This window comes from Crocodylus siamensis, chromosome 1 (genome assembly GCF_052110815.1).
Source record: "Crocodylus siamensis isolate JL-2025a chromosome 1, ASM5211081v1, whole genome shotgun sequence".
Classification (NCBI taxonomy): Eukaryota; Metazoa; Chordata; order Crocodylia; family Crocodylidae; genus Crocodylus; species Crocodylus siamensis.
Genome location: NC_143395.1, coordinates 132,436,282 through 132,543,432, shown reverse-complemented (window position 1 = coordinate 132,543,432; position 107,151 = coordinate 132,436,282). Strand labels below are relative to the sequence as shown.

Here is a 107,151-nt window from a genome sequence, read left to right as displayed (position 1 = left end):
CACAATATGCTTTACTGCGCAATAAACTAATCTGTTGTGCAGGAAAGTAACACCCTGTACACATGTGCAACATCTACCTGTGCAGTACATTAGTCTACTATGGGGTTGCCTACTATCTGTAAATACAGGTAGATTAACCCTGCAGTAACTACTGCACAGTAGCACACATGTAGTGTGCCGACCAGGAACAAATTGCTCCCAGTCAGCCAAGACAGCAGGGGGCAGGAAAACTGTCCCTTCCCCTGGGCTGCTGCTTCCCAGCCTGTGCTCTGATCTACCAATCAAGGGGGCTGGGAAACAGTAGCTGTGGGAGGGCACATTTGCTCAGCCCCCTGCCCTGATCTACCAATCAAGACACAGGGCTTGGAAGCAGCAGCTCAAGGAAGGCAGCTGGCCTGGAGGCAGGATGGCTTCCCCTATCACTTGGAGACCAGGGCCTGACTCCTGTGTTCCCTGCCAGCCCAGAGCTGGCACTCCTAGGAGCCTGGAAATCCCCCTGAATGGTGTAGAGGGCACAAAGCAGGGCTGCAGTAGCCCTACACTGAACCTCCCCTTGGGAGCAAATTAGCTCCTGACAGGAACACATGTAAATACCCTACTGGGGAAAGCTTACTTCACAGTATCTTAGTGCGTGGTAAGCTTTCTGTGCATTAATTCCACGGGTAGACATGTCCACTGTGTCCTCCAGAGAGGATTACTGCCACATACTCTGCACCTCCATAAACCCATCTCTCAGGGAAGTGGTGGCAGAAAAAGAATCCTACTACATAACTGGTAGGTGGGTTAACTCACTGATTCTTTGCTGTTTGCTCTTTCCTTATGTTTATTTCAGGGTCAGAGTCAAGGTGTTCCTTTTGATCTATAAAATTCTTTACTACATCATTCAGGCTCTTGTTACTTGCAAAGGCCCCTCTCTTCTCATGTAACACAGTGTAAATTAAATTTATTTCACAGACAGCATGCATAACCACCCTCAGCACATTTACAATAAGGACAAGCACAGCAAAATATAATGCATCTGGCAACTGGCATTAGTCAATACAAGCAACCCAACAAACCTTCTGAGAAAGCCTGTCTAAGCAGGCTATAAAATAATGCCCTGCAAATCAAATGATTCTCCCTCTGTTCAAGAAAGGGGTCAGGAATTCCAGGGTAAAGATTTTTGTTTGTTTGTTTCAAGTGCCAAATCAGTTCCGAAGTCTCTTGGACAAAGCCCAATAGTCAAGTTCCAAGTTTTGACTGCGCAGAGCTTAATCGTTCAAGTCTGGGTGGCTCTCCTACTGGGCAAGTATCAGTCTGGGGCTTCAGATACTCCCCAAATCTGTGGCACACATCCTATGTGCAACCCTAGGGCTCAGGAACCGTGGGGTTCAGATGCTTCCTTATCTCACTTGCTTTTAGCCAAAAGGCCAGGGAGCAAGCCAGAGGGAAAGCAAGACTGTCATCCTTTATTACCACAAAATTGTGCTGTTGAGTTTCCTGCATTTGGGGAAGACTTGTAAAAGTCAGTGAGCCCAGAGTGCAAGGGACAGGCTTCACCCTGGGAAAACCACAAGAGGCCTGGTGATCATGGTATTTCCCCTCTTAGGTAAGTACTCTCCACTGGGAATGCCTTGCCTTCACTGCTCTTACATACAAATCTAGGGATTTGTTAGCAGCTAATTTCCCAGTCAGGGTATCACAAGAAGAGGATGATAGTTGCTCAAGAGAAGGAGCTTTAAAGATGACAGCCAATGCCTGAAACTGCACTGGGAACTGAATATGAGAAAGCAGGCAATGCATTGGTAAGTGAACAGCACTGCTGCTAACAAAGCAAAATGCTGTATTTTGGGCTGGCTGAGCTTTCTAAGTGCTCCTCAAATGTGCAATGGAAGCACACCACCTTGTAGCAGAGTTCAGTTTGGGTGTGTAAAGCAACATTGGCAAAAGGAGGAGAGGTTTGCACCTTCCAGACTAACTAAATCTAAGCTCTACATAAGCATAAAACTTTTGTGAGCTCAAGCTCACTTCACCCTCTGCTCAAAGCAACATTCCCTTGACATAAATGCCAGTGGGCCAGGAGCAGGGCAGTTTTAGTGGAAACTGTCAGCTCTGGAATTTGCTTCCTCTACCAGGGTGACATAGCGTGACTCCAACTAACTTCTTAGGAATCTACCTAAGACAGGAAGGAGGATAGTTTGAATTTTTTCTTATGTGTTTTGCAGGAATGAGAGAAATGTTCTCTCCAATTGTTAATAAATTGCATTAACTGTATGTTACCAGGTGTTATAGGTAGGGCTAGGATGGTCAGTATGGAGGTATTTTGTTGATAAAACTATATCAGCAATATCACAGTTTTACGAAGAAAAGGTAGAGGCTCCATAGATAGAAAAGCTGCTGTTTATTAGAGGGGTTCCAAAAGACAATGCCCATCCATCTTGGTAAAATGTGCCTACATAAACCATTAATCTCTGTGCTCACACAAAGCTTGGTCTAGCCACACAGAAGCTAAGGGAAGTTTTGCCCACAAATTTCAATGGAAGCAGGAACAGGATCAGACTCATAGTTAAACACAGCCACAAGCCTACCTTGTGCAGGAGTAAGCAGGGTCCAAATCTTTCTGAAAATTATGAGTGCAACTTATTAAAGCCCCCCAGGAGGTGTGTGCACCCAACACTGCTCAGGAACTGGCACTTGTAAACAAGACAATTCCATTGTCAACTGTATATTGTAATTAGTGGATCAAAAAAGTGAATTACTGGATAGTAAACAATGCTTTGAGGTAAAACCAATGAGTAAACCTACTTCATGATTCCAAAACATCCGTAAAACAAGTTGAAAACCTGCTTGTTCACTGAAGAGCAGTAAACTTTTCATAAAAGGGATTTCCTCAAGATTGATGCTTCTCTTTGACAGAACTAACCACTGTGGCTGTGTCCACATGAGCATGGACATTTGGCTCTCCTGGGACAACTAGCAGCAGGACACCTTGTGCCACCACTGGTTGTGCCCAGGGAATACCTATGCCATGGATTCTCTGGCATGTGGCAGGTTACCCTGTATGGAGTAGGGGAGGCTTGGGCTAGCACTGTGCTGGTCCCAGCAGCCTTACTGGTGGTCCTGGGGGCCTCATGGGGCTGCAGCGGTGGCGATCCTGCCATTCAGAGCCTGGCCGGCAGCTGGAATGTGGCTCCGGCTGGCCAGGCTCCAGTTTTGAACAGCACATGTTGACCCTGCGTGGACCACTCAGCCTTTTTTTTGTGCAGGTTTTTTTGACCCCTGTATATCCAGGGGTCAAAAAAACCCTTGTGCTGCTCCCTTGCAACTTGGAAAACACGTGACTGTGTGGTATGTAGCACTACAGACGTGTCTGTGGCGCCGCATATCGCACGGCTGCGCTCATCCAGACACAGCCCCGTCTATTTTTCAAGTGAACTGAATGAGGCTTTAGTGGTGGAATATTGCTGTAGGAGTTACATGAGACAAATCATTTTGCCATGTTTCAGATTTTCTTTAGCAACATGGGAATATCATTCTTTGAAAAAGTACTTGAAATAGAATGGTCTCGTAAGAGAGATCTTTTTGTGCGGTTTTTTTAATAAGAGATTACCTCTGTAGAGGTATTACATAGATATAGATTACAGCTGTAAAAAGCACACATTTTGTTTTGTACATAGGAATAAAAGGAATAAAATACATCTATATGATCAAGCCCACATTACTTTAAAATGTATTTATCAATGAATGTTTAGAAAGAAGAGTAACTGAATTTATACACACACTGAAGCCTGTGGTCAATATTAATAGGAAGCAACTTGTTGCATGCATTTTGTTCCATTCAAATTGCTGCATGCTCTGGAGGGTGACTGCAATTTTTTTTAAGCTGAGCTGCCAGAAACAAAACAGAAGAATAAGCAATTTCATAGTTTTGCACTTATTTTAAACTTGCATGTAAAGAAAAAATAGAGGAAGCCTGTAGAAGTTTGAAGGGCATAAGGAGTTCATTGCCAGAGTACGGGATGACCTGGGCCTCAGAGAATAAATGCTTCATTACTGTAGAAAAATCCAAGATGAGTGACAGACAGGGTCCATGGGGAAAGCAGTTGCAGGTAGCATCTGATAAACGAGTAATCCCTATGTTCCACTTAAATTCCCCTAGGTATATGGGGCTGTCTCCAGAGCCTTGCAGTTGGATGAAATTTGATGAGGACAAGTGCAAAATCCTCCACTTCGGACCCAACAAATCATACACACAAATACAGAATGGGGAACTAATGGCTATTCTGTGGTATTGCAAAGAAAGAGCCTGGGGGTTACAGTGAACCATAAGTGGAATATGAATCAACAATGCATTCTTGTTTCAAAAAAAAACATCAACAGCATACTGGTTTGTATTAACAGAAGTGTCATTTGTAAATCAAGGGAAGTGATTCTTTTGCTTCATTAAGCTCTAGTGATGCCTCACCAAGCGTACTGTGTCCAGTATTAGGCCCCACACTTATATGGACAAATTAGAAAGAGTCCAGGGAAGAGCAATGAAAATTATTAGAGGTCTGAGAAACTTGACGTACAAGGAAATGCTGAAAGAACTGGGATTATTGAGACTGGAGAATAGAAGATTGGGCACGTCTACACATGCACTTTGCTGCCTATTTTACTGCCTATTTAAAGGAGCACATAAAAAAGTGCTACTATACTAATGCACATTAAAATAGGCTACTGCGTATTAAGCATCACCTAAAAGCATGTTGTTGCATTACTGTGCATTAGCACAGCCTAATGTGCATTAATTTAGTGCCTCATATCAGAGATATTAAATTTAATGCACATTAGGATAAGCACATTAATGTACATCTAGATGTATCCACTGAGGAGGGATTTGATACCAGTCTTCAAATACCCGAAGTATTGTTACATGTAGGATGGAGATAAATTATTTTATGTGGCTGCAAGGGCTTCAAACTGCATCAAGGAAAATTTAGGTTAGGTACTAGGAAGAACTTTCTCACTATGAGAGTGGTTAAACATTAGAACAGACTACCTAGAAAGGCTGTGGATTCTCCATTCCTGGACATTTTCAGGACCAGGTTAGACAAACACTTGACTGGGATGGTTTAGGCACAAACAATCCTATGGATCTATGACTCTATGAAATTTTGAAATGTCCTCTCTGGAAGGATGTCACACCTAGCCATAAAGCTATGAGCTGTTTGGGCAGTACACTTTCTATGTTTCTTGCTGAAGCTGTTCCACTGTGCAGAAAATAATTCAAGATTCATTGAGAGAGAGAGAGAGAGAGAGAGAGAGAGAGAACATGAGCCTGTTACCTAATGATTTAGAGAACTCATTCTAATTCCTGCTCCCAGGATGATTTTTGTATTTTACACTAAACAGCCATTGGATACAAAACAGACAGCGCTTGAGTGCCCTGACCAGAAGAACTCATGCTACATGATGAAACAGCTTCAACACAAGGGGTCAGAGGTGTAGCCCTACAGCACTGAGTAAACTGCCTCCCTGCCACAAGAGGCAGCATTTAACACATTCCTCTGTCTTCAGCATTTCCCTACTCTTTAAGCATTAGACAGCTTCCCACAGAATATGCTGATTTTAAGTGTGTGTGCCGGTGGTGTGAATCCCAACCTGAGACTAAGTTTCCCTAATGACTGTATAGGAAAGCTACAAGGGTGTAGGTTGTAGCCGTGTTGGTCTAAGGACATAAGCAGACAAGGTTCTTTGGGTGACTCTGATATCTTTTATTAGACCAACTTAAATAGTTGGAGAACAATTTTTAAGAGTTTTTGAACCTGAAAGAATCCTAAAGTGTCTTGCCCCTGTGGGGTGCACATATAAAAGCACTGAGATGCAGCCACTCCAGCAATGGACAGGGTAAGCAACCAGCACACAGATAGAGAGAAGGGACATTTTGGCCATGATCACCAGGCAAATGCTCCTATGAAAAGGAGCACTGGTGTGTTAATATCTGTGTGGGGTGGACATGACTGCAGTTCATTCATGAGATGCTCACCCATTAGGTTAAGCACCTAACATTCAGTGGGCGCAACTACACATTCATTAATGCCCCTTATATACTGTGCATTTAGTTTAGTACTTCCTTAATGAAGTAGTAACTGAATGCACAGTAACTAGAGTTACGGGTAGTAGCGCCAGCACATAGTTATTTAGTGACATTTACTGTGCATGAGCCTAATAACACTGTGCAATAGGGTATTAGCACAGTTTTTGTTGTGACATACAACTGCACATTGTTATTACACTAATGTGCAGTAAGTGTCTTGTGTAGACACACCCACTGAGCATAAATAAAATTCAACCCAACACGTTCATTTGGAAAAGCAGGAACTTAAATATTCCAAGGCCAGGTTCTAGTTATTTCAGGGAATAGAAAAACAGGTAAGGAGATAAAGAAAGAATCATGTAACAGTTGTGCGCTTCCGAAGGATAAAGATATCAAACTAGCCTGGACAGACCACCTACATATAACCTGGCACATCAGGGAGATGAATCACTTCTTATCAAGGATGATATTGCCTTTTTCATCTTTGATTCGAACCCGTCCAAAGGGATATTTTGTTTCCTGTCGTCCATTGGAGTACACAGTCTTTATTGTGCCATCAAGGTACTCCCTCCTCTTGAACTGTGCAGTATGAATCTCCTTCTGTCCATTACTGAATATCACCATTTTATCTCCATTTCTGAAAACAACAAGAGGACCAGATACATCTCACAGTCTACAGTATAACCTAACATAGTTCTTGGCAGCAGAAAATACCCTGGGGAGAAACTGCAAGAACAGAAAGCTGCAGCAGTATCACCTTTGCTGATGGCCGGGACCTCCTCCAGAGGGATCAGCATTGGCCAGTATAGCATGGGGTCACGGAGAAATGTGGTAAAAGGTATAAAGGAGAAGTCAGAGTTGTGTGTCTGATTTCACTCCCAGTGAATCCCTCATATAGCGTACGAGTTTCAGCTGGTACAAGGAGTTGTAACTGATATCTCCCTGTGCCATCAGGGATAAACTCTAACCCATGTACTTGCCTTCTCCACTGCAGGAGATTTGGGGAAAAGCTCAGCTGAGACTGTCTTTGTGTGAATAGAACTGATTTACAGCAGTGAGAGTGGAAAAGCTTCCCTGTGACAATTTCATTTAATTTCAGACCATCAACCATCTAACTATGATGGCATTTACAGGTGGATAATGGCCCTCAGCAGTTCTCACAATCAGATCTTCATCGCACAGATTCTTAAGTTCATAAGTGTAACTGAAATAACAATGAATAATGTAATCAGCATTTGCACTGCTTTCTTCATCCAAGGACCTCAAGGCACTTTACAAACAGCAATTGTCACAGTGCTCTTATGAGCTATGCATAGGACAGTACTATTTCTGTTATTGCACATTTCTCACGGAGGCATAGGTGTAACTTGTAAGAAGTGGCAGGGACAGAGCCAGGGCTCTTGATCTTCAGTCCCTCTGTGCTCTAACCATGGCATGCCTGACAGCACCTTGCATGTGATGTCAGTCATTAACAGCTACACAAGGTGAGAGCACACAAAGTGCAAGTAAGGTGCTACGAGACCAAACTAGGACCCACTCAGTCCAGCTAGAAGTGACTACACAAGGTGCAAGGCAGTAGACAATAAATCCCAACACCTCATTTTGGTGGCCACATTCCTCTAATTATATTCCAAATCCTTCTTCCTTCCATCCTGTCAAAGGTTTCCAATAAGTCTGCATACACTTAGAACACAATTAACATTCCCTTGGTAAGATGTCATTTTCTAAGACTCCATTTAAAGTCTTATGAATTCGCTCACTACTCAAATCTAACCATTACACATACGATCCATGTCCAGTTCATGACATCTTGCATGAAACTTACTTTTCTACTTTTACTAAAGTACCATCTGCAAAAATTGTTTCCTCCAGTCCATCATTACAGAGACGTTTCACTGTTTGATCAGGGAACACAATTTCTTTGGTGCCATCAGGATGGTTTTTTTCTGTAGGAAAAAAAGGCTGCTTAGAAACTCCCCCATTATTGGTTTCTTTGAAACTACATTATATTCTTTTACTGAACATAACAGAGGGAAAGGTAGCACAGATGATATACCACTAAACAAAAGAACAAATAACAATAATGATAAGCATGTAAATGGTACTTTTACCTCAGTAGATATCAAAGCAAGTATCACTGGCTTGAAGTTTATTGATGGAGAATGAGAGGTACAAAGAGACTTAATGACTTGCCCATTATCACATAACAACTCAATGAAAGTATACAGTCAAACCCAGAGACACATTCCAGTCTGCCAGGGTCAGAATAATAAAACAATCCTGCAAAAGTAGTCAAGTTTACAAGCTGTTACATACCTATTTGATTATTAGGGAACTGCAGCACCTCCAAGCCAGTTGGATAAGTGGTGTGGGTTGTCTGCGCATCTGCATAGAAATAAATCTGCAAGCAGAGAGAAGGGCTTGTAGTCTGCTCTAATATTGTCATAATAATATGATTATAATAAACGTACCTAAAAAAACTCTCCTGGAAAAGTAATTTTGAGTGTTGAACAAGGTTCTTTGGGTGAATCTGATATTTTTTATTAGACCAACTTAAATTTAAGTTTAAATTTAGATTTAAGTTGGTCTAGTAAAAGATATCATATTCACCCAAAGAACCTTGTCTGCCTATGTCCTTAGACCAATGTGGCTACAACCTGCCCCACTTTGAGTGTTGAATTCATTTAACCTATTGTGCACTCAAAATGGTGGCTTTCCAGCCATATGCATCTTAGTCACAAAATTCTAGCCAAACAAACCTCCCTATGGTTGGGAGTTATTAAATAGGTAGAAGAGGACTCTATCCATATTTAAACTGAGTTATTATGATAGTCACCAGAAAGGTTCTAGACCCTCTCATCTAAAGGAGATGTAACTCCCTCTCTCTGAATTCCCAGCACGGTGCTCTAACGACCACACTACAGGTTAGGCATTATTCACCCCCTCCTTTGGAAGCTGGAAGAGAGGAGGGGCAGGGGGAAAATCAGTTGGGGTAGGTTCTGCATACATACTCGTCCACTTAGGATTCACTCTGCCAATATGATATACATAGGCTAGACTGGCCTGTGTTCTGACCCAGTATGGTACTACTTAATGTGCCCCCCTGCACTGCCAGGAGAGGGCAATATGTGTTTATAAGAGCCACCTGGAGGGTCTGTGGCCCAGTGGAACAGATGCTGCCCTGAAGGGAGCAGGTTCTAGACTAGAGTCTTACTTCCAACACAGCAGAAACTTCCTCTAACCAGTGCTCTCTAACCAGTGACTATTAAATGCAAGATGTAGTGGCTCAGCTTCAAGAGGAGACAAGCGTAATACCTAACCTGTGGTGTGATGGTTCAAGCACCGTGCTCATACTTAGCAGCATAAAGAACAAGTATAGCATAAAACAGACACATACAGCTGTTAAAATGATCTTCCTTGACCACTGGATCATTCCTATGGCTCATTAACACACTTTATTTGGACTAAAATATTCATCTTTATCTCAAAGTATTCCTCAAATCTATATCCCAGCTGACATTTCATTATTATGAGGTCATCACTGCATTACTATTATCATAATCATTATTACTGCAGCACCCAAAAGACAGAGCCCTATTGCTCTGGACCCTGTACAAATATGTAAGGAAGAAACAATCTGTTCCAAAGAGCTACATATCCCCCTACCTTGTCTCACATCTCCCCCTCCACTTGTCCACCCAAGATGCTGGCAATAATGCTCTATTTATTCCTTGCTTAGTTGCTAGCCTACATCCTCTTCCATGCTTCCCTTTCTTTGTGGAACAGCCTGCCTGGCCCAGTTCACTACCACCCTTCTCATTTAGATCCCTACTGAAAATGTTCTCCTTTCCTACTGCCCAAAAATGTCATATAAATCACTTTCACAATTTATATAAAAGCTTTTCTTCCTTGAAAAAAAGGAAAGCCAAAATGTTTACATACCACTCTCTGGTCTGGCATGATCTTCTTCACATCTCCATTGAAAAAGCTAACCACAGTCATCCTTTTATCAGCGCTGATCTCTTTCTTGGTACCATTGCGAAAAGTAATGACTCTACGGCCATCAGTAAGTACCTCTTCAACCTTTAAGCACACAGATTAAAACAAGCCATGCCAGAATTGCCTCCTACAATACCAGTGCATCCTCTGTGCAGTCAGTGAAATGGCACTTGTGTAACCCAAAGGAAAATAACCCCCAATACTTAATTAATAGAGGGACTCACAGCTACATCACAGTACTTCTAGCCTACTTCTGCTACGCCATTAAGTAATTTCTGCATAGCCTGTGTGCCAGCAAACAGCTAAACATTAGACATCTATTTTATATAAATCCTACTTTTGTCTTGCAAGAGGCTGGCCAGGTAGTTTTTTGTATCAGACAACTCAAGTTTAATAATGTAAGGGAGCACTGTGATTCTGTGAAAGACAGAGATTCCTTAGCCACACCACTGTGATGAGCTAAGGCCTTGACAACCACACACTAGTTCCAGTTTGTATTCTGTATCTATACTGCATGCAAGTCAGAAGAAATGGAATCATCTAGGAGACCTGAATAAAGGGGGACCAAAACGATGGGGCTCAATGAGTTATTTTAGGGTGAGAACAAAAAATAGGTATTGTCATATTTCCAGATAATGTAACTCCATCAGAAGTGCATCAGCTCTATATAAATTAACTTTGCTGCATGCAGAGAACTCCCAGAAAATCCTGCCAAGGCTCTTGATGAGAAGAAACATGTCACCAGTGCATGTTTCTACAGCTGATGTTTCAGACAAGATCTGTTGTCTAGCACAGCCTCTAGTTAGCCCAAGTCGTCTTTGCTGGAGCTGCTTGGGTGTCTGCTTTTGTTCAGCTTACATTGATTTACATAATAGACCACATTAGTAAAATCTCAGTGGAGAAGTCAGAATAACTTGTTCCTTACTATTACCCTATGGCTCCGGTATCATCAGAGATTCCCTGATGGGGAAGGAAGGGGTTTTCCCACAACAAAGAGGAACAATAAATACATTTAGGGGAAGGGGAACCTAGGGTTTTCTGCAAACAGGCAGAAAAATTATTTCTTAAGGTAACATTTCTCTTTAAATACATTTTTACTTAAACATTAGAGGTTGATAACTAAAATTGTTCTTAAGAGCACTTTAAAAAAAGAAACATTGTTACTAGCAAGCCCATGTGCTTCAGGGCAGGAACTGTTGTTTTTCTCCTGCTCTAATACCAAAAAATTCTCACTCCAGCCCCGCAAAAAAGCCAGCCCATCTCATGATTTTATTAATTTAATACAGCAGTGAAAAAGCGTGGGCCAATTCTTTTCAGTTACTTTCTTTCAAGCTGCTGAACTACTGCATTTGACATTTTTGTAAGGATGAGCTATGATAGGCAGAACTTTCCAGAAGTCCACTTAACATTAACTATAAAAAGTGGGTGGTTTCAGACCAGCCTTCACTGATGGATGCCTATATCACAAAAACTACAACAACTGGCATGAATTGACAGCATCACTGGTAATATTAGCAGAAAAGCCAAAGAAGGAACAGAAATAAAAAATGAACTGTTGTCACATTTTAAACTCCATTAACTTGAGAAAATTGTCCCAGAGCTGACAGCAGTTGCAAAGAATGTCTTTCTCTAAATTAGTACTGAAGAAAGAGTTGAACAAAACAGGACTGCCTGAATAAATAACAGAAGTGGTAGGTGAAATGAGTTCAGACATCAGATATGCTTCCTGTAAAGGTACTAGAACTAGTGCTGCCCCACAGACCTAAGTGATACAACTGTTTTTGATACTCTTTTATTGGGACAGCCAGTCTCAGAATGAATGAGCTAGTTTCCAAGTACAGACTGAGATGGCCTCTGAAGATCACTATTTAGTTACAGTGAGAGAGTGCCACCACTGTCACTACTTCATCTGTACCTAATCTGTGTGCAGGGGCGTGTGCTCCCTGGCAGACCCAGAACTGGACCAGAAGTCATTCCGGTCCGCTTCCGGGTTTACTGTTGAGCACATGGAGGACCCCCTGCACTGCAGTGGGATGCTTCATCCGCCCCAGCACCGCAGCGATCATGAGCCACACCTGCTACCTCAAGGTATATAGAAAAAACTTTTAAATTTGTGTCCAAATCACTGATTCACCGAATCAGCATTGAATCATCAGGTTTGGATTCGGTCAAATCAAATCAGGGACAGTGATCTGAATCAACAGATCAAATCACTGTCCCTGATTTGGGCTGAATCCAAATCCGAATTGAATAGGGCTTGTTTTGCACACCCCTGCTGCATAGTCCTGCTGCTGTGATTTTGAACTGCAAATCCCAGGGACCCCAAGGGCAGCAGGAAGGGGAAGCAAACATACAATCCATGCTGACTACATGCCAGAGAGCCATGCTCTAGCACCCTCTGGCTTCTGGCCTGAGCCACTGCAGGCATATGGCTGCATTTCCTGAATCAAACATAAATGTCTGTTTACTTCTGTTTCAATTTAATCCCTGCAGTTTAGATTATCCTACAAAAACTGAAGCAATTCAGCCTCAGGCTTTTTCACTGCCTGGACTTAGCCCAAGAAAAGACATGTCAAGATGTTCACATTTGTGGAGAAAAGAAACTTAATTTGCAAAATGTTCCCTTTGAGGTACATAATAGTAATTCAAACCCTATAGCAGAGGTTGCCTTTTCCATCCTAGTCACCTTTTCCATATATCCACATGTCTAGGATCTCTCACCTTTCCATCTGGATACTCTATTTTTTCTCGCACCTCCTCATCATTCTTCTTTCTTTCTTCATACAGTGATGGCCTTCTTGATAACGCTGACTTTGGCAGCAAACTCTACAAAAACACTGTATGCCATTATTGAAACACAGACTTTTGCTAATATTTTCAATAGCCTTAATCAGAAAATATAACTCTCTGTGTAACTATGATAAACACCAATCCATGTCGAAGGCCAATATATGGGTCATACAGTAAAAGACTGTTCTTTCAGAAAAAGAATCTGTGGCAAGAACCAATTCATTTTCTCTGTGGCAGCGCTTATGCTTCTTTGGTTTCCTTCTCATTAAGTTCCCTTCTCATTTTTAAATCAGAATGTTCACTCACATCATTCCCTCAAAGCAAACAAAATGACACAAAGGCAGCCTTCAAAACTAGCATGGCCATGTGGTATGTGGTGCCAAAGACACATCTGCAGTGCCACATACCACATGTTCAGTTGTTCTCTGTGCTGTAAGGGAGTAGTACAAGGGAGAGGATTCACTCCTGGATATCTAGAGGTTAAAAAAACTGACACAAAAAAAAATGAGTGTGCACGTGGGGACAGTGTGTGCTGCTCAAAACCAGAGCTGGCGGAGCCATGCTACAGCTTCCAGCCAGGCTCCAAGTGGAAGGATCACCACTGCTGCAGCCCCAGGAGACCCCCAAGACCCCAGGTAAGGCTGCTGGGGCCAGCTCAGTGCTGGCCCCAGCCTCCCCTACCCAACCTGGGGTAACTTGCTATGAGCCACAGTGCACGTTGATGGGTGTTCCCTGGGTACAACTACCAACTGCACAAGGTGCACCACCACTAGTTGTCCCTAAGGAACCAAACATCCACACTCATCTAGATTTGGCCCGAGGGGACAATTTTAAGGGGAAGGAGAGAGCCAAACAATACACCTTGAAAGTAAATTTTTAAAAAGGGAGCACATCCAAATGAGCATGCACATGTGGTTTGCAGCACCTCAAAGCTGTTTCACTTCACTGCAAATTTGTAGCATAGCACCAAAATTTGATAACTCCTGGAATTTGAAAAAAAAACTGCTGCAAAAAAAAAGCAGCATGGTGCATCTGCCGGAGCAACTGGAGCCTGGGTCCTCCAAGAAGATGCTCTGGCTGCCAGCCAGGACATTTCCACTGGTTTAGGTATCCCTTGGATCCTCCAGTAGGCCAGGAGCTAGGAGCAGGAAAACGGTAGTTTCTCCGAAGTGGAGCATTTTGCCCTGCAGCAAACTCCACATGCAGGGGTGTGCACAGTGGCAAAAAGCAGGAGCATAAATTTGTGCTCCTACTATTTGTGCCATGGCAAATGCATGCACTCACCTGTGGAGAGGGTAAATGTGCAAGAAGCAAGGGTTTTCCTCAGTGATATCTTTTATTGTTCCAACCATGCAATTGGTCCAAAGTTAGGCAAGCTTTCAATACAATGCATTCTTAATTAAAAAGCCATTGCCATGGGAGCCAAGTACACAAGTGTGCCTCATGTGCCTGTGGTACCCAAGGGTGAGGTCCAGTTCTCATTTACACTACTCTGGCAGCAGTACAAACATCAAGGGTGTAAAGGGTTCTCAATGTAAATGAGACTTAAGTTCACAATGCCACAAATCTGTTTCTGCTGATATCACCTACAGTCAGGGAGCATGCCATTTATTTCAGAGGTAGGAGTACAATGGAACAAGCCTTTCCAGTTAGGGATGCATTCAGGTGCCCAACAGGAGGGCCAAGGCCCAACTCCACAGAGTTTATGGGGAAAGGTACACCAACTCTTGAGACTGCTAGCCACATCCCAAAGCTGTCTATCCTCTGCACTGTTCTTTAGCAAGGCCTAATCCTTTACCACTAATATAATGCCCTCCCTCAGCTTCAGCATTACTTTCTTGACACGTTTCCCAGTGGCTTTCCTTCTCAAATGCAACTGCCTCCTATTCTTATTTCTCTCCCCTGTCAGATCTATCTACAACCCAAATCAGTTTGGCTTTTTTTTAGTCTGCTGCCTGCCTATCTATTTCAAGACATCTCAAAAGCCTCTGAGTGTTGCCTTTCCAGCAAAGCCTTGGGAAGTATATTAGCAATGTCAGGCAACAGATGGAAACACACACTGCACAGCTGTGAAGTGGCAGCTAAATTGTAGGGTGGAGAATAAAATATTTACTTTTGCTTCTTTAAGCTTTGCATGGGAGCTGTGAGCAGATAAGTCTTGTAGATAGAAAAAACTTTCTTTCCTATCTCACAATATTGTACACATTTTCATCAGGCAATAAGAAAGCCTGAACTTTTAGAAGAGTCTCAGCTAATATTAACTTGTGAAAGAAATGTTCTATTTTAGAGTGGCTAGGAAAGAAGGTTGAAATGGGGAATTTCTTTTTTGCTCATGCGAAAATGGTGTCCAAGTGCAGGGTGACTGAACCCAATGATCTTGTGAGGTCCCTTCCAGCCCCTAAAACCTATGAATCAATGAATGAATCTATGAATTTCATTTTGAGTGGATTGATGAAACATATTAGTGCAGCATGACTGGAGCTGGTACTATCAGAAATCAGCACAAAAGACAGTATCTCAAGTAAATTCAAACCTTTGCTTCAGCATCCAGAAAGTTTTGAGAACCTCCTGTAGGTGTTGTGCTGGTACTTGAAGTTATGCCATTTTTTCTGGAGGCAGTCAAGGAGGTAGTTTTAATCAAAGGTTTCAGGGATTTTTGAGCCTTTTTAAAACTAAGATTCTCTTTCTCCTGTGTCCAAAAAATATAGATTAGTTAGCCTGTAAACCTGCTCATGCCAAACTATTACATAGGACTACTCTGATAAAGAAATCTATAACAACATTTGTAAAATAAGACAATGTTTTAAAAAATAGAGCCTACTCCCAAACAATGGGTGAGAAAAGAAAGTAGATAGGTTATTGGTACCACTGAAATGAGTGCTATTTTGCCATTCACCAAAATGGAACTAGGACTTAGCATGCTGTCTGTGAAGCTAAAGTCTTAAAACTTAGTGGATCATTACGCTGTTGCACACACAAACATACCTGTGCTTCCTCGTTGTTACTGCAGGAAGCTGAGCTACATACGTTGTCATACTGGCTGTGCAAGACGGGCATGTCCTCCGAACTACCCGAGTTAGATGAATACCTGTCTACCAGGTGAAAAAAACAACAGAGGGCATATGAAAATGCTGAAGTTTAAGGTTGTTCCACACCTTTTTCAATGTTTATTAAAGAAAATGCTGACTCCCACATTCAACCCATTATTACTGCAGAGGCAAGGTCATTCTTATTTACAGCAACATGGAGTGTTGCCTCTTCCTAGAGCAAAAGAAAGATGCAATGGACTCACTTGTAGATTACAGCTGGTAGCAATAACGCTTTCCAAAAAAAGTTACCTTTTACATAAGACGATGAGTTAATGTCCTTAAACACATTTGGGTGGGAGACTGGCACAAGTGACTTCCAACCATAAGCTCTTGGTTCAGTATAAGAGGGTCGATGTGTGACCTGAATCAAAATGGAGAGGCATCACCATATGGAATCATTCATACCATTGCTGTAACTTGGGAATTCTCAGTGTACAATTGGTCAGAGATGATGTCCTCTGAAGCTGCAACTGTAATTTCTCTTGGATTTAAGTCACAGTTGACAGCATCTTTTTAGGGATCCTTTCAGGCTTAACTTGAAGAACCACCTCTATGCCTAAAGGTTCTTGACTTGGCACAAAACTACACTGAACCTCCTTGCTGTGTGTACGGAAGGCACAATCCATGAAAAACTATTCCAAAACAATTTGCTAATAGAAATATATAATGTATACACTAAGAGGACAGCCTTCATGATCCAGGAGATTCCTTATAGGCCTATATTCTTTTTAGTTATTCCTGAGCAATGCTATGTGTGGATACTTTTATTCTAAAGTAAAAATGCCTTGTTCCTAGTAAGCCCACCCAAGAGCGGGTTAAGGTAACCAGGAACAAGGCATATGGGTTCTAGAATCAGTGTGCACAAGGACTTACAATGCAAACAAACAAGGCATACTTATCGCATTGTATGAGTATCTATGCATGCAGTTAATCAAGAATATTACTTCCTGAATAAATCCATGAGTAGGGAAAGCTTAAGATATGTGTTGATGAAAGGACTGAAGAAAAGGATGGACAATGAAGGAAGAGTGAGCAGTAGACACATAATTTCCCTTCTGGTTCTGCAGAAATTAACCAGAAAATGCATAACAGGAGCAATTTCTTCCATCACTCCAACATAGCAAGGTAAAAATGTTGATTGTGAGGCAACATAAAGAGTAACCTGTACATAATGGCTGTGGATCTGAGTTTTCTGTTTGCCATGGTAAAATGCAGAAAAGGCAGATTGTCTCATTTTAAGAGGAAAAACTTCCTTCCTTTTCCTTCCTGGAACATGGCTACCAGGCATCCTGGTGAGCAGCTTCCCACAAGTAAGTCTGGTGGGGGAGGGGTGGAATTGAGGCCCCCACAGTAAGGGAGGGGGTTGGGCAGGGTAGGGGCTGGGGATGGGCCTGGGGCTGCTGCCCAGCCTGGGCAGTGTGTGGGGCTTGGGGCTCATTGCTGGAATATGCGGCCATAGGGCCCAGGCAGTAAGCAGAACAGAGCCATAGGTGGCTCATTCGGGGGGCAGGGGAAGGGGGGGTGCTGGCTCCCCACTGCTGCGCACACTCCCAGGAGGGATATGGGGGGCACATGCCTCCCAGATCTGTATGTGGGACAGGGGTAGGGTGGGCTTCCTGCTGTGGGCTCAGGGCTCCCTGCCCTCCTACCTTCCTCCTGGGGCCTCCATGGCCCAGCAGACAGGACCTGGCATTGCAGGGCAAAACAGGGAGAGGCAGGGAAGGTCAATGCTACCACTGCTGGGAGCCCTGCATTGCCATGGTGAAGCATCATCTGCCTGCCCAGCAACAGCAGGGATGGCAGCATGGATGGAACCTCACCATGGTGACACAGGGCTCACGGTGGTGGTGCTGGACCCTGCTCTGCCCTACCACACCAGGTCCCACCTACTGGGATGCAGAGGCCCTGAGAGAAGGGCAGCAGGGCAGAGAGCCCAAGCCTGCAGTGGGCAGCCCGCATCTGCCCCTGCCCCACTCACAAGTCTGGGAGGTATGTGGCCCCAAACTGCACCCCAGGAGTGTGCACAGTGATGGGGAGCTGGTCCACCCCCACCTAAGCCCACAACAGGAAGCCTACACCCCAACACTACAGACTCCACTTTGGCCATGCTGCCCACAGGGGAGGGGGAGTCAGGCTCCATGCTCTACTCTACCACAGCAGCTGCCACATCCCGTGAGCAGCCACTGGGACTCAAGCATTGATGTGGGGGGTGGGGCAGGGAGCTGTGAACCCAAGTGCCTGGCCCTGTAGCTTTGATAGCTAGCAGGAGGAGTGGGACTGTGGGTAGGGAGGAGCACCAGGAGGGACGGGGGAGCTGTGAGTGGGGAGTGAGGGGCATTGACAAGACTTGGGTGGGGGGGCTGTGGTTGGGGAGTGAGGGGCACCAGCAAGGCTGCAGGGGCTGTGGGTCAGGAGTGAGGGATAATGGAAAGGACAGGGGACCAACATATCAGGGTGGCTTAGCACCACAAAGCAGGGGAGAAGGGGCAGCTGGACCTGCATCCTGGTGAGCAAAAACCCAAATTAAATGCCAAAATTTAAAATTTATTTTATTACAGTGATTGAGGGACTGGTAGGCTTCCAAACTGCTTTAAAATTGTAAATATATTGATAAAACATTGTGTTCAACTGATACATATATATATATATATATATATAGTGGCATTTCATTTTAATCACAAATTTTAGGGTTTTTAATCATAGAACTTGCAATTTTTATTAGAGAATTTTGGATTTTTAAACAGAGAAAACCAGGGTCTCTGATAATGGCTAAGCTGAGAGGCAGCTGGGGAAAGTCAACATTTGGTAGCTCATTACAAAACCAGAGCTAACTGCTTTCTAGTGCTCTGTTTCTCCCATTTCTTATGTAGGCTGCTTGTCTTTCTAGTTTGTAAGCTCCACAGCCCTAGCTCTCTTCTACAGCATATGTCATAAAGGGACTATGATCCCAACCAAGGTTGCTGAACATTGCACGGCAACTATAAATAATGAAAATCAGTACTGATTTGTTACCTTATCAGGCTCAAATGGTGTTGATCTTCCTGCATGGGGTGTTCTCCTACCAGCGGGTGTTGCACTTCTGCTATGGAGGCGATCAGATGGTATCTTCTCTCTCTGTTCCCTTGTTACTGATTTTAAAGACTCAGTCTTTTCCAGTGCACTTTTTGCTGCCTAGAAGGTATTGAATATTGTTGCATTAAATGGACAATGTAATGTTTAAAAAATGTCACTGCAATCCTTATGTAATGTGAGTATAAATAATGTACTTGTTTCAGAAATTCAAAAGACAACACTTTACTATTTCAGTATTTATGCTGCTTGTTTGCTTTTCACTCTTCTCTCTCTCTGACTGGATAACAGAATGAGACAATATTAACTTCAGGGTTACCATTCCATTAATTGGACAGTTTCCCCCTAGCCATAATGGTCAGACCAATTAAAAGTAATGCATGGGCTCAAAAATCCCTTCACTAGATACTGCCTCAATATTGCAACCACTGGGATGCATGTCATTAGTGCTTGTTTCTATTTTCCGGGGTAGGGCGGTGACCTTAACCCCTTCCACATTCTGTCTCTCTATGGATCTATCTGCTGAGATTGATTCAGGCCTTGCAGCCCTCAACAGAAATGTACTGGGGGCTATGGGATATGGGACCTCCACCCAAACAGATCAGATAACTAGCTGCTCAGTACTACAATCCTGGAAACCCTCAAGGTGAGAAAGAGGCCAACTTGCTTGAAGGCTGTAAGCAATTTTCTGACATCAGAGAAACACTGAAAAAAAAAATATATTCCTACACCACCATCATAAGGCCTTTACCATTAACAGAGCAATCAAGCAAGAGAGACACTAATATGCCTAGAGCTCAAAATCTCCAAGTTGTCTCAGAACCAGTGGGATATGACTGCTACCTTTCGCCCAAATGGAGCCTGGAGCGCACTGTTTATGAACACGCTGAGCTACCAAGTGATCTGAAGAAGAGCGGTGAGGGTCAAGAATGCAAGACATTACAAAAATGTAGATGGGTATTGGAAGTCAAAGCAGATTGAACAGGGATAGAGCAAACTAAGACTGAATAAATCTTTAAAATAATGACTTATCCAGGTTTCTATTATCATATTTACTCAAATACAAGATGAGCCCCCTCCACATCCCCCTCCAGTTGGCATAGGGATAATTTTGGGGGTCATTTTATCATCAGGGCCATCTTCTATTTGAGTAAGTATGATATACTTGAAAACTGGATGCTGCTTTTCTGTAGGCCTTTGGAAATCTGCATGTAGGTAGTCCTGTGAGGATGAATCTAGGTTCCATCAGATGTTTTTGTCCAGGACAAAGATGTGTCATATGAAAGGACAGAGAAGCCTGCAAATTCCTACTCCTGTCACAGCATGGGTCTTTATGTCCATTTTTCAAAGACATCTGTTGTGTTCCAACATTTGGTTAATAAAATATGTTTTAATGATTTTTTTTTTTGCTGTGTTAGTGGTGTAGGTGAAACTATCATACTCACAGTAATAAATTTAATCACACACAGGAGGAACTGTTAGTAAAAATGTATTACATCCTGTAGAACCTGCAGAGATAGTGCTGGTTAGTATCCTCACAGGCAGATACATTACTAACCAGGGGATAAGCTAGCTAAAGTGGTTATGGCTGTTTCCATGAGTAAAAAAGTCCTCAGTGGAAACTCAAACTTAAAAACTTATCAGGTTTAAACAGTATGATATTAGTTTTGTTTCTTGTATGAATCTGGTGAAGTGACCAATGAACTTGGACTTTGAAACTGGGAAGAGCAGGAAAGAGGAATTTGGTATAGATGGCTGATAAAGAATGTGCCCTGCTAACAGGGAGTTCACATAGGGTTGTAACTTGTTTGCCCTTTGTCCCATCTCCAGATCAAGAATGAACTGCTTTTTTTTATAAAATCTAATAACAACAATATGTTTTGCAAATGTCACTGTCAATATGACCGAGTAAAAGTTTTTTTGATTATGTTATAGAGACAATAGAGAAGAAACATCCTGTTTGGCCACATGTGAACATGGACCCTGTACAGCTAGTATTTTATCAATGGTTCTTTATGCAAAGGAAACTTTCTTACATGTGGTACCATGTTAGGGCCTCTGAGAGAGCTGATGCCACTGCTCTCCAAGCTGTTTTTGGAATGGGAGGCGGGAAAGGGAGCAGAGGGAGATCATTCTGCTCTGGGAGGGGGGAGGAATGGGTGATCTGGAGTCCCACCCATCTCAGGGGGGGTCCAGTACACCCACCACACCCTCCAGCCAGGGCTGAAAAAACCCCAACCCAAACTCCCTCCACTCTCTTTCCCCACTCCCATTCTGAAAACACCTCGGAGGCTGGCAGGCAGTGCAGACACAAGTTATAGAAGACATTATGGTTTGAAACATCTTCATCTGAACCCTCACCCAATGAGGCTTCAGATTTTCACCAGATTGGCCATTTTTGAAGTGGTCTACAGCTGGGCACTTGTGTTGGGTCACAGTTATAGATTGCTTTTTGTGGCCAGATAGGGCAAAAATTGTCATTTCTGTCTGTGCCCTACATTAATGAACTCCCCAAACTGTTTCACAAGCTTTCTTTCTTTTGTTCTGTCTTTTTGAGCCTAGGCAAATGCTCAGTATTACACACACTTTTTATGCATTTGGGTGTCTTTTTCAAGGGAGATGCTTGTTTTTGTGTTAGCACTGTTTCTCTTTTATGACATTTAGAAGTATTTCAGAAATTACTACTTTTAACTCAGGATGAACATAATATAATCTTCCTTCTGTTGGGAGGCCTTAATGAGTAGATTTCAAAGGTTCTTGTCACACAACTAGATACGTTTTCATTCAGCAGACCCACATTTGAAAAAGAAACTGACAGTAAATCAATTCTCACATCCTGCTGTCTCCTTCAGGCATTTTTACTGGGTTTCCACAGGAGTCTGTTGTGGTAGAAAAAAAAGATGATACAGTTTGGAGGGGGCAGGCTATCAGACTTCTGATATGTAAAGAGTTATAAAGAGGACAGTGAATCAATTGTTTTCTGTGTCCTTTAAGACAGCAGTGTCAAAAGTATAGCCCATAAGCTGGATTGATCTCTATTATCCAGCCCACAGTGCTGTCTGTGGGTCTCAGATCAGCCTTGTGTACTGCATGAGGTCTGTGGACCCTGTCTGGTGCAGGGAACACACAGCACAAGGGCTGAAGCCATCTGGTCCCATGAGCCAAATGAGGGGCTCAGGACTAGTCTGTAGGCTGGACTAGACCCACAGACTGGCCCACATACTGGATCCAGTGCACAGGGTTAAGGTTAGGATAGAACAAGGAAGTGAGGGAGATTTAGGCAAGAAAAAAGGAAAATAACATCAAACTTAAAAAGATAGGAACAGGTTACCTGGAGAGTAAGGAAGTAAGGAGCAGTTTCAAGAACATCATTGCATTTCTTGTTAGGAATACAGACATCTGCATGTAGGTAGTCTGAGGCAATACTTTCAAGCTGGGCCAAATTAGCACAGTTGGTTCTGAAGATGAAACACTTCTTGCCAGCGCTGTGCTCCTGACTTGGCAGCTACCACCACAGGATTACTGCTTCTAAACCAGCTTTATGGACAACATACCTTCACTTAGCTGGATCCAGTCTGGAGACCAATGGTTGACAACCTCAAGGTCCCTTCTATGTCTATGATTGTGGGGGTTGCACAGGGTCTAGGCAATACTCTTAGACTGACCTTTCATGCTTTCAAACCTGATCTTCCCAACATGTCTCACAAACTTAGTAAATGTACTGGTGGGGTGATATCTTGCTTGTCATGTCCCTTAAATAATTCTGCAAAGGAGGATCCCTCACCACCTTCAAATACCTTAGTCTGTATTGTGGAGCAGGCAATATTGCTAGGCCTTGTCCAATAGAATATGCATCTCTAAATGAGCATAAGCAGTAGTGAATACAGTCATGAGCATGCTGGTGATTTCAGAATGCTTCTTTATGAATACACAAACGGTTTCATAATCAATTCACTTGCAGAAAGAAACCTCATAAGAGGCACTTAAGAAGTTTGTCAGGATTTCTCACAAGCCTGATGTTAGGCTTGAATTCCATCCAAAATTTTCTTAAAAGGAATTTAGAAACAAGTTAGAAAATTGTTTTTTACCTAGGCTTGCCTCAATTTGATCTCTGTGTAAATTAATGTCTTCTTTCTTATGGTGATCACTAATGCACTGCTTTTGCTTTTCCATGTCAGCATGCCAGGCATCAAATGTGGATGCATCATGCTTCTGCCAGAGGTTAAATTTGGCATGCTGAGACAACACATTATCTGAGTTTTAAAGAAAATTCCAGATTTTGTAGGTTCTGACCAACCTGTGCCCCCTCTTCATAACTACTTGTGATTCCACCCTATAGCAGATGCCTGCAATGGCCCTCACCTCATCAAGCCTGGATGTGCAAGGCTGCTGCTGTTTAGATGTTGCACAGCAGACACAAAGGGACCAGTGATTCTGGTATCTACCTTAACAGCGAACAGGGGCCAAAATAGCCCTTGTAGAAGGTATAGTTTAACTTCAGCAGTTACAAGGTACTTCAATATAGAGACAAAGTTGTCACCAATTATTTCAGTGGATCCTAATGAGTATTCATCACTCTTGTTTGCCTATAGGTACCAACTGGTAAAATTAGTAGTGCTTATTGGCTATAGGCTTCTAATAGAGACAGATAGCATTAGTCCAAGCCCCTAAAAACAAAATCCCTGGGGTCCAAGGATGGAGGAAGCTGTTCTTTAACTAAGAAAGGTCCCTGTCTGTTCCTCCTAGTCTTCCACATGTGCTCTGGCAATATTCTAACTACAATCCCCTGCCCCTTGAGCAAGTCATAACTTCAATTTAACACTCTCCCCTCCAACTTCAGCAATGAATGCTGAAAATAGTCTCCAAGCCCTTCAAAATGCAATACCCAAGGCATCTTTGCCAGGTTCATGGGTAAGAAATTTAAAACATTGATAAAATTAAAGTTCAAGGCATTCACCTTCACACTCATTCGCTTGCCTCTGTGAGCTGTGAATTCTACTTCCAGCTTTCCCACCAAATGCATGCCCACAAGCTGCTTAGCTATGAAGGTCCTGACAAACTTCACAGGATATTCTATACTTTTAAGTTCCCACAAGGTCTCCCTGCTATCTAGACTGATATCTTGTACACATTTGCATGGTATACACTCAACATACACACACACACATACATATACATACATACGCACACATATATATATTTGGAATGTATAATGTATCAAGCATCCTGAGATTCACTAGCTCCCAAGTTAAAAATGATCATAACCATCATTGCTTAAACCTACTAAAACCTTCTTGTTACAATCTGCAAATCAACTGCACAGAAAGGGAACTTATAACTATGAACTATTACTCTGACAGGGAGGTGCTGTGCCTAATGGCCCATTATCTCTGTATTACTCTGTAGCAAGTTACTGACTTGATTTAGGAAATCTGTATTCAGTACACTCCTTTATTTTCTTACTATGAACAAAGGTTTAGTCAATCTGCCTCCATCCAAACACAGCTGTTTAAACCCATGCAGATCTGGCATCCATACGATCATACATTTGTTGTGCATGGAGCACACTGCCCCCAACACCTGCCCAAGTTAACAAAGCAAAATACCTCATAATTCAAAATAGTCCTAAACTCTCTCTGCCTCTTCTTTGCTAGCTCCATAGTAACCTTGAGGGATTTTATGCATTCATTTTTTCAGGATTGTTGGATTCTCCTTCTACAAGTCTGTCAACACACTCACTTTGTGATTGCTAATATATATTGTTGCCTACTGCCACCCAGCTGGTGCTAGGGTCATCACTGGCAAGAGTGTGCATAAACCCTACAGCCTGATACACTGGTACTTGTAACAGTTACATCCACTAGGAGGGGTTCTCAGTCACTCAGCCTCACCTGCTAAGCCTTGGCACATTTTAGATACTGCTTATTTTGAGCATCACCCTTTGATCCTCTCCTTTCTCTGTACAAATTTGATCTATATGCTTAGCCACTTTTATTTAGAACTACAGATGAGCTAATGAAAAGTGTTCACATTTTGTTAAAGTATTATATATATTTTTACATGCTGGAGACGTCCTTCTGCCACTCAGAGTAGTAGCCTCTAAAACAACAGCACCTAACCGCTCTCTTTTTAAAGTGTCTTACTGATTTAGGTTTAAAAATAAAAGTTCAGGCAAACAAATCAGAGCAGTTCAATTGGACTATTGGTTAAGACTATAATAACATATTTATACAGTGCAGGAAGAGGTCTGTTGAGGTACATTACCACCACTCCATATGTGATAACTCCCAAACCAGAAGTAATTCAGCTGAGCATATATTTTCACTCAATCCCTTTTATAGCTAAAGTTGTTTCCAGATTAAAATCCTATATTATTAGTTAATTTATATGTTTACATTGATAGAAAAGTATATTAAAAATAAAATAACAGAAAGCATACAAATTATTCTTACTGATAGCTAACTGGCAAACTTAAAAGAAAAAATATAGAAGTGAAAGATACACAGAGTTCACTTGGTTCAATATACAGGAAAAGGACCTTTCCTTAACAGCGTTTAAAATATGAAGATTAGGCCAATGACATGACCAAATTCCCATTAAACTTTGCCAGTTAACTACTTAACTTGGCACTATAAAAACTTTACCCTACAGGCATATGAGATGAAATACATATATACATAGTAATACATGCCAATGTTCTTTATATCTTCGAGAAGCTTTAACAAATGAGTAGCCACCTCTTGAGAGAGACAATATTTTGCCAATATTTTCATATAGTTCATGAGAAGACCTTACTAAACTATGGGAATTTGCAGTCCATGGATTTTTTTATTCACAGTTCCTAAAGCATTTGCTTTGAAACTGTGATTTTCTTTATTCCTTCTCTCAACTTTATCATGGGTTTTTACATAGCCTTTTTGGCCAGGGTTTTTTTTTTTTTTTTTTTACTCTGTCATCACAGAAAGTGTTAAGTGTTCCTGATTCTCAGGACATTATTACACTGTGATTTTGGGCAGCTCCTGGAGCTCTTAACCCCTGGATTGTCTGCACATTAACACCTTAAAGTGGCTTAAAGCACTTATTATGTGGCTCAAAATTACACCACACAAGGGCAGGATTATCTCTGATCCATGAAACCCAGCTCCTGTTCCATTAAGGTGTGGTCACTCCTCACAGATGTGCCACTCAGGTTGAAGGTGTGACTTCTCCACACTTCAAGCTAGCAGCAAGTTGATCGACATTTGTTTGGCTCACAGTGTAAGGTGTATCAGGCCCCTCAGGCCAAATGTACATGCTTGGTATTAAAGCTTTTAGGATGAGCCTCCTGGCCTTCAGAAGCTCCAGCACTGCTGAATCTGGAGTTTATCTATGATATAAGCAGACTTACTTAGATCAAACATTTATTATAAAAAATACCTCATAAGAAAACTAACTCCACACCCCTCTCAACTTCTCTCTCCTTCTCTCTCTCACACACACCTCATTTTTACAAAAATGAGTCTGCTATTAAATACAATATACAAAAAATCAAGCAACCATATCTTTTCCACTGTTCAACCATCTGCTTGTGTTGATGAATTTTCTTTTTCTAACAATTCTTTCCTTCTTTTCTTTCCTTTCCCATGTATTGACACTTAAGCTGACAGTCTTCTCTTGCATCAGCAGAACTGTGAATGACACAGATAAAACATTCATGTAAGTCATATCCTTGGAAATTATTATGGTTCTTGTTGGGTGCTTTTAAAGCATGCAGACAACAACTGAACATTTTTTCCCACAAAGACAAAATGTTTTTTTATGTTTAAAATAAAATGTATACTAGAACTTCATATATTAGAGAAAAACAAGGAAACTAATAGCAATACAACACATCAACCCCTTGGAAAAGCTAAACACATAGTCACATTCTTTTGACAGGGAAGGGAATACATGCAAATAATTTTGTCACAGAAAAGTCCACATACTTGTTCCCCATAACCACTTTTAGCGCAGTGTAGGCTTTAAACCCTTCTTTGTAAACCATTAGAAAAAAACATATTCTATATTCATAATTTATTTTTAATAGAAATTTGCCCTTTACCCTAAGTTAAAACCCTTCCTATGCTTTCCCACAATCCTTTAGTCCTCTTGGTTAATGAGCAAGCAAGATTTTAGTTAATACTACTCTTTAACTGCTTAGTTCACTATGATTAAAATGTTTCATAGTTGGTAGGGTCAGAAGGGACCTGAGCAGATCATCAAGTCCAACCCCCTGCCATGGGCAGGAAAGCGTACTGGGGTCAAACAACCCCTGCAAGGTGATTATCTAGCCTCCTTTTGAAGACCCCCAGGGTAAGAGTGAGCACCACTTCCCTTGGAAGTTGGTTTCAGATCCTAGCTGCCCTGACAGTGAAGTAATGCTTCCTGATGTCCAGCCTGAACCTACTCTCAGTCAACTTATGGCGGCTGTTCCTTGTTACCCCCGGTAGTGCTCAGGGGAACAGGGACTCTTCCATTGCCTCCTGGTTCCCCTTGGCCAGTTTATAGACAGCCACCAGATCCCCTCTCAGCTTTCTCTTGTGGAGGCTGAACAGGTTCAGGTCCCGTAGCCTCTCCTCAGAGGGCCTGCCCTGCTGCCCCCGAACATGAGAGGGGCCCTCCTCTGGACCCTCATGATGCTGGTCACATCCCTCCTGAAGAGCAGCGCCCAGAATTGAACACAGTACTCCAGCTGTGGCCTGACCAATGCTGCATAGAGGGGGAGGATCATGTCCTTGGACCCGCTCATGATGCATCTGTGGATGCATGACAAGGTGCTGTTAGCCTTCCTGACTGCGTCCTCACATTGGCGGCCCATGTTCATCTTGGAATCAATAATGACACCAAGATCCTTTTCTGCCTCTGCGCTGTCAAGAAGGGAGTTCCCCAGCCTGTAGGTTAGCTGCTGGTTCTTCCTCCCCACATGCAACACCTTGCACTTGTCAGTATTGAAACCCATCCTGTTCTTATCTGTCCACCCCTGTAACCTGTCCAGATCTAGTTGTAGCCTGTCCGTCTCCTCCAGCATGCCCACTTCTCCCCACATCTTAGTGTCATCCACAAATTTGAACAAGGTGCTTTTCACCCCCTTGTCCATGCATATATGCCTATATATGCCATCTGTTTAAAAATAAGGTTTCAACAAACCATAAAGTGTACATACACTTAAGTTAAAAATGATGTTTACCTTGCTTTGATGAAACATAGCTTGAAGTCTCTGCTCCCCCACCAAATGGATTACACTACAGTAAACACATGGACCACTGTTAATAAAAGCAGTGCAATCAAATAGAAAAAAATAGATTTTCTTTTTTCCAGAAATGTAAAACAACCTACCTCCCCTGCTCCAGGAGCACTGGGTACTCTCTCAGGGATGTCTTCTTCTATAAAGTGACAGCCTCCAAACACTCCAGGTTTTTTATTTTCTACTGCCAGTCTGTCAGCCTTGTTTACCAGTACTTCCTTCCATATATCCCTAGATACTAGTAACTCTTGACATAAGCAGGCCATCAAGTGGTGTCTGTGCACCTTGCTATACCTGTGCAGATATTCCAACCACACCTGGTTCTATTTAAAATATTTGATAAAGCAGCATATGTGTCTGTGTGACCAAAGATGATGCAGAAGCAGTTCAGGACATTCCTTCAGTAGGGTTGTTTACCAATGCAGTTTGCCAATGCACCACCCAGAAGGCTTAACAACCATAATGCTGTGAGTGGGCATCCACCTGCTTGATAAGTTGTGCAAGCTTTTTAGCCCCCAGAGCCTTAATTAGCACATTGCATGACACTAAACTGTCTTATTTTTAAAAATTTTCTACTATAGAGATCTTCTCTATTAAAGACACTAAAACTGATCCCCAAATGATTTTATGCAATTAAAATTATTAAGCTTCCCACAAAACTGTTACCTCTTTTTTTTTAACAAAACCACAGCAAAGTCAATTTCAATTGTTGTTATTTTTAGCTATCATTGGGTACATCTGCATGAGATGCTACTGCGTCATAGCTCATTGCTATGGTGCTGTAATGTCACCAGGCACGAACTACGACAGTGACGCTACTGCACAGTAGTAATAAGCTACTGCGCAATAGCTTGTTGCTACTATGCAATAGCATCTAAAAATAACTGCGGTGATGGGATAGTGCGGTAATGCCAGTTACTGTGCTGTCATTTAGCACTTGGTTAAGCAGTCAGCCACTTGTGTAGACTTACATCCTCTAGTTTTCTGCACATGAGATAATCTAACTTAACCCTTCTGGATTTCTTACAGGCAACTCTTTTCTTTGTAATGTATGACTTTGTGACTTCTACTATGAAGTACTGATTCATTGGGTTGGTTATCTCATTCAACACACTCTTAAGTTTATTAACTTTTTACAAAGCCCTTTCAGTAACATGCCTCACTCTAAATATCCTTGGATTTAATACAAACATTGCATTGTTCCCCTAATGCAATAATCATATTTAATTCATTTTTCATACATGGGTTAATACAAAGCTGCAGGATTTTGCAGTTTATGCTAGCCTGGCTGCCCTATCCTAGTGCTTTGTTAACATACACTTCACAGTCTTCAAACAACTGGTCTTTAAGGTCATGTATAGATGAAATGAGGGGCATATGTGCACGACACTTTAAAGAAAGTTAAATGCTTTTGCACCACTTTAATGGTGTTGGTGTCTGCACACGTCGGCAGCATATTGCACAGGAATTCCAGCCGCTGTAGCAAATTCAGCAGCATAATGCACCTTAAATGACTCGGGGCACAGGAAACTAAAACTCCTCTGAGGAGTTTTAGTTTACTGCCCTATAGCTGCAGAGCAAAGTACCAGACTCCATGAAGCTCAGGGGCTCTGCAGGAAGCCCATGCAGGCAGCCTGGCAACAGCCCAGGAAAGCAGGCTCTGCCCAAGAAAAGCGGAGAGCTTGAATTATTTTTTTCCCTGGAGCTTGCCTGTCTGCCTGAGCTGCACGGGGGCCCGGTGCTTCCCTCTGCAGCTGCAGTGCCCCCTGGTACTGCCTGAGCCAAGTGCCTGCAGGCGGGTGCTGCCTGGTGGGGGCTGCTGCTGCTGTGGAGGGAAGCATCAGCCCCTCCTGCAGCCCAGGGACCTCTCCACCCACTGGACAGGCAAATAAGTTCAGGTGTGTGCATGACACAGGGGTTTAAAGGGCCCTAAATTGAAGCAGTGTTTTTAAAAACCCACCTCTTCAATTTAGGGCCCCTGTTTCATCTGCACATGCCCTAAGATGCTACTTAAAATATACCAGCTAGCTTCTAAAAAGTCACATATCCCTCCTCAGTAGAATTAGCATCTGCCTTCAGTCGATGTCTTCTAGAGTGTCTCAGGTCCAAACAAAAACATCAAGCACCCAATTCATCTATGTTCACAGAATTATCTCTGCCCAGGTTTTCAGGATCCTCTAGAAAAAGCAGACTGGGGTAACAGAGATTTCCAATACAAAAGAAACACAGCTAAGTCCTTACTTTAGATTTAACCAGCCATGGGCAGTTCCTATGCCAAACGTACTCTCTTCATCCTCCAATATTTTCTATGTTGTTTTAAATGTCCTACTTACCTGAGCCTTGACATCTTGATTCAGATCATCTGCCAGCAGATTCATGTGCTCATAAGTACTTTCTTCCAATGTCAAATCAAAGTATGGGCAGCATTTACCAGTTCTTTGAGACCTGTTTCAGGAGACTAGAAACCATGCTAACCAGTCTGTTTCATACTTGCCTGAGTCCTTTTGTCTGTTTCAGGTAACAGCTGGTCCAGAGGCCAACTTCCTACTTCTCAGGAACTATGGCTAAGACAGCCTTTCCTTTGCAGGTAGGTTGAGCACCCAGAAGGTAAACTACACTCCATAGGTCTCACAGGTTTGGTGAAGGAACAATACCATGTTTTCTTCTATTTTTTTTCCCTGACTTCAGAAAAAGAAGATTGTGGTCTTTAAACAGAGTGACCTCCATCATGAACTGTGGGCTTTCAGGATAGTACTTACTAAACACTCAGTAGATAAGCATTACAGGATGGCTTTTCAGCCTAGACATCTGCTCCTGTTGGTGGAAGGTCCCATACCCCAATATACCTGTGATTCAGAGACATCCCTATGATACATAGACATACTAGATCAACCCTGATTGACAGAGGGCACAGAGTTAAGCAACAGAAGGGGTCAGGGCAATCTGTATTAATGTGGGTGCATCTACCCATGTGCTTTACTGAGGAGCTGATTATTTAGATCTGCAGTAAAGCATCACCATCTACATGTGCACCTGTATTATGGCTCAGTAAATTAACTAAATCTACTGTAGGGTAGTAGTAGATAGTGAAAGGGCCTGGCTGGGGTATAAGGGTGCTACAGTGCAGGGGCTGCCTGCCAGCTAGCCCCCACACTATAGCATCTTTGTGCCCCAGCCAGCCCTTCTGCAGCATGTTGAGCCAAGGCAGAAAGCCCAGCCTGGCAGGATGAATCCCGGACCCCCTGGCAGATGCTTCACACCAGCTCAATGTGCTGTGGTCCCAGGTGCACTTATAAACACTGTGCCTGGGAGAAATAAACTCTGGTGCAAACTGTGCTGGAGTTTATTGTTATGTGCTAATTGCATATGTAGATGCACCCTGTGATTCATAGACACCTCTGGTCTGGCCTACAACTCCTAGATCAACACTGCAGAGGGCATAAAGCCAGGCAATAGAAGGAGTCAGAAAAGTATTACTTGAGAAAGTAAAAACAAGCAAATATGACACACACACTTGTGGAGCCCAGTCTCACTATGGATTGGGCTGTGAGGGAACAGCCTCATTCAGGGGCTGCAAGTTGAAGGGAGCTGTCAGAATGACAGAATGGGATCAGTTGGCCCAGTGATTAGCCACTTTCACTTCTGCTAATTCATCTCATATTCTGGTTTTCATAAAATTATCAAAAGGCTATAAACAGAATGCAAATACTGCAGAAGGATATCTATTTGTTTGACATCATTTCATTCATAGAGTGAAAATCTGACCACATTGAAGTTAACTGCAAAACTCCCATTCACTTCAACAGAATTAGAATTGGTCAGAAAGAACGATCATGATCCTCTGGGTTTCAAGAGCACTTAAGTGACTTAAGACCTTGTTTTCAAAAGTGACTTAGGCACCTTTAGTTTTGCTTGAAAGTCAATGCTCAGAGTATCTAAAGGTAGAGGTTTTCAAAGGCATTTATAAGCCTCAAGATGCACGTTAGTGCCCACTAGGATTTTGTAAAGCATCTAGAGAGGCAAACTGATATCTAAATCTCACTGAAATCAATGCTTTCATTATCAACATTTATGGCATCAATGACAGCTTGGTACTTAATCTCCATATGTGATCTTGAAATCTTGCTAGGCACTTATCTGAATGTTTAGCTGCCCAAACTTTTTTGAAAATCATGCAAGTAATTTTAAAGCCTAATTCCTATTATGCTTTAACGAGACTTAGGCCCTTAAGTGGCTAAGTCATTTCTGAAGATGAAATTTAAGTTTCTCAGTCACATTTGTATTTTTGAAAATGTTGTTCCTAGTTTGACATACAGTGTCACCAGCCTTACAATTTCACTCAGTAATTCCTGACTCAAGCCCATAACTTCTGTTTGAACAATGGCATATATAATTTAGAAAGACAAGCACTCTTGAGACAAAATCCAATCTTGACAGCCCCAGTCAAATAACATTTCATACTCTCAGTCCCCAGGTTTTATTCATACTTTGATATTTGCATCTCTGGGATGCTGTTTCTCCAGTGGTGTTCTCCTGCCCATGGGAGTGGAGCTTCGACTTTTATGGCTGCCTCTCAATGGGCTTTCTTCCAGTTTAGCCAGGGATGACAATCTTGTCAGAATAGCTTCTGATACCTAATGGAGAATTTACGACAAACACATCAACAATTTATTCTTCATGCCAAGCGGAACTAACCATTTGTTCCTTTTTTCCTTGTGGCAAAAAACCCCTTTAGGTTTTTTTATTATAACAATCCAATCTCACATATACAAAGATAGTCATTACTCCACTAGACACGGGGTGACCTCATATATTGAAGAAACCAATGCAGAATAACAGTTACACACTAAGCAGACCTTGGAACTGGAAAGCTTATTGGCTCCATTGACAAATGAAATAGAAAAACCCTAACATGTAAACATAAAGAATTAAATTCCCCATCTGACTGCATTATGCTCCCTTGGATCCTGCACATAGGCAAGAATTATATGAAACCTACCCTGAGTTACAGCAATTTCAGGTTTATGTCCCATACCTGATTTATACTCCCTCCTGCCATCTGAGGCTTCCCTCACACAGAGGGTCTCTTCAGTGCCTAGAGCTACATGTTTAACTGGCTGTCTTGAACCACCAAAGTGGACTACAGCAGGTGGAGTGGGAGCTAGAATCTGGCTCAAACCATATTTTACCTTCCTTAACCTTTGTTTTTATTAGGATGTTGATGGTTGTGCATGTGTATCCTTTACATTGATTAAGGTACTGCTGGAATTTTGTGATCCAGACTCTGTATTGAAATCACGGATCACTATAACTAGCAGACAGATTACGGATAATTTAAAAAACAAAAAATAAATATTTATTTGGGATGACATCTTCAAAAAAGCCTACAGAAGCTTAGGTATGCATCCCTGATTACATTTCATTACAACTGAATTAAATATATATGTAAAAATACAGCAAGATTAATTATACATTGCTATACAGGACATTTCCACTCCTCAGAAAATACCCATGAGCATCAGGTTCTTTCATACCGGGGTTTCTGATGTTCTGCTTCTGAAATCCACAACTCTGGATTTTTTTTCTGCTTCCAGCCTCTGATGCTTTGAAACTTGGAGCTCACCTCGAAGCTCCAGGTTCTGTTTGGCCAGCATCTCAATCTGACTCTTTAGCTGGCCATGGGCAGCATGCCAGTGGCACTCATTTCTTCTGAATTCCTCCTGGAGCCCTGCAATCTGTTCCTTTAATATCTGCCATCAGACAAAGGCACGTGACATTACTGCACCATTCCAAGAGAATTCTGAGCAAAGCTCAACTTCTACCATCTTGTTTGATACTTTACCATGATTTTTCTTTATGACAAGAACAAGGCAAAAAGAGATATTAAGATACACAACAATAAATAAAGGAAACATCCAGATTAGAGGAGACCCAGAGAAAGAAAAAGGAGCACAAGGAAAAGGAGTTATCCTGTGCAAGACAGAAGATGTGCTGACAGGCACCTGGGGAAGACACCATCGGCTACCAAATGGTGAATACCCACCTTTCCAAATGATGTGAATGAGTGTTGCACATGCTCAATACCTTTCAGAATCAGGCCCCTGTTTCAGGAATTCCCAGGTGCATAAGATTGGGCACTGCAACACCCAAAGCCCCTGCCAGGGCAGCTCAAGAGCATGGGAAGCTCTGGGTTTCCTGCAATCTCCCACCACAAAGCAAATCTATGTCTGCTGCAATACTGCAACAAGATTGTAGCCGTGTTAGTGTGTGTAGTAATAGAACATAACAGTTACATTCCAGCATAACTGGTAGGACTGTGCAAAATTTCACCAGCAGTTTTGTTTTGACACTGTTTTGACTTGTTTCGAGCTCAAAACAGCAGAATTGAAACGAAACAGAGAGCTTTGAAACAGCCTCGAAATGAAATGAGGCAAGTCAAAACATTTTGAAATTTTCAAAACATTTTGAGTTTTGAAGCTCAAGCTGGGCTTGCCCTCAGGGAAACAGAAACTAAAGTAAGGAGAGGGAGGGGGAAGAGCGGGGAAGGGGTGGGAAGGAGGGAGGAAGGAGTGCTCTCATTGTTGACTGTGTAGCTGGCCAGTGACTGTCATCCTTCCCTGAGGTCCCTTGCAATCCCAGTGCTCTGGGGGAGGGATGGAAAAACTGCATAAAAGGCAGCAGTGTTTGAACTGCCCTGCTTTCTGCCTTGGTGTCAGTTGAGTGAGGGCGCACCTTAACACACACACAGTGTCACCCATCCATGTCATGAGTTTTGCCTGTCAGCAGCTAGAGGTGCAGGGCCCCAGAACCCAGACTCCCCCTACACCTATCTCCTTGGCAGCTGGCAGGCTTCATGGCCACAGCAGGGCCTACCAGGCCTGCAGTTTTCACCCCCCTGAGCCCCAAGACAGACACAGTCCCACAAGCACCCATGTCACGAGTTCTGCCTGTCAGCAGCCAAAGATGGAGGGCCCCAAAAACCCCTATACCTATCTCCTTGAAAGCTGGCAGGCTTTGTGTCCTCAGAAGGGGCTACCACTGCAGCAAGTTTCATCCAAATCAGGCCAGAAATGACAAAGTTACAGGCTGTTCGAGCTTCCCCATTGTAGTCTATGAGTGAAATGTTGAAACAGCGTCAAAACAGTGAAACTGTTTTGACGAAATGAAATAAAATGGAACAGTGGTTTCAAATCAAAATGAAATTCGAAATGAAACACTGTTCCATCAAAACGTCGAAATGCAAGTCAAACCAGAATGGTGCTGTTTTGCACAGCCCTAATAACTGGACATAACAGTTACATCCTAACAGCCTACACCAGTGCCATTTGACACCCAGATATTGCTGAAAGACACAGCAGCACTTACTTGTATTTCTTCTGAGTTCCCGTTCTCTCCAGTGATTCTAGTTGTTGCCAAGTACTTATCAGATTCAACATTTTCTTTCTGCAGCACGGGAATTTGACCTCTCCTGTATTCTGCATGGTTCAGCTCCTGAGCCTTGATGGTCTCAAACTGATCCATTTGTGTTCTGTTCAAAGACCAAATTGGGGATTATGGAAGTGATGTAAAGGATGCAGATAAAATCCTGCCTTTGGATATCCCTGGGCTGGAACATCTGTTAGGAATAATAAGTATGGCCCATGCTGTCACCATCCCAGGATCCTGGCCCCAGCACCAGCCACCCATCCTGCTCCTGGAGGCTGCTCCCCACCTATCCATGGCCACATCCCATCCATCCAGCTGAACGTGCCCTGCCTGTGCGGGTCCCAGGCTGGTCTCCGTGGAGACCCTGCATGCCCACTCCATCCGGAACCCCTGGCAGCAGGTGGAGGGTGGATGGGCTGGGCTGCCCAGGCAGCAGAACCTGTGCCAGAGGTGACACTAGTGGTGGTAGCTGGAAGGAGCTGCTGCCTCTGCAGCTTCTGAGAAACTAAGTCCAGCTGCCATAACATCTCAACACTGTTATGTGCTAAAGGGCAGCAGGACCAGCTTGGATTGCCTCCCACGGCTGTGCTAGGTGGGGCCAAAGGACCAATCATGGGTCAGATAAAATCCCTTGGCAGGCTGGTTCCAGCCCACAGGCCGTATTTTGCCCACCCCTGTACTAAGGCAATCAGAAGAGCTGTGGATTCAACAAGAAGGGCAGGAGGTGCACCACAAATGGTAAACTCCTGGTCCTGGAAACCTAAACAACCTCCAGTGAGTCTCATCACAGCTGCCCACAACCAACAAGAATTACCTCAATTTTCCCTGAGTGGAGCTGAAGCCTTTCAGATCTTATCCATACTTCAGTCCCTGCTAAGCAGTGGATTTGATGCACAATTCTAAACCTCGTGTCTGCATAGTTCTAAAAGAATGTGCTTGGAAACCAAATAAGGGGTGGATGACTGGACAGGTCCAGGCATGTCATCTGACTCTCAAAAGCACTTTTATTGCTTCTACCAAAGAAAAACATCACAGGGTGTAAGTGAAGTGCAATCACTGTGGTTACCGGCAAGAGCTCCTGCCACACTCTACTTTGAAAATACAGAGCCAGATCCTCAGCTGGTATAAATCAGCATAAAGCCACTGCAGTTAATTGAGCTACACCTACCTGGGTTTTGGTCTACAAATTAGAAAAAGAAAATAAAGATGTACCTGGCAAGCCACGTGTAGATTTGAAGGTAAGCGTCCAGCACCAAAACTCCACTAAAAGCACTCTTTTTAAACGCCAAAATACCAAGCTTTATAAAACAGCCCCACCAGACAGCACTGTTTATTCACAGGCACAGAATACAATGCTGAATGAATGTTGTAGTTAATTCTGCGTCAGATGTATTATTTTGCACCTGAAAGTACTATCAGTACATTACACTAGAAACAATAGCCTAATTTCCTGATAGCTTCTTTTTTCAGATGACAAATTTAAAAAAAAAACAGACCCAACAGCTCATATATGGAATTCCTATCACAGTCACTGGAACATCAGAATGTTTGCAAGATCACATCCAAAACAGCCTTTGATAAAGCATTTTTAATAGATGCAAAATAGTTTAGGTCAAGGATAACTATGGGGATAAAACTGTATAAGCTGCTTAACAACATGCTGTAAGGACCTGATCCAAAACTCAGAGAAATACACAGGCATAAACAAAAGGAGGTGAACACTTAATTAATTTGTTTTTCAACTTAAACACTTGTTCAAATTAAAGAAGGAATGCAAATAGAATGGCAAACCAAGAAATACTATTTATTGTGTATAAGAAAAGTGTCAGACCTAGTGAGAATGAGAAAAAGAACACAGTAATGCAAAAAAAAGTTTGTATAAAATTTAGATGTTGGTGAGTACAGGTTCTAACAGATTTCAGTCAAACTTAAAAAATTGCATACCAGTTGTTGCCTGGTTTGAAGAAATGTACTCTTAAAATAATACTGTTGGTGGTGCTTGACCTGGATATGAAGTAACAATCATAAGTTGTGAATAACCTCAGAAATAAACATCTTTACAAAAATATCTAAGTGGGTAAATCTTTCCTGATTTAGGAAGATAATCCTCTCTTTCATTAAGGACCTGATCATGTGGGGTGAAGTGCCCCAACTTTTAGTGAGTTCTTGATGACTTTCTGAGAGTTGAGGATGCTCAGCAACTTGTACAAAGCATTCCCTATTTCTCAGCTCAGATCAGTTTCTAAACACGGGTGCCTTGTCAGATACTTATTTCTGTATTTAGGTACCAAAATAAATGGCTTGATTTTACAAACACAAATGCAAAAAAGGCCACTTATTCAGGTTCCCAAATGTGAGTTTGATAGCCTAGTTTTAGGTATCAAGGTCTAGAGATAGGTTTGTTTTTCAGGAGAAGGGATGGTTACCTACCTGAGAAAATGCATTGCTTTCTCCTGCTCTTCTTTCATCCCAGCTAGTGGAGGGGTTTCTCCAAGAAACACACCAACCTCCCTCTCCGATTCCAAAAATTTGCCAGTCAGTCTTTTCTGAGAGTCTTCTACAAAGACATTCACATTAATATATACAACTTGGTGGTTATTTATGAACATCTTTCACATAGGAGAATATCTTCCACACAGGAGTGGAATGAGGGTCCCTCAAGTCCATTTTTTCTGCTTACTAGCATGAATCAAGCACTGCTGTTGGTAGTAAGTGGGACAGGATGGAGGTGATGTCTACATCAGTGTATGAATTCCATTATGATATTGTGGTTGCTTTGGCCTTTATTTTGATTGGAACCGTTGCTGTGGCTCTAAGTATTAATTCTGTTGCAGGAACTTGACAATTAATGGAGAAATCCAATTCCCCTTCCTTCATGTAAGTGGCATTTTAGACCACTTATGCAGAGTTTTGATTCTATAACCCCTCTCTCCCTACCACCCCCTCAACCGAAGGGGTTTTGAACCTGTTTCTCTCACTTTGTACCATAAAAAACATTGCTATAAGTGTCACTGAGGGTATGTACACACGTCCTAACTTTCTGACAGTTAAGCCAACTTAACTTTAAAGTTGACTTACCTGTCAGAACGTATACACATATGTGGAGCAGAGTCAACTCAAATGTGGTGCAAGATAATATACCTCTGAGGTGTATTATCTTGAGTTGCATTAGTTAAATCGACTTAGCTCACAAGATGGCTGCCAGCATGTCAAGGAGGTGTACGTGTGTACACACTGACATGGTTTAACTTAAGTTGAATTACTTAAGTTGACTTATTTTAAACTGATGAATGCCATACTTTTTAGCAGTCTCAGAAAAGAGCCCGAGACTGGAAAGCACACACAGACTGAGTTATACTTCTAGCTTTTTTTACTACTGATGGCCTTTTTCCCCCAGATCCAGGTTGAGGAATACTGGCAGGATATAATAATGGTACAAGAATAGAATTATTATAAGTCAAGAGAAATTCAGTTGCTACTGACATAGGGTAAGATGTCAGTAACCCTTACCTAGCATCCCCATAAACAATAGTCTTAATAGTTCTCACCTATTGTCCCCATAAACAGTTTTCTATGTCCCTTTTCTTCAGCAAGGGTGTCTTTACTCTTGAAAGTAGGGAAGAGAGTAGTTACAAGATTTCCCATTGAGGGTAGTGAGTGCAGATCTACAGTTTTAATGTCCCCAGCACAACTCTGACCCTTTGCTTCAGACTGTTGTTGGCCCCTCATGGATCCTGGGGGATGAAAAGGACACTTTTGAAGAGAGGAGCAAGGCTTACTCCCTTTCAGCCTGGCAACTCCATTACTAGATTCACTGCTGCTTGTGCTGAGTGAAGAATCCTGCTGATTTGAAAGCTCTGCAAGCCCCCATTTCTTAGGCTGAGACTTCCTGCACTGTTTCAGGGCCATCTTTTCTGCTCCACTGGGCTCATCACTAGCATAATCAGCATCAGAGAGATCCAAATGTCTGTCAGTCCGACCTATTTCCTGAGGTGCAGCCTGTGTGGGATACTGACTGCAGTGTGATTTGGGATCATCCTCACTGTCAGTTGATGTGTGACTTGACTCACTGGCCACAGCTAAGGCATTCCACTGGCAGGGAGCATTTCCACTGCTTTGACACACATGCTGATGACAAATAGATATGTCACCTTTTTCCCTGTCCATGTGCTGGGCTGATGTATGGAAAACTTTCACTATTCTGTCATTGACCAACTTAAATCCATTGCTGGTTCCTCTATTGCTCTCTGATTTTGGGTTCACAATACAGAACTTATTTTGGCAGCCGGGAGCCTCTTTCATGCAGGATGTGAATTGCAGACCTATGCTCCAATCCACATGCTTTGCTTGGTTTGCTTCTTCTAAGTTCTGAAACACAGAATCTTCTTGAAGGGCTTCCAAAGATTTTTCTGCTGCCTCTGCCATGTTGCCCTTCCCAGACTGATCCACAAGATCTAACTGCTTTGGGACTTTAGGCTCCATGTATCTTTTATCCATTCCATCAAGGTGTGATAGAGAATCAGTACACTGAGTTTCATTCCTCTCACCTACTTGGAGGTTCATTCCACTTATTTGCTCATGACACTGCTGTATGAGCTCAGGCCAGTTCATCTGTGGTGATATAGCAGGCGCCCCCTTTATACTCTCTTCTCCCTCACCTCCTTCTCTTTCTTCTGGCCTTTCCTCAGGATCACCTGCCTTACAGTCACCAAGATCCTTTATTTTACTCGCAGACATAGCACTACTTGTATTTTTCTCAGTTGCGCCCAACATCTTGGGGTAAATGGCCTGCCGATTTAAACAAGAGCCTTTCCCTATATGTAATTTCCAAGTTTGACGGCCAGGCCAAGAGAAGTGATTCTGGCAGTCAAAATTAACTCTTCTGGAATGCTTGGTTTGTTCTTTTCCAAAGCTTGCTCTTCTTTTTTCATGCCTTGCAATGCCTTCTCCACGTTTCAGGAAAGATTTTCGAGGGGATATTTTACTCTTGCAGAAATTCTGCAAATACCAAAAATTGTGTTAAAATTATGAATCATTCTTTAAAAATGGAAAGAAACAACAGATCCCACTCAGAGAAGACTATGTTAATAAAATCAGCTTCTTTATTGTAACCTGTAATTTTGTGTTCCCTAATACATCAAATAAAAAAATATATATCCATATATATATATAAATTTCCTCCTAAGATAATTTGTTTTCTATTACACGGTTTGAAAAGTATAATTTTAAAACAATGTTAAAATGCTCAATCATTTTTATAAAACTTAAAGCCTGGAAAAGGGGTTAGTTAAAATTCACTTCTGAAACACCCAGTTACTCTTTATAACAGTCCTACTTTAGAGTACTTGTGAACAGTTCTCATAGTACATTCATTTCAGTGCTATCATAATATTTTTCTATTTCTATTTTGCACCAGTGAAATACAGGTTTGATACCTCTGGTTAAAGATAAGGACTAAATAATTTAAAAGTTATTTTAAATAGTGGAGGAAAGGCAGCAAGAAGGCACAGCAGCCCTCCTGGCTCTCTAGGGACCTAGCGGACCTCCTGCGGCTAAAAAGGAAAGCCTACAAAGGATGGAGGACGGGATTCACCTCCAAGGAGGATTATTCTGCACTGGTCTGGTCCTGCAGGGAGCAAACCAGGAAAGCCAAGGCTGCAACTGAACTCCAACTAGCTTCAAGCATCAAGGACAACAAAAAGTCCTTTTTCAGATATGTGGGGAGCCGGAGGAAAAGCAAGGGCAACGTTGGACCCCTGCTAAACCAGATGGGGCAACTGACAACTGACGCCCAGGAAAAAGCCAACCTATTAAATAGGTACTTTGCGTCAGTCTTTCATCAGTCCCATGGGACACCCATGCCTGCTATGGGACAGGGAGATCCGGGTGATGGGGATCCCCTACCCTCCATAAATGCTGACCTCGTGAAGGAACACCTTGAGAAGCTGGATACCTTCAAGTCAGCCGGCCCTGACAATCTGCACCCCAGGGTACTCAAGGAGCTGGCGAGCGTCATAGCCCAGCCCCTGGCACGGATCTTTGAAAACTCCTGGCGCTCTGGTGTAGTGCCTGAAGACTGGAAGAAGGCCAATGTGGTGCCGATCTTCAAGAAAGGGAGGAGAGTGGATCCAACTAACTACAGGCCCATTAACCTGACTTCTATCCTGGGGAAGATCTTAGAAAAGTTTATTAAGGAGGCCATCCTTCATGGACTGGCTCAGGCTAACATTCTAAGGGACAGCCAGCACGGGTTTGTTGTGGGTAGGTCTTGTTTGACCAATCTCATTTCCTTCTATGACCAGGTGACCTATCACCTGGACAAGGGAGAAGAGATTGATGTCATATATCTTGACTTCAAAAAAGCCTTTGATCTGGTATCCCACGATCACCTCTTGGCCAAACTGGCCAGTTGTGGCCTTGGCTCCACCACGATCCGCTGGCTGGGAAACTGGCTCCGTGGTCGGACCCAGAGGGTTGTAATCGATGGCAGTCACTCATCGTGGTGCCCTGTGACCAGTGGGGTCCCTCAAGGCTCTGTCCTGGGACCCATCCTGTTCAACATCTTCATTAATGATGTGGACATTGGAGTCAGGAGTGGACTGGCCAAGTTCGCTGATGACACCAAACTTTGGGGCAAAGCATCCATGCCAGAAGATAGGCGGGTGATCCAGGCTGACCTGGACAAGCTCAGCAAATGGGCGGACGAGAACCTCATGGTGTTTAACACCGAAAAATGCAAGGTTCTCCACCTTGGGAGGAAAAACCTGCAGCATCCTTATAGGCTCGGCAGTGCTACGTTAGACAGCACTACAGAAGAAAGAGACTTGGGGGTCATCAATGACCACAAGATGAACATGAGCCTGCAATGCGATGCTGCGGCTAGTAAAGTGACCAAAATGCTGGCTTGCATCCATAGATGCTTCTCGAGCAAATCCCGGGACGTCATTCTCCCCTTGTACTTGGCCTTGGTGAGGCTGCAGCTGGAGTACTGCGTCCAGTTTTGGGCTCCACAATTCAAAAAGGATGTGGAGAAGCTTGAGAGAGTCCAGAGGAGAGCCATGCGCATGATCAGAGGTCAGGAAAACAGATCTTACGATGATAGGCTGAGAGCCATGGGACTCTTTAGCCTGGAAAAGCATAGGCTCAGGGGTGATCTGATGGCCACCTATAAGTTTATCAGGGGTGACCACCAGGATCTGAGGGAACGTTTGTTCACCAGAGCGCCCCAAGGGATGACTAGGTCAAATGGTCACAAACTCCTGCAAGATCGTTTCAGGCTGGACATAAGGAAGAATTTCTTTACTGTCTGAGCCCCCAAGGTCTGGAACAGTCTGCCAGCGGAGGTGGTTCAAGCACCTACACTGAACACCTTCAAGAGTAAACTGGATGCTTATCTTGCTGGGATCCTATGACCCCAGCTGACTTCCTGCCCTTTGGGGCAGGGGGCTGGACTCGATGATCTCCCGAGGTCCCTTCCAGCCCTAATGTCTATGAAATCTATGATTGATCACTTTATATGATGTCCCTATATTTAGTGAGACTTTAGGGCCCTGTGTTCTCAGCAACAGGCTGGTGATATCAAAACTAGTGCAAAGGCCACCTTCTAATGTCAGATATACAAAAAAAACATACACTGGTGAAAATGGAAACAGAATTTGACCCATAGTCACTTCAGGAAATTGTTTGGCAGTGATATCAAACATTGTGGATAACTTCACATAAGCCATGGTTGCCTACTATTATGCTGATGTGATCCAGGAAAAGCCTCTCAAAATTCTGAGAGGGAGTAGTCAAAAGAGTTTTTGAACTCCAGAAGCTCTTCTTTTAAGATACAGACAAGGGACAGAACCCAGGGCTCCCTCTGCCCAACTTTTTGGATCAATCTGGCAGACCCTTGCATGGTCTTCTAGGCCCTGCCTCTTGCATTCCTTCCCCCCTGGCCCAGCTTCAACAGAAGGGATGGAGGATGATGCCCTCAGCCCTACCTAACCTTTGGTCTGGTAGTTAAGGCACTGTCTGGAATGTGGGAGATGTGGCCTTGGAATCTATCAGTCTGAGGAGGCCTATAATCCAGGTCTTCCACTTCCTGGGCAAGTGCATTAAACAATAGGTTAGTGGGCAAAAGTTGGCACCATCATCACCTACCTTTTTCCCTCTGTTAACTCTGAAGTCTGTCAATCAGTTAAGCTCATTGGTAGAAGCCTCCTCTCACTGAGCTGAATCTCAAGAGGGGTGTCCCTTCTTAGTGAGTCTGATCAAGCTGAATTCAGACAAGTCTGAAGTGTGCCAGGCTGCTCATAAGTCTGTCCTTTGAGATAATGGGAGCAGTATGTGCCATATCGTTTCCATATGAGAAGAGACTGAAAGGGTTAAGATTTTGCTGCTTGGAAAAGAGGTGACTGAGAGGAGATATGAGAAGGGAAATGGTTTGGGACAAGTGGACAGAGAACTGTTATTCACTGTGTCTCATAATACAAGAACTTGGAGGCACACAATAAGATTGTCAGACAGCAAATTTAAAATAAACAGAAGGAAGTACATTTTTATGGAATGCATAATTAGCTCATGGAACTTCCTGCCACAGGACAATGCAGGTGCCAACAGTACAACTGCACTGTTTATCAAAAAAGGGTTTTAGATAAATTTATAGAGGACAGGTCCATCAGGGCTATTAAAATGCAGTAGTCAGGGATGTAATCCCAGGCTTCCCTAAATTTATGACTGCTGGAAATTGGAAGGATGTGATATGGGAGAGATCATTCTGAATATGTCCTGTTTCTTACATTCTTTCTCCAGAGCATTTGCTATTTGCCATGGTTGGTGACAGAATACTGGGCTGGATGAACTAAATGCATTGTATAGTAATTCTTATGGAACAAGATCAGTCTCTGAGGACACATTAGGCTGTCATGGAAAGAATGGGAAATGATAGAAGTAGAACAGAGGATTCCTAAGAAGACAAGAAAGTTTGAGGTAATCAGCAGCTAAATCAACTCAGGGGTGTCAAAGGTATGGCCCACAGGCCAGAGACACATCATCCAGCCCTTGCTGCTGGCCCTGGGTCTTGAGTTAACTCACATGCCACATATGGTGCATGCTGGACCAGTCCCACATGGAGGTCCTGGGGACATAGTGCACATGGCACCCCGCTCTGTTTCCCATGCCGCATTCAGGGAGGGGAGGGACCACGGATCCCCTGCATGTCTTATCCAGAGCTAGCTCTGGCCAGTCTGACATTTGTGCTGCATGTGACTCCTGCCCCAGCACTGATGCTGCATGCAACACTCACCCCAGACTAGCTGGAGTGGGCACCATATGCATATCACATCCTGATCCAGCTAGAGCAGATGGGCCCTGGACCTTGGCGTGAGCACTGGGAGTCTGGATCCTGCATGTGGTGGGGGATGGGAAGGAGGAGGGGGGAGGCATCTGTGGGCCCAGGCCACCCCATGGGGATGGCGGCACACCATTTATATAGCCCATAGACTGGTTCCATGCCACTCATCTGGCCCTGTGGGGCCAGAAGAGTTTGATACCCCTGTCTGTATCACATTAGAGGCAAAATGGAAGTTTGACGTTGATATTTTTATGTTTAAGTTCCTTACCATCTTCAAGCAATTCTTATTATTTCCCTTATTATTATTATTATATGGGAATTGCCATATAAGTTCTTGATAGTACATGGTCCTGAGTGTTCTGTTAATCATAAATTATACGAAGACTCAAGCAGTGGACAACATTGCACAAGCAAAGGATTTTACAGGAAACTCAACTGGGCCTCCAGAAGTCTAGCATACAGTATCTTCTTTGAGTAACTAAGTAAACGGGTGAAGCTTTTTTCAAGCAGTGAGCCTACTAAAAGGATATGAGATCTTCTACTACCAGAAACTGTACGACTTCAGCTCAAGTACTAGGTGGCATTTTTTAATAGGAAAGTAAGATGATGTTCTAGTCTAGTTCCTCATGTCTGAGCATGTTATGTGATAATTTTCTCAGGTGTCTGTACTCACAAACCAACATTTACAAATGTGAGTGACTAAAGTAAAGCATCTATATTAATAGTCTGATTTTCAAAATGGATTGACTGCTTGATTTCTGATATCCCGGCATCTCTCAAAATGGAATACTTAATTCAGGTGACTATAAATACATTTAATTGCTTAATTTAAGCATTCAAGTTTGAAAATTTTGGTCTTAATATCTATCACTACATAGCATTTGCTTCCATTGCATTAACATATCAGTTTTCCTCACAGAGACATAGATACTAAATGTCACTCTCTTATGCATACATCACCTTTTTGCCTTTTATGTTTCTGGTTTACTAAGAGAATAGGAAAGAATGGAGAAAAAAGAATAGCTATTGTGGGTAAGAAGTTTTGCTTTTGGGTTTGCCTACAGCTAAAGGAATTATGTGTGCTGTGCGTAACAAATAAACAAGAATCACTTGGAATCTGAGTGTGTTACTTTGTTAGTGAACAAAGAGAATTGGAGTTTAATGCTCTGGGTTTCAAAATATGTTTGATACAAAACTATATTTTGCAGGTCAGTAAATGGTGCAAGACAGCAAAACTAGTGCTTAAAGATAAAATGCAATTATAAGTGGTCAAAAACCATAGTAATATTTGATACTAAGGCCCCTGCCAGGTATTCAGGCAAAGACATGATAGGATCTGATGTGCAATCCACACAATCATGCTTCCTGCCATGTCACACATGCATAGCAGGAGGCATGACTGTGGGATTGAATATCAGATCCCATCATGCTTTTTGCTGGTGCAGAGGGAGCCTGGGATCATGATCCCAGACTGACCCTGCAGCAGCAGGAAGCAAGCTCCTGCAAATTGGGAGGCCCCTCAGCTGATGGGGCTCCCAGCCACAGAGATGCACCTGACTACACATTCAATTAATAGCATGATAGGAACCATCCAAAAAGTTATTGAACATTTTTGTGTAATAACTTTGTGACTTATTCCTTGCTTTATCACACCATTCTTTGCTTTAACATACGGCTGGGATACAATTTAAGATGTAATTAACGAGTCAATCACGTCTCAAGTGTAACACATGGCAGGGGCCCAGGGTCCACCTTTTAAAAAGTGCTTATAAGCCAACAGTGCTTGGAGATACTAATAAATCTTGCTTGAGGTCCATCTCAGCAGGAAGGATTTAATGGGCCATGGAAAATGACTTGCCTACTCCTCCCTACAGGTATGTCATGCAGGTCAGCTGCAGAGAATGACAACTAAGAAGTCTGCACTGTTAATGTCCAAGCTACACCTGTCCTCTGAAATAACTGAAGAGGTCAGCCTTCAGGGCTTATAATTCTGCACATTTCACAAAGATCAGTGGACTGAAGCTGCCCAAAGTGCTGAGCATTCCAGTCTATTCAAAGCATTTGGGTACATCATTATCTTTAAGCATGTGAGACATCTCATTCACATCAAAGGGAATACTTGTGTGTTTACAGCTAAGCATAAGCCTGCAGTCTTAGAAACATCAGAATCAGAGTGCTCACCACCTGGCAAGAACATGCCCCCTCAAAAAATGACAGACCAAAAGTCAAAGGGATATGATTATCAGACCCATACAGATTTTTGATAGGGAGGGCTGATAAATAGACTAGCAGGGTCATCCTGAAATACAGATCTCCTTTAAATAAAGTTTGAAATGGTTAGAATTCAGCAGGAATAGTAGCAGTGGTGGGTGGGGCCAGGGAGGGAATGAGTGGGAAGAGGAGAGGAGGGGAGGTGCTGCTGAGTATGGAGGGGAAGGGACAGGGAGCCAAGAGGAGAGAAACTCTTACCTGCTCCAGGGACTTAAAAAAGAGGGTGGAGTGATCCAAAACAGGGCATTTATCTATGCCACTTCACTACCTCTGGATCAGCTCCTAGGTGGGCTGCTAGCCACACCATTCTGTTGGGTGCTATTGCCTATAGAAATCAAAATGCCTTAATCCAGTAAGCTGCTGAATTTGGGTAGATGATTGACCCTTTTTGACCTTTTTTTCATTTGTCGTTAAAAAGGCAATAGGAGACATTCTTGTGCAGAGATCTAGAACAAGGCCTATGCATCACCGGCAAGCAGAAGGCCACATCAGAAACTAGAAGCGGAACACCACCAATACGGCAAACAGCACAATACCTGCTGCTCCTGCTGATGTTTTTCTACTATTTGAGAGTCTACTTTCAATTGTTCTTCAACAAATTCCTCAAAAGTCTTCTGTCTTCTACCAATTCCTGGTCTGATTGGCCTAGGCAAAGAATGAAAGGGTAGTGAATATAATGATTCCCAACTATTTTCTTTGTAATTATGAAGCAGCTGACATCTAGTTCACATTTCAATGCTGATCTGCATTTAACAGAAAGAAGAAGTGAGCAATAAGTGTAGTGCAAAACTGTCATCTAAAAACTGTTTTCACTTTCAGATCAATATCAATTTCTCCTTAAAAATAGGGAAAAAAGAAAAAGGGAAATGGAACATACCTAAAGGAAAAAGTAAATCTCAAAAGCTGGACTCTTTTTTTCAACCCTGCAAACCATGTTTATTCTAAACATTTTTCTAGACTATGAATAGCTCTAGTAAAGAATGATTTAGTCAAAGGAAAATTTCTGAAATATTTGATGAAAAGAACACCAATCTCCAGAGTACCTTTGCTTTGTCAGAAAAGGGAACACATCAGAGAGACAACTGAAAGTCTGAATAACAGGCCAGGGTAGTGTAGCAAATAGTTGCACGTGTGTGGAGCTAATATACTCTAACACTTGAGCAAAGATTGCTTTTGCAAGTGTACAGTCTATCTATCTTGGTGCAGACACTATTGTTCAAAACATGTGTATGAAGTTGTTTGTACATTCATGAACAGTGGGTGCTTTCTGAGGATGGGAGGAGGGAAACTAGATCTAGATTCCTTGCCAAAAGAGTGGTCCCAGAGTGGTCAGATTTTTTTTCCTGGGTCTTATGTCATCCTCCTCCTTTTGAGTCTACTCATATTTGCTCATGTTTCAAAGATGTTGCCACACAATAGCAGCTGACCCAGTGGCAATGGAAGGAATAATGAGTGAGTACATACAGGGAGCTGTGAGATCTTGTGTGCATCCTCACATGCTCATCCTCTGTACTGCCAACATTTGCAACTTTATCATGAGTCTCACGGTCCATGGTGATTTCTCCAAAACCTGCTTTCCTGGACTCCTCTGATTTCTGTGAGAATCTCAGGCCACTGACAGACATTCACTTAAAGGTGTGATGGTATCTGATTTGCAGTCCCAACTACTGCATCTCCTGCCAAATCACACATGCATGGCAGTGCACATGATTTTGAGATCAGGCATTAGATTCCAATCGTACTTTACTTGCCAGCGCAAGGGGACACCAGGACCATGATCCCAGGCTTGTATCAACAAGTTGAAAGCTAGGTGCCCACAATCAGACAAAACCCTAGATGGGAGGCACTTGTGATTTTTACTCATCCCTTGGCACAGAAACCCCAGGATTGGGCTGTGGTTGCTGATCCTGGGGTCCCCATAATGGGAAATGAGCAAAAACTGTGCGCGCCCCTCAGCTGCACAGCACACATAGTTTCTGCAGATCCTGGTACACAGGGACCCCAGGATCAGGGAGCCTTTCCACAGTCCTGGGGTCCCATCATGCTGGAACCTTTAAAAACCATGTGTGAAGCTGAACTGTACATGTGGTTTGCTGACATCATAGGTGCTGGGGATTTTGGGATCAGATACAGGCTCCTAATCCCAGGGTCCCAGGGACCAGAATGTCAAAAAACTGTGCATGAAGCTCACCTACACACATGATTTTTAAAGGTCTGGGGTGCAGTGAGCCTGAAACTGGGGGGAGACACTCCTCGATGTCAGGCTCATTGCATCCCCCTTCTGCCTCTGGGGGTCAAGTGGGACCCTTGGGTTTAGGAACTGGTTCTGCCTCCAGCCTGACTGGGTAGGAGACAGCTGTGTTCCAGATCTTGCGGTTGCCTCATGCTGGACCCTGACACTGAGCTGAGTGTTGGGATTTGTCATGGGCCAGCCCTAGCTGGCCACACATTGAATTTAAGGCATGAAAAACAAGCCACAAAGTTACTACACATTATATGTGGAATAGCACTGTGGTTCATTTACTGTATGATCATACAGTAAGGTACCTTTGGAAGGTACCTGCAGGTATATAGGGAGGTCGGACTCAATGATCTACTGAGGTCCCTTCTGACCCAAACATCTATGAATCTATGAATGCCTTAAATTGACTTGAATGTGTGGCTGGGTTACTATTTAAGGCACAATTAACCTGTTAACATTTTAAATGTAATATGCATCAGGGGACCTCTGCTTTCAAAACCTCATGATTTAAGGGGATCCAAGTGACAGAGCTGGCAATACTGGGCATGTGTACACTGCTTCCATGGCATGCTGGACAGCACCATCCAGAGGCATGGGTCTACCCACCCACTGCTGCTCCACATGTACCAAATGCAGAAATAAGGCAATAGAGTTGTACCAAGGGTACTGCCTGCCACTTGTTCTCAAGCACACCAGATGTGGGGATCTCAAGATTAATGGGGGAAGGAGACTTCAGACCAACTTCATCGCCTTGTTTCTAGGTGTGACATACACAGAACAAAAGTGAGGTGTGCTTACCAAGCAGTGTTCTCAGAAGCGCTGTGAAAGTGATACAGACAGTGGAAGTGAGTATCCACACTCTGATGGGGAATTCTAAGGCTGCGATTCAGTGTAAAGGTTCTCCAAGAAATTATATGGTTCCTGCTTTACACATGGCTAATCTGGGCAGGGAAAGGGGAAGCAACAATGAAGGGGGTTACCATAGGAAAGGCAGTCTCCTGATGCAGTAATAAGGAGCTCTCTCCAAACTCAACAAGGAATAAAATGTTAAAAAAGCACCTGCTGGAAGAGTGAAATGTGAAATATATTTCAGGATTTCACATCAGGTTTTCTTAGATCACAATCCCATTTTAACAACCACTATTAAAATCTATTTCTTTTCTATTTAAGACACAGAAAAAGAAGACAAACAGGTAAAGCACTTGAAAAGTAAAAGTCAGCAATGTTCTTTCTAGCAAGTCCCCCTCTTCTGTTTATCATTAGGTATTTAAAGATTTATAAAGGAAAAACCCATGTGATAGTCGTTTAGGGCACGTCCAGACAATCCCACACATGCCTCTTGCCATGTCTCAAAGCAGTGTGAGATGCAGCAAGAGGCATGCTGGAGACAAAAAAATGTTTGCAGCACAGGCTCAAAATTTGCTACCTGGATATCCAGGTATTAACCCCCACCCCTTCACCCCCCCTCAAAAAGAAAAAGCAGGGCAGGGCATGGTCCAGGACCATGCCGTGTGGCAACTGAAGGCTCAGGTACTCCAAAGAGATGCTCTGGTAGCCAGTTAGAGCATCTCTATGCCTGCCCTTTGCCCTGATACTTGAGCACACTGCCTGCCCATGCAGGGCAAACAGCAATGCAGGCTGCAGCAACCTGGACCCAGGCTCCATTCCAGGTAAGTAGGGTGTGGGAGGGCTGGAGGGGCGGGGGGGTTTTGAGGGTGCAAGGGACCATGGTGGGGGGGTAGCTCAGGAGGGGTGGGCCACCCCCCCCCCCCGCAGGACCCACATGCCTCCCTGCCACAGCCCACAGCTCACCTACAGCAGCAGTGGCCATTGGGGCATTCAGGCCCCCCTGTCATAGCCCCCCCATGCCTGTGCCATATCACATACGCCTGGCCTGACTCAGCATGGCTGTGCCAGGAGGCCTTGAGCACTCCAATGGTTGCTGCTGCTGCTGCAGGTAAGCTGTAGGCCAAGCCAGGGAGCTGGGACCGTGTGGGGTGCTGGGGCCCTGTGGGGGGGGGGCATGTGGGCTGTACAGGGGGGGAATGTGAGCCCTGCAGGGGGCTAGGGTCCTGCGGGGGGGCATGTGGGCCCTGCAGAGGGGCATGTGGGCCCTGCAGTGGGGGTAGGAGACCCACCTCTCCTGAGCAGCCCCCCACCCCACAGTCCCCCCACACCTACCCACACATCCCACATCCCCCCACATACCTCTACCCCACCCATACACCTCCCACATCCCCCACACCCCTTCCCTCCCCCCTCCTGCAAACCCCACATCTCCCCATCACACCCATTGTGCCCAGCTGCCAGACAGGATGAGACCTTCTGGCAGGAGCTGTGGCTGTGGGGGCAGCTGTCCCCACAACCTAGTTAGTGAAGGGGTTGAGGACTGCTAACTGTTCTATGATAAGAAAACCAAAAGCAAATATCAAAACATATAAATATTTACAATTTATTTTATTGTGATGATAGAGACACGAGTAGGCTTCCAAATTGCTTTAACATTGTAAATATATCTATAAAACATTGCCTAACTGATCTCTCTCTCTCTCTCCCTAGTGGTCTTTTGTATTAATTGTGGAAGAACATGGATTTTGGGGTATTTAAAGAGTGAATTTGGGATTTTTTATCAGAGATTTTCCAGTTTTTAAATAGGGAACACCAGGATTCCTGCTAGTGAGGCAAGTGGCAGGACCCAGGCAGAGAAGCCTGTTCAGAGCTGACACCTGGGACTCAGCTGGAGGTGGCTGACCTCCTGGGCACTTGGGGCCATAATGACATGCTTTGACAGTTCAAAGCAGGCCACCACACTGAGAACATCTTTGAGGCAATAGCCGCCCAGATGGCAGGGCAGCGACACACATGACAGTAGTGCCACACACAAGTCAACTATACAGCCACAGCCTGCTGGCAGTTAGCCCAGAAGTGCAGATGTTTTGTCTGCAGCCGTGTAGTCCCTATCTGGGTCTGGCAGGCACACAGCCTTGGGGCCACATGCTGTTGCAGGTCACAGCAAGTCATATCCAGGCAGCTGCCCCCACTGCCAGACTGCTGTAGTGGGTAAAGAGTGCAGGGAACTCTCGATTAGGGCTGCTTCAGCAGTCTAGCTGGCACAAGGGGCTAGTGTCCCCAGATACCAATTGGCCGGGCCCCAGAAGCTCCTGGAAGCAAGTAGCCCCAAGCTGCTTGCCAGGGCAGCTTTTTATGCTGGCTCTAACTCCCCCTGGCTGCAGATCCAGGAGAAGCCCCAAGTGGCACAACTTGCCCCACACCAAAGCGCATGTCTAGGTATGTGCGCTGAGGCAAAAATCCCCAGCTCAAATTTGTGCTGCTCCTATTTGAGCATGTTTGGACATGCCCTTACATGATATATGAGATGGTTAAAGTATCTGAAATATCATCTGCATGTGCAAAATTTCACGTGAGCAAACAAAGGGTAGATTAAGGCCCACTGAAAAACGCAACCCTGAGTTTCCTCAAATAGAATATCTATTTTAGTGATCAAGCTAAAGTATATTAAAAAATCTCGTTACTTAAGACTACTCTTGTTCTTCATCATTAGCTGCTATGTGCATTATAACCTTAAGTCATCTATACATTGAGCCTCAGAGGATATGTCTACACATGCATTAATGCTGCATAGTTACTGCACATTAAATTTAGTACCCATAATAACAGGTACTGACTAAATGCACAGTAACTGGAGCTACTATGCAGTAGCACTGGTGCATGTCTTTTTAGTGACACTAATGCACAGTAGACTAATTTTACCATGCATTAGCACAATAGCACAACTTCTGCTGTGACACGCTAACATGCAGTAGAATTAGTCTACTGTGCATTTAGTGTCTTATGCAGATGCACCCAGAGAGCACTAAATCAGTGACCTAATTACAGAGGTGCTTTTCTAAAGGAAATTAAGATCCTGTGAAGCTGTTCTATGCATGTATGACATCCTCAAGTTTTTGCATTGCATTATTGTCATTATTATTTCCCTTTATGATACTGCAGGGACATTTTGAAATAAGCTTTTATGTAGTGGCACTAAAATGTTTGTACTTGCTGCACTGCCCTGGCCTGTTATTCAGATTTTCAGTTGTCCCTCTGATGTGGTTCTCTTTTTGCAAAAGCAAAAAGTCCATTTAGGGAGAAAAGGGAAAAGTTTAGCTTAGATGGCCTTGAATTCTTATTGCAGTTGAAGTCTGGCCCATTTTTATTTAAAGCAAAACAAAATAAACCCACAAAAGGGTAGAGAAAAGAACAGCAGGATACATAATACAGTTTTTGGTTCTGATGTTAACTCTCGTAAACCTTGCAGCTGAAGAACCACTAACCTAGAACCTGCTCAGCCAGTCCAAGACCTGCCAAAGTTTAACCAGCATCAGTCTTTTTAAGGTGTTTTTAAACTGTCTTGCTAGTCATAGGTTCACAGCAGCATAGCAAAAGGTGGAGCAGTCTGGGCTGGCTGAGCCAGAGTTTTACTATATAGGACACAAAAAGAAAGAAAGAAGAAAAATAAGGGAGGGTGGCAAAAAGTGACAAGTCCTAAGGGAAAAATATATGAAGAGACCTCTTTTTAAGTCTTTACTTATTTGTTTGGCTGGTAAGTCTGAAAACTGAAGGTAGGTTTCCGCTGTGCTCATAGTTACCACATACCCCCCAGACACATAGGCCTTTCCTACTTGTCTTTATTCTAAGAGCCAGCTAAATATTATCAGTGATGTTTCTATTCTGGACCTGGCAGTCCCACCACAGAGCCACAGATTTGTCTCACCTCTGCCTCTGCATACAAGCCATTGTCATTCTAGGGAGAGAATCTTTGTACATAAAACCCACTGATACGCTAACATCTGAAACTGTAACTATACATGTATCACAGCAAGCAAAGCTAGAAAACTATTTTACAGATAACTTCAATTTTGTCTCTCTAGTGACAAACTAAACCCATTCCTCACCTGTCTTCCAGATTTCTATTCCTTGTCTTGATTCTTATGCCAAAGGGTGAAAGGGGAATCTGTTCATCACTTTGCTCTCCTCCTTTTTCTTCAGTGGCAGGCAAGGCTTCAAGGCAAGACTCTTCCTCTAGTAGATCTTTATCTATATGTCAGGAGAGGTGTCAATATAAAGAAAGAATTAATTTTTGTCTTCATTGTTTTCTACATAGTCTAAGATTTTTTATATATATAATTTGAAAGTGCTTCAGGGAAAAAAGTTAAGATTACCTAAATGGAAAATAAGATATACTTAAATATATCTGCTAAGTCTAATGACCAAAAAGAGGAAAACATTAAAATGATTTAATGGAGGTTCCTTGGGCCCCTGCTAGACATGCAGGTACAGGTGTGATGGAATCTGAGGCATGATTGTCACAATCATGCTTCCTGCCATGCCATATGTGCACGAAAGAAGGTGTAATTGGGGATCATATGATAGATCCCATCACATTTTATTGCTGATGCAGGGAGAGCCTGGGATCATGATTACAGGCTCCCCCTGCACCAGCAAGTAGCAAATTCCTGCAGTTAGGAGCCCTGTCAGGTGATCCAGGAACCCAGCCATGGGGGTGCACCATTGAGGTCCTGTGGCTGGGAGGCAATAAGCTGAACCGGGCTCTCATGCCTTGTGCGCCCCCACAAATGGAAGCATCATCAGTTGTTCACCCCCAATCCCAGGGAAGCATGGTATGACCCCAGGGCTGGGAGCCACATCAGCTCCCTAGGCCTGCCTGTGTAGCTTAGGATTGTGCTGACTCCAGAGCCAAAGAGTTTGGAGCCCAAGCTTGAGTGCATGCTCAGACTCCCAGCTGGACCCCTACATCCAGGACTGTTTTCACACCAGATGATAAAACTGACCTCTTTAACAAATTCTTTGCCTCCATTTTTCTGAACAGGGACGTCCCCCCCACCGGGATTCCAGACAGACCCAGGAGAGGCGCAGCCAGGCCCAGGGTCAGAGAGGACCTAGTTAGGGAACTTCTGTTGGGACTGGATGTGTTCAAATCAGCAGGTCCAGATGATCTCCACCCCAGGGTGCTGAGGGAATTGGCAGAGGTCATTGCGGGACCCCTGGCACAGCTCTACGAGCACTCTTGGTACTCTGGTGAGATGCTAGAGGACTGGCCAATGTGGTCCTCATTTATAAAAAAGGGACGAAGGAGGACCTAGGAAACTATCAGCCTGTTAGTCGTACCTTGGTCCTGGGGAAGCTCTTTGAGAAAATTATCCAGGAGCATATCTGTGAGGGACCAGCAGAGGAGATTATGCTTAGGGGCAACCAACATGGGTTCATTAGAGGCAGGTCCTGTCAGACCAACCTGGTGGTCTTCTATGACCAGATCACAAAATCCTTGGACGCAGGTGTTGCAGTGGACGTAGTCTTTCTGGACTTCAGGAAGGCCTTCGACACTGTCTCTCACCCCATTCTCGTTAAAAAATTAGACGACTGTGGCGTCGATGCCTACACAGTCAGATGGGTCACAAATTGGCTGGAGGGCCGCTCACAGAGTGGTCGATGGGTCATTTTTGACCTGGAGGGATGTGGGCAGTGGAGTACCCCAGGGCTTGGTTCTCCGGCCCGCACTGTTCAATATCTTCATCAGTGACTTGGACAAGGGGGTGAAAAGCATCCTGTTCAAATTCACAGATGACACTAAGATGTGGAGAGAAGTGGGCGTGCTAGAAGGGAAGGACAGGCTAGAACTAGATCTGGACAGGTTACAAAGGTGGGCGGATGAGAATAGGATGGGATTCAATACTGACAAGTGCAGGGTGCTGCACCTTTGGATATAGAACCAGCAGCATACCTATAGGCTGGGGAACTCCCTTCTTGTCAGCACAGAGGCAGAAAAGGATCTTGGAGTCACTATTGATTCCAAGATGAATATGGGCCACCAACGTGAGGATGCAGTCAGTAAGGCTAATCACACCTTGTCATGCAAGTAGTTTCTATGAAACTATGAAACTATGAAACTATGCATCCATAGGTACACCACACGCAGGTCCAAGGAGGTGATCCGCCCCCTCTGTGTGACATTGGTCAGGCTGTAGTTGGAGTACTGCATCCAGTTCTCGACACTGCACTTCAGGAGGGATGTGGACAGTACTGAGAGGGTCCAGAGGAGGGCCACTCGCATGGTCAGGGGGCAGCAAGGCAGGCCCTACGAGGAGAGGCTACAAGACCTGAACCTGTTCAGCCCCCACAAGAGAAGTCTGAGAGGGAATCTGGTGGCCGTCTATAAACTTACCGGGGGGACCAGCAGGGAACGGGAGAGTCCCTGTTCTCCCGAGCACTACCAGGACTAACTAGGAATAACGGCCATAAGTTGACTGAGAGTAGGTTCAGGCTAGATATCAGGAGACACTACTTCACCGTCAGGGCAGTTAGGATCTGGAACCAACTTCCAAGGGAAGTAGTGCTTGCTTCTACCCTGGGGGGGTCTTCAAAAGGAGGCTAGATAATCACCTTGCTGGGGCCAAGGGGGTCTTCAAAAGGAGGCTAGATAATCACCTTGCTGGGGCCAAGGGGGTCTTCAAAAGGAGGCTAGATAATCACTTTGCTGGATAACAGAGCTGCCTGTTTCGTTTTTTTTAACTTGTAAAAGAAAAGCCTACAAGCCTGTAGCAGGGCACTAAGGTGCCTGCTACTGATAAACAGTAATATGGGCTCAGCTGCCAGTCACCAGGGCAGCACAGGTGTGGGTTGCCGACACAACCAGTCTAGTCAGCTGTCCGGAAGGGGGCCAGGCCTGGCCTATATAAACAGCGAGGCTGAGGCCAGAGTCAGTTCCCCTCTGGCAGCCAAGGAAGGTGGAGCTCTCTTGGAGCAAGCAGGGCAAGCATAGCAGAGAAGCCTGATGGCCGGAGCAACGTCTGCTTGATGATACTGGGTGGAAGAAACCCTGACAGGGATGTGCATGAAAGATAGCCAGGTTGGCCTGGAATTTACGTTATAGCCCAGGGGCTTTGTGTTTTCTGTTTTGTTGTTGTGTTACACCAGAGGACCGGGTGAGGCTGTAGGGGTGGAGGAGGCCTCATAGGAGCTCCCCAGTAGTGTGGGGGTTCCTGGTGCCGGAGAGGGTGCTGCGTTTTGGAGTGTCCTGACCCTGGCCCCAGTGTGGGCAGTATCGGGGGAAAGCCTGTGTGGGCGCAGGCAAGAAGCCCCAGTGGGGCGCAAGACCCGGAAAGGGGGTCTGGAGGCCAGGCACAGCTATGGCTACCTGAGCCTCGATTGCAGGGAATCGCGAGGCAAGGCCCTGGTGCGGGCTGCGAGAGCCGCGGGAGAAGCCAGGAGGCACCCGCGAGGGCACAGGTGGGCAATGGAGAAGAGTCCGGGGACCTGTGAGGGCACGGGTGACTGTAGGACTCACGTGTAGCCCAGAGGTTGGAGTGCACTGGGCGACTAGACCAAGCCAAGATACATCAAGGCACCGTGCCAAAGAGGGTAGAAAGGCAGCCTCCCTTTTACTATATCAACATCAAAGACATGGAGGGTGAGGTAAAGAGGGTGCATTGAGACCGATTTGGCACGGTAGCAGGGCGCTAGGGGAGTTCACGGCACCCCTAGGTCGCGTCCTGCCACAAAGCCCCGCACCCTTCTAACTGAAGTAGCTGACTATATTCACTGAAATGGGTTAGCTGCCATTTCAAAAGCCAGAACTTCAGCATTAGCCTCTAGTAGAATGACTCCTGTAACTCAAGTAATAGAAACCTGTAATCTTACAGAAGGCCTGGACCTGATCTTTCCTGTTAAACACATTGCATGTAGAGCTGGTAGCTACAGCATCCACTATTTTTGGGTGGAAATGCAGCAAGTGCTACTGATGGGGGTGGGTTGGGGAGTTCTTGATTTTTTCTTTTTTTTCTCTTCCCCACCCAGTACATTCCAACCCCATCATGCCTTGCTACTTCACTTGGCACAACAGACAGGATTTTGCTCCTGGAGAAAAGGAATCCATCCATGTTTAAAGAATCCATCCATGTGCAACTCAGCTTCTTTAAACCTCTGGCAGATGTTACATCTTATCATGCCATTAACGTATTAATTGCATGATAAAGTGTAACATGTTACATATTCAGCCAATTTGTCATGTGATAAAATGTCAAACCAGCCCAAAATATGGCTGGATCATATCATGCTTTAGTTTGAATATGCATGTCAAAGAGTGCCCACTTAAGTTTCCCAGTATGCAAAGAGCCCAGTATTCAGGTGTAGGTCTCTAATGCTAGGTTCTGACAAACTTAAAGCTGCACTGGGCAACCTATCTTCAGCAACCAGTCCCCAAGAGTGGGCTGTCTGGCTCAGCTTTAAAGGTCCAGGCACACAATGGGATCTTGGGAATTTTCCCCCAGGTCCCAAAAATATCATGTGTCTTGCCATGCCAGATTTTAAATATCTGGCATGACAGAATGTGTGATTTTTGGGATCCAGGATAGAATTCCTCAAACTCCATTATGCATCTAAATTAACATCTGCCAGGGGCCAGAGCATCAGATTCACCCACAAAGGTGCAAAGAGAAGTAACTTGAGCCTCCTTGTGCCAGCCTGACTAGGGGAGAATCACCTCTTTTCTGAGGAAGAGCAAGCTGTAGTGCCACCATTCTTCAAATATACCAGCTTTAGTTCAGTTTAGGGCATGGGCTGCAGGAGAAGATAACAGAGCAGTGCTCACTGGCACCAGCTGAAAACTAGCCAGAGAGGGCAAGTAAGTTAAACAGCCTGGAAATGGTGGAACTGGAAACAAAACCCAGGTCCCTTGACCTCAACCCATATGCCCCATGAACCAAGCCAGGCAATCTGCCTTACCTTAGAGGGTCTACTGCAAAGAGAGTCAAAGGGAACACACTAATCCCAGAACTGCTCTAGCACTGGGATTTTCAAACTGAGACACAAGAATGGTTGACCAGGGAGCCATTCTTCATGACCCCTCCTCAGATTCACAGCCCTGTTCAGCTTTTTCATCAAGTTTAGTTGTTCACAATAGCATAAAAGAATATATTGCTCAAATCCTTTCTGGTATTCACCTTTGTCTGCTGTTATTTCCTCTTCTAGAGCATCTTGTCTGGAAAGTCTTTTTGTGGGGCTCCCAGGACACAGAGATAATGGCTCTGGGTGTGCTCCTATGTTCAGAGAAACAGCTTAAAATAAAATATTTTCAATTAAAGTGCTGTAACTGCTTTTGAAAAAAAACACCCATCACCATTGCCTTGTTCACCAGAGCACTTAAGCATGTAGCAAACCTTAAGCATGCACAGTCCCACCTAAGCCAAGTGCGCTACTCATATGCTCAGAAATGGACTCACATGCTCAAAAATGAGCTTAACTACCCTGCTGAGCTAGGGACTTTGGATCTTTTGGTGTACTATAGCACTATACTGTGATAGTTATAGGAACAGTCCTCAAAATGTTTCCAGTTGCAGCCCCACTTCCACCAGATAATGTCATGTAACCCCATATACTGTGTTACCACTACTCACAGTTACCAAAGGATTTACTGAGCCTTAGCTCTGTAGTAACTGTCCATGTGCCCAATTTCAGTAGCATTATGAAGTGTGTGTGAGTGGAGCAACAACCCCAGGAACTACTCCACCTGGGGAAGGGGAACCTGCCCATCCCCTGGCAGACCCCCATTCCCCTCCAGCCTGCTGGACCCCAACTCCTCTGCCAGCCCCCCAGCCCCCCTCCCACCACATCCTGATTTACCTGATATCAGGCGGCCATTTTGATCCAATGCAACCTCCCCCTATTGCCCCCGAATGTCTGTGCTTAGCCTGGAGGTCCTTTCCAGCCATGACTTTTCTATGATTCTATGATCATTGCAAGCCATGCTGGTTCCCTTTAAACTTTCTCTCTTAGAAGCTACCACATTCCTTACAGCTGTAATTACTTTTCCTTTTTAATCTAAACTTTTTCTATTCCCCCTGTACCCATTCCATAGAAACAAGGTCTCTGCTTTCTATGTCAGTACTAGAAACAACATTGCCACTATTTCCAAACATGGAGAGGCAAAACAAAAATGAATGAAAAGACCCTTACTCTAAAAGTTTTTAAAGCAACATTATAAAAATAATGAAAGTCAAAATGGGTAGTAAAGGCAAAAATCTTGATGCTTTGCACATTGTTCCTGAGTGCAGATTTCCACAGCTGCAGTTTATTACCAACCTGGACCTGGAATTTGTGGATTCTCTCCTGAGGTTTCTGCACAGCTATTGTTTGGTGAAGAAACTGGGGAACCTCTTTGCAGGGGTGGACGCATTATTAAGGGATCAGTTTGCAAGTGACCAGGGCTCTGGACTTGTGGAGAATTTTCTGAAGGGAGCTGGACAGGAAATAAAGTGGCAGCAAATCTTGGAAATGGTGGCATCGTGGGAAGTAGGTGGGAAGAGACCCCAGAAGAGGGTGAAAAGCCTAAAAGAACAAAAGAGAGAAATCAGTATGGTACCGGACGGTGATTCTGTACTGAACCACAAATTTCCTGCAAATCTGGGGCTGTACTAAACCATGGATTGCTTTACATTACTCACTGGGCTTTGCATATTCAAGCAAGATGTTACATTTTGTTATTTTATTTTTTTGGTTTACAAAATACGCTTAGTACAACCACCAAATCCACATCCACAATAATCAAGCACCATAGGGATGAAAGCCTAACTAAACTAGCTATAAGTTTAAAGGATCCATCTGCCTTGCGAGAATATAAATTTGCATAGAATGAGATATTAGCTCATTAGCACAATCTCACTTAAAGGGAACTAATAAATGATTCCCAAGAAAAAGAAATGCAGTTGCTCTCCATCCCTTCTCAACTATCTCATCAAGCAAAAGCCTAGCTTAATAAGTCTTGCCACAGGCTCCAAAGGGTAAATAAGGTACTCTCAGTCCACTGGGGAAGCAAGTTTCAGAGCAGATATTCTAATATTATAAAAACCTACATCTGTCTGTCTGTCCGTAACACTTTATTCATGCTCTGATTGGCTGTCCTGGCAGGCTTCTGCCTCTGCCTGTCCCCGCCCCCCTCTCCCTGGTCATTCTTGATGGGCAATTGGCTTGTCCTTTCATAAAAGGCTCCCTGTAATAACATGTACAAAACTAGAGATTGTCTTCAGGAAAGCCCCTATTGCCAGCACAAAACACCAGTAAAGAACATCATAAAAGTGGTTAGACCATCATCCACGTCCTATGCATTGTTTCCATGGTACTTTAATAGGAATTACATGACTAAACACAGGCAGACAAGGTTTTTTGGGTGAATCAGATATCTTTTATTAGACCAACTTAAATAGTTGGGAAAAAAAATTTAAGCAAGCTTTCGGGTTTAAAAACCCTTTGTCAGGCTGACGAAGTCTCTGCAGTTGGTGTGTGCTCTTCCTGGAAGGCATGAAAAGTAAAGAAGCCAGAGGCTGGGCTGGTGTGCATACAAGAAAGACAGTCAGTGAAGATGTAAACTGAGGTGTCAGTGGGTGAGAGACAGGCTGGGTGCAGGGGGGAGAAGGGGGATGAATTTAGCAGTTAAATAGTGGATAGGTACCTGGGGAGTCAGATGTTGGGCAGGTTATAAGGTGTCATAAATCCAATGTCTATATTTAGTCCATGAGTTTTAGTATCCAGGAGGTTGATAAAATGAAGTTCATAGTCTCAGCTCTGAGAGGTGTCTTGTAAGTTTCCTTTGAGGATTAGAACTGAGAGACTGGAGTGCTGTTTGGTTTTTTTATGAACTGGACTGAGAAAAAACTCACTACTTATACTGTGAAGATCACTGAAGATAAAAACCTTGGTTAAACTGGCTTGCATCCATAGATGCTTCTCGAGCAAATCCCGGGATGTCATTCTCCCCCTGTACTCGGCCTTGGTGAGGCTGCAGCTGGAGTACTGCGTCCAGTTTTGGGCTCCACAATTCAAAAAGGATGGTTCTGGCCTGGGCCACAGCAGGCATGTGGCTGCATTTCCAGAATCAAAACTGAATGTCTGTTCACTTGTTTATAGTTCAATCTACACCGCTTAGACTAACCTGCAAAGATTAAATCAATTCAGTCTTGGGCTTTTTGACTGTCTATACTTCCCCTCTGTACCTAGTTACTCAGCAACAACATTCCAGTTGTGCCTATAACTCTCCATTCATTATTTCTATACCATTAATTGAAACTCTCTAAATTTAAGCTAAGATTTAAGGAGCAACAAGACCAGCCCTCACTGAAATCCCACAAGAGCAGCTCCCACTGAAATATCTCTCTAGGCTCCTTTAACAATTCTAGGCCAATTCTTGTTTTGTTTATGTTGTACAACCACAAGTTATGAGACTGCTTTTCAATTACCATAAAAGGGAAGTGCAAAATGTAAGAAGAAACCAATTTTGTTTGGCTAAAAAAAGTTACGTGTAACTCAGCAATACAAACATATTTAAAACAGAGAGAACGATTTGGGACATAATTGCACAGGCAAATCAGCAAGCGTTTAAACTTTTAATGCAAATAACTTCCATAAATCAGGTGCTTTTATGTCCATATGCTGTTAGATCCCAACTGTGCACTTTTAAGTATCATATGCATATATCAAACAAACATGTAAAATTCATGCACAATTCAGGAGGCTAACCTCCCTGCTTGAAAAACAGAGAGAGAGATAAAGGGAAAAAAGCTGCTTTATATCTAACTGAAGCCAACCACATCTGAGGATAAGAGGGATGACCTCAGTGAGTGTAACCCATGGTAACACTAACATACCTTTCTTTTTTTCATTGTATTTTCATCTTGGGAAAGCTGACATATTAGTCATAAGATCATAGCAAAGTAGGGCTAAAAGGGACTTCACAAGGTCATCTAGTCTAGTCCATCTCAAGTCAGGTGCACCCCTGACTAAACCATTCCAGCCAAGTGTTTGTCTAACTTGCTCTTGAAAACTTCCAGGGGTGGAGATTCCACAGTTTATCTATGTAACCTGCTCCAATGCTTGACTACCCTCATGGTCAAAATGTTCCTTCTAATCTCCAACCTAACTATCTCCTGGTATAGCTTTAGGCCATTGCTCCTAATCCTGTTCCCTAAAGCCACAAAGAAAAGCCTATCTCCATCCTCTCTATAATTGTCCTCCAAGTATTTGAAGTCTGTTATCAAATCCCCCCTCAGTCTTCTCTTCTCCAGACTAAATAACCCTAACTCTTTCAGCCTTTCCTCATAAGTCTTGCCAGCCAGGCCCCTAATCATTTTTGTTGCTCTGAACTGGACTCTTTCCAAATTGTTCATATCCTGCTTGAGGTGTGGGCCCCAAATCTGGGAACAGTACTCCAGGTGGGGCCTCACCAGTTCTAAATAAAGCAGAATCACTTCCCCTGATTTGCAAGTGACACTCCTGGAAAATAACCCAGGACGCTGTTGGGGTTTTTTGCAACAAGAGCATGCTGTTGGCTTACATTCAGCTCATGGCCCACCATAACCCCCAGGTCCTTCTCTGCAGTACTGCAGACTAGCCAGTCATTCACCAGTCTGTATTTGTCCATGCAGTTATTCTGCAATCTCATCAGATTGATTATAGACCATTTCTCCAATCTATTCAGGTCATTTTGGATCTTACTCCTACTCTCCAGAGTATCTGCAACTCCACCCAACTTAGTCTTGTCCTCAAATTTGCCAAACGTGCACTCAATTCCATCATCCACATTATTAATTATGATATTAAACAATACCAGAACAGGCCCCTGGTGAACCCCACTTGATACCTCCTCCCAACTACAAACTGAGCCATAGATGACTGTTGGTCATAAGACTGAAAAAAAATCTTTATGCTTATCCATATATATGGTTTGTGTGTGTATGTGTAAGAAATGTATATACACACACACAAGCACCCTGATCCATATACATAGGGTCTAGTCATTATCAAAATAAGTGCCTGGTAGTGTGCAAGCACAACAGCAAGCAACGAAAGCTACTGACTGACTCCTCAGTGCAGCTTTGAGTAATTACATTATCGCATGATCAATTTCATTCTCTGGCCACTGAAGTGCAATTACTTTTGCTTACTGCAGCATCAGCAAGAATGCCAGTAGCACTCTCCAGATTTCTAAGCATGTGAACTTGGATATTACTCCTTTTGTAGCCAATGATCGACATTAAGATGTAACCATCCTCTATCTCCTTTGGCTATTTTTCCAAAAATCCATGTACTTTCTTTTTCCTAAAGCAATATACCAATGACTGCTTGGATTATGATAAATAATAATATTTAGCATTTCCATGGTGTTTTGCATCTTTAAGGTATTATCATATCATATTATTCAAGGACCTGAGCATCCTTAATTATCACTATCTCCAAAGAGAGCTAGGAGTGCTATAGGCCTACAGGAAATGCTGGTTCAGGCCAAAATTTCATTTTTAGGAAATCATTCTGTGTGTTGTTTTATACATTAGGTATACACATACTTTATGCATATATAGATAAACATGACTCTGAATATATTTCCTGATGCTTCTATAATTGGTCTGCTTTTAAATTCATGGTGACAAGTGTGTATTTCCTTTTTTGAGAAATGCAGAAGTGATTATAGTGCTGGGGGAAAACCTTCTTTTTCTTGCAGTATAAAAAGTGCAACAGGATCTAGAGGGGTTTCATTACTTACACATTCTAGTCCTTTTAAAGGACCAGCAGAAAATGGCAAACTGCTCTGTTCCTGACAAAGCTATGGAAACAGCGGTGAGCATCTTGCTAAGTTTGGAATTCGGGATGGGAATAACAAATAATGCTATTGCTTTGTGGATCTTCTTCTTTCGCCTGAAAATTTGGAAGCCACATGTCATGTATTTGCTAAATTTGATGATCGCAGACATCTTGCTGAACATTTGCCTGCCACTTCGACTGATCTTTTTTGTGACGCAAATGGCATGGGATTTTAAAGACACACTGTGTAGGGTAGTGCTTTTTGTGCTATCTCTTTCCCAGGCTGTCTCCATTGCATTCCTCACAGCCGTGGCTGTAGAACGCTATATCAGGGTGGTGCACCCTCACAATAATCTCAGCTTTCTCACAACCAAGACTGTCAAAGTCATTGCTTCCTTGGTTTGGCTTCTTGCAATGGGATTGACTGTTGAGATCCTATTTTCACCTCAACACCAAAACGCCAAGTGTCGCAGTTTCAGCCTACATGGAGAGACCAACTTCCATACTATTGGGCATGATGTGATTTTTTTTTTGAAGTTGCTGATTCCTTTTAGCCTCATTTTGTTTTGTACAACTGGCATCATCAAGAAGCTCAGGAAGAGCCGCCACGGCATGAAAAAGCAACCTGGGCTACAGAAAGCCAAGCTGTTACTGATCACTGTAGTGGTAGTGTTTGGAGTATGTTTCTTGCCCAGTATGCTGGGCAGAATGCTGACTTACATCCTCCAGAGCTCTGAGAACTGTGCAGCTTTTCATGTTGCTGTTCATGTAACTGATGTTACTGTCTGCTGGAGCTACCTCAATAGTGCAATAGACCCAATTGTGTACTGTTTCTCAAGCCCAACCTTTCAACATTCCTACAGAAAGTTCATTCATTCGATTAGGCTGAAAAGAAATGAAGCAGAGCCCCAGAGTCTTGATATTTCCAAAGATTCTGAAACCTGAAGCCAGAGGAAACATTCTAATAAATTTCAATATATGCAACAGGTTTGAAAGATTTTTTTTTGTTTGCACATCCTACACTGTGAATAGATTGCCATTGACAACTTGTCAGCATTTCCATTAACTCTAATTTGCTGTTTTATTCTACTATTCTAAATTCTTTCATTTCATGAAGTAATAATTGTAATTAGCTAGGTAAGTAAGCTCAATGCAAATGGCCAGAGCTTTAGGTGGTGAATATTGGTATAGCTCTATTGACTTAAATGACTAGTGGAAAAATGCCAGTGAAAAATATGTTTCTTTTTACAACAAATATAGGATCATCTTTTGCTTCTCCAGAAGTTAAAACTAAAACTCCCATTGGTTGTGGTAGGACTAGGATTCAATTCTAGATCAATTTAAAGATTTAATACAGACAAAAGGCAAATTCTCAATAGTTAAAATGGTTTTCTTATGTTTAACTCTACCTAAAATAGCACTTATCCTTTAGAAGTAGATGCTCCTTCCTGGTTGATTAAAACTCAAATTCTGACTGAATAATTCTGTTCAAACTAGCAAAGTTCTCTGCCATACATTTGTGGCACTATTTATGTTTACTGGGATGACAAAGAGGACTTGATTGTTTTGCCAAGAAGGCTTTCCATACATAGGATAGTAGGAATGAGAGTGGCTTTGCACTTTTGATTATGAAATGCTACTTTTGTGACTCCATATATTTAACTCTTGTGTATGTGTATGTGTATGTGATGGAGTATTCTAGGGCTGATGCCTCCAGCAGTCATAGGTGGCAGAAGGCTGCGGCTAACGGGGGCCCTCCAAAGTTTTTGTGGTGGCTGGCAACAGCATCAGCATCACAGCACTGCTATCCCACAGTGCCCAGAGCTGCTTGGCACACAGCCACTCCTCCACCACGGCATACAGCACCAACAGCCCTACAGTAGCGAAAGGTAGGACTCAGCCACCCCAAATAATATTTCTCCACCGCTTATGCCAGCAGTGGAAAGGGTCTCCTCAAGGGATCTCAGCAGAACAAAGTTTCTAACCTACAAACCAGGCTGTGAAGCCCAGAAAGTAGTCAGGAAAGGCCAGGGTGCCAGAGAAACATGCCAATGTGATAAATATCCCAGGTAACATCTGCCCAAAAGCAATCCTATCCATAAAGTACAGCTGTTCTCTCCTAGTGGGACACCTTAAGAAGTGCGGCAGTCAGAAGATCCTTCTACCTTCTTATGGTTCCTTCTCTAGTTGCCCCGTTTTTTGCCATGTATTGAGCTCTTGCAAAACCATATAGCATTCTTGGGGGGAAGGGAGGATTCCAGCTGTTTCCCCTACCAACAAATCCATATCCCATTATACTATGGAACTGAGGCAGTTCCAGAGTCACAGAGGAAATCTTATAGTCAATGTCAAAGCACATGGGCAGAAGCCTCCTTTTTGTTTATTTGCTTGACTGATGGCATTTTTTGGGTACACTCTCATCAAAGATGAAAGCGTGCAGGAAGTTGTGCTGCATTGTGGAAAGATACCGAGCCACAATATCAGAAAGTCCTTTTCTAAAAATATTGCTTGTTTATTTTCTTCCCTTTTCCCATCTTTTAGTTGTGATACAGGCATGCAACGGTGATATTTTATATTTTTATGATGCCATTAAACTTAAAACTTCCAAATGTAGTATAATCTAGATGTCAGCTGGTATACATGCATGGGTTTCTATTATTAAACACAAATGGACTTTTATACATGGAATTGCTATAAAAAAAAAAAGTTTCTAAATGATCTTTTAGTGGTGGAAATAAAATATTTTAATACAACACATAAACAGCCTTCTGCTTCTTACTCTTTCCAAACCACTAAAAAATCATCATCCTTGCTGGCACCTGTTCTGAAAACCAGAGGATTTCACTGAGAGCCTAGGAACAGCTGTCATGTGCAATTTTAAGCAACTCTCTGTAGTACCTGGGTTGTAGTATGTAATGATTTTCTGCTGTTCAGCCACCAGCCTTTGCAGCTGCTCCATCTGTTGCTTCTTCACCTGTTCCTGCTTCTCTGGGCTCTGTGAACAGCACCAAGAGACAGTATCAAAATATGCTCACCTGTGATTTTTAACAGGAAAGAATCCTAACTCTCAGTGTTTCCATTTTGGTTTGTTTTGTTTTTAAAAAAGGAGGTCCAGAGAAAATAGCTGGGTTTAAAACACTCTTTCATTAGTGTCAAAGCTCAAATAAAACATCTGTTTGTTAAGAGGATGAGAATCAGAAAGAGAAACTGCCTGCCTATTTCCATTGTTAAATAAAATTTTAAATGTAAATTAATAACATACATGCTGAAAAATGGTTATTAACGTTATGTCACCAGCAAAAACCTACCACAAGGAAAAACTTTTGATCCTGAAAGTATTCTCACTTATTTTTTTCCTTAAACATTGATGTCCACCTGCAGTTTTTACAATCTGACAATATAAACTTAACATTTTCAAGACAGAACTGTAATTCAGAGCAACAGATGCTCATACAATGCAGATGCATTTTTGCACAAAGAAGCCCTGAACTCATGGTGCCTGCTTCTTCCCTCAGACCTGATGAAGAATGCCTTGCATTTAAAAATTTGTCTAACTTTATCCCAACCATGCAGTTGGTCCAATAAAGAATATCACCCACAAAAATTGTTGCCTCTCTAATTCCTGGGTCATTACAGCTACATCACTCAAACATTACCTGCTCCTTTTCACTCTGGTCTTTCCTGGGGGGGGCTGTCAAAAAAGAGAGAAAAGGGATGGGGAGGAGACATTTAGAATGCTCCTAAAATCTCAAGGCTTTCAATTGTGAGTGTCCCAGCTCCAGCATCAAAGCACTCAAAAACAGAATAGACACTACCCTTCTATCCCCGAAACAAGAGGTTTTGCTTCCTTCCTGCACAGAACTGAGGGAGAGGAGGAGGAGAAAGAGAGAGGAGAAAGGCATAGGAAGATTTAGGACAAAAAAAAGAAAAATAGTTTACCATCAGGAGACTCTTAACCTTTGGCTTTTCAGGCAACAGTCTGACAGGTGGTGTTGTGATACCAAAGCATGGAATTTTTTTCCCCCCCAAAGAGACTCAAATAGGAATAACATCAAACGTAGAAGAACAAGAGGCTAAACTAATAGATTTGTTCTGGGAAAATGGAACTGGTTATTTTACCTCATCATAATGAAGTAACATTTTACTGCATGGTCAGTTTAAAACAGCAAAATCTGACATGAGATTCTGTTCCATTTCTTGGTACATGCTATGAAAGCCTTTCAGATACAGACCAATTAAAAAGCTTCTAGACCACTTCCACCTGAAAATAATGTGTAGATGTTAACAGATGTATATTTAATCAAAAATGCCATTGCAGGCAAACTGACCTGTTCTATGTTTCTGTAGCATACAGTTTCCTGACATGTCTGAGGTGCAGCAGCAGTTGGTGGAGGAGGTGGACTGAGCAGTTCCAGGGTGTCATTAGTTTTGCTAGTCTGAGATGAACTGGATGCCAACAAGTGAGGAAAAAGAACAGAGTTGGCCAAATAATTTAACTGTCTTGTATCCTGAAAATCTTGGTTATTGTGCACATTATTTGATGAACTGCTTCTGCTGCCTCTCATACTGCTGTCTGGTGAATAGTATAAGGGTGCAAACTGCTCTCTGAATGACTCACTCGTGTTGTTCATCCAGCCCGGCAACAAAGAAGGCATGGTCTTCTCAATTATCTTGTTAGGAGATGGCACTGGCTTTGCTGGATCAGTCCACTGAGACATATAGACATTGTCCTTCAGAGCATCTGCTTCCATGTCTGGCTCTCTGAAGTCCATGTTATGGACGCAAAATAAATGCAGCAGAAAACAAGCATGTTGTGCTGATGAAGCAATGACCACTGTATGTCCTAGACATTGCCTCCATACACACACACACACAAACACACACACACACACATATATTTAAATCATAGATTTTTTTTTCAAACTGGAAGCTAAGGATCTTCTGTCCACAAGAACTGTAAACAAAACAAAACAAACAAAAAGTCACTGTACTATCTAATTTTCTACTAAACCTTAAGGACTTTCCAGCTCTCCTTTCTCTAAATAAAGCAGCACTATTTGGGGAATAATATTATAGGCAAGGCTCGTAACACTGCCTCTTACTGTGGTTGCTCAGTATTTCCCATTAAGTTTTCAGTTGCTTTATATTGATGCCAAAACTGGAAAACATGGGCTGAAAAGTTTCTATGCCAGGTGTCTGCCTCAGATTGAAATTAAAAAAAAAAAAAATTCAGCCACAAAATGTATAGAATGTATAGCTGTTTTTCTGAGCAAGATGAGAGGGGAAATACCTTATCTTTACCACGTTAAAAATCTGCAATCATTTTCATAGTTCTGGGAATCCCAGTATTTGAAGTAGAGATTTTAAATTTGGCAATGGGGTGGCCTTAGTATCAGGGATGTACATTTTGCTATTCCTGTGAAACTCCATGCCACTTTTGTCAGTTTATAAGCCTCTGAAACATCTGTTTGTCTCTGCTTGTTAAAGATTTCTTAAATTTAAGCAGTTAAATTTCTCTTACATACTGAAGATGCTTGAGCCTCTCTCAGTTTCTAGAACTGACATGTATGTATATACACTATTCGCAAAGAGTAACTGAGCATATTCCCTCCAGCCAAAAGATGAAGTTTGAACTTTCCCTGTAATAGCCGCTCTGGGCTAGGGTAAAGCATGGAATCTGCCTCCCATGTTTTCTCCATGGCTCACTGCTGCTGGCTAGGCAGTGTAGAAGAGAAAGCTGTCTGACGCAAACACAAATGGGACGAGAATGAATTTAAGAGTCTGAGAAAAGAGGGGGAGATGACAACCTGGGACAGGGAGCATGACAGAAGGCTGGGACAGGATGCCAGCAAAAGAAAAGAGAGAATTTGCAAGAAGAAGTTAAAGGCATGAAGAACAGACAAAAAGCTCAGGAAATGATACTGGGACTGGTAACCCATTGGGATGGAAAGAATAGGAAAGGGAATGTAAATGGAGATCAAAAAGTGGAAAGCGACAGATGAGGGGATAAGGTGGAAACTGGAACTGATAAAAAAAAAACCAGAGGAAAACAAGGAGCCAGAAGCAGGAAGGGGAGGATTGGGAAAGCCTGAACAATAAGACAGCAAGGGAGGCACTAAGCAGAACGTATGAGGATTTAGATGCATGGCATTATCTATCAGGGTTTAGCAACCACTGGCCACCCTTAAGCTAAACAGAAGGCATGGGCTTAAATTTTAAGTTCAGTTGGGAACCTGCCCCTAGAAACTCTATTATTATGTACTTTTTTGTATTCACTTGATTGTTGTTGCTGATTATATGAATGGTTGCATAGGTAAGAAAATTTATTTCGGTGGCCTCAGTCCTATACAGTGCCTCCACTCACTCCCATCAAGAAAGCAGTTGTAATGTCACAAATGACTGATTCAGTTAGAAAGGGAGAGGCAGGTTAGAGAAATTAAACCTGTTTGTACAGAACACCTTTGCTGGCAACAACAGACACGGAAGTACAAAACATTTAGAAAAGTCTCATGCTGCTGTGTTTGGGGTTTTGCATATATTGAGCTGTTTTAACTTAAAGGAATGTTAATAACTGATATTGCAAGAGACAAGGATTTCTTAGGGTGATATCTTTTATTGGACCAACTGCATAGTTGAGCTAGAGTTAGGTAAGCTTTACAATGTAAGACATTCTTCATCAGGTCTGAGCAATGACAGCTGTAAGCAATTGTAAGGAGCACAGGAGAAAAATTACTGTGTTGTGTTTAATCTCACCGCTCAGACCTGATGAAGACTGTTTTGCATTCAGAGGCTTTTCTAACTCTATCTCAACTATGCAGATTGTCCAGTAAAAGATATCAACCTAAGAAATCCTTGCTTCTTACATAATTCCTGAACCACAATGGCTACAACACCACAACAAAAGGTTGATATGGTTGTGAATTTTGTAATTAAATAAAAAGATCCGATCAAATAAACTCATCCGTCTCCCATCCCATCCTCATTAAAAAACTAGGTGACTGTGGCATTGATGCCTACACAATCAGATGGATTGCAGATTGGCTCAAGGGTCGTACTCAGAAGGTGGGGGTGGACGGGTCATATTCGACCTGGGGGGAAGTGGGCAGTGGAGTCCCCCAGGGCTCGGTCCTTGGGCCTGAGCTGTTCAATTTCTTCATCAGTGATCTGGACGATGGGGTGAAATGCAACCTGTTTAAATTCGCTGATGATACCAAAATTTGGGGTGAGGTGAGCATGCTAGTAGGGAGGGAAAGACTGCAGCAAGACCTGCATAGGTTGCAGGGGTGGGCTAACAAAAACAGGATGTGTTTCAATACTGAAAGTGCAGGGTACTGCACTTAGGCAGTAGAAAACAGCAGCACACTTATAGAGTGGGACACTCCCTTCTTGAGAGCACAGAGGCAGAAAGGGATCTTGGAGTCATTATTGACTCCAAGATGAACATGGGCCGACAATGCGAGGTCACGGTTGGCAGGGATAACCCGGACCTTGTCGTGCTTCCACAGGTGCATGTCAAGTAGAGCCAGGGAGGTGATACTCCCCCTCTATGCAATGCTGGTCAGGCCGCAGCTGGAGTACTGTGTCCAGTTCTGTGCGCCCCATTTCAGGAGGGATGTGGACAACATTGAAAGGGTCCAGAGGAGGGCCACACGCATGATCCGGGGACAACAGGGCAGACCCTACACTGAAAGACTGCAGGACCTAAACCTGTTCAGCCTTCACAAGAGAAGGCTGAGGGGGGACCTGGTGACTGTCTATAAACTCACTAGCGGGGACCAGAAGGGTTTGGGGGAGACACTGTTTCCCCTAGCGCCCCCTGGCATGACAAGGAACAATGGACACAAATTACTGGAGAGTAGGTTTAGATTAGACATCCGCAAGAACTACTTCACAGTCAGGGCGGCTGGGAGCTGGAACCAACTTCCTAGGAAAGTGGTGTTGGCTCCTACCCTGGGGATCTTTAAGAAGAGGCTTGATGCCTACCTGGCTGGACTCATTTGAGTCCAGTTTTTTCTCTCACCCAGGCCGGGGGTCGGACTTGAAGATCTACAAGGTCCCTTCCGACCCGACTTCTATGATTCTATGATCCATCTAAGTGATTTCCAAAGGGAGATGCATAAAATCAAGCTCCTAAATTCAAACTTACATTCAAATTTCTCAGAACATGCACATCTCTAAAAATTACACTGAAGTCAGCTCCTGTGCGGCTCAAGTCCCTAAAAAAACATAAACACAAAAGGTAGGTACATCCTTCTTCTTGCCACTTTTTGTGACCCTAGTCTTAAGGCTAAGAAGACACATTACAAAATTAAATGGGTTAAAAGCTTTTCAAGGCTTTCCTATTCCACATCAGAGTGGAACAGGATCCTATGGAGACATCTAAGTGCCACTTGCTTAACATGTAGAACAAGATCTAGCCTTAAGTGTTCACACATCTGGAAGTCAGATTAATTTAAATAAAGTGCTTAAATTTACTGTTAGGAGTTTAATAACAGACACCTGAAAACTGTGCTGAAGTTTCACAATTGCAAATGAGAAAGATTATTGGTCTTATTTTATAGATGGAGAAAGTGAAAGAGCAATTGAGATGGACTCAAAGCTACAAACAGCTTGGACCCAAATACTTTTTTGTTGCACACATACCTTTGCTTCTAATAGACCCTCCAAAATCATTGTAAATCTAAGGGACCTGCTAAGGAGACACCAGGACACCTCCCAAAAAGTTTTTTTCTACTGGAGATGGTGATCAGAAACTTCCATTTTCAAACCCTACACTTTCTTTTTAGCTAAATTATTTATACTACAGCAGCTGTAGTAAGCCAATGCACATGAATAAACAGAATAATGTTATATAAACCAACAGTAATTACTAGTATTTTAAGCGACATAGAGAATTATACATCCAACAAACATCAAAGTATTGGCCTGAACTTATATTCATAACACGTTGTAAACTCCCACTGAACTGCAATAATCCTTCATTAGCAGTAGTTCTAGTAATAGTAGCTAATTACTACCATTACACTACCATTTCACCTAGGACCCTCAGTCATGAACCAAGACCCCATTCAGAACAAAAAAAGGATTCCTGACAAAGAGATCTTACAGTCTTAAGTACTCAACTTTTACTATATTGCTTTACAGATAATGAGAAAGAAGAATATACATATACACAATAGAAACATAAAAAGGACTAACTAATATTAATTCACACTGACTTCAACCAGTTTCTAAAGACAGTCTAAAACAGTGATGGCCAATGCACGGCACATATGGCACAAGTGGCATGGGTAGTCAATGTGTTTGGCATGTGAGCCCCAGGGGCCAAGTGATGGGAGTTAGGGAAGCACTCAAGGAGAGGGAAGGGATTGGAGCAGCAGCTGGGAAAGGGGCAGGGATTGGAGCTGCAGTTGGGAAGGGGACAGGAGGTAGGAGGTCAATGTCAGTTAAGGGTTTGGTCCCTTGGGAGCTGAAGGGTAGTGCCTCCAAGTTCAGAAATGGATTCTGTGGCAGTAGGTGACAACAGTGGCTGATGAGTGATGATTAGAGGGGCACTAGCTCATATTTTGTATTTATGGCATGCTTGCCAAAAAAGTTGGCCACCACTAGTGTAAAACATACACAATCAGGTATCACATTTCAAAGCAGAAAATATTTTTAAATACTGAATAATTTCCCAAAAAAGAACTGGCTCCCAAAGGAATCCTAGTCCTTTCCAGTAGGCTGATTAAGAGGCACAGCAAGACAAGCAAGAATATCTTAAAACCAGTTTTCATAAAATCATAGAGTTTGAAGGGGTCTCCAGGATCATCAAGTCCAACCCTCAAAAAAAGGTCTTCTCTAATCTAGTAGTGTTTTAATGTGAATGAAAATAGAACAGGTTTGTCACTGACACCATAAAAACCCTTAGCTCTGCAATTACGATTCAGACAGACTAAATAAAAATGGATTACCACAAATGTCAAGCTTGCTTACATTAGCAATGGTATGACCTTCAGACAAACTAAAAAGCACCACTAAAGTAGATGTTAGAGCCATTGTTTGTTGATGTTGCTTTTTAGATGGGTTCATTATTGTGACTTTTGATAAATAAAGTCTGATAACTGAGATGGTGCAAATCTGATCTTTCCGGTTTTTTCTGCTTTAACTAAAGCTGAAACACCTGTGCAGAAGGGTCTTTTCTGAAGAGATAAGAAATAAAATGGTCAGTTCAGAAGTCTGACTGTAATTTCATCCTGCTCTTTCAGTAGATTTTATTTTAAAATGCATTACCCAATTCATGAAATTTCACATGCCTCTGGATATACCAATATTGACAAAACCCCAAGTTAGTTATTTTGCCTGCATGGGGACACAACATAGTTTTACTTTCTCCTGAACTCAGATCACTCATAAAAATTCTGTCCCTAAAAGGGGCCACTAAGTGATTTTAGTGTTAGAAATATTATTAGAAATGCATAATGAATAGAGTGTTGTTAGAACTGCACAGTTTGCATCTCGTACCTGATAAGCAGCAACACTACCAAGGACCTTTTGTGCTAAGAATCACTCCCTTTTCTTCTCTCCCCCTGACTTTCACATGCAGATTACAGAAGCTGGAATTCAACTGACTGTGTCCTTGAAAGGGGGGGGGATTTCAACTCTTGGTGACCTAGAGAGCTTTCTGAGCGTGCGTAATTAGCTGATGCATATATGCCTATCTGCCCCGCATACTTAAGTAGTTAATTATAATATACATGCGACGAATGAAGTGACGTAATCACATATGTGTTTGTATGAACCGGAAATGAGTTGTAAGAGTTCCTGTTTCTGCACACGTGCCCAGGAGGGAGAGAGCATATAGTACCTGCTGCAGATTTCCTCGGGGGCGGAGCAATTTGAGATTTTCTGTCTCTGCTCTGACCCTATTTGCAAATACACCTTTTGTGCTGCTAATAGTGTGTGCCTGAGAATTATTTGCGAGCCTCCAAAAGAAACGAACCGCTTTTTGCATCATTAGTGTCAGCTCTGTGCGTTCTAGCAGAAACTTTGTTACCCAATTTTTTAGAACGCTGCCAAGTAATCATGATTTTAAGTTGGCAATTGCTAGAAATGCAAAGTGAGTGCAGTGGCAGCAACTGGTGTTGCAGGTATAGCTGCATCCCTCCTCCCAGCCTCCCCTCCGCACCACCAGAACAGGCAGGCCACCCTGCAGGAGAAGCAGTCAGGGGCCTATATCCTGAGAAAGGTAAGAATTCCCTCCCTCCCTTCCTCTCCCTTTCCCCACTTCCCTGCCTGCTGCTGCCAGGGTCCTGACTCTCTGGGGAGAGAGGGGAGCTCCTTTCCCGCTCCAGCTGGGCTGCCAAGGAGCTGTGCTCACCTGGGATTGCAGCAGCAGCAGCAGTGGCAGACCGACACATTCCCCCTTCCTGTGCCTGCTCCCAGGGACAGCAGGCAGAGAGAAGGAACCTGCTTGCTTACTGTCGCTGCCACAGTCCCAAGCTGAGTCCAACCCCCATGCAGCCCAGTTGGAGTGGGCAGGAGCTCCCCTCACCCCTCGACAGCCTGGCTGCGGCAGGTGAGGAGCGGGGAATGGGAAGGGAAGGGATGGACCTTTCTATTTATTTTAATTGTAATTATGCATTGTGACAGATGCTTCGTTCACTGATATTTATAGAATGTTACTAAGTGTTCAGGAATTTTAAGTTAAAAATTGTTTTGAGGCCTGGTAATTTTTTTATTCCCCCCCCCATTATACTCTGGAATTCCCATGGTACAATATGCATTTACTTTAATTTTCTAATAATTTTACAGGAATGAATGGATACATATATTTAAACTCTAGAATCATAGAATCATAGAGAAGGGGGGCTGGACAGGACCTCCACAGGATATCTAGTCCAACCCCCTGCCTGAGGTAGGATCATCCCTATCTAAGCCATCCTATGCAAATCAATTGACGAACCCAGAGGTCAACCCTGAGGCTGGCCAGAATTGGCCTGTGGCCTCATGTTATCTGGCCTGTAGGGTTCCCCGCAGACCTGGAAATTTGGCAGCAGAATAGTCACATTTCCCAACCCATGGGGAGCCCCAGGCCCTGTGTGCTGGACATGGTGCCAGACCCTGAAGTGCAAGGCCAGACAAGGACAGTGCTGGGCCCCAGGCCTCAATACCAACATGATAAGGCTGGGAGGAGGCAGTACTGGGCCCCAGGGCCCCAATCCCAGTGAGCAGGGCTGGACACCAAGCCTCAAAGCTCCAATCTTAGCACATGGAAGGGGGAAGGGGGCGATGCCAAGCCCCAGGGCCCCAATCCCAGTGTGTGTGGGTGGCATCTGGGTCCTGGAACCCAATCCCAGGGCATGGGGAGGCAGCAGGAGACAACACTGGGCCCCTAGGGCCCAATTCTGATGCACAGGTGGAGAGGGGGCTGTGCAAGGACCCAGCCTACAGACTGGCCCTGGTCACTCATCCAGCCTATGGGACCAAAAGGTTGAGCACCAGTGGTCAACCCCATTAGCAAAAGTACACAGTCAATCCTGAAACAAGCACAAGACATAACACCTTACCTGCCACAGGTAAGGCAGGAGACCTACATCCTGCAGCTGCTAAGGATTTTAAGATACGCTCCAGAGATTCAAGGAACAAGGTCATGCCCACTGCTACAGAGGGAGGCAAAGCCCCCTGCAACCTGTACCAGTCTGACCATGGGCAGCAATCCTTCCTGACCCCAGATGGGGCAATGGGTCTGACCCTGAGCAGAGGGGCAAGAATATCTGGCTACAGTGGCAGATCCAGGGGTGCACTGGCAGCCCCTTTTGATTCCTGCTCGTCTCAGAGTTTCAGATCAACTCCCTGGCAGCAGCAGTATTTCTAGTCAGGCAGCATGGAGGGACTCAACTGACTTCAAGGCTCATTACCTGATCCTTTTTAAACTCTTCATTACACCTGTGTTAACCACCCTCTCTTCTTTTTAATGGTCTTGATGTTCCATCAGTCAAACCAGCCTTTGTCCTGCCATGCTACTGTCTACTTGCTGCTCTCAGTGAGGAAGCTTTCATTTCTTGGCCTTGCAGATTGTTTTTGAACTCGTTTCAGTGAAGTTCTGTTTGTTTTTGCTTCCATCTTAAACTGAATCACACAGCCCAAGCCTCCTGGCCTACTAGTAAAGCTTCTAGTTTCCTTTTAACAGGAGAAAAATATGTGTTGTGTTCTATGTGTTGCATTAAATATGTGTTATGTTATATGTGATGATGCTTTCCTCTGCAGTGGCAGGGGCATGGCCTTCTTCCCCAGGATCTCTTGAGCCTATATTGACAAGTTTTCATGGTAGCGGGACATTGGCTGCCAAGGTTCCCCTGCTTTACTTATGGCAAGCTAGGGGGTTAAGCCTGTGTTGTGTCAGGGTTGATGGTACTTAGATTTACGTAGACTTTACTGAGTTTAGATTATGGATTTGTATAGGATGGTTTGGATAGGGCTTATCCTGTCTCAAGCAGGGGGCTGGACTAGATGCCCTCTGGAGGTCCCTTCCAGCCCTGTTCTCTATGACATTGGGTCCTCTGCTTTAACTGTGGCCCGTTAGGGTGTTATGCCTTGTCTTGTCAGGTGTAACGGTACTTTTCCAAAGAGTTTATAGCTTGTATGAGACAATTTGGCTAGGGAAAGTCCTACCTCAGGAAGGGGCTTGGATTAGATGCCCTCTGGAGGTCCTTTCCAGCCCTGTTCGCTAGGACATTGGTTAACATGGATCCTCTATTTTATCCGTGGCCAGTTAGAGTGTTTTGTCTTGTGTTGTGTCAGGCTTGAGCAGAACATGAATTAAGGGGGGAGCCTGTGAGGGGCTGAGGCCCCCCGCTTAAGATTTGAAAACCATAACCTGGGAGGAGGTCTCCAATTGGATTGCTCCTTCACTTAGGTGAACTTGTTAATCAATGAACTTGTTAATCAATCAATTGTTTAATTTTTTTTGAAGACCCCCCTCAAGAGTCAAAATATAATTCAAGCCCTGGACTTAAAGGTACTTTTCCAAAGAGTTTATGGCTTATATGGGACAGTTTGGCCAGGAACAATCCTACCTCAGGCAGGGGTTTGGACTAGATGCCCTCTGGAGGTCCCTTCAGCTCTGTTCTCTGTGACAGTGGTCCTCAACCTTTTTTTTTTTTGCATACAACTTGAAAATGGCTGAGGGTCTCCATGGACCACTTAATAAACTTTTTTTTGTTCTACAAATCAAAGCACACAACTCATATTTTAATATCAGTAGTCTTGCCTTTCTAACGCGATGGATGTGCCTGGTTTTTTCAGCACGGTTCTGGGAAGCTGCGTGTAATGTCTGTCAGTTTTAGCCTTAGGTCACCATTCTGCAGACCACCTGAATGGAGCTCATGGACCACAGTTTGAGAACCTCTGCTCTACGATACTGGGTCCTCTGCTTTATCTGTGGTGGGTTAGGATGTGATGCCTTCTGTGGTGTCAGGCTTGAGGATACTTTTCCAAAGAGTTTATGGCTTGAATCGGAGAGTTTGGATAGGGACAATCCTACCTCATAGATTCATAGATGCCAGGGTCCGAAGGGACCTCAACAGATCATCGAGTCCAACCCTCTGCCTAGGCAGGGAAGACCAGTGGGGTCAGATGACCACAGCCAGATGCCTATCCAGCTTTGCTGGCATCCAGCCTAGCTGCCTACCTCAGGCAGGGGCTTGGATTAGATGCCCTCTGCAGGTCCCATCCAGCCTTGTTCTCAATGATATCGGTGAACCTGGGACCTCTGTTTTCCTTCCTGCAGGTTAAGGCGCTATTTACACCTTCTGTTGTGTCTGGCCGGAGAGCAGTTTCTGGATTGTATGGAAAGGTTTGTCTAGGGACAACCCTGCCTCAGCTAGGGGGGTGAGGTGGACTAAGATGCCCCCTGGACACCCCTTCCAGGCCAGTTCCTTAGGACCCCACACACCTCCCCCTGCACCCCACGGTCCCCACCCCTCCAGCCCCCCAGGCTGGCTGCCCCAGCCACCCCCGCTGCCCTCTCAGGACCTCAAAAGGGGGGCAAAAGCTGCGGGCAGAGGAAAGCAAGGTGCCCCTCACTCTCCCTGGGGACTGAGGCAGACTCCCCCCCACGCTTCCGCTGCTGGAGGAGGCGGGGGCGGGGAGCGGACTGCTGCCCCGGGGCGGCGGGGGGGAGCGGGGGTTGCGGGCATTTGGGGCAGCGGGGCTGGGCAGGAGCGACCCCCCGGCTCGCCCCGCACTCACCTGGCAGGCGGGAGTCCCGGGAGCGCTGGGCAGCCCCGCGCGGCGCGTCCGGCTGCCCTTGGCAACAGCCCCGCCCCGGGATCCCGCGCGGGGGGGGCGATGCCAGGGTTTGGGGGCGATGCAAGGCAAAATCCCCCCCAAAAATCGCCCCCGCTCTGGCTGTGCGATGCAGGGCTGCCGCCCCCGCGCCCAGCAGCGGGCTGAGTCCGGGCGGCTGACAGGGCCCGGGGCCGGGAGCGCGGAAAGGTGGAGGAGGAGGGAGCCGTGGGGTCGGGGCCCCCCGACATGGCCTGGATGCAGCACCCTGCCTAGGCCCTCGGCGGGAAGGGATCTCGCAAGATCATCCAGGCCGATTTCTCAACCAGGGGCTCGGGACCCAAAAGTAGGATGCGGTCCTGAGCAAACTTTGCAAAGGGATTTCCTTCAAAGGAGATATGGGAAACTTTCCTGGTTGCAGTCATTTATTTTGTGAGCGCTAGGGTTTTGTACTGTGAGATAGTAAATAATACATCTCTGTTTACTTCCTCTTCGCCATTTAGGATTTTGGTAAATCTTCTCATGCCCCCCAGTGTGGAGGGCAGGGTGAGGTGTATGTGGGGCAGGGGACCCCAAGCAGCCTGGAGCTCTGCCGTTTTCTGGACCTGCTCTGGTTCTTCTATACAGGTAGTCCTTGACTTACGACATTTCGAGTTACAACGTTTCGCACTTACAGCATTTATAAATTGACACCATTTCAACTTTCTGAGGTCAGTCAACTTTACAACGCTTTATGTTTTGACTTTACAACAACCCTTGATCTGATGCCACGCCATGCCAGCGAACAAGTTTGCTGTGTCGCTCATCTCCCTGGAGAACATCGGTTCAAGCTTCCTTGGACACTTTCTTTACGAAAGCAGACAAGACTCCTGAGAAGACTCCAGCCAAGAACCTTTTAAAAAGTCCAACCAAAAGCCCTTCAAAAAATCCAGCAAAATCACCTCAAAGAAGTCCTTCCAAATCAATACGATTGCTATTTACAATATAAATACATTAATGTAGCTATGTTACTCATCTATAATTGATTGAGTACAAAATTCTAGGGTATTTTTAGTGAAAATTGGGTATCAGGCCTTGGTTCAGGAACCATTTATAAATGTTGTTTCTTATGAAAAAATTGGTTCCAAGTTACAACACTTTGACCTAAGACACAGCTTTCAGGAACCAATTGTGCTGTAAGTCTGAGGACTGCTTGTATTCTTTTTCAGGTCCAGGGACCACAACTGGATACAGTGTTCAAAGTGAGGATGCACTATGGATTTATAAAGGAGCATCATGATGCACAAAAGTTATAGAGAGGTACTTTGAGTCCATAAAGGTTAAGAACCACTGATGTAGATAGAGCCTTAACATGCACTCCATTGGGGCCCAGGGGGGCTGTTACAGCCATTATTGCACAGCCCAGTCTCTATCTCATATAGTGCCTCGGAAGTCAATGAGAGGGCAAAGGCTAGAAATCTCCACTGAACCTGGTCCTTAAGATTCCTGTTACACATTACATATAGTATGCAAATAATTGGTTAATCATGAAATACATTTAGAGCAGCCACACTTGCAAAGTAATCACCACACCATAATAATGACGATCTTGCTGTAAAAAAGAGCTAAGCAGCCACAAAGTTAGTGCTTGAAAATGTGTAACAACTTTATAGCTGCTTTCTATCCAGCTTTAATTTGAATGTGTAGCAGGGCCCTAACATATAGAGACATTTTCTGAAACTGGAATACAGCCACTACATATGAAACTCATGCCTACCTTCACTACACAGAACTACATCTTGACACTGTGATACTTTACAGAACATGATTAGTCTCCCTCAGGCGAGGGCAGGGGGAGGAATGTCTTCCTCTTAAAGAAACAATGGTGCTGTTCCTTACATAAAGTTTCTTCCCACGACAGTTTTCATCATCAGAAGTAAAGTTAGATATGTGCAAACAGGAAAGTGTAGGGGCAGAATCATTTTTTTAATCCTTTGTTCCTTTGGATTCAAGTCTGAGACCACAAATACACCGAGAACCACTCTTCCTTATGGACTTCCATTAATGTTCGAGGCAACCTATGCTGCTGCTAGACAAGGTAATCAGAGTCTTAACTGCTTTCTTTTGTTCCTTGGCCAACCATTTTTCAAGACAATGGTATAGTCGCCTAAAAGCACTGGAAGATGAGCAACAATGCTTTCCTGATGTCCATTTTGCATCTAACTATGTTAGAGCTGCAGTGAGACAATGTATTGGCCTGCCTGTTTCTCTGCTGTGCTAGAGATGCCAAAATGGAACTAGGCTGAAGAATACTGTCGCAGATACTGATGCCCATCAGCTAGGACATGATATCCAGTCTGCTCTTTTGGGTACCAATAGGGATGAAGAGAGAGTCAGATATCCTTGACTAGATTAAGGCAGAGTCAGCTTCTGGATGGCATGCAGGTCAGTCTCTAGTGCTCTGGCCCTACATTACAATGGGAGTGCATTTGCTAGTCCCTCCAAAAGAATCCAAACTTGCCCTTCGAGCTGAAGCTCTCCTTGGAACATTTTGTAACTTCAGTAGTTTTCCCTACAATTCTCCTCTCTCAGCTGCATGACTTTCCCAGCCTCTGGTCTTTGAGATGTCAATTAGGTGGAAACAGGCTATCTTGTTAAATTATCTTGTAACTTCTTCCCTGGCCATTTTCATTTAGTCATAGCAGGATTTATGTCCTGACTGGACAGCGACCTATTGCCTAGCTGTTTCCTGGGCAACCCCAGGTGAGGCCCAAAGACCCCATCACACGCCTTAATTCACTGTGCTATTCTAGTCTGTTTTGGCCATTTTGGACTTAAATGGTACTAGTGTCACTAAGAAAAGGAAGACCTAGGACAAGCTGGACCACCAACATCAAAGATTGGATGGGATTAAAACTGACTGATTGTACAAGGATTGCAAAAGACCAGGAAGAATGGAGGAAAATTAGTACTACATAAGAGGAGTTCCAGTGGTTGGTGCAGCCTCGGGACTGACAGGTTGTCACTGAACGGTGATTGAATGAAGGATTTGTTCCCAGGATAAAACCAAGAATATTCTTTTCTTGAGTTCATGAGAGAAGGCAGCATTGAGGGCAGAGTGGCAAAATAAATCTTGGGTCCTGTTTAAGAGGACCTCAGCATGGAGGCTGATTTTAATACTTGCATTGGTTCCTCAGACTGTCAGGGATGGGCAAAATCTGGCCCACAGAGGACTCCATTTCCCAGCAGCCCCTGTCCATATTGCTGTGGTTGGTTTCCATGGAGACCTCAGTAACTGCAGGGCTGTGACAGTATGGGGCCAGGGTTTCCATGGAGACCGGCCCCAGCAGCACTGGCAGAGTAGCAGGACTGGGCAGGGAGTTGCTCTGGGGCTGGGATCTTGTAGTGGTACAGTGGGGTCCAGAGCTGAGGCAGAGCCATGATCTGCTGCCTGTGTGCGGGCAGTGGATTGTGGCTCTGCCCCACGCTGCCACCACTGCAAGATCCCAGCCCTGACTCCAGAGCAGCTCCCTGCCCTGCTGCATGCCCTGCCAATGCTGCTGGGGCCGGTCTCTATGGAAACCCTGGCCCCACAGCATCATGGCCCCCCTGCTGCTGGAGTCTCCATAGAAACTAGCCAGTGAGGTGGGCAGGGGCTGTTAGGAAATGGAGTCTGGCCACTAGCTGGATCCACCGTTTTGCCCACTTCTGCTTTAAGCATGGGGAGAGTTGCTGAACTTGGAGCCTCACATGCCTCCCTGCTGGTGCAGGGAATAGAAGCATTGCAAACTGCACACTGGAATCACAAGGCGTAAAAGACACCTGATGTGTCCAGTGTCTCATGACTAAGGGGCAGGAGGCAAATCTCTTGAAACCTCAGAAGTCAGAGCTATAAGGCTTGGGATCCAAGATGGTTCTGATGAAGGGCTGAGAAAACTATCCTGCAGTGTACTAAATTAGCTATTTATAAGAAAATAATGAGCCCAACTAATGAAGGACCTAGACTGAGGATATAAAGGTGAACTTTATTTATAAAGTTCTGACTCTGAGGTGGCTGAGAAGGAATTGAGGCAGTCAGAGAACAGTCATAATAATGATTTTTTTGTCTGTCCAACAGACAGCTTTTCGAGAGAGTTCCTCTATTCAGTGCCATAGCTACAAATAAACTGCACATAAGCCCTCAGGGAAGAGAATGTTTTATCTGTGCTTTATTTAAATAAAAACCTTATAGAGTGTTCTAATTTTAAAAAATGAAGCTATTCACATATGCACTGGCAAAAGAACTATGATCAACTGCATATTATGTTATAGTTTAAAAATTCATATTGAATATGGATCAGTACTAAAATTGTCTTAGACCATGAACAACCCATGCCCCTAGTAGCTGGGGGAGCATGGCAGCAGTGGTGAGTGGGGAGCTCCAGCAGACGCCGCCAGTGGCTCAGATTCACAGCTGGTTTAAGTTGTTGTAGTTTCAATGACTTCAGTGGAATCATACTGAATTTCACCAGTATTAAATATGGCTCAAATTCTTGTAGTTTGTCAATGAAACCCCATTTAAAATTTCTAAATTTTGGGACAGTGAGTCTAACCTCTAGTCTGAAAACATAATCTCAGCTATAGTAGATAGACCCTTAGATAGCCATCACTTAGTGAAGATCTCAAAAATGACCCTATAATAGCAGAAAGATCTAAAATATGAAGTATATGGTACCTCCACCCTCTTTGGATAAAATACACAAGTAAAGAGAGATAATTCTATTTCTGTATGTTGTCCAAGGTGATAATGTTGGAGACCATAGGAAAGTATTTTAAATGAATTAATATCTACTTAGATTTGCATTGCCTGTATATGCTTTTTAATACGCGTTTCTATTTTGTTTTCCAAGTTTAATGTGCTATTCCAAATACTCATATTTTTATCACAACTTATTCTTTTAAATACAGTTTGTTCAGAAGATTTGGGAGGATAATTCTAATACAGCAACAACGATCAGAATTCTAGGGAGGCTGTCAGGAAAGCTAAGGCATACATACAGCTAGGACTAGCATCCAAGATCAAAGATAATAAAAAGTTCTTTTTCAAATATATAGGGAGGATGAAGAAGCCACTGGGAAACGTGGAGCCCCTACAAGATACTCTGGGCAATCTGGTGATTGCGCCAGAGGAGAAAGCAGACCTCTTTAACCAATTCTTCACCTCTGTTTTCTTGTGCAGGGACTGGGACTTCCCCACCGTGATGCAAGAGGGACTCGAGGGAATGCCTCCAGACCTCAGGTTGGGGAGGGCCGGGTTAGAGAGCTTCTGGAGGGGCTTGATGTGTTCAAATCAGCGGATCCAGATGCTCTCCACCCATGGGTGTTGAGGGAGCTAGCAGGGGTTATTGCAGGGCCCCGGCACAGCTTTATGAGCTCTCGTGGTGCTCGGGCCAGGTGCCGGATGATTGGAAGATAGCCAACTTTAAAAAAGGGAGGAGGGAGGACCCGGGCAACTATAGGCCTGTCAGTCTTACCTCAATCCTAGGGAAACTCTTTAAGAAGATCATCAAGGAGCACATCTGCGATGGGCCAGCTTCAGGGCAACCAGCACGGTTTCATTAGGGGCAGGTCATGTCAGACCAACCTGATTGCCTTTTATGATCAGGTCACAAAAGCATTGGATGCAGGTGTTGCTGTGGACGTAGTCTTTCTGGATTTCAGCAAGGTCTTTGACACCGTCTCCCACCCCATCCTCATTAAAAAACTAGGCCACTGTGGCATTGATGCCTACACAGTCAGATGGATTGCAGATTGGCTCAAGGGTTGTACTCAGAGGGGAAAGTGGGCAGTGGAGTACCCCAGGGCTCGGTCCCTGGGCCTGCGCTGTTCAATTTCTTTATCAGCGATTTGGATGACGGGATGAAAAGCAACCTGTTTAAATTCGCTGATGATACCAAAATTTGGGGTGAGGTGAGCATGCTAGTAGGGAAGGAAAGATTGCAGCAAGACCTGCATAGGTTGCAGGGGTGGGCTAACAAAAACAGGATGCATTTCAATACTGACAAGTGCAGGGTGCTGCACTTGGGCAGTAGTAACCAGCAGCACACTTATAAGATGGGAAACTCACTTCTTGAGAGCAAGGAGACAGAAAGGGATCTTGGAGTCATTACTGACTCCAAGATGAACATGGGTCGACAATGCGAGGTCACAGTTGGCAGGGCTAACCGGACCTTGTCGTGCATCCACAGGTGCATCTCTAGCAGGGCCAAGGAGGTGATCCTCCCCCTCTATGCGACACTGGTCAGGCCACAGCTGGAGTACTGTGTCCAGTTCTATGTGCCCCACTTCAGGAGGGATGTGGACAACATGGAGAGGGTCCAGAGGAGGGCCACCTGCATGATCCGGGGACAACAGGGCAGACCCTACAATGAGACACTGTGGGATCTGAACCTGTTCAGTCTTCACAAGAGAAGACTGAGGGGGGACCTGGTGACTGTCTATAAACTCACTAGGGGGGACCAGAAGGGTTTGGGAGAGACCTTGTTTCCCCTAGCTCCCCCTGGCATAACAAGGAATAACGGCCACAAGTTGTTGGAGAGTAGGTTTAGATTAGACATCTGTAAGAACTACTTCACTGTCCGGGCGGCTAGGATCTGGAACCAACTTCCAAGGGAAGTGGTGCTGGCTCTTGCCCTGGGGGTCTTTAAGAAGAGGCTTGATGCCTACCTGGCTGGAGTCATTTGAGCCCAGTTTTTCTCCTGCCCAGGCAGGGGGTTGGACTTGAAGATCTACAAGGTCCCTTCCGACCCTACTTCTGATTCTATGATTCTATGAATTTGGTGTCATAACCTAGTTGATTTAGGAGTTATTTTAACTTTAAAAGATATATGCAGTCTGGAGGCATTTTACTGTAGAGGTAACTGACTCCCTTGCTTCCTTTCTTCTATGAACCTTCTATACAATTAACACAGATGGAAATTTAAAGTAACTTCAACAGTGTCAGGCATACCGCTGTTTTTTTCAGAGGTACAGCAGACATGTTGCCTTGTTACCTGTGATTTAGGATGCTGTCAGGTGCTTATATTTTATGTAAATTATCATTGTAGTGGTAATAAATCTCCAACACCATGAAAGAATTTTGCCATTTTACAAAATGCTCACTCAACTTTGGCTAAAGCTAAATTATTACCACAACTAAAAGCTTCAATATCAACTTCTACTTTTTCAGACATAGCCTTTCAGAATAATGACTTCTTTGTGAAATGCAGGATGATTTAAGTACCTTAAAATAAAAAAGCTGAAGGGTTAAGCTGAGTGCAATGACCTACCAGTTTAGCATGGGTAAAGTATACCAGTTTTTGTAGCCAACTACACACAAGGGAGTGATGCGGCTAGCGCTGCAGCTAGCTACCTTTGCCTTCTCTGCACAACAAAACCAGGTACTCTTATAGTTGGATCATCTAGCAGGTGGCTCAAACTCCCACTTCTAGAGGCATAACAGGATGCCTCAACTGCTCTGCTACTTGACCCCATTATGAATTGACCCCATTCATACTTTTGAAAGTATATTCAAACAAATGCTAAGCATACTAAAAATGATAAACATTAGGAACATATATGCAAATCTGGCGGCATTTTACTGTAGAGGTAACTGACTCCCCTTGCCTCCTTTCTTCTGTGAACCTTCTATACAATTAACACAGATGGAAATTTAGAGTAACTTCATCAACGACAGGCATACCACTCTTTTTTTTCAGAGGTAGAGTGGACAACTGGCCTGCCATGCTGGAGGCTGCAATAATAAGAAAAGTGATCTTATAATTCTGCTTCTTGCCTCTCTGATCCGTGACTGGCCTAGAGAAGAGCAAAATGAATGAGCAGAAGAAAACAGCTGAGAAGGGGTTCTTGTAGTAGACAACTGCTGATCCTGGGGATCATAGTGTATGCATGAGAGGTCTAGTCAGGTGCCTGATGAATCTGCTTGTATGGAGTCCTGTGACCATGACACTGAGACCTTTGATGCATACGTCTAGACAGGAGGATGGAGGAGTGGAGGCTGCCCAAGACTCACCATCCCTTCCTTTAGACCACTGAGACAGAATCTAAAGACCAGACCAAGTCCAGACATTCAGTACCTTGGTAATTGTAGCTTCTGCTGGAAAGCAACAGATAAGAACTGCTGCTGACTGCTAACACCTCCATGAGGACACTTCTGTCAGGGTGATATCCCTTAGTCTTTCTGCAACCAAGGAGTATCCAATAAGGAAGCGGGGACTAGGATTTTGAGGCACACTTTACTTGCCTTACTCTGGAGGTTACAACATTATGGTATTTTATATGTCCTACCCTGCCACGGGTGGTGCCACGGGTAGCTCCACCATGTTGCCACCAGGCCCCTCTGTGAGATGCAGTTTATAGCCATACCCAGGACCATAGACTCATAGATATAACAGAGAAAGGGACAAAGGGTAGAGGTGTGATGGATGACAGGAGCAGATGCCTCGCCTTGCTTCTGGGGTAGGTATGTTCCACAAATCTGGGAGCTGGTACTGAAACCTCTGAAGGGGGTACTACAACCTCGTAGACAACTCCCTTTACCTTCTCTCCCTCTTGTTTTCTATACTTCTACCCAGTCCAACAGCAGTAAAAGTAAGAGGCGGGATAGGAAATAAAACTGAGACAAGGAAAAAGGGCAGATCAGCAAAAGAGGACAAGAGAAGCTATCAACAGATAAACAGTCTATGTTTGAAGGGCAGGCATAATTTTAATCCAATTATATGCCAAGAATTTTTGGAAAATATGAAGGAAGTGAGGGTTCTTTTGAGGTTTTTTATTTTTTCGATCTCAGGACAGTTGCTTTCTCCTACATTATTTCTAAAACATTCTGATGTCTGTAAGCAAAACGAGCCATTGTGTTGGAGGGAAGAATTTCCTCTCCTTTGAATTTCTCTCTTTTCTGTGTTTCTTGTATCTTACCTGTCTCCTCTCCTTTGCCTGTTGTTATTTCCTCATGAACATCCGAACTGAATACTTGTTCTTCCTGTTCTGTTTGTTTGATGTGATCCTCAGTCATACTAAAAGAGCTTAGCAACAAGCAGTAGAAGTGATACTGGAGGACAAAGTGCTACCACATTTGGAAGCACCACAGAAATTTTCTCCAATGAAGGATGCTTCTTTGTTTAAGCCAGGAGTGCTGAACCTCCAGTCCATGGACCAGATTTGGCCCGTGACTTCATATCATCCAGCCCATGGGGCTTCCTATGGGTCTGGAAATTTGGCAGCAGGGGAGCAATGGCACACCACCCCTGCTCCCAAAGCTCTGGATCCATAGGAAGCTGTGGTCCCTAAGCACTGGATCTACCACCTGATTCCAGTATGCAGGGCCAGGCAGGGATGACGCTAAGCTCCTGGGCCCAGTCCCAGCCCCAGCACACAGAGGGAAGGAGAGAGTGGTGCCGAGCCCCTGGGACATAATCCTGGCACATGAGGGGGAGGGAGGGAGGGAACAGTGCCAGCCCCCTAGGACCGAATCCTAGCAGCAGAGGGCAGGAGAGGGCGGTGGTAGGTCCCAAGGCTTCATCCAGCCAGCAGAAAGGCCCTGTGGCATTCATCTGGCCTGAGAGTCTAAAAGGTGGAACACAGTGCATGCCTATACACATGCTCCTATGTGTTCTGATTAAAACACATCAGAGCAGACTCGATTCATCGGCATTTTAAATCAGAAGTGAGCAGCATCTTGTGTATTCAGTGTCCCACATTTCAAAATGGCAGTGGGGGCGCTTTAACTAAAGCTTGTTTGATGAGCTTTAGTTAAGTGTCCCAGCCACTATTCTGAAACATGGAATGCTGAATACACGAGACGCTGCAGCACGCTGGAGCATTCTAATTGGAGTGCTTGAGCAGACTCAATCAATCGAGTCTGCTGAAGCATTCCAATTAGAACAGGCCAGCGTGCTGCAGCATCTCATGTATTCAGCATTCCATGTTTCAAAATGGTGGTGGAGGCACTTAACTAAAGCTTGTCAAAGGAGCTTTAATTAACGCTTCCCCATCACCATTTTGAAACATGGGATGCTCAATACACAAGATGCTGCAGCATTTTAATTAGAGCAACTCCCAAAACCTTTCTAATTAAAATGTCCTCCCCTCTCCTCCACAAATCCTGGATCATGTATATAGGCACCCAATTAGTCTAAGCTGCTTTGTACCTATTCAACAAAAAGACTAGCTACAAGTAAGAAAAGCATGAAAAAGCAGATCACAAATAAGAAAATTCTTCTAGAGCTGTAACAAGATCTATTACATGTACTAAAAAAAGATTCTGATGGAAATTTGAAGCTATCCTACTGTGTTTATTGTGCTTTAATTTTCTATACCCACTACATTTACCTCACTGCTCTGATCCACAAATACCAACTAGCCCACTTTTACCCCTGCACTGTCTTATCTGATAGCAATAGATAAGATGTTGGCAGGCCTCTTTACTCTTCAACATAAATTCAGGAACAGGCCACTGGCTGCCCCTTTCTGCCATCAACTGCAGAAAGTGCTTAAGCTAGAGCCATCCTGAAGAATTTCCATTAAAGAACTAGTCTTAGATATTTTCCTAGCCCATAAATTTACCACCTATGCAGGCATGTTTTTCCCTATACATGAAACTTGGATAAATACACAATCCCTTGCCTCACTCTTATCTCCTACTACTGCTTCCATGCTAGTTTTCATCATGAGTTGATGACATTAACTAGAGGTTACAGCAAAAAGATAAAAGGCAAGCCTTCTGGATTCTATTCCCATTTCTGACCTGCTGTCATGATATTGGTCTAGTAACATAACTTCTTCATGCTTCAGTATATCTATTTGTTAAGTAAATATATTACTATCTACTTCTAGAGACATTGTGAGATTAAACTGTTGGTAAAATGTTTTCTGATCCTTGGATCAAAAAGTACGGCCTAGATCACTATGTCTTCAAAGAGTTCAGTAAAACTACTGCAGTGTATGTGCAATGTATCTCCAAGACTGGCTGACCAGTTTACCCTACCATGACAAAAGCTCACCATAACTGAAATAAGTAATTTGATAACAAACTTAAATATAATTTAGATATAATTTAAAAACATGTAACATTTGAGAAATGTTCTAATTACCACCACAGTTCATATTTTAAAATTCTTAAATATATTACAACTATTTAATACAGAAAGTTCAACAAACTGATTGTAGATCTGAATTACAAAACAGAAGTGTAATTAAAACAAGTGTATTCAAGGATGTATGATCGAACAAATGGTAACCAATTTTCTATCAGTTCAGGATATATTAAAAATAAATAAATGTACAGATAAGCTGCATCTCATCAGTCTGTCAATATCCTTTGATCCCGACCATTGCATTCACTGAGACCATATTGGAAAGCTGTATAGCTAAACATCAACTGAAAATCATTTTAATACCACTGATTTAAGTACTAGTGGTGGCATTTGATACTTTATGTATTTCTTCTTCTTCTTCTTCTTCTTCTTCTTCACTTAAAACCACATCATGTTCTTTTTCATAGGAAGCAGGAGTCTCAGGTTCTTTTCCTAAACCTGAAGGTTCTCCTTTTTCATCTTCGGTTATATCTATGTTTGAAGCCACGGGAATGGAACGCCTTGTTTCAGAATTGTTTAGCGTCTGTGTATGAAAATAGATAAACAATTGGAAAAATATTGTGGCTGTGATAAATTTAAATATCTAAAATATCTTCAGAAATTCTAATAAAATTGGGTTTTCGTAATTTGATAGATTTGAAGGCCAAAAAAGGAACACCGTGATAATCTGACATCCTGCATTTACATAGCTAACAGTAGTATACCCAGTAACTTTTGCATTTAAAACTTCTGATTGAAGTATAACAGCCCAGACAATGAAATTGGGAAATTGGTTCTTCATCCGTAGGTATCTCCTTTTCAGTAATTTTTTTCTCTAACATTCAGCCTAAATTTCCCTTCTTAAGCTTTGTCCCATTACTCTTGGTTGCAGTCTCTGCTTTTATTTGGCTAAGATAAACAGCTACTCTTCCTCCTTTGTATTTACAGACTTTTAAACTTTCCTCAGAATCAATCTTCCCCTTATTTTTATGTTCTTTTGCAGCTTCACTCCCTTTATCTATACATTTTTGTTAATTGCCTAGCCTTTATAAGCATGTCAAAGAAAGCCTATACTTACAAGAGCAGGTTAACATCAGTACTAGTAATAATCTTGTTTTAAATTATCTTTGAGTAAAATGAATAAGCTGCTTTGGAACCAGAGACCAAACTCAGGCCAAGTTGGGCTCTCTTTTGCTTGCTCTATTTCAGGCCTCATAAAACTTTCCCTCATGTCTGGCCATTGGGCCAGTTTCAACAGGAGAGAGTAGAGGATACTCTCAGCCATGCCTCAACCACAGCTTGGTGCTTAGGGCACAGTCCTGGGAAGTAGATGTGGATTTAGACTTTCTTATTCCAGAATATCCTGGGCAAGTGCCCCAACCATTAGAGAAGAGGGAGGATTTCCTTTATACTGAAATTAACGCTGCTGTTTATTAGGCAGATACTCACTCAGGTTCTTAGCTTCACTAAAAGTGTCTCTTACACCATAAGGCTCAAATAGAACTGTAAGCCAATAGAGGCATTTAAGCACCAGCAAAAACTTTCCAGTGAAAGAGTGGAGAGCTATTTGATTCCTATACAAAACAGGATCTCCCTCTGGAGATGCACTAACACTCCATAGAAAGAACAGGAGAACTATACATGTCCACAAGGGAAGAAGGGTCCCTCCCTGTTCCTGGTCAAGTTGGCTGAGAGAAAAAAAGAGGCATCTTTTCTGAGACATCTATTTTAAAAGGTGGATACATTATTTTTCAATACACGTACACACATACATACATCTTGTCTTGTACAGATAAAGTAATTCAGATAGATATTGTACATAGGTTGCACATGTATTAGTTTAGACATAAAAAGTTAAAACAGTTTTCAAGGGACACATCAGGACCCAAGTGAGTGATGTGACCAACATTATATCCAGTCACCCTTGACCTCCCCAGACCAAATGGTCAGCTGCCCATACAGAGTCAACTGGGGGCAGTCTTCAGTGTGTCTGGAGTGAAACTCAGACTTATATTTCTGGATTCTGTTGGGAGACACCTTAACCACTCTACTACCAGAGTCATTTTACATGTCTAAGATGCTTTTCTTTTTCAAATAAATCTAGACAGTAACGATGTGAATGAATGGGTCAAAATATGCTAAGAGAGGTTCACAAAGAAATTATAAACACCCATCTCCACCCATCTGCTTGAAAAATACCCAACTGTTTTCTTCTAATATTCTCATACTATGCCAGTCTTTTCACCTTTTCCAATATGACACTGGAATATATGCAGGAGAGATTAAGAAGGTGCTAATTTTACAGAATGCGTTTTAGTCATAACCACACTTTAATCTGAGTACCACAAAATGTTTTATTGCAGCCTTCAACATTCAAGCAGAAGACTGGATTGAATGTCTTTGGCTGGAAGGGCTTTGTATGAATAACTTGGTTTTGCACTGCCTATATCAGGCCAGTTATGGAATAAGAAATACAACCAATTTCCTATGATCCAACACTATTTCATAGATTTCATAGACATTAGGGCTGGAAGGGACCTTGGAAGATCATCGAGTCCAGCCCCTCACCCAAAAGGCAGGAAGTCAGCCGGGGTCATAGGATCCCAGCAAGATAAGCATCCAATTTACTCTTGAAGGTGTTCAATGAAGGTGCTTGAATCACCTCCGATAGCAGGCTGTTCCAGACTTTGGGGGCTCAGACAGTAAAGAAATTCTTCCTTATGTCCAGCCTGAAACGGTCTTGCAGGAGTTTGTGACCGTTCGACCTCGTCATCCCTTGGGGCACTCTGGTAAACAAACGTTCCCCCAGATCCTGGTGGTCACCCCTAATAAACTTATAGGTGGCCATCAGATCACCCCGAGCCTGCGCTTTTCCAGGCTAAAGAGCCCCATGGCTTTCAGCCTGTCGTCATAAGGTCTGTTTTCCTGACCTCTGATCATGCATGTGGCTCTCCTCTGGACTCTCTCAAGCTTCTCCACATCCTGTTTGAATTGTGGAGCCCAAAACTGGACGCAGTACTCCAGCTGCAGCCTCACCAAGGCTGAGTACAAGGGGAGAATGACATCCTGGGATTTGCTTGAGAAGCATCTGTGGATGCAAGCCAGCGTTTTGGTCACTTTACTAGCTGCAGCATCGCATTGCAGGTTCATCTTGTGGTCAATGATGACCCCCAAGTCTCTTTCTTCTGTAGTGCTAGGCAGTGTAGCATTGCCGATCCTATAAGGATGCTGCAGGTTTTTCTTTCCAAGGTGGAAAACCTTGCATTTTTTGGTGTTAAACACCATCAGGTTCTCATCCACCCCTTTGCTGAGCCTGTCCAGGTCAGCCTGGATCACCCACCTGTCTTCTGGTGTGGATGCTTTGCCCCAAAGTTTGGTATCATCGGCAAACTTGGCTAGTCCACTCCTGACTCCAATGTCCACATCATTAATGAAGATGTTGAACAATATGGGTCCAAGGACAGAGCCTTGGGGGACCCCACTGGTCACAGGACACCATGATGACCGACTGCCATTAATTACAACCCTCTGGGTCCGACCACGGAGCCAATTTCCTAGCCAGCGGATCATGGTGGAACCAAGGCCACAACTAGCCAGTTTCGCCAAGAGGTGATCATGGGATACCAGATCGAAGGCTTTTTTGAAGTCAAGATACATGCCATCAATCTCTTCTCCGTTGTCCAGGTGATAGGTCACCTGGTTGTAAAAGGAAATGAGATTGGTCAAGCAAGACCTACCCGCAACAAACCCGTGCTGGCTATCCCTTAGGATGTTGGTGTCGGCCAGTCCATTAAGGATGGCCTCTTTAATAAACTTTTCTAAGATCTTCCCCAGGATAGAAGTCAGGCTGATGGGCCTATAGTTACCCTGGGGTGTAGATTGTCAGGGCTGGCTGACTTGAAGGTATCCAGCTTCTCAAGATGTTTCTTCACGAGGTCAGCATTTATGGAGGGCAGGGGATCTCCCCCACCCGGACCTCCCTGTCCTGTAGCGGGCATAGGCGTCCCATGGGACTGATGAAAGACCGACGCAAAGTACCCATTTCATAGGTTGACTTTTTCCTGGGCGTCAGGTGTCAGTTGCCCCATCAGGTTCAGCAGGGGTTGAATGTTGCCCTTGCTTTTCCTCCAGCTCCCCACATATCTGAAAAAGGGTTTTTTATTGTCCTTGATGCTTGAAGCTAGTTGGAGTTCAGTTGCAGCTTCGGCTTTCCTGGTATGCTCCCTGCAGGACTGGACCAGTGCAGAATAACCCTCCTTGGAGATGAATCCCGTCCTCCATCCTTTGTAGGCTTTTCTTTTCAGACTTAGGAGGTCTGCTAGGTCCCTGGAGAGCCAGGGGGGCTGCTGTGCCCTCTTGCTGCCTTTCCTCCGAGATGGAATAGACTTAACTTGTGCATTGAGGATCACTCCCTTGAGGAGCAACCACCCTTCTTGAACTCCCCTCTCCCTGGGGTCATGGTCCCTTAGGGCCTGACTGAGAAGTCTCCGGAGCTTGTCAAAGTTGGCTTTTCTGAAGTTAAGGACTTCCGTGTTACTGACTGACTTGCCAGCTTTACAGCGGATGGTGAAGGTGATCAGCTCGTGGTCACTGTCACCCAGCTTCCCATCGATCACTAGGTCACTGATTAGGTCATCCCCAGTAGCCAGTACCAGGTCGAGCAGCGCTTTGCCTCTCGTTGGCCCATAGACTTCTTGAGTCAGGTAGAGGTCATCCACGCATGAGAGGAAGCTTTGTGACCACTCAGATTTTGCTGAGTGATCCTCCCACAAGATGTCCAGGTAATTGAAGTCACCCATGACAACCATGGTCCTAGAACATGCGGCCTCAGCCAGTTCCCAGGCAAACTCCTGGTCAAGCTCAAGACTTTGGGTGGGAGGTCTGTAGTAGACTCCCACCGTTGTGTCCCCTGTGCCGTATTCCCCATGAATTTTTACCCAGAGGGTCTCTAGCTGTCTATGCTGGTTGCCAACATCAGCTTGCAGGGACATGTAGCTTTCCTTCACATAGAGAGCTACACCCCCGCCCCTTTTATCTACACGATCCCTCCTGTACAGGGTATAGCCATCTATACCCATGGTCCAGTCACGGGTGGCGTCCCAGCAGGTCTCCGTTATCCCAGTGACATCATAATTATTTGCATTGAGCAGAAGGACGAGCTCCTCCTGCTTGTTCCCCAAGCTCCTGGCATTTGTGTACAGCCAGGCAAGTGTCCCCCTGGGGGCTCTTGCCTTGCCCACAGATTGTACCAGGGCTGGGGCAAGGGTGGGCTCCCTTAAGTGCCTTGGCCCGCTGGCTTTGCAAGTGTTGCTCAGCGGGCCAGCAGTGGCCGTAGTCCCCCCCCCGTCCCTCAGTGGGCTTAGTTTAAAGCCCGGTGGAGCAGGTCAGCCAGCCTGGCTGAGAAGAGCTTCCTGCCCAGCGGAGAGAGGTGGAGGCCATCTCTTCCCAGCAGCTCGCTGCCTGTCTCTCCAAAGAGCGGGCTGTGGTCATGGAAGCCAAAGCCCTCCCGATGACACCAGCGCCAGAGTCTTTGGTTGACTACGTGGATCCTCCTCTCCCTCCTCAGCGCATAGCCCGAGACTGGGAGGATCGATGAGAACACCACCTGTGCCCCCAGACCCTTTAGCCCCACTCCCAAATCCCTGTAGCGCCTCATGACCTGACTGGGAGCACTCCGAGCCATGTCATTGGTGCCCACATGAATAAGGAGCATAGGACAGTGGTCTGTGGGCTGAAGGAGCTTTGGGATCTTCTCCACAATGTCCCAGATGCGGACCCCCAGGAAGCAGCAGACTTCCTGGGCTAAGGGGTCACCCCTTCAGTCCCCCTCAGGATGGAGTCTCCCACAACAAACACCTTACATTTGGTCTTTGGGAGAGCGGGGACGGTAGCTGCAGTTGAGCCTGTGTTACCTATTGGAGCTGGCAACTTAGCAGGCTCTGCTGGAGCAGCAAGAGGTGTGTACCTGTTGCTAAGCTCCGGCAGGGAAAGGCCTGCTGCACCAAGGCCCCTAGGGACCTTAACCACCTTGGTCCATGCCCCTGACTGGACAGACTGGACAGAGTGGGAGGTCCCGGAGTCCTCCTTTATCCTGGAGGGAGAAGGTGGTCTACCCTCCAGCTCCCAGGGGAGAACAGCCTGGCAGTAGGAGTCAATCTCCTGCTCACAGTCCCTGATGGCACCCAGTCTCCGGACTGTAGCCTAGAGCTCCTCCACCTGGCGCGCCAGAGACCCCAAAAGGGAGCTCCCTACACAGGGACGTGGCCATGCTCCCGGGCCCCAGAGCCTGAAAAAGGGACAGGGGCTCCATCTGCGTGGAGCCCGGAACCATGGGCTCCGTCTGGGCTGTGGTCTCTGAGGTCCCCGGGGGGGGTGGGGGACTGCAGAGCCCAAGGGGACCCGCAGGGTGCAGCACGTGCCCATCCATGTCATGCCTCCGATAGGCTGGCTATGGCTGGGACTATCTACCCTGGGGAGTCTACAGGCAAGGTCTCAGGCCCTCCTGCGGAAACTCCACGCTAACTCACTCATTTAATTTAAAAACTTAAAACAACTCTTGATATGAAGAGAAGTTTTAATCTTTTAGTCTTTAGAATCTACTGTTCAGTGATTTAAATTAAAAGACTAACATAATTCTGTTTACTTCAATGGAGAACTTAGTGGAAAATGTTTAAACCAGTTTGAAACATTATCAATTTGAGAAATATTTCAAATAATTCCTATGCACACATTTTCTAAACACTCACAGACTCGCCCTCCGTGGGGAATACCAAAAGAACCAGGAAAAGCTTTCCAATCAGCAAAAAGTTTTAAAATTGTCTTAAAAGATTAGTAGAAACAATAGCAACCAGGACAGAAAAAAATTCAACAAAAGAAAAAATAATAAACAATAAGATTGTAAGAATATTTTAATATAGGCATATGTCTATTTTAGCTTCATGTAATAAATTATGAAAAATGTTCCTACATGCTTCGAATAAAGATGTTTTAGCACAGAAATAATCATTTTGGCATAGATGCACTCATTCTTTCACTTACCCCTTCTGAAACAGATGACGACCCCCAAGGTATTATACTGCTTGTTATCTCACAAACTGAGGCATGAATAATATTTTTCTTCTCTTGTACTGCTGTTTTCTTCAGCCGAGGAATGAAAGCAAGAATACCTGCTGCTCCAACAGAGAAAAGCCCAGGAACTACAAACCCAATGTTGTAACTCCCTAACATGTCATATATCCAGCCTGAAAAAAATAATATTCCAGTTACATGCAAATCATATCCTTCTTTCATTAGAACTTGTATTTTCCTTCATGTTCCTCTTTACAACCCTGGACCACAGTTATGAACACCACAGAAATGTCAGAGAAGCCTAAAAATAAAATAAATAAATCTCTTTAAACTCTTTCACTCATTTAATACATTTAACACATCATGTATCCTAGCAAAAGAAGAGCACTTTTAATCTCTGTAATATATACAGAATTGATGAACTTTGTGGGAATACATCCTCACACTTATTAGAGGTGTTTATGGTGGGCCCAACAGACAAGTCTCTTTTTTCGATATAGACTGTAAATCCATTACAACAAACTTCACCTCGTGATGTGTGAGAGAAGGGCATTCACGTCACTGCCTCTTGTGCTGTCATTCTAAAAGCGAATCAATGGGAGCATACAGTAAAAATGGTTCATCAGGGCAAGACATTTTCTAATTGGAGGTTGGTCGGAGCTTAAGGACTAATTCTCAATAGTTTTGAGGTGACCAATTTTACAAGACAAATCTAGGTGAATTCAGTTCTACTATTTCAAGGTATTTTAGAATTGCAAAAGTGCACTGACCTTTTAATGCTTGAGATAAAAAAAAAAAACAACAACATGGGATGACACTGCCTCATGCTAGATTTTGCTGCTCAAAAATAAACCTGTGGGACTAGGATAGTCATCAAAAAGAGGGGAAGTGGCACTGGGGAGGCCACCTCAATTTTGGGAAGAAAGAAGCAGCAAATTGTTTTTACAACCACGATTGAAGTTCCACAAGAGATATGGACTGGAACTCCTTTCCCTGGTCAATGGGGAGGAACAACGCTTGCATGGAGCAGCTCCTAGCTTCCCTCAGGACCTAGAATTTTGGGAGATGCAGTTGTATAGTAGCCAGAGGGTGGTTTTAAGTAAGGCACCTCATGGGATAAAGACAGATAGATCATGTCCCAAGATAGATTCTCTGAGAAGTTCTGAACCGTTTTTTAAACACAAAACTACAGCTGTCTTACACTGCTTTATTTGGCCACCTGAAAAAGAGCACCTGGTAGAGGAAAGATGCTTTCTTATTTCACAGACATAGTTTTTGGGGGCAGGTGATGAGAGGAGAGTTGAGATGCCACAACAACAAAATTGAAAAGGCCTAGAATACATTCCAAATTGCTACAGAAAAATAATACAAGCATAATGAATTACATATTAAAACTTTACACTGGAAGAAATTCATCTCTATGTAGATGACATCCAACAAGACCTTTGCACCACTTCAAGGTTCTACTTAACTCTGTATAACATGGGTTATGTGGGACCTAAGTAGTACACAAGCCCCATGTAGGTAGTTTGCAGAAGGGCAAATTTAACTTATGGTGAATACAGCAGAAAAAAATGCCTCACCAAGAAAAATATAGTCAATATTTAATGCCATCTGAGACACAAAAAGCTGATAACATCACAACAGAAGAACAAAAATATCATACGTCTAGAAAGAGAAAAATGCATATGGCAGCAGTAGCCATATGAGAGGAAAAAAGATATGGAATCCTCCCTACCATTCATTCCTCAAACTGTTCCTAGGTCACTGCTTCTCAACCTTTTCTTCAGCATGACCTCATTGGATTTTTTTTGCGACCCCCAAAATGATGCAGACAAAACAAGTGTCCCCTCCCCCTGCAAGCAGCATGGCTGAAGCAAAGCCCGTAGGGGGAATGGATGTGGGGTGCCCACTGCAGGCTCTGGGCTCCCAACCCTGCTGCCCTCCCCTTGGGGGTCTCCATGGCCCAGTGGGCAAGGCCAAGCAAAGAGGTTCAGTGCCACTACCAGAAGCCCCACACTGGCCACACTGCCATGGCGAGGCATCCCCTACCTGCCCAGCAGCAGTAACAGTAGCAGCATAGAGTTGTATCCCCTGCTACTGCTGGGCAGGCAGGGGGCGCTTTGCCATGGTGGCGTTGGGCTCCTGGCATGGGCAGCTCTACCCTCCCATGCTGGGTCTCGCACACTGGGCCATGGAGGCCCTGGGGGGAAGGCAGCAGGGTGGGGAGCCCCAAGCATGCAGTGGGCAGCTTGTATCTGTCCCTGCCCCATGAACAAATCTGGGGGACATGTGCCCCGCTATACTATCCTCAGGAGTGTGTGCAGTAGTGGGGAGCCAGCCTCACCCCTATATGAACTTCCTGTGGCTCCATCCTGCTCCACCAGGCTCCACATTCTGGTCCTGGCCCCAGGCTCCAGGTAGGCAGTAGCTCCAGACTCACCCCTGCCCCACTTCCTCCTCCCTCCCTCCCTCCCCTTGGCATCCTCAATCTGCTCTGCCTGATCACCCTCCTCCCAGCCTCAAGCTGTCCCTTGCAGACTGGAACTCTGGCAGCCTGCAAGGGAAACCCACTGTTTCCTGCTTTTTTATGAGATTTTCATCGGAATCGGTCAACACTGCTGAGTGTCTTTGCAACCCCATTTTTTTATCGCTGCAACCCCAAATAGGGTTGTGACCCCAAGGTTGGGAACCACTGCCCTAGGTACAGAAACACAGGAATGTCTAAACTATTACAGGCCAAGGACGCTTCCCAAAAAAAACCCCTTCAATATTGCTAGCAATGTTATTAATTGTTTTACGAAAATACATTGTTTTCATATGGATAAATATTTAAATATTAGCACTGGCAAAGCATCAATATTTAGGACTATCTTCATATATAATTTCATGTTAAATAACTCACCTGCAAATGGTGGACCAAAACAACTAATTGCATTGACAGCCATCATAAAACCCCAAGCAACTGGCATTTTCTCTGCTCCCATTAAATCAAGAGTCAGCACAGGCAAAAGAACATAGTTCCCTGCATCAAAAAATCCCAGAAGGGTGCCAAAGGCAATTAGAGATGTAAGTGTTTTACAAAAAGGAATAAGCAAGAATAACACACCTGAAAAACAAAACAGAAAGTTAAGATAGGTTTAGCATGGCACGTGCTTAGACTTGTGGATAAAACGTGCTGAAAAGAACAGATGAAGATTGTGCTTCCTATCAATTGCTGGTTGACTGGTCTGCAGTCATTCTGATATAATCTCATTGTACACTGAGGATGATACTTAGATTCCTGGTTTATGCTTAACTCTTACATAGAAGCATCAATGACTAACACTTTCTACATTCTTCAGCTAGCTAAGGCAGGGGTGCTCAACCTCCTGTCCACAGGCTAAATGCTACTCATGGAGCCACAGATACCTGGCCCATGGAGCTCCCCACAGATCAGGATATTTGGCAGCAGGGGAACAGCGGCAATAAATGTGGCTACCTTCCCCGCTGCCAAATTCTCAAATCCCAAGCTCCATACAGCAGATTGGGGCCAGGTCACATCTTTTCCTCCAACCCTGTGGCTGGATGAAGCTAGGCTATGCTCTTCCCAGCAGAGTGAATGGGGCTGGGCCATGCCTTCTTTCTCCCATGGAGCCAGTTCAAGCCTCCTTGCTCTTGTGGGCCAGGCTGGGGCTGAGCCATGCCCCCTCCCCTCCATGGGGCCAGACTGGAGCTGGGATGCCCCCTACCCCTCTCTGCTCATCCAAATGGGCCCCTGCTGCAACTGCCCCATACCAGATCAGGACCATCAACCAGATCCGGCCCTTGGCTAGCCTGGACATTACCCATCAGGCATACTGGCCAAAAACATTAAGCACTACTGAGCTAAGAGATTCCATCCTGCAGTGATGGATGGTGACGCAGTCGTATTTATATATGGTTTTATCTTCTCTCATCCAAACTACATCACCACAACACACCTGTCCACAAAACCTTAAGAAGCTACTCATAAAAACATTGCTTAGAACTCTTTAGTAACACAAGCTACCCTGTGTAGATCACAACTATCCTCTACTCTGCACTGGCTTCCTATAGAATACTAAATAGAATTCAGGTTATCAATTATTTCTTTTAAGGAGCTAAAAGGTCTGGGCCCAAGGATATCTAAAAGACTACTTTAAGCTCCAAGATGGCCGATAGCTTCATTCCTCATAACTTCATTCATTCGATGTCCATCTAGATCCAAATCTATACTGTGAGGACTTTGCTGATACAGTTATGCAGATATACTCTAACACAGTGCTTCTCAAAGTGGTGGTCCACAGATCAGCACCGGTCCATGAGCCGCTGGTCGCTGGTCCGCAGCGAGTTGCCAGGAAAGAAAAATATATTCGCTGGTCCATAGCAAGTTGCCAGAAAAGAAATAAATATATTTTCAGAAGCATAATATTGATAGGTCATAGCACCACAGTTTGTAGGTTCCAGCACTCCAAGTGATGTCACATCATGCAAGGTGAGGAAAGAGAAAGAAACAGCTGGTCGCGCATATGTGTAGCGCTGTTACACGAAGTTGCTGCCACCAGCTGAACCAGGCACCGGTCCCTGGCCCATTGGAAAAAAATTGCTGGTCCGCCACATCAGATGGTTTGAGAAGCACTGCTCTAACAGAAAAACAATCCAGAAGTAGATGCAGCTTGCACTGGCCAAACCAAATCTTTGCCACTATAACACTCCAGCCCCCTTTCCAGATGAAATAAAACCAAAGTATTGTTAGGCTCAAAGACATCCTGATCGCATGACCCTGAGAATGAGAGCCTGAGATCAGTGTTCAGGGTGCCTCTAAGCCACCTGCTAATTGCCAGGCTTGGGCACATATGAGGAAGACAATGTAGTAGAGGCTGGTTTCTCAGAGGCTCTGGGCTCTGCAGGGTACAGACATATCTTTAGCAAATGTCTGAACAGTTTATCCAGGCTTTATTCAGCGTGCAGTCCCTCTCCCTGATTTTTCTGTCCTGCAACGTAAAAATATAAGCAGTGCCATACTGGATTAGACCAGTATCCTATCTAGTCCAGTGGCAGTAGTAGATGATTTAGAGTCAAGACATGAAAAGGGTATGTCTGGAGTGATTTATCCCATCATACCTTCCCTGGCATCCATCATCATTGATTTATGGATGTCAGAGGATACATTCCTGACTGTCTGAATAGTTATTAATGAATCTATCTTCAATGAATGAAGCATCTGGACGCATCTCTGGTAAGTATGAATTGGGTTTGGATATATCTAGAAATCCATCTCTACATGAGAACAATACCTTGAGAGCCACCAGACTAAAAAAGGTCCTGAGGTTGTTGGTTACCAAATTTCAATGTGAGACTCAAAAAACATGGTTTGCAAAAATAGGTAGTATCAAAACTAGTCCAAAAGACTACAGATGATACTTACAATGCTTTTTCTTACAACAAATAAGACAGTAGTATCCCTATATCACTGTAAATATCCAGGCCATCTAGTCAAGTTACCTTCTTCTAGAAAAGGTTTGCTGATTCTCATGGTAACCATATTGACGTTTTCCCCTAAGAGCCAGACTGAGTTGAAATACTGCTTTTTATTATCAGGAAATAATTGAAATTAAACACCTCCCATCTTTAATGCAGTGGCCTGGGCTTGAGGGCACTCTTTGCAGAAAGGAATGGATTTCCTGAAGTCTGTTCTGATAAGGTGCCCAAAAGCACTGTTGAAAGTGAAGTTCAGGGCAGAGGCAGGGCACCTGGAAGGTTTTCTGAACCTCACTCAGACTCTGTAACTTTACCAATAAATATTAAGTTGTCTGAAATGATAAATTAAGGATAATTCTTACTATTTGCCTTTAACAAAGAGATCCTGGCAGAGGACAGAAAATAGTTGACTAGATGCTTTGGAATCCTTCAAAAATCTTTTGTATTTTGAAGCTTGCTAAATAAACAACAAGAACCTCTGCTCAAAGAGAATGTATTTGGGTTTCATGCTGGCATCAGGGTTTGGTCCTAAACTTTTACTGGCCCTGTACTCATGGCTCAGAGATGAAGAGTATAGTTTCTATTCTATAAGATACATATAAAGCACCTGTGGATTTGCCTACATTAAAATCAGCACTTGGTAAGGGATTTTAAAATAAAATTAGCATCTTTTTCATAAAATTTAAATCTATCTGAAGAAATTGTGATTCATTACATTTCTAAGCAAGCAACCATTATTTATCAGTGAAACTTTTATATTACTGAAGTACAGTAACAGTAAAATGGAATCTGCTAACATATTCTGCAAATAATACCATTGTTCTGACTCTGCTATAAACAGCAGACCTCAAATGTTTTTAACCCATTTTCCCTGTTTCTTCAGTTTCAGTGAACACTTGTTACACATTCTGCCATCCACTGAGAAAGCAGAGGAAAGGTTCTGACAAGAGAAATGTAATCAACTGTATTCTATTTGCCTTTTTTTGGGGGACAACAGCATATCAGTAAACAAAATGATGTGAATTGAAAGCATACCTACATGTACCAGGATTCTGTTACCCTTACTCAGGAATAGTAATTTGGTATAAACATATTTCCATCGAGTCAACAAGACTATTTGTTAAATAATAAAGTTAGTCAATGTGAATCAGTAAGTGTGGCAGAATCTGTCTCCAAAATACTTATTTTTGCAGAAACTGAACAACTATTGCAAAACACTTGTAATACAAGCAACAAAAGGGCACATTCATATAAAATTGAACAACATTTTTAAAAAGTAAATATAGTTTACAGTCATTAGCAATTAAGCAGGGATACAATAATTTAAATAAGCTACTGATAGAGTTCTGTAACAAAAAGTATATGACTGATTCTCCACTTCATGGAGAATGGCAGTGCAACTCCATTTCAAGAGCCACCAACAAAAAATTAGTGCAACAGAGTAAAAATCAGAATATATATAGCTAAATACAGTGTAGAATGACTGCCATTTAAAGAACATTTTCTTATGTTTAATTTGGATAATGGAAAAACTTACCAACGCAAAATACAGATGCCTGGTTAATAAAAAGACGGTTAATATTCTCTGAATCGCAAATCTTTCCAAAAAAAAGACAACTAAGCAGACTGCTTATTCCAGTTCCTACCATAATATATGGTGCATCATCCAATGAAATGCCCAAGCCATTTGCAAGCTTCATCTGTAAATACCAGTATATCAATTAAATAATACAGTGCTATTTTCCACAGATTCATTTGCATATGCACATACAGACTTATGATTGTATTCTAACCATTTTCCATTAAAACTCTGTTTAAAAAACAATTGACAAAATACTGTTTCATAGTTTATAAAACACTTTTTTCCTTTTTAAAAATCCTTTAGAAGTTTGAAGCATTTATCTGTACTCATGTATTAGGCCCTATCACACCTTTACCAGCATGTGTATAGGGGTCCTGATAATGGACTGCAACTCAGTTTCCTCCAAGATCTTTGGCTGAGGGCCAGAATATGAACCACTACCATCCCTGAAAGACTATAAAAGCTCCAGTCCCTAAACCAGCAGAATTCAGGAAATCTGCTGGAGAAAGACTCCTTGACTCTGCACTGCTGACTAGGCCACCAATGCTAATATCAAGACATGCTTCTTAAAGCATCTCAGCTATCTCACAGCACATAAAGGTAAACACCAGAAGATAAGAGCTATTTTAGTTAAAGGACAATGCTGGCACATGACTAAATGGGTATAAACTGGATGTGAATAAATTTGACCTAAAAATTAGAGGAAAGAGCATCTAACTATCAGGAGTATCTAACCATTCCATACCTTTTTTTAAAATTTACTGTGGTGACCAGCAAAGCCTGATCTAAGTTGAGACCTCTAGCTGCTACTCTAGTAGAAACATTGGGTCTAATACTTTAGATCCCAAAATAATCAGTGTGATATTTTATTCTCAAATGGAGAAAAGTGGTCTATTGAACATCCCCCTTGGCCCCAGGCTCTAACAAGACAGGATTAATCCATTTCTTAGCTTATACAAGGCTAACATACAGGTACTTCAGAAGAAAATCGTATTACATTCCAACTACAAAAGAATCTTATACAATTGAAACTATGCAAGTCATGTTGACTAATTTGTATCTTTGTTAATAAGAAGTTCACATTCTTTCAAATACAGGTAATTATAATCTCTTGCTTTTCTAAATGACAGCTAAATTATCACAGAAGGATACTTAAAAAGCAAAAAAATACATGAAGTATCACTATTAAATCAGTAGTAATCAGAACAGAAATTACATTCTTACCATATGAACAAAAGGTATGAAGAATCCAAATTTTGCTAACCCAAGAGCGCACACCCAGATCTCAAAGACACTGTTTTTCCATAATCTTAGATCAACTATAAAACCTCTTAGTGGTGATGTCTGAAAGTTTTCAACAACACTTGGATGTCTTCCTTTAAGAAAAAAAGTTAAAAGAAAAATGCAGCTACAATTTTGTAAATATTTCATTACCATTTTTACCCAAGACTACTTTGAATTTAAGATGACTTTCTA

The 107,151-nt window shown here is 43.7% G+C and overlaps 2 protein-coding genes across 2 annotated transcripts in view; both read right to left on the bottom strand.

Annotated features, from left to right (window-relative positions):
- Positions 1-3,631: 3,631 nt before the first annotated feature.
- Positions 3,632-80,584, bottom strand: LOC149873341 (centrosomal P4.1-associated protein-like). Its single transcript, XM_090042904.1, has 21 exons — positions 80,419-80,584; positions 69,516-70,141; positions 68,086-68,182; positions 60,700-60,945; positions 59,562-59,675; positions 54,498-54,639; positions 47,837-47,945; positions 39,241-40,690; positions 38,123-38,249; positions 35,633-35,795; positions 33,802-34,017; positions 32,755-32,901; positions 18,949-19,107; positions 16,186-16,297; positions 15,833-15,939; positions 15,381-15,536; positions 12,779-12,883; positions 10,001-10,141; positions 8,375-8,459; positions 7,884-8,004; positions 3,632-6,695 (listed from the first exon to the last, which is right to left on the bottom strand). Exons 2-21 carry the CDS (start codon positions 69,957-69,959, stop codon positions 6,506-6,508), a joined length of 4,431 nt encoding a protein of 1,476 aa, XP_089899030.1. The 5' UTR covers positions 69,960-70,141; positions 80,419-80,584; the 3' UTR covers positions 3,632-6,505.
- An 11,186-nt stretch (positions 80,585-91,770) lies between these two features.
- Positions 91,771-107,151, bottom strand: part of LOC149873340 (monocarboxylate transporter 10-like) — a 22,381-nt gene continuing 7,000 nt past the window's right edge. Inside the window, exons 4-8 of the mRNA XM_090031483.1 lie at positions 106,900-107,051; positions 105,631-105,793; positions 101,518-101,721; positions 98,583-98,785; positions 91,771-92,088 (exon numbers count right to left, since the gene is read on the bottom strand). Coding sequence (XP_089887609.1) covers positions 91,876-92,088; positions 98,583-98,785; positions 101,518-101,721; positions 105,631-105,793; positions 106,900-107,051 — 935 coding nt within the window. The 3' untranslated portion in view covers positions 91,771-91,875. The remainder of the gene's footprint in view (positions 92,089-98,582; positions 98,786-101,517; positions 101,722-105,630; positions 105,794-106,899; positions 107,052-107,151) is intronic.

Bases quoted from the DNA above. Each gene is read 5' to 3' on its own strand.
- LOC149873341 (XM_090042904.1), bottom strand. From the start codon at position 69,959: ATGGACTTCAGAGAGCCAGACATGGAAGCAGATGCTCTGAAGGACAAT. The intron at 59,676-60,699 runs GTTGGTAATAAA...TTTTATTTTAAG, and splicing joins TCCACAAATTCCAGGTCCAG to CTGTTTCTCTGAACATAGGA. The intron at 10,142-12,778 runs GTGAGAGATCCT...GTGTGCTTAAAG, and splicing joins TAGAGTATCCAGATGGAAAG to GTTGAAGAGGTACTTACTGA.